Below are 142,951 nucleotides of genomic sequence, written 5' to 3'. Positions count from 1 at the left end.
GAGATCCACTTCAAAAGTAGTGAGGGTTTGGAACACCTTCATGTAGATTGAAGTCATGTGGGATATTAATGAACTCGAAAAACTATTCTGATTAAAGGTTTAATTATGATTAGCCATGAATTGTAATTAGACTTATTTTAATTAAAAAAAGTTTATAAATAGAAATTCGAAGTAAGGTATATTACACATTTATTGACTTTATTATCTAAACTGAACTAGTTATACTGACAATGTTGATGAACAAGAATTGGATTTAGTTTTGTTATAGGAATTTATTTAAGATTTCAAAGGATTTATTGTAATTGAAAAATAATTAACAATGATAGTTTGTAGTCACGAATAAAGACTTATTTAAAATGATTTGAAACCATGATAATTTCCTTAAAAAAAATTTAAACTTTAAGAAACAAGTTAAAAATATTTAAAATTTGAATAGCAGAACAATTCAACAAGATAATATAAAAATATCTGTTGCTTTGGAATAAATGATCAAGCATCAGTACAGATGCTTAGATCAGTACATATGCTTAGAGATAGTTACATAATAGTGAGGAAATTAGAATGCAAGAGAACTTTTTCAAAAGTTGAATAACATATAATAAAGAAATTAAGATTTTAAATAGAAGGAGACATCAATATCTTATACCTTATATCTTATATGATTAGGCTCATCTTTAATTTGTGTTGTTTTTGTCTAATAAATTCTTCCTTAAGAACTCAAAAATGGTATCAGAACCATCTTGATAAGGAACATAATTCATTTCCTTGAGATTTTGGATTTAAGGACTTATGTCTCAATTTCTAAATATCCATCATTTTGTAGTGCCATGAACTTCAAATTTTATTAAAACCAAGTTCTAATGAAGTTTACTCTGGATGACAGATTTGGTGATATATCTTGGTGATGTCATCACGGCAAACAATATAATGATTGCGAATGCAAGCTTGTATTGGAATCAGGCAATCTCCCCAACAAGAAACAGGGGCATACCATGGGTTAGTGTATTTGGAAACCATGATGATGCTGCATTTCAGTGGCCATTGGAGTGGTTCTCTCCGCCTGGCATTCCTCCAATTCACTGCCCTCTAACCACAACTTCATATTCAGGTACCAAGTATTAAGTAATAGATAATGGAGAATAGAAGATACCTGATTTTGTTTCATTGTATCTCTCATGCTCCTCATAAGATTAAGTTTTTGAGATATTTTCAGTGAAGGGCGTATTGGATAAATTTCAGGAGACGATGAATGTAGCTTCAAAGGAACAGGACGATTGGAGCTGATGTCAAATGAGATGAAGCACAATGGATCATTTTCTAGCTATGGCCCAAGAAATCTTTGGCCAAGTGTATCCAACTATGTCCTTCAAGTTTCATCACCTGATTATCCACCATCACCAGTGGCTTTCCTTTACTTTCTTGATTCTGGTGGTGGTTCCTATCCAGAACTCATATCTAATGACCAGGTGGAATGGTTCCGCCGAAAAGCTGAAGAAATTAACCCTGACAAAAGGTAGAATCAAAGTGCACGAAACCACAACTTATTTTGATTTAAATAACTTGTTTAAGCGTTGTTCAATTAATTCAAATAACACATATTGCGTGACAGAGTTCCGGAGATTGTTTTCTGGCATATTCCAAGTACGGCTTATAAGGTGGTGGCTCCCAAGTTTGAGATACGAAAACCTTGTGTAGGATCGATCAACAAGGAAAGTGTCGCTGCTCAAGAAGTTGAAACGGGTATCATGGATCTTCTTCTCAACAGAACTTCTGTCAAGGTAATGTCTGTATGCTATACTTGTCAAATTCTCCAGAGCTATCTGTATACAACAAAAATCAAATCCTCAAAGATGCTAGTTGTTAGGTTTGAACCAGCATATGTGTTTGTTTAATGATTAATTTGTTGATTTATGTTGAGATTGAGGTTATCAGTTCACTCTGTCCGAAGTGTCCAAATGTAAAATCATTCTTAAAGTTGACAGTTTTTATAAGTTATAGTTGTTAAGAAGTAGATTTTAAGTCTATCTCAATTCTGTAAAACTGTAAGATGATGTCTGCATCCATGTATATACTCTAAATTGATTTTATTTTTAGCCAGAACTTTCAATATACCCTCTCACGCCAGGTATATACATTTCATGTATGAAACTAGACATTAATAGATGGTCTGATAACAGTCTAAGAGTGAATGAAATGATATATCCAACAAATATAAATTTTGTTAGAATAAATTCTAACTCATGACTTTTATATCATGTTAAAAAGTGAACTTTAACTCTAATTACAATCGTAGATCTTTGAATGGTCCTCATGATCACTCTTGTATTCCCGAGTGTATGGACCATCTGATCAATAGTTAGCCAGACTTACAATTTCTATGATTGCAATGATATTTTTTGGTTGTCAAATAAGTCTTTTGGGGTTTACTGAGGAATTGTCTCAAGTATATGGGTTTTGAGATGTTCATTTTTCATCATCATCATGATAATTTTTGTTTGCAACTTTTTGTTTTGACAACCTCAGGCAATTTTTGTTGGACACAACCATGGATTGGACTGGTGCTGCCCATACAATAATCTATGGTTATGCTATGCTAGGCACACTGGTTACGGTGGCTATGGAGATTGGCCTAGAGGAGCACGAATTTTACAGATCAACCAAACACCATTTTCTCTTCATTCTTGGATAAGGATGGAGGATGGTCAAGTGCACAGTAAAGTTATCTTGAGTTCATAATTATGATATATGGATCTGATATACGTTTATGTGCTTATTTTAAAATATTAAAATATGATATGCAATATATGCATACTAAAATGTACAAATTTATTAAAAATATGATAAATATATAATTATTATTGTACATTCAAATTAAAATTAAATAAATTATATTTTATTAAAATAAAATTTATAAATTATTAAAATCGTAAAAATATTATTGTTTTTATAAATTAGATATTTATTATTAAAGTATCTGATACAGATACAAGATCAGTTACACAAATTAAAATACGTAACATCACAAGTTCAAAGTAACCAGCAAATATAGAGAAAAAAGTGTAGCTATAAATTGTAAATGAACATATGGCAATTATCTACATTCTAACATATCAGATTATTGGTATTTGATTGATGGAGCAATTGGATTTGTTTGGTTTTTTTTCTTTCTTTCTGAAAGTATGTTTAGAGGAAGAAAAGAGAAGTATGTATAAACTAATTTGAACTTACAAAAAAGATTATTCTTTTTTGTTCTTAAAAGTTTAGGGAGAAAACTTGTTTAATCTTTCTCTTATCATGAAAAATGTTTAACACTGTGAGAGTCCAAATCAAAGAAAAAATGGAGAAAGTTCAAACTAGTCCATGATAGCTTTCTAACCTGTGATTGATGTAGATTTTCTTTAATTAAAATTAAGAATAGTTTCTTCAAACTTAAAAACAATAATATGAATATCCAAATGAATCAACAATCAATATTCAACAAGTATCTGTAGGTAAGAATTTATTCAGTTTTTTTTACTGAATAATAACGAAGGGACATTTTCTATTTTTTTTTTCCATGAATTGTCACATTTATTTTTCATGTATTCATGATTATAAAAAGACTAAGAAAAAAAATTAATATATTGTATATAACCGTATGATTTTTTTTTTTTTTAATTTCAAAACCACAATTACTCCAAATATTTCACACCATCAAGGAGAAGTATATGTTTTGCCAACAACTATATATACTTCCTCCAGTCTTAAATATAAACAAAATAAAAACGTTTTGGATCAGTTTTAAATATAAGCAAATCTCAAGTAATTTTACTTCATTTAATGAGTTTATTTCCAAACTATATCTTTCATTTAATTGATATTTTTTTAAAAATAATTCTATTTTATTCTTAATACCAAGTTTGTAGTAAAGGAATGCTTGTTTTCATTTGACAAACCTATGCTTATAATTGCTTAGAAAATCCAATATATATTAATAGATATCATAGAGGCTAACAAAGACATGTTATGAAAATTTTAAAATATTCTCACATACTTTTTTTTTCTTTTTTTTTATTACGTTGGAGGAAGAGAAGTTGCTAGAATGTATGGCTATTGATTTTATTATCAAACATATTTATGTTGTCATTTTTCTTTTGACCAAAGAAGATGATTGGTTGACCCATAATTTGATGTTTTTTATTGCATACTTTCATGATGAGAGATGAAGCAAAGTTCATTGCCATGATCTATAAGCTTATAAAGCAAAAGCAGTGTTGTATTAAACTGATAAACCTTGATGGCCAAATGATCTTTAGCCAAACCATAATATAATTTAGAGAGTTCAATGAACTTTACTTGATAATCATAGTCTAAAATAAGGTGCCAAGTTACTAGATATTATTGTTATTAGAAAAAGGGTATATATAATTCATCAACTTTAACTAAGAAATAAGGCACAACATTAATGAGGGATTGCTTTTCTGGTTCAATTAACATGTTTTTTTGCTATGTCCCAGTACAAAGAAACTCACAACTCATGTAACTACATAAAGCAAAGTTTCCTCAACTTTTCTCATTAGAACACCTTGTTGGGACAATGAAACAACACCAAAGTCACCTTTTTTTTTTCTCTCATTTTGTTCGATAACTCGTGGAAAAGCATTCATGACTTTTATTTCCTTGCATGGACCACCATCAATCACCCTTTTAAATTCTTTCTCAAGTCAAAAACGTGCTTACATCAAGTACACTGGGGCCAAATTTCTATATAAAAATTAGACCAAGTTATATGGACATATCATTCTTCTGAGAATGACTCTTCCGAATAGTATGCATGAAAGTTTCACATTCAGTAAAAAAAAAAAATTGAATAATATTTTTTAAAAAGAAAAAAATAAAATCCACAATAATAAATTTTAAAGTTTTATCTTGAAAATGGTTCTTGGTATCTTGTATAGACAATTTATATCTTGTTGATTATAAATTTGGCAATGTATCTCACTAAAATAATTCCAACACTCTTAATATTATACTCACCTCCAATTTTTGACCCTGAAATATAGTTATTTAGTTGAACATAAGAGGGTGATATAAGGTGAAAATGTCTATTTAATGCATTTTCATGTCTAAAGTGTTTGTTTGATGTATTTTCATAAAACTATTCATAGCTTATTTGAATAAGTTATAAGTTATTAAAATCTTTTCATATAGTTGTAATATAAAATTAAAATGATACGAGGTAATATAGTTACAACATTGTGGATTAAAAAAATATAATTGTAGAGAATTTTTTTTGAAAAAGATGCAAGTTTAATATTGGCCAAAAGAGAAAAAAATGTCAATTTGCTATTAAATATTAAAGGATTTGTCATGAAATTTTTTGAAAAGTCAATGCAACAATCAAAATTTGACTATGTTAAATGAGGCAGTGATTATGATAAATTGATTGATGTGCCAATTCTATGTTTGCATTGCATGGTATTTTGGTGAATTTGTTATTATTGTATATGATATGTCACTCTCACTTGCTATTATTTCTGAAATATAACACATGAAGAATTTAACCCCATCCATACATTAATGGGAAGAGATAAATGCCACCTCAACCTAAAGCATTCCTTATGATATCAAAGCCTATGATTGAAAGTAAAAAACTTACAAACGAAACTCCAAATAGTGTTCATATTGTGAGCTAGCTCATAATGACCATGAATTGATAAACATATTGTACAGAGAAATTTCAATGTTTGAGTTACAAGAAAGTGAGACTTTTAGTTGTGTTACAATTAATTCGACTATGACAAAAAAAATCACTTCAATAAAGGTGGTTAAATAAAGATGACATTTTTCATTAAAACAACTAATGGGAACTCGTGTTGGCCCTATAACCACACATTTAAAAGAAAACCATTTAGTTGTCATATTTTACCAATATGTTTTCATGCTTGATTTGGTTGTGACCACCACCATCATTTTCTTTATGAAGAAGAAATAAAGAAAACTATTCTCTTTTTCACAACACATTGGCCTAAGAATTATATATCTATAACTTTTTGTTCAATTAATGCTAAAATTTGAATGAGAGATTGATGTTTGAAGGAGTTCGATTGTTATACATGTTGCACAATATTACTCAAACACAACTAAAATTACTATATATATATATATACACATATGGTTAGATACTTTATCATATATACAAGATTGTTTGCACAAAATACAACCCACTACAGAAATAAAATAGTGATTAACTTTTGTATTTATAAAGAAAAATAAAAAAAGAAAAATAAAAAAAGTAAAAGATAATGAAACGTAATGTGATAACAATAAAAAAAATTGGATGTGAAAATATGATTTGTCCATAAGATTATTATAATGTAAAGCATATATTTATTTATTGAACAACTCAAATTGTCCCCTTTCATTTTCAATTCTAACTGCCATGGCCAGTTCCCTGTCCCCATGCTCCTTCCGGAGGGAATGGAAGGTAGAAAACCAAATACTCATTTTACTGACTTTGACTAAACCAAACATTTGATAGATGAAATTGACAGTAGCAACAGCAGAGGGACAAGAGAGACCCCATGGAGTTCAATGGAGTTTGCCTTTTCAGCAACCACAAGTCATCCAAGTAGGCTAACTCCATTTTCCACATCATTACAACAATACTCATCCTTATGGCTTTCCCAATGCAAACTTCTCTCACACTATTATCACCATGTATTATATATACAACAAAAGAATCAAAGCATATGGTGCTCAGTGTCAAAACACATTGATATCAAGCAAAGAATTTTGAGGCACCCCCCACCCAAAGGACAAAAAACCTCACTTGGGGAATCATCAACTTGCTTAAAAGTTTGGAATATCCAAAAGGGTATGTATGGATTTCATCTCTTTTCAATCACCAAGCCATTCTGTTTCTTCATGCAACATAAGTCACTAGGTGTAGCATGCTTTACGAAAAGGGTAGTTTCTTGAAGTGGCCTAACTTTTAGCATTGATATGACCATGCTTGAGAAATATTCTTGTGTGCACTTTACATGTGGTGTTTTTTTCTTCCTTTTACCTTTTTTTATGATTGAAAAGCATTACTGTTCATGGTATATTTCAGTTCTATTGGGCCAATAAATGATTGTTACTGAAAATGAAAGTTGATCAGTGGCAGTTTTGGTCCTTATTGGGGGTAGGTTTCTTTTATGTTGACAAATGAATAGAACAGCTAGGTGAGAAAATAAAATAGAATGATGACTAAAGCATCTTAATTGTTTAGTAGGAACAATGAAAGTTGTATTTTAAATCTCTAAATTTGACTCTTTGCTTTCCCCCCTTTTTCTTCAATATCAAGAGCAGAAATGTGCTTCAAGAACAGAAATGTTGTGTGAAGAATTCGGTTTGAATGATGCCATAAATCTTCATGGCAAAGAGAAAGAGCTGGTTTGGATGGGTAAAAAGGCTATTCACTTCTGAGCCAAAGGGCAACAAAGTAAGGCTATTCACATTTACAAACTTAACAATTGTCTAACAATGGTGAAGTACTCATTTTGGTTAAAAATTTTCCTTGTGTACTTCAGAAGCCAAACAAGTGGGGGTGGAGTTTTGGAAGGATCAAGCAGAGACAGTATCCTACAATTACAGCTCCAAATAAGACATTGATTGAAGCAAGTGCAGAACAGAGAAAACATGCTTTAACTGTGGCTATTGCAACTGCAGCAGCTGCTGAAGCTGCAGTTGCTGCTGCACATGCTGCTGCTGAGGTTGTCAAGCTCACGGGTGCTTCTCGTTCTTACTCATATCTTTCCAAGGGAGACAGAAGTTTAGCTGCCATCAAGATCCAAAGCGCATACCGTGCACATCTTGTGAGTTTTCTCAAAACCCTCTACTTTCATCTTCTGTAATCTTCACTGAATTGTCAACATGCTTCAAAGTTTAGGTTTGTTGTTTGAAAGAGATTTATGTAGACATAAGTAAACTGATTCTAAATTGAACAAAGTCTTCTTTTCTCTTCCTTTTAGTAGCATACTCGTCTATTTTATTGGGAAGAAATAGATGAACCGAATGAAAAAGGGTAATCATGTCTGGTTTCCTGTTAGAAGTATGAGTCTAAGTTTCATATAAGGTAGAAATGACAAAGTTAAACACCACGTAAGAAGAAAAAACTCATAAATCCATTGTTTCGAGATTTTTGGTTAAAAGTTGCGTCGATCTCTTATTAGGATTAGAGTGATGTCATACGTATATAAACTCTCTCCAAAAAACCATCATTTACTTTTACTTTTTCTACAAAGAATTTGAGTTGTGAGTTTCAGTTTTGATCATTTTGATTCTCTTTAAGAAGCTGGGAATGTAACAGGCTAGGAAAGCATTAAGAGCATTGAAGGGAGTTATAAGGCTGCAAGCCATAATTCGTGGACAAGCTGTGAGACGTCGAATGTCAAACACTATACGGAATTTTCACTCCAATGCAAGAAATCAGGTGGAAATTCTGGAAAGAAGTAGCCATAAGGCTGAACATACCAAGCAAAAGAAAAAGTTAGAAGATAAGGAACTGAAGGTAAAGTTTGTGACATTTATTTTAGTAGAAGAGAAACCATGAGAAACAACCAAAAAGAATGAAGGAAATGTACCAAGAAGTTAACTGAACATTGATTTCTCTGGCTTACTTTGTGTCAGTGGTTCAATTCATTTGACTTGGTGCATATGTTAGTTAGGTGGAATAGCTTTTTCTTTTGATATCAGAGTTTCTACTAAGTTTGAACAATTCCATTTGATTAATCCACTAAAGAATTTTGGTGCAGTCTGAATGCGATAGTCAAAGAACATGGGATTGTAGCTTGCTATCTAGAGAAGACATTGAAGCTATATGGTACAGAAAACAAGAGGCCATGGTCAAAAGAGAGCGTATGAAACAGTACTCTTCTTCACAAAGGGTAACACTGATCACAGTTGAATTTTATTTTACTTTTGCCATTGATACAGTACTCTCTACACAGAATTCCAAAGCTAATAACTAAGGACTAGTTTATGCTTGCTTGATGTAACTTTCACCCCACAAACGTTATTTAAATGTTACGGAACCTCAATGTGATTTGATATTTATCTCATTGTTTAGAAAAAGTTGGAGAGAGAAAGAAAGAATTTTAAGATAAAAGAAAAGGTCAAGCCATTTGAAAAATGAACCTACCTTTTCAAACATTGCTACTAGTGACCTTTGCACATAGGAGCTTTAAGTATTTTAAGAAAAAAAAGTTGACATAAAAAACTTAGATACATAGTCAATTAATTTCATTTATCTTTCTTGTAAAAGTGGTTAGCAAAGAGTTTGTTCAAACATTCCATGAGTAATTCTTATTGTATAATATGTTTGGAATAATCAAAACCTAAATCTAGTAGAAATGACAGTTAAATACCATAAAAAAAATCTATAAAATCCATTGTCTTGAGGTGATAAGTTAAAAGTAATATTAATTTTTTATCTGGATTGAACTGATGTCGCATACATGTAATATCTCTCAAGTAAATTCTCTTGAAAATATATTCATCGACAATATCAGAGCTAATAACATAATGATGATGCATTAATCCTTTTCAGGAGAGAAAAAATCCGGAAATGGTGGAAGAATGTATGCAGAACATGAAGTTTGGAAGAGAGAGCTGTCGTACACTTGGAGAGTGGCTGCATAAAGAAACATGCGATTTGAATATGATGTATAAGCCAATAACTCTTCCTACAAACTTGATGACAGCAAAACAAGAATGGCAAGAAGGATTGAGTCCACAGATTTCAATCCCAAGGAAATCATTTTCTGTTGTAAAAAGAAGTTTAAATGGGGATGAAAATTCAATGTCAAATTCTCCAGTTTTTCCTACATACATGGCTGTCACTGAATCCAGCAAAGCAAAAATGAGGTCTGTTAGCACACCAAAGCAAAGAACAGGAATTCTTGACATATGCTCCAATCACAATGAAGGAATTTCCTTTTACTCTTCTTGTTATGGTGAAACTAGCAGCACCAATGAAAACCATGCAAGTTACCAACAAAGATGCTAAAGTGAAAATAGCCTTTTGTTATCACTGTAAGATGTAAAATCTGCTTCAATGCATCATCTGCTGAAGTCTCATCACAAGGGAAAACTAAGGTTATTTGATGTTTGGTCCTTCACATACATGTATGGAGTGCTTTGTCTGACTGTTACATTTTTTTTTTCTGGTTTTCAAGATGAGAAATTGTCACTACTTACTTACTATTGAAAATGGTGTATACATGTTTTATTTTTCATTTTTCTAGTGTTATGGTGGGATTATTTGAGATTTAAAAAATATAAGATATAAAAAATATGTTATATGAATCAACTTTATTTTATTCTTATATTAATATAATACTAAATATTTATCACATTTCAATCTTCATTTTTAATCTAAATAATAATTAAACGATTCTCTAAAAGCTAACTTGAATAAAAAAGATAGTAAAAAAATATAACAGATAAGTCAAAATTCTGTATTATTATAATAATATTTTTTTAGTATATATGTTTTGATGATAAAAAAAATATTATAATCCGATTTTTTCTTCTTCAAAATATATTAACTTTTTTGTTGTCCCCTGGATAGCTACATCTTGCTGAAAAATTTTACTTCTGCATTTGAGTTTCAAGGGTGTGGGACACTCACAATTAATCAACTAACAAAAATTGCAGGTGATATATTTCTACATTATTTGACTTTTGGAAAATTTTACAAAAGATTGAATTGATGAAATAAAATTAAATGTTGATTTAAAATTATTTTAATTAAGTTTGATATTTGAGACTTTTGAAGTTATTTTACATAGTGAACTTTGAATTTCAGATACGTATATAAAGTATATTAATAAGCCCTTCTACTTAAACGATGGTTTAAGAATTTTACCAATGAGTTTTGATAAATTAAAGTTAAATATTGATTTTGAGTGATTTTATTAATCAGATTTCATGTTTGAATTTTTTTTTAAGTTATTGTTTGTATTCAACATTGAATTTAAGATATATATATATATATATATATATATATATATATATATATATATATATATATATATATATATATATGGGATTTGCTAACGCGTTCTGTTTTTCAGTTGGTACATTTTAGCAATGTGTACCGGATTTTAGTAGACAAAAATATCCTTTATATATCATGGATTCTAAGTTTTAAGGTTAAGGGTATTTTAATAATTTTCATTCTCAAAACTAAAAAAAAAAAAAAAGAAACCTAGAAACCCTTACTCACCTCTGTCATTCCTCTCAACCCTTTCTCTTTCCTCTTTCTCACTCCAATCTTTTCTCTGTCATCCCTACTGTAGTCCCAATTGAAAAAAAATCAGAAACACTTATCGTTAAACAATCTTACAAAAAAAATGATTTTATAATGAGTTTTCATCTTATAATTTGTCTTTTCTAATTTTATTCAATTTTCACAAGCATAAAGGAATTGGTAATTGACATGGAAAAAATGAGAAATACTCGTTGTTAAACAATTTCTTACAAAAAATGATTTTATAATGAGTTTTAGCATAATGACATCAAAGAAATTGGTAATTGGCCTGGAAAAATAACAAAAACACTCAGTTATTAAACAATTTCTTACAAAAAATGACTTTATAATGAGTTTTCATTTTATAATTTTTGTCGTATATAATTTTATCTAATTTTCACAAGCATAATAACATCCGAAAGAATTGGTAATTGGCCTCGAGGGTTTTTTTAGATGAAATTGAAGAGATCTTGAATGAACGTTTGCCTTGAAGGTGAATATGTCAATGACTCAACTCTTTACAAAGACAAATTTTTTAAAGACAAGTGTTTCTGATTTTTTCAATTGGGGCTACAGTAGGAATGAGGGAGAAAAGGTTGGAGTAAGAGAGATGAAAGAGAAAGGATTGAGAGGAATGACAGAGGTGAGTAAGGGTTTGGGGGGTTTCTTTTTTTTTTTTAAAGTTTTGAGAATGAAAATTATTAAAATACCCTTAACCTGCGCGTTAGCAAACCCCTATATATATATATATATATATATATATATATATATATATATATATATATATATAATTTATTTATAATTTAGTTTTATTTAAATTTTTTATATGTTATGATAATAACTATGATTATAATAAAAAAATTGTATCTTACAACTAAATGAGTTGAACTGGTTACACCAACATATCTAATTTATTTATAAATTTGTTTGAACCTTTAATTACCGAATCTAACATATCTTTGGATTAGATAAACATATGAGAGACCAAGTTTGAAATGATTAGGTATTTAACTAATATCTTCAATTGTCTAATCAAACATGTACGCACGTATTTCTTTTTTATTTAGCAAAAAATACATTATTTTCTTAATTTAGTCAAATTAAAAAAAAAAACATATTCACACCTGGTCAAATTTGGACAAATGCTTATTTTCCATATATTCTTCTAAAACAACACAGGAATAATATATACAAAATTTTTGAGTGAACATTTTCACCTTTTAAAGGTGCTTACGTTTCAAGTCTTTTGTAGATTTAGTACTTTTATCTGAGATTTTATTAAATATTTTTTATATAGAATAATAAGTCTTTGTTATTTAATATTTTTACATGATTTTTATTTTATGTCATCATTTTATTTATTTTTCTAAGAAATATAAGCTATGTGGACAATATTAGGTTAATATAAGATAATGAGTGATTTTTATTATTCGGACCAAAAATATATTATATAACAACATCATATTCAATCACTTTCGTATTTACACCCAGATGAGACCTAGTTTTTATTACGTTTCTTAATAGATAAAGATAAATAATCAATATATTCTATCACCTTCTTAATATAATAATTAAACCTATTTAATATAATAATTAAATGACATTAAATAAACTAAAACTATAAAAAAAAGTAAACACTTAATAGATTAAAATAAATTTAAATAAAAAAAATCTAAATCTAGGACAAGTTAAAACCTTTATCTGTGATATTATTTTAAAAAATTAGAGACCTAGAAACACGAATTTCATTATCAGAACCAGACTTCCCCCAAAAACTTGAAAGACTACCTGCTACCAAGTCCCAGTTTTTCAAGTTCATCTATGATCAAACAGATTTCTCTATAAACAATTTTAGAAGGAAAAAAAAGGGCAAGAAGAAAAACATAAAATAAGTTTAATTTAATGTAAAATCTAAAAATAAAAATTTAACAAACATATCTGATGAAAAAACCTAACTTTTTTTTCTGGTTTTACTATGGTAAAATGGCTTAGGGAAAAGTTTGTTTATTGATGTGATAATTTGGTTTGACTTGGCTTGTGAGTGAATGTGAATATTGAATTTTGGAAGGAAATAAAATAAAAGAATGGTGATGAGTATAAAAGGGTGAAAAAGATGAGATTTGAAGCAAAGGGTTTTGAAGATTTGGCAAAAGAATGGGAGAAGAAGTGAAGCTGATTGCTACCCATGAAAGCTTCCCCTGTGCAAGGATTGAGTGGGCATTAAGGATAAAGGGTGTGGAATATGAATACTTGAAAGAAGATTTGGCAAATAAGAGTCCTTTGCTTCTTCAATCTAACCCTGTTCATAAGAAAGTTCCAGTCTTTCTTCACAATGAGAAAGCAATTGCCGAATCACTTGTGATCCTTGAATACATAGATGAGACCTGGAAGAACAACCCTCTGCTACCTCTTGATCCTTATCAGAGAGCACATGCTCGCTTCTGGGCCAGGTTTATTGATGAGAAGGTACAATATCATTCAACCTTTTCATTACCCTTTTCCTTATTTCATTTCATTTCACCATATAACTTACAACGTATGAGAGTTGATTCTGAGACTGAACTGAGTTTCAATTTGTTCAAGATCTGGTCTAAATTTATAGTTTCATTTTGGTTATGGTATCTCTGAAACAGGGTGAATTTGTTCTCTGACTGTTCTTTGTTTTTGACTTTATTGAAAACTGAAGTTTTAATTTTATAAGGTTAAATGTGATGTGAAATTGTAATTTTTACAATAAATGAATGAATGAAATGGTGTAAACTGTTCAAACTTTACTCTAGAGTAGAGTATAACACATCAAAATTATACTAGTTGGTGTAGAAGAATTATATTTATTTTTTAAAAAATTTGAAGATCAAATGGTATAAAAATTTGATGAATGTTTTAAGACTTTATAAACTAAAACTAGTTTTGATGAAGACATCACATAGTTAAAGATCTGCTGTGAAAAACACAGTTTCATAGACTTTCTTGCATTTGTTTAGTGCTATGTATGTGTAATTTAGAAGTTGGAGAAAATTTGAGATTATAAATGATAGGATTTAGATTGATTGTGATGCTGAGAAGATGATGAAAAAGTGTGTGATGAAGGTAGTTTTTTTGGAAACAGTGTTTGTATGGTGTGTGGGGAGCAGCTGTGGCTGAAGGAGAAGAGAAGGAAAAGGCTGTGGAGGGTGCATTGGAGTCACTGAGATTTCTTGAAAAAGAAATTGAAGGGAAGAAGTATTTTGGAGGAGAGAAGATTGGTTATCTTGATATAGCAGCTGGATGGTTGTCTCATTGGCTCAGTGTTCTTGAAGAGCTTGGAGAGATGGAACTTCTCAATGCACAGAGATTTCCTTCTCTTCATCAATGGACTCAAAACTTCATTCAGACTTCACCTGTCAAAGATTGCATTCCATCTAGACAAAGTGTTGTTGAATATTTCAGCTTTGGCATCAACTATACTCGTTCCTTGGCATCCAATAAATCTTCTTAGTTTATAATTCGTTCATGTTGTTTGTATTGGAATTCAGTTTTTCTTTATATGGGGTTGCTTCTGTTATCATATGTAATTGTCTGTCATCAATACTTAATAAGTTTTATGTGCAGTGAGGTTTCATGTAATAATGCAATTGTTGGTGATTTACTACTGATTTCTCAAGAGAGAATCTATGTTTTCTTTAGAATTGTTTATCATCAAAGATATATAGTATTCAAATTTATTATATTTAAGTGAACAAATTTATATAAGAGATCAATACATTATATTTAATTTAAAATTTTGAGATAATATATTATATATTATATATTATATATTATTTATTTGGTTTAATATCTTTTTTTTAAGTTTCGCTTGAAAATGTCAAATTAATCTATTCTTTAAAAAATGCGTCAATTATGTCCTCACTTAATAAAATTTGCATCAATGAAATTCCTTCCGTTAAATTCATATAAACGGCGTTAACTATTTTTTTCTCTCTTCTACCTTTCTTCTATTTTTCTGTGCAATACAGGTTTTTGTCAGCAATTATTTTGAATCAAAATGTTGTTTGTCACTTTCTACACAAAAATTAATGTGGCCCATTTATTTACTTAGCTTGCACATATTTATTTCTTGTAATGTCTATTGCATTGTGATAGAAATTGTTTTTATATATTTTGGTTTCAAACGGTAAAAAAATTATTTTAGGAGACGTTTCACTTAAGTTAATTTGATGCTATTAAATTTTGAAAGAAAAAATAATTTTTTAAAATAAATATAAGTTGAAGTTAGAATTCATCATTTAATTTCATATTTAAAAAATTGAATTTACATTACTAGTATGTAATGAAGACTTAAATAATTAAAATTAATTTTATTTATAATCATTAGTATTACTTTTTTTATGACTTTATTATTAAGTAATATTTTACCAACTTATTTTATGTGTAATTCAAAGTTGTTTTTATAAATATAATAAAAAATCACTCTAATAAAATAGTATAATTTTTCTCTTACACATTTTTCTTCTTCTAATACATTAAATACATGTCTAAATTAAATAAATAAATTTATTATAAGGGTATTTATCATAAATATAAAATATTGTATATTTAACATCTTTATTCATTTAAAGTTGTTATATGAATATTATAATTTTGTGCATATATCATGCTATTTCATTGAACTTCATAGGAATCCCAACAAAACACAAATGTAAAACATTTATCTTTTGTCTTAGAGCACCCATTTCAAACTAAACAGCAAGAAAAATGTTTGCAAAGCCGAAGTTATATATAAAGTTTAATTATCTATTTAAACTCAATTTTCATCATTCAACGTAATTTACCAATTCTATTTAGTGATAATATAATATATGAAAAATATAAATACAAAACAAGTTAACAAAAAACAACGTTGATCTCTTCTACACAACATCCTCTCATACAAATTTAATGGATTCATAATATTTACAAAATTTGAAAAATAAAGATGATGAGGAATAAAATATGAAAGTTAGCTAATACACGTAATCAACAATCAATTTGATCCCTCAAGTATTTCTCTGCTTCTACAGTGTAAAGTACTAGAATTACACATGTAATCCATGAAATATTCAATATCCATCAATTTCGTCACTACGTCCATTTTTTAAACATTTGAACAATGCACATGATTTCTAATATTTTTGGATCTGCTTATATAATTTCACATGTTTAAGATTGACTTCGTGAAACATTAGGGAGATGGTTTACTCAGCAGATATTAGGAAGAGACAAATGAAATGAAAAGGAAAAACTGACTTCTGCAGCTGCGATGATAAGTGAGGAAGTTAATGGCAAACATTTTAACCAAAATGGTTATCAATACTAGTTGTTTGGATCCACAAGTAACATCAGGAGAACCTACTCCAAGAGGTATATAGCCCACAAATTTGAATTCTAAATCCAAAATAAATAAAACCAAAAACAAAATGATGCATCCGGAAAGATAAAACAAATACTCTCTCATCGATCTACCTACAGAGTTATCGGGCTGCTTGACCTTGTGCATGCTCCAGAAGTTGACTAACCAATTTGTAGGTGCGCCCGTTAAGGGCCTTGGTATGGTCTATCAGTTGCTCATACCTGCAGAGGTAGTAATTAAAGATCAATGGCCATAAAAACTGACACACATGTAGATAAAAGAGTCAACATGACTGAGGCAGAAAAGTATAATACATGAAGAACCAAGAAAAGCCCTTGTCTCTCAAATTAGTGATCAATGTTAACTTACACGTTTGGATGATTAGGCTCCATGATAACGGTTCCAGTGTGAGAGTCAATTTTCGCATCAAGCTTTGAGCTACGGATGAGATTAACAATCCATCTCTCAGCCTCCTCATAATTCAGATTTAACTTCTCAGCAAGCACTCTGAAAAATATCACAAGTGAGCAACCCTATCTTATAATTTTGGTTACAGATCCCCAATATGTCATTTAGGTGCGTAACATGAAAAGTAGACCACAGGAAACCGTATATAATAAAACATAACATCATATAACAAAAAAGATATAAATTTGGGAAATACAGTCAAGACCTAGAGTAAAACCTCTCAAGGCCACAAAATAAGAGGAACAAAAGATCAATGGCAGAGCTACATTGTGTTTTCACAGGTGCAAAGTTATTGCATATTGGAAAAATTATAAAGCCAGATAGATAGCTATGACTTCTTATACTAGAAAAGTGCATACCCCATGTCAATACGTTGATGTATTCTACAGTATGTCTCAAAGATAAATAGCCTAGCATTTTCAAGGAACTCATCCCTCAGTGGTACAGTTGAAAAGTTGCTTTCTTCAACCCTTTTCCCAAGGAAGGGATCATTGAGAATTACCTGCAATTTTAAAATGAGTAAGTATAATATAATCAAGCCACATGAATACAGGTATCATGGACATATATGAAAAAAGGGAAACTGAGCAAGCCACTTGAGTTACATCATTCCTATAGTTGATATATGTTATCTAGCAAAAGAAAAAAAAACAAGCTTACTTCTTCACATTCCCTCATCTTCTTCTGTGCCCCATCAAAGTCATAGTTGACGTAAACACAAGCCAAAAACTCAGTGATGGGATCTTTATATGAATGCTGCTCTTGTTGAATAACTTTAATAAAGTCTTTGAATTGTGGCCTCCTTCTCTTGTTAACAATGAATGCTGTGGCCAAGTATCGTAAAAGGTGTGGGGCACTAGTTTGGATAGCATTTAGATACCTGAAAATTATATCATAGTTAGATGAAGCAACACCGTAAATACTAAGCCCAGAAGAGACAGCCATAAACCATCCCCAAAGAAAGGAAATAATTGATCAGTTTGACAAGGATTAACAATAAAAGTAAATCTACAGTATCCTAGGAAAGGATAGGTGTGACATACTTGTCCTGATTGAACAGATCAATTATTTGTGTTCTTCCATTGTCATGATTAAAAAAGATGAATAGACTCCAATGCATCAGCCATATTCTGCTCTGCACCTGGTTCAAAGGCGATGCAAAACTCTGCAACAAAGTTCTCGAATTTGTATTAATATAATAAGCATAACAAACAAGTACATGTATCCACTTCAAAAATCAACTGACAAAAGAGAACAACCTTTGAGTCAATGATTTCCTTCAAGCGATTGAGCTCTTCAAGAGCAATGTCCCAGTTCTGCATCAAAATTTCAGCTGCCAGCTTCCCCCACAATGCACTCAAGCTCCTCTCACTATTTGTGCACAAAGCTCTGTACTGATAAAGATAGTCAGCAGCACCAGAGTAGTTCCCACACTCAAACTGAAATTTGGCATATTGGTAAAGTGCCTCTATTTGTGCAGGACCAATCTGTTCCAACAAACACATAACTTAAGCAGTCAGCAAAACTTAAACACAACAAAATTCAAACTTCAAAACTGAAACAAATCTTTTAAGAACCACTAAATACAACAGCAAACAACTAAGAAAACAAAATGCTTAAATAAGATTAGGAAACAATCAAAGCAATCACATTACCAATATACAATCTCAATCAAAAGCTTATAAGAGAGAAATTATTAAAAAAAGTGTAGTCAGTTACCTTAAATAATTTTCTAAAGCTTAGTAGTCTAAAGAACCTTTTGGGTATCTAGTACTCCTATCCCACCATCCAAAGCTGCTAAAAATAACCTTATAATTCTTGTACAAAGACTCCAGTCCTAGTATACCAAACCCGACAACCAATAAAATCCTTCAAAAAAAATCAACACATTTTATCCAAACTCTATGTAATCAAAGGCATGTCAATTGTTATAAAAAACATATTCGACTGTTTCGCTGTATCCTCGTTAACAAGGGACAATTCTAAACCTTACTAGCATAATAACATCACTAAAAACCTTTAGAGCAACTATTATATCCTATCCTACCACTACCAGCCAAAGCTTACCTAAAGTTATCAATTTGTTCTCAACATTTCAATCCTAATCCACCAAATCCAATTCTTTTTTTCCAAACACCACTAATTAAAACGACGTTTAAAACCCAATTGCCATGCAACACTCTCATAGGAATATCTAACCATGTGAGGACTGATTATTATTTTGCTTCAAACCTGATATCGCTCATTGAGCATCTGGAGGTTATACTGCTTGTCAGCACGAAGCTCCTGCACGGCGGCAGCGTTCTGGAGGAAGGAGACGAGGGGCGCGGCGGCCTCCTCGAGGGACTTGAGGCGGGCGACAACCTCGGCTCGGCGCTCAACCATGTCATGAGGAACATCCTCGGTGTGGTAGAGACTCTTGTGGATGTCCATGGCGTAATCAACCATGTTGGTGTTGTTGAGGAGGTCGATCTTCGCCTTCAGGATGAGGTCATCGTCGTATAGCTGGCGCTCCTGCAGAAACTCCAGGAGAGGGAACACCAAATGCCTGTCGAGGTTCGGCGCCATCCGCGGGGTAAGGTCGTAATCAGCCATTTTTCTCCACACGTCCGGATTCCAAATTCTTACTTCTTCTGCTGGGGCACACGCAAATACTGATTCAAACACTGATTGATACAATACAATAAAATAATCTATTTGTGATGTGTTCCGATAAATCGGAGTGTTGAGGAAAGGAAACGTGTTTTCCGTGCAAAGGTGGTGGATGAGCGAAAACCTACCTCCTACTGCTGCTGCTGCGGCGTCGTCGTGTGGAGATAGGGCTCCGACAGAGGCAAGATGCAGAGACTCAACACTGTGTATTCGAGAATAGGGTTTAAAAGCAAGAAGACTAAACGGTATCGTTTAAGACTTTGGTAAAATGAGAGAAAAATATCTAACACTATTGCCTTATGAAAAAACAATGCATCTATCAATAACTGCGAAATACTATTGGGCTTTGGAATGTTAATATTTTGGGCTTTTAGGCTTTCTTTTTAGGCAGTTGCTCCCTCCACCACCACCGAATGCTTCCTGCACCACCCTATACCAATTTTACCCTTCTCTAAAACGGATATCAACATCCGTTTTACCTTCAACGGATGTTGACATCCGTCCATTCACAAATCCTATATTTTAATTTATTGTTTTTATTTAAAAAAAAAAAAAATCTTCAACGAATGTGGCGACATCCGTTAACGGATTGCCACATCCGTTTTAATAAAACTTTTAAGGGTGTTGCTCCCTCCACCTCCACAGCCTTCTCCCTCCACCCCCCCTTGACTATTTTGCCCCTTCCTCTATCTCTTCTTTACTATTTTGCCCCTCAGTAAAATTTTATTTTTAAAATTATTGTTTTTTAATTTTACTCATTTATAACATATTTCACTGATAACCTACGTAGTTCCTTGTATGAGTAAAATATTTTTCTGCAAAGCTTGGTGATCGTGAAAAGAATTATCAAACAATCTTCCTCTTGTTCTCGGTACAGTACGTGGTGCAGTGCGTTTGTGGTGTAGTGTGCTTGTCGTGGTTCCTCTCCAGGTACGTAGTCATAATCCTTCCAATAATCCTAAACCCTAAACCCTTCCCATAATGCTTCCAATAATCCTTTTAATATGCAAGCCTATAATCCGAATGCATGAGCCCCCAAAACGTACGAAAATAAAAACGAAACGTAAAAGGATCACTAAGCCTGAACGGATGACATCCTTCAACGGATGTCAACATTCGTTTAAGGCGAAACGGATGTCGACATCCGTTTTGCCTTAAACGGATGTTGACATCCGTTGAAGGATGTCATCCGTTCAGGCTTTCTGTTCCTTTTACGTTTCGTTTTTATTTTATTTAAGGTTTATTTTATTTACAGTAGTTGATATCTAAATTTTTAATTTTAAATGTTATATATAGTTAGTTTTTAAACGTAATAATTTTGTAAAATATATATTTGTTATAGATGATTTTTGTATCTTTAATTCTTTAATAATTTGATAATTATATGAAAAATTATTTATTACTCTATTTATATCAAATATATAATTTAATTATAATATTTTTATATTTGTTTGATTAATTATTAATTATGTTAATAAGGGTCATTATAATTTTGTAGGTGATTATTATTTAAAATGGATGAATATCTTCATATGGATTCTCAGATTGGTTGTAGTTTGAAATCTGATTTGTCTTCATCAATTAGCAAAGTTGTAGAGAGAGATTTAACAAATAAATTTACAACAAATGAAATATTTCATTCACGGGAGCACTTAATTCAATGGGTAAGAGGGATGGCTTTTGATTTAGGATTTGTTGTGGTAATAGTAAGATCTGACATAGCTACTGGTGTACGGGGAAGAAAAACGTATGTCATACTTGGATGTGAAAGAGGGGGAAAATATAGGAAATACAAAGCTGATGCAGTGGCTAGTGTATACGGCACTCGTAAATGTGAATGTCCGTTTAGATTAAAGGGTAAACCATGTTCAGATGGGGCCGGATGGGTGTTGAAGGTGATGTGTGGACATCACAACCATGAGTTGGCTGAAACTTTAGTGGGTCACCCTTATGCTGGCAGGTTAAATACGAGTGAGAAGTCATTACTGGTTGATATGACAAAGAGTAAAGTTACACCTGCAAATATTTTATTAACACTCAAACAAAATAATGATCGAAATGTCACAACGATTAAACAAATCTACAACGCAAGGCATGCGTATAAACGATCATTAAGAGGGTCCAGAACTGAACTACAACAACTTATGATGTTGTTGGATCGGGATAAGTACATTCACTGGAGTAGGTGTGCTGATGATTCAGAGGTTGTTACTGACTTGTTTTGGACACATCCTGATGCGGTGAAATTGTTAAACTCATTTAATGTTGTATTTATGATGGATTCCACATATAAAACAAATAGATATAGACTTCCGTTGCTTGAGATTGTGGGTATGACGTCTACAGGGTTAACCTTCTCAGCAGCATTTGCTTTCTTGTCTACTGAAAGGCAGAGTAATTTCACATGGGCTTTGGAAAAGCTGAAAGGTTTATTTTTAACATTTGAGGGTGGTCCTAAAGTTATTGTGACTGACCGAGACTTGGCTTTGATGAATGCCATATCAAGTGTATTCCCTGAGTCATATCAGATGTTATGTCGGTTCTACATCCTTAAAAATGTTAAAGCTAAATGCAAAATGTTAGTTCATTCTACTGAGGTTTGGGAAGCGTTGATGGATGCATGGGAAAATGTGATGGATTGTGCTGATGAAAGCTTGTTTGCTGAGTATGTGAATGGTTTTGAATACGCAAGCAGATCATGGCCTTTGTTCTTTGAATATGTTAATCAGAATTGGATTATTCCGTACAGCACATACTTTGTAAAGTTCTGGACGAACAAAGTAATGCATTTAGGGAACACAACCACAAATAGGTATGTTGTAATGTTATTTTATTTATTTGTTTTGTAGATAAATATTTATTTGTACTTGTTGAAGTTTTTTTTTGTTTCAGGGCTGAATCTGCTCATTGGAGCCTGAAGAAAGTTCTGGGCAATAGTATGGGTGATTTGTGTTCTTGTTGGGATAGTATTCATAACGTCATTATCTTACAACACAACAAGATTAAGGCGTCATTTGAAAGTAGTTTGTTGCTCAGGAGTGACTATTTTAAAGGCTACATATATAGAGAACTTATTGGGCGTGTGTCTCGATATGCATTGGATCTCATTGCTAAGGAATTGAAAATAGTGCAGTAGATAGGATTGGACTCCTCAAAGTGTGGATGCGTATTGAGACGTACATTTGGTGTCCCATGTGCATGTGAATTAGCACGATATGATCCTAGGATGATCCCTATAGGTGAATTTCATATCATGTGGCGAAGATTGCATTTCTCAAATGTTGAATTAAATGAAACTAAGCCTCAGTTATCCATTAAAGATGAGTTGAAACAAGTAGAAGAACGATTCAATGAGGTTGACATTGGCGGTAAAGTCACCATCAAGCAGAAGTTACTTGAGATTGTTTGTCCTACATTGACATCAATGGTCCCTCCATTACATAAAGTCAAGACAAAGGGTGCACAAAAAAGTAAAGTTAAACGAAGTGAAAGGTCTACTACGCGGGATCCATCATATTTTGAGTATGTGGACGCCTTTCATTCAACCATAGAATCTTCATCTGTGAGAAGTAAATTACAATCAAAGCCAAAAGCAATGAAGAAAAGGAGAGTTCCAATGATAGACCAGTTTCATTCTACTACTCACCCCTTCATTGTGGACGTTGTTGATGTTGTGACTGATGGTCACTGTGGGTATAGATGCATTGCTGCGTTGTTGGGACTCGGAGAAGATTCATGGCCCGTTGTGAGGAATGAGTTGTACAAAGAACTCAGTGCATGGCGTGATGAATATGCAAGCCTAGTAGGAGGCTATGATAGACTAGAAGAACTGAGGACCTCTTTGTTGGTGCAGTCACTGTCCGCGGTAAGTGTTTCCCGTTTTATGTAGTTTCTTTATTACATGGTTTTTTCTAACAACTTTTTTTCATAACAGGCTAACACGAGCAAGTGGATGACATTACCAGACATTGGTTATGCAATTGCTAACCGATATAACGTTATCTTAGTGTGTTTGTCATACTCTCAAAATTATACTATCTTTCCACTATGTTCCACACCACCTTCTGATATCACTCAACATCGCTTAATTTGTATAGGACATGTTCATGGATGTCATTTTGTGCAGGTAAGTGCATTTTGTTATGAATTCATTTTAAAATTACTTATCACTCAATTATATTTTGTTATTTGTATAATGTAGGTTAAGCTACAAGGAGGTTGTCTGTTGCCCACGGTGAATATCATGTCCTCAACCCACTGTTATCCTGAGGCACGAGCATGGTCATCTATTTATACTAGTAGGATGCACGCATTTGAACAGTTGATGGACATAACAACATCTTATGTTGACTTAGGTGATTCATGATATTTATATTATGTATGAAGATATGTAGAAATACACTATTATATTTTGTTATTTAAGTACTTATTGTCAGTTTTCATGATAATTATATTTTTATTATTCGTGATATTTATGTAGTATTTATTTATATATGATCATATTTATATTACTTGTTGTTAATTAAGTTCTTATTTTTTTCCACTTAAACATATAAATATTTGATCATCTATATAACCAATATAAAAGAACATGTAACTCAAAATGAAAACATTGAAATTATAAGAAATTATAAATGTCTATTACAATAATATAAGGATGCGAAACCCTCCTGAACCACTGAATGTACCCATCAACACAGTCAGAAGGGGATGCTGCATGTCTGACATTACTCACAACGTGAGCTCTGAAGTGCAACCACATATGATCAATGGCCACTACATCTGCATCTGGAACCGTAGTCGGTGATGGTGGAATGTCTTGCTGAAACCCAAATTGCCTCAGCACACGCTTAGGCAAATGACGACAAAGGGTGTCACCAATCCGAATCCATCCAGAATACATACAGATGCCGAAGAATGGCCGAATGCCTCGATGCCCCTCATACGGATGCCATACAACTCCACTGTATGTCAGCGCATCCAACTGTGACCGAATCTCTGCGAGAGTGGAACTCTGTCTAGGGCTCTGCCACCTCATGGCACGTGGTGTGGTATCATCGTAAGAAGTCACCAACCGCCTCCTCCCCAAGCCAGGGAAATGTTCGTATATCCAACTCTAAAAAAATAATTATTCAATTAAATTACATCCATGTTCGAACATGGAAATAAATACATGAAATAAATGTCAAAGTTATAACTGTACCTGAAATAGAGTCAAATATCCAGCCATCTGCTTCGTGGACGCGAGACTCGCATCCCCGAGCTGCTCGTACAAATAGGCGAGTGCAGCAACACCCCAGGCATATCTGCCACACGCGTGTACGTCTCTAAATAACAATAAGTAAGACACGCGTATAGAACTGGCACTCTTATTTGCAAAAATCGTACATCCTACTAGATGCAACAAATATGCTCTAGCAGCATAGTCCCAATGCTGCGACTCACACCTCTGAACATATATCTCTCTAAGCCAGCTGAGTCTGACTTTCGGACCACGTGCGTCCTCCATCTCAGCACCTGTTGTGCCACCATCAACGCCGAGCAGTTGCACAAGGGCTGTACGAGCTTCCTCAAACTCCAACTCCTCCAAATCACACATTTGTCCCATCACGGGCAGGTGAAGTAATGTCGAGACGTCATCAAGAGTAATCGACATCTCCCCTATAGGGAGATGGAAACTACTGCTCTCAAAATGCCACCTCTCTATGAATCCGAGGAGTAACCCCTTATCAACGTAATCATAACAAATCCCTGTAAGAGGCATCAAACTGGAATTCAACACAATGTCTTGAATTCCCTCGTGGCATGGTCCTAACTTATTTACTTTTTTTCCGTGGGAGATCAACTTCAGTGTGTCCCCTCGATCCTACACATCAATATTTAATAAATTTTCTATTAAAAAAATAATAAAATAAATTTTATTTTTGCACTCACCCGGCCTTTGGAAATAGCATAAGCTACATGCTGAACATAGTGCGTCAGCAATGAATGATCGTGTGGACCTCCAGGAAATCTAGCGACATCCTCTTATATGTCATGAACATCTGCATGCTCCTCCTCATCGTCATCATCGTTAGGGGCCTCAAATGCATTTTCCTCACCATGAGTCTCATACGCCTCATATGTTTGTTCCTCAACGGCTCGCTCCTTAGCTATGGGGTCATGTTGGATAGGAGCTTCCCGACTTCTACGAGCAGAAACGGTAGGTCTTCTCCGAGCTTCGCCCTGCGACGAACTCTCTCCTCGAGAACTCTCACCTCGAGAATTAAAAGATGCACCACGTGTTCTTGCCATTTCTAACAATAATTTGTTTATTTAATTTCAAAAATTTAAAAAAATTATTGTTTCAAATATCATTAATAAACTATAAAAAATGCAATTCAAAATAAATTAAACTAATAATAATTAATTTATTAACTTACAACAAAAATTAAATAAAAGAAACAATTAGCTAATTAATTAAAATAATATATTTAAATACATTTCCATGTAATTATTATTAAATTAATTATTATTACAAATACAAATTTACTATAAATAAAATAAATACAAATACAAATTTACTAATATTAAATAAATTAAATTGATAATATTTATTTTAAGAAATAAAAATAATTTAAATATATAAAAGTTTTCGTATCTAATTCTTAATCAATTTATTTACAAACTACAAATAAAAAATTTATAAAATATTCAAATAATAATCTAAGTCAAAGAAAATTTAAAAACATTTAACAATAAATATATCAAATATATAAATATATATTTCAGTTATAATAATTTAAGAACAATTAAAATATTAAAAAAAATGCAGCAGAGCCGAAACGGATGTGGGATATCCGATTGGCCTTCAACGGATATCCCACATCCGTCGACGGAAGTCAGACATCCGTCGAAGGCAAACGGATGTCCCACATCCGTTTTGGCCTTTCGTGCATAGTAAAATCGACAAACAGAAAGGACGGTGAAAGAACCAACCTGGACGTAGATCTCGCTCCTCCCGCTATTCCTCCGCACACGCTATTCCTCCGCACCAGTGTTGCTCCACACCAAACCGTCTTCTACAAAAATGAAAAACAAAGTGGAGAAAGAAATGGAGAAAGAAAATGGAGAAGCTGGAGACGGAAGTGAGAGAGAGGTTACGGAAGTGAGAAGTGAGAGATGGAAATGAAAGGTTGGTAGGTGTAGACAGTAAATAGAAAATGTAAATTTAAATAAATTAAAATATTAAAATAATAAAAGTAAAAAAATTTAACTTTAGGACATAATTGGAATCATAGAAAATTGGGGAGATGGAGGGAGAAGCCTGTGGGGGTGGAGGGAGCAACGCCCAAATTTGAAAATATTGGTTACATTGAAGTTGATGAAAATGAAAGAACAACGTAAATATTTGAGATTTGAAACACTCGAATGTAGAGACTGTCACAAAACCCAAATAAAGGAGAGAGCAATAATGCAAATAAGATTGTATTGGCCCAATTCTAACAATCAAGAACATGGAAACAAAAATAAGAGTGTTTTTTCCTGCACATACAAGTCTTTCTCTTTATATCCTTAATTTTTTTTAAAATGACAAAAGTGACTCTGGGTGAAAATCTTTTAACTGAAGGTAAATATTTTATTACATTTCACTGTTTGACCATGTTAATAAATGGTCAGTGCACCCAGTAGTCCATCGATAAATGGACAGATCTATTCGATTTTTGTTTTGACTTTAGCTGAAAAAATTATATTTTTTTTATGCACGTCAGATTTTAATCTGGCTCATTAAATCTGACTTATGTGGGTTGAATCCGGTGGGTCAGGTTGGCCCATCAATCCATCTACCTAATTTTATTTTATTAAAATTTAATTTTAATAAAATAAAAAAATATTTATTATTTTATTTTTGTTTGAAAAAAATATTAATTTTTTTATTTTTCAAAATTAATTAAACACCCATTGGGAGTGAAATCTGAGAATGAAATTTGTTTAGATTTATATTATAGAAAATTTGTAATTTTTTTTATTTAAAAAAATTGTAATTAAGTGAATCAGTGAACCAACCTGTTTACCCACCAACCTGTAGTGGGTCGAGCCGGATTCAATTTTTTTGGCTCACTAATAAATGAGTCGGGTTTGGTTGGCTAACCCGTGATGGACCAGATAGCCTGTTTTCACAGTTTTAGTTGTGTGTCTGTTTCATTGAGTGAACCAAATACTATATATAGGAAGAGAGAGAATGGGTTGTATGCTTTAAGCAGAATGTGAGGCCAATCAATTTCTAAATGTTAAACGGATTGTGGGAACCGTTGAAGTATTAATGAATTTTAAAATCGATTGTAAATTTGTTTTTGGCCTTCATTATATTTTGAAGTTTTTTTTTTCCGAAATTTTGTATTTTAATTTTTATAAATTAATGATATTTTTAATGGATCAATTTAGTTATTCTTGCTGATGAGGATTGACTCAATCTTGTTTCTTAACTCTGACAACATATTCCAAATGACATGTTTATCGGTCACATATTGCTTACATATGAAGGTTTGTTAGTATGTAATTCTATAATGTTTGTTATAAAATTTATTTGGGAATGCTTATTAACTTTTTTGTCATCGTGAATATGATTATTTGAGTAACGTGGCCAAAATTTTACCGACAATGATCTTTTATCGACTGAAAAACATACACCGAAAAGTAGAAGTCGTCGAAATATATGTGACAATCGATCATCTTCATCTCGAAAATGATACTTTCTATTATGTATTTATTTTATTATGAATTTTTTTGTAATATTTTGACTGAAATAACATTTTATTTATATAATTAATCATTTTAGTACATATGTACCTAATTGTTCATTTATATATACTTTATTTGACAATGGAGAGAATGTGAGATTTATAACACTTTATAATTAATTAACAAACAATTATCAATATTTAATTATATATCTCTTCACATTACACAAATATCATAATTTAATTATGTCAATATAAAAGGTAGTAACGCTCATGAAATGTGTAAATATTTGCATCCTACTTGTAGAAAAAGATGACCATGTTCGTGTCTTATTTTGAAATGCAAGCAAAAAATAATAACATTACCTGCATAAAATGACATACATGAATGTGTCCTATACATATTAATCGATGTTGTATCAAAAAACGGTATGCTATGTAGTGGAAAGATAGTATAATTTGAACCATATGACAAACATACTAAGATGAAATTATATCGATTAGTACTTACATAGCCAATGTCGGGCATAGTCATCGACTTGTTCGCATTAGCGTGTAAAGAATGAAACAAACTGTTATGAAAGAAAAATGAAATAAACTGTTATGAAAGAAAAATGAAACAAACAATTAATACGCTATGAAATATACGAAAGTGTATTGCTGATTGTGACTCTACTAGCAAAGACTTCCTCAGTTCTTCGAGTCGCTCATAACTTCCCACTAATATTACGTATTCATCACGCCACTGGCCAAGTTCTTTGTAGAGATCATGTTGGATAAAGGGCTATTACTCTTCCCCCAACCCCAATGATGTAGTAATTCATTTATAGCCACAATGGCCATCAATCACGACATCAACAACATCAAGAATGTATGAGTAACAAATAGGATGAAACTGCTTTATCGTGTGTACTCTCCTTCATTGCATAAATTTTGCCTTAGATTGTTATTGTTTTATCCCATATGAAGATTCATTTGTTGAGTGCAAGAATTCTACGTGCTCAAAATATGACGACTCACTCTTTGTAGACCTTTCAGTTCGTTGAAGTTTACTCTTTTGTGCATCCTTTGTCTTAACGTTATGTAATAGAGGTACCATAAATGTCATTGTAGGAATAACAATTTCAAGTAACTTTTGATTGATGTTGACTTTACCTCAAATGCCAATCTCTTTGAATATTTCTTGAACCATATCAAGTTTAGGTTCAATGAATAACTCTAATTGAGATTTGTTTGATACAATATTTGAAAAACTAAATCTAGTTCACAAGATATGAATTTCAGCCAAAGGAATCACCTTAGGGTCATATTGTGTCAATTCATAAGCACATGACAAATGTATGTTCATCTCAATATTCATCCATATCTTCCACTATCTAACTTTATATGCTTTACTCATTCGAATTCTTTAGCAATGAGTCTCAAAGCATATATGAATACATGTCCAACAAGTCTTCTATACCTCATTCCTTTAAAAGCCTCACTCATAAGATTTAGACTTTTTTCAAAGGATGTTGTTATCTTATTATGTTAGAGGATAATGACGTTATGAATAACATCCCAACAAGAACAAAGATCACTTATACTGTTCCGTAAACTTTCTCGAGGCTTCAGTGACAGACTCAACATTGAAAAATATGACGTCAACAATATCACAAAATATTTAACAAAAACAACTAAGTAAAATAACATTAAAACATACATGCTTGTTGTTGTGTTCCCTAAATGCATAACTCTGTTTGTTCAGACTTTTACAAAGTATGACTTATATGGAATAATCCAAGTATGATTCACATATTTAAATAATAAAGGCCATGAACTGTAGGCGTACCAAAGACGATTCACATAGTCACTAAATATGGACTTCTATTCACAGTCCATGACACTTTACACTTAGCTTTGAGATTTTTTAGACAACAACTGATAAGACTCAAGGAATCCATTGACAATGACATTAATCAAAACCAAGTCTCTGTCACTAACAAGGACTTATAGATCGCCCTCATTTGTTAGAAATAAACCACTTAGCCTTTCCAAAGTCCAAGTGAAATTATTTTTTAGTTCACTTGATAAGAATGCAAATGTTGTTGAGATGGTCAACCCTGTAGATGTCACACAAACTATCTCAAGCAAGGAATATTGATATTTATCTGTCTTGTATGTGAAATCCATAAAAAAATATTAAATGCGTTCAACAATTTCACTATATCAGGATATGTCCATAAGAGGTCACTTACAACCTCAGATTTGTTGACACATCTAATCCAATGAATGTAGTTTTCACGATCCAACATCATTATCAACTACTACAGTTCAATTCTTGGCCTCTCAATGATCATTTTATGTATACCTTGTATTATAGATTTGCTTGATTCTTAATACATTACCATTATTATTTTCTTTAAAGGTCAATAAAATATTTGCAAGCGTTACTTAAGTCTTAGTCATATAAGTCTTAGTCATATCAACAAGTAATGACCCATTAAACTCTCTGTCAAATCGTGGTTGTGATATCCACATATTACAATCAATACCCACCTGTTGCCATTAAAAGATGGTTTGTCCCTTAACTTAAATGACACTTAAATTTTCTTGTGTCCTATATACTCAGTTGGACACCGGGTTTGTATTTCTTATACTTTCTATCTTTTTCACATCCTAACAAGACAAAAGTTTTCCTTCATGATTCACTAGTAGCTTTGACCGATCTTATAGTTACCACAACAAACTTAATGTGCAATCCTTCTCACTCATTGAATTAAGTCATCACTGGAGAAAAATATTTCATTTGTTATAAAATTATTTGTTAAATTACTGCTTTTCAACCTCATTTATTTATTTATTTTTTAAATTTATCAAGAAATATTTTAAGAAATTGGAAGTAAAAAAGAAAAGCTTATAGATGAAAAGAGACCCACTAAAAAATAATATAAAACATGATAATAACAAAGTAGGAAAAGCTAGTGCCGGTGAAAAAGCAAATAATTGAACCTCTCTCATGCTTAATATTGTGGAAAAGTACACTTTAGAATTTCAATGGTCCAATCCACTTCAGTTCGACCTCATCCATCTTTCATAAACAAAAAGTAGTGTATGGACGGCATATTTTACAATGTGTAAAAAATTTAGTATGTGCATGTACATATTTTTATTTATTTATATTATTTTTAAATTGTTTTAAAAATATTTATTTAAAAAATAATAATTTATCTAATTTTTATATGTTTAATTATTTAAATACTATGCAATTAATTTTAGTTTCCCTAAATATTTTTTAATTAATTAAAAATACTAACTCATACTTTAGTTTTCTAAAAAGTAAATTTTAATAAAACTTGTGCTATCTGATTAAATGTGTCAAAATTAACACTAGTAACACAACATATGTAACCCAAACAAAACAAATTTCAAATAATCAGATTAAAAATTTAAAAATATTTTTAATCTCTAAATTTAAATGTAAAATTAAAATTTATTTTTATTCTAAATTTTAATATATTTTTTTTCTTTAAATTTTAAAAATAAATTAATATAATTATTTTAAGGACCGCGATATTCCAACAACGCATATTTAACACTGTTTTGACAACGCCATGTGTCGTTGTTTGATTGGTTTGTTTTAAAAATAAAATTTTTTTAAAACCTACGAAACGGAAGTCCGTAACCCTTATTTTTACTGAAATTCCGAAAATAGCCCTTTCTCTGTTCCATTGGAAACGAAGGTGCGTTCTCTTGGAAGGTCGAAGGTCGCGTTTCGTGGCGCTTCACTTTTTTTTGTGTGCGTTCGTCTTCGAAGCTTCCATCTTCGCTGTCGTTGTCTCGCTCTCTCGCTCTATCATTTTTACTTTGTCTTAATCTCACTTATAATGACAAAAGTAGTGATTGAAAAATGAACGCAGCATTATAATAAGAATTTGAAAAGTACGAGACCATTTTCAGTAAAATTAATGGTAATTAATGGGAAGGAGTTGATCAAATTCTGAGTGGGGAGATGGGTGTTGGTCATTGATATAAACGCAAGAAGTGTGGAGTGACCCATGAGTAGGGGGACGAAGTAGTGCAAGGGATGAGTCAGAGTGTTGAAAAAATGGTCTGGTAATCGTTTACAGAATCCTGGTAAACGATTACCCGAGAGAAAATTGGATTTTGTACATAAAGTCCAACACAGGTAGTCAGCCAGGTGAACAGGGGTCACCATTGGAAAAAAAGCTCAGTTTTAGGCAGTTCTGCACCTGTCTGAGGCTGGTCCAGGTGTTTCAGTGGTGGGAGAGGGTGGTTGGTGATGTGATGTGTGTCCAAGGAGTGTGGGGTGACCCCTCATCAGTTGGAGGAGCAACCTCTGCAAGGGATGAGTGAGGGTGTTGAAAAAAGGGTCTGGTAATCGTTTACAGCATCCCTGTAAACGATTACCCGAGACAAAACTGGATTTTGTACAGAAAGTCCAACACAGGTACTCAGTCAGGTGAACAGGGGTCACCATTGGAAAAAAAAGGTGAGTTTTAGGCACTTCTGCACCTGTCTGAGGCTGGTCCAGGTGTTTCAGTGGTGGGAGAGGGTGGTTGGTGATGTGATGTGAGTCCAAGGACTGTGGGGTGACCCCTCATCAGTTGGAGGAGCAAGCTCTGTAAGGGATTTGTTGACCAAAAAACCATACAAGTGAATTTAAGGGTCATTACTGGTTGGGAGGTTATGTTTGATGACCCCAAGAAGTGGGGAAGAAGTCATTCTTACTGAGGGGACCAAGTTGGACAAGTGCAGAGCTAATCTGCAGAAAAAACATTGTCGTAATCGTTTACAGTGGCCTCCTAAACGATTACACGAGAGAAATCACTGTTTTGTACAGAAAGTTGAACTGAAGTAGTCAGTTGTAGTGTCCTGGGTGATCATTGGCAAAAACTGTTAATTTAAAGCACAAGTCCACTTGTATTTACTTGGTGTTGGTGTTTGACTGGTGGTAGAGGGTGGTAGGTGATGGGAGGTGACCCCAAGAAGTGGGAAAGAAGCCATTCTTACTGAAGGGACCAAGTTGGACAAGTGCAGACCCAATCTGCAGAAAAAACACTGTGGTAATCGTTTACAGTATCCTTGTAATCGATTACAGTGTCAAAAAAGGTGTAAACTTGATTTCTAAGGCATAATTTGAAAGGTCTTTGAGTATAGATTCCAACAAAACAAGAATCAACTCATTTGGAGTTCGGTGGAGAAAGTTATGAGCAAAAGAACAAGCAAAGGTGAGAGTTGGCAAAAATATATGAAACGCTAACTTGAAAGAATAAACTGTACCAACTCAGATGTCCAAAAAATACAAATTAGTAGTCATTGGAAAGATTTTTGAGTCTAGTTTCTAATAAAAAAAGAATCACATCATTTGGAGGTCGGTGGGAAAAGTTATCAGTAAAATAGCCAGCAAAGGTCAAAGTTGACAGCATGTTATCTCACCCAAGTTGCTCATCTCATAAACATTGTTTTTTTCCTCCATCATGGGGTGCCAAAACATCACTTCCATCCATTGAAACACCAGGACCAGCCTAAGAAAAGTGCAAAAGTGCTTAAAACTCACCTTTTTGGCCAATGGTGACCCCAGTTCACCTGACTAAGTACCTGTGTTGGACTTTCTGTACAAAATCCAGTTTTGTCTCGGGTAATCGTTTACAGTGTCCTTGTAATCGATTACAGTGTCAAAAAAGGTGTAAACTTGATTTCTAAGACATAATTTGAAAGGTCTTTGAGTATAGATTCCAACAAAACAAGAATCAACTCATTTGGAGTTCGGTGGAGAAAGTTATGAGCAAAAGAACAAGCAAAGGTCAGAGTTGGCAAAAATATATGAAACGCTAACTTGAAAGAATAAACTGTACCAACTCAGATGTCCAAAAAATACAAATTAGTAGTCATTGGAAAGATTTTTGAGTCTAGTTTCTAATAAAAAAAGAATCACATCATTTGGAGGTCGGTGGGAAAAGTTATCAGTAAAATAGCCAGCAAAGGTCAAAGTTGACAGCATGTTATCTCACCCAAGTTGCTCATCTCATAAACATTGTTTTTTTCCTTCATCATGGGGTGCCAAAACATCACTTCCCACTGAAACACCAGGACCAGCATAAGAAAAGTGCAAAAGTGCTTAAAACTCACCTTTTTGGCCAATGGTGACCCCAGTTCACCTGACTGAGTACCTGTGTTGGACTTTCTGTACAAAATCCAGTTTTGTCTCGGGTAATCGTTTACAGGGATGCTGTAAACGATTACCAGACCCTTTTTTCAACACCCTCACTCATCCCTTGCAGAGGTTGCTCTTCCAACTGATGAGGGGTCACCCCACACTCTTTGGACACACATCACATCACCAACCATCCTCTCCCACCACTGAAACACCTGGACCAGCCTCAGACAGGTGCAGAACTGCCTAAAACTGAGCTTTTTTCCAATGGTGACCCCTGTTCACCTGGCTGACTACCTGTGTTGGACTTTATGTACAAAATCCAATTTTCTCTCGGGTAATCGTTTACCAGGATTCTGTAAACGATTACCAGACCATTTTTTCAACACTCTGACTCATCCCTTGCACTACTTCGTCCCCCTACTCATCACGGGTCACTCCACACTTCTTGCGTTTACATCAATGACCAACACCCATCTCCCCACTCAGAATTTGATCAACTCCTTCCCATTAATTACCATTAATTTTACTGAAAATGGTCTCGTACTTTTCAAATTCTTATTATAATGTTGCGTTCATTTTTCAATCACTACTTTTGTCATTATAAGTGAGATTAACACAAAGTAAAAATGATAGAGCGAGAGAGCGAGACAACGACAGCGAATATGGAAGCTTCGAAGACGAACGACAGAGCGAGAGAGCGAGACACAATATGGAAGGGTTGAACGAACTTCTTTCCCACCCGAAACCGCCCAAACCCAATTCTTTAAATTTTAACGAGAGAGCGAGAGAGCGAGAGAGCGAGAGAGCGACAAGGGTTGAACGAACGTCTTTCCCACCCTAAACCGCGAAACCCAATTCTTCAAATTTTAACCTCGAAATCCCAAAATACCCCTCGCCCCGTAACCCTTTCTCTGTTTTATTTTCAATTTATTTGGCCAATCAAGAGCTGACACATAGCGTTGTTAAATCTGTGTCAAAATTTCGTTGTCCAAATAACATTTTCCTTATTTTAATTTAAAAATATTAACTATTTTACATATTAAATCACCTTATTAATGTAACATTTCATTTTAATAGTATAAAACTACCAAAATGAAACGTTACATAAATGCTAAAAGAACAACTATGTAAAACAAATCTCCTTCAAAGAAGAGATCTACTTCTGTAGATCTATCTAACAATTCATCTGCTACGCCCTCACCTCAAGCTGGAACAACTGAAAAGTGAATCCCTAAGCTCACACCATTAGGTGATCATCGCAAAAGAGAAACAATATACAAAGACAGACAACAAAAAAGTAAGGGTAAACTAGATACAAAACAATACATCATAAGTTTAAAGCATTTCATATATGAATCATATGTAATTTAATCCAATCCAAACATCTTAACATGAAAGGACCTAAACCGACTGTCCGGACTTAGAATGAATACCGAGCTATGGAGGGTTGTGCACTCGTGGTGGCCTCTACTGCTTTGCAAAGTCATTGCCAAAGTCGTTGTCAATGAGTTTCACCCTACCACACTCAAGAGGTTAGTCTGTTCCGAGCCTTGAGGCATACTAGAAGCCCCCAAGACTAAGACCTCCTGCTACTTCTCACGACATGGATCAATCATCTCTACTTGAGAATGAAAGACCATTGGAGTTTCAGGATAACCCCTAAGACTGAGCTCCTTGTATTCATCCTAAACATACTTAAGTCTCACTAAGAGATCTTACTTTGGAACTTACTTTCACCACTTTGAAATCACACTTTAATTCCATTTGAATCACAATTTATCTCTTTGACACATATATAACTTAGTACACCCTCAAACATAATCCAAGATAAATCACCACATCATTCAAATCAAACAAGAACACATAAGAAAAATGTAAACAAAAACCTGGACCAATCGTTAAGCACATACCCTTGTTAAACGAAACCCACCAAACAGTGAATTAGACCCTCAACTCACTCGCTCAGCGCACACCATTCGCTCAACGAATAAAATTGACATTGCTATCAAACCCCAACAATTCGCTCAGTGTAACACCCGAATATTTTAAAGGGTATTACTGATAGTAGAGACTAAATTAATTTGATATCTCATATAAACAATCAAACTTTATTTCAATTACTCCAAAGTACAATACCAAACTTACAAACTTTAAACAATATAGTCTTCACCATTGAAATTTCAACTTATAAATTTTACACAACATAATCTTCCCAATACAAATTTATTCTTTTTACAAAAATCCCTGAAAGTTTTTCCCCGCATCTCTCTCATCTCTAAGCTTTTTCAACCGCATCTGCAACATTATCTAATCACATATAACATGAGTTATATGATCATAGTACAAACAAATAAGGGTAAGCCAACCATATCATAAAATCATTAAACTTGTAACAAAAATATTAAAATCAGGTATTTCTGCAATTGATAAAATATCATTATTCCGATGTCATTAATTCATCATTATCAAAATCATCTTTCTCATTTCCATAAATCTTACAAGTGTACCATGCTTACTCGTGAAGCCTTATGGTCAGACCGCTCTCTGCCTGCTTCCTTAAGCCTCACTTACATACTATGTCTTACTTTCTGAAGCCTTATGGTCAGACCCCTCTCTGCCTGCTTCCATAAATCTCAGGTGTTACTTTGCTCATACCAAACTCTCATGGTATAACTCGAACATACTACTCCCGGTAGTAAACATCATTTCATAAGTAATGATTTCTCATATCCACTCCAACATTTCATAAAAACCAACAATTCATACCCTCTTATCCACCTAACTCAATCATGTTCATTCTTTAATCATGAATTCATAATAACCCGTTTTGGTATCGATAAATTAAACACATTGACAGATATCATGCTTCATATTATAAACTCATTTTGCCCATAACGAGTATAACTCAACATATTTTCACCAAACAAAGATCATGGATCAACCAAAATACATCAACATATCTTAGGAACTACATATTAAAGTCTGGGCTCAATGTAATGATAAATAAAATATATATGAAATTTTTACCATGATAATATTATGCATCTACAATCAACTTGTTTTATTTTATTTTCATCCTAGTAGAGATTTTTCTTTACCCCAATTGGTCACCGGAGAGGACCCAGATGTCTGAACGCATCAAACTCACCTTCGACGCCAGCACATATGACTAGTCACAACTGACTGGACCAGGCCAGGGCTGCTCTATGATCAGGGATGTGCCAACTCAGGTTTTTAAGGTTCCTCTATCCTACCAACAAAGGGAGACCTTCAATAATTAACAATTTATTTATTTAATTTATCTACCTTGTTTTCTTATGCTCTAAATCTTAAAATGCCTAATTTTACTTCCTCTCACAACAACCTCAAACACTGTATATATATTTAATACCCATATACAAGCTATTATAGAACCCTTATTCCAAACCTTCCAACAAGATTAATTTTAGCCAACAAACTCATTCAATAAAATCATCACAATAAACATCCATAATAGAATTCATACAAGATAATTATAAACAATTAACAATAATAAAACATTACTATAAATGGTCATAGAAGAATACAATATTTGACAATCATAAAAATAATCTTAATATAAAAATTCATGGGGAAACAAGAAGTTGAATCTGGCAGAGCCGGTTAGACAACTTCTAATCCATCCATCAATACAATATAATTAAATAACAAGAACAATACATGTCTGGGGAAATAAGAAGTTGAATCTGGCAGAGCCGGTTAGACAACTTCTAATCCTTCCAAAAATGCAATAAAATAAATAAGTAAAGAAATAAATAGTTTGGGGAAACAAGAAGTTGAATCTGGCAGAGCCGGTTAGACAACTTCTAATCCTTCCAAAAATATAATAAAATAAATACGGAAGGAAATAAAAAAAAAGTTTGGGGAATCAAGAAATTGAATCTGGCAGAGCCGGTTAGACAATTTCTAATCCTTCCAAAATACAATAAAAATAAATAAGGAAAACAATAAAATGTTTGGGGAAACAAGAAATTGAATCTGGCAGAGCCGGTTAGACAATTTCTAATCCTTCCAAAATAAAAATATAAACCACTAATAACATACAATTGACATAACATAATCAATATCACATTTTACAATTATCACTCTTGGATATTAACACACAAAAAAAACATATTCTCATTTAAAATTCAAAATCATACAGAAACAAAATACTCCATATTTAAGATTTAAAATCAGACAAAAGAAAAATATAGCATATTCAAGACTCAAGATAATACAAAAAGAAATACTCAAAGTTAGCTTCCCTTACCTCTATTCCAGACTTAGTTTCCTCTTCTCAAACCGTTCTCCGGAAACTTCCAGAATTTCCCCTCTTTAACTAGAATTTCCTCTAACTCTCTTCTCTCACAATTTCTCTAGAATTTTGGTGTAAATCTTCAGCCTCCCCCCCTTGGCTATTTATAGCCAAAAATTTTACTATTCATTTTTACTATTCATTTTTACTATTCACTTTTACTATTCATTTTTACTATTCAAAAATTATTTTTTATTCACCATTCTTATCTCTGAATGATTAATTCTACGTGGAGTGTTCTCTTCCATAATTTATTTTAATATTTTTTTTTTTAACTATTCACTATTCACTATTCACTATTTACTATTTACTATTCACTATTCACTATTCACATTTCTAAAAAATCCTAAATAAGTTATCAAAAATTTGAAGCTCTCCCTCCAAAATTACTATAACTTTATATCCAAAAATTTACATTTTTCTATCCATTAAAATTATTATTACTAATAAAATGTTAAAATTTACTATTATAAATATTTTTTTTTTCATGGATCTTACATTTTAACATACAAATATTTTCAAGGATCTTACACTCAGCGCACACCATTCGCTCAATGAATGTCCTTAGACAGACAACCTACCTCTATCACTACTCGCTGAAGGAATCCACTAGCTCCGCAAGTCTGCATAATTCTGCAACACCGAATCTGTAGAATAACGCAACCTACACCAAGTTTACCAATTCCAACTATTTTTCCCAACTTCTAACTCGCCTAGATTGTATTATATACCTAATTATACTTAACCAAGATTGTCTAAACACTTCTAACCTAAATCTAACAAAGAAACTCAAAATTTCACCCAAAAACTCTCAAAAAACTCAACTTAGGGACCCAAGTTGAATTCTACCATTTGTGACACAATTTCAAGTAACTTATGGGCTCTAACGAGTTCCAAATGACTTACCAAAACTGCCCAAACTAACCATTTTCACACAAAACTCCAAACTCCAATTTTCACTACCTCACTTCCTCCAAATTGAGTTCTAACACAAATAGAACTGTACTCCGTCCTCATTATCTACCTACAATTTAGATTTCTACCACTTTCAAGATGTTCAACCTGCATCAAACCAGTTCATAACTAATCTCCAATACCTCAAAACTATTGGAGCGACTACAACGAAATTGTTAGCGTGGATAACAAACTAAGAGAGTTTTTAATACGAACGTGTGCCTTTTAATTTCTACTCAATTAAACTTACCAAGCAAATAATATAAATGAATAACAAGATTGAGAGAAATTTGCATAGATGATTTTATCTTGGTTCAGATCTTACCAATCCTACATCTAAATCCTACATCTAGTCGCTTATCTCAAAACAAGATAAACAATTCACTACTCACAAAACAATTACAAATTACAATCACAAAGAAACAATTTGTAAAAGTTTAGAAACCACCTCTCTTGATACCACAAGAGATGAACCTGCACCTCCTTTGAGTCTTCACAAAGGATGAAACACTTCCTCCGAATACTTCACGAAGGATGAACTTCCTCTTCCGAACACCTCCTCAGACACACCAAGGATGAACCGGTTATTTCCTCTGTCACTGCAGCAACACTTCACTAGCTCCACAGACAAGAGTTTCACAAGCCGAACAAGAACACACAAATCTCAATGATTTTTTAGTACTAAAGCACAAGGGAAGAGTTGTTCTTGATGGAAAATGAGAGCCTATTTATAGACTCACACAAATACTCTTTTGTTCTTCGTTTCCATCCATTTAACGCTTTTAATCAATTAATACTAGTGTTAATCGATTAAAATGAGTATAACGGCTATAAAACTCCAACGATCACTTTTAATCGATTAAAATTTATTTTAATCTATTAAATCGGAAAAAGTTGAGTTTTCAGCTTTTATTTGTTTTAATCGATTAACACTATGTTTAATCGATTAAAATAGTGCGATTTTGACTCTTGATATCAATTATATAATATGAAAGTACATGGAATCAAAGCCACTAAAAATCTAACTCCTAGACACTGAACTACAATTATTACCAAAGCTTTCCATTGCAATACAAGTCTTCATAACATCTTCTTGAATCTTGATTTCTCTTGACTTGATTTGGACATCAACAAAACTTCATCTTCATCATTTTGCTAACAAAAACAGTTCACCCACTCTTGCTCCCCAATTCTCTATCCAAAATCGCAATTTCAACCAAATCCTCTTCAACTAGTATTATTATTTTCCTTCAACAGTACAATTAACATAATTCACTTCATCAATATTAAATTTCAGCATCAGAAACATACACCAAACAAATTCTACTTTTATCTCAACTACTAATTATCATAAACATCATCAAAATCTCAAATTTATCAAGAGCATTAATTTAACATTCACATTTAAGCAATCTAATATTCACCTACCCATCATACAATTTAAAAACAATTATCTAGTTTTCCTTACCTTAGAGAAACGCTGAACAACTCTAGAAAACCCCGACCAATGCTTGCACTGCAAGGAAACACTAGAAAACCCTACAAATCACCAATTAGTGATAGGAAACGACTCTTAGATCTTAAATTGAGCAAAAATTTAAGAGAAGGAGACTCTAATCACACGCAAAGACATAATTTTTGTATGATCACAGATTTAAGAGGAAACCTAGAAAAGAGAAACGAAACTTATCGACTAATATCAAGAAATTGATCGAGAGAAGTTATAGCCCTCGACGCCAGGATCGCCTAGATACTTCCTGATCGTTGAACATATGACTTGAAATAAAAAAAACTCTTAGAGAGAAGGTAAAGAACTCTGGAAAAGTGGTTTCTAAAAAGATGACACGTTTTAAAATAATGACGTTTATAACAAAACTATTTATAATAAAATCGTTTGATATTAAAATAATCGAGTCTCACTGTTTTTAAACTATCATCACTTCTAAAATGCCATTTTCAGGAGTTTTACAATTTTAAATTATGTAAACTGTATTATTTATTATAATATCATTTAATTTTATTAGATTAAAAAATTATATATATATATATATATATATATATATATATATACATATATATTAATTTTAAGAATTAATATATATTAAAATTCAAAATAAAAATAAATTTTAATTTTATGTCTAAGATTAAAATATTAAAAATATATTTAACAAAAAAAAATGAAAAGATACCTGAGAACCTATTTTCATTCTTTACAAGGTAGTTTCTTATTGGGATCATATTTCTATGCATCATCTAATAATACCTCAAATCTCTTAAATTCCTGAGCAGGGTTCCATACATCAAAACCAATAAAAAAAATACAATTAAGTTAATATTCTGTCTTTGGCAAGCTGATTTCCTAAAGGGATGAAATTCAAAATGTAATATATATTTACAGAAGAGAAAATATTAGTTAGTTGGAAAGTTTGTCAGAAAACAAATCAAAGTGTAACTTTGTTTTTGTTAGTTATATAGTTTTCAAGAAGACCAAAACCAAAACAATCATTCAATTAAGTTATAAGCTTTTCTTCTTTATATGATTTTAAGATAATTTTTGTGTATATGATTTTAGTTTTTTTAAAGGTGCATTATAGTTAAGGTTACATTACAATATTTTAATTTTTATTTATATTTTTTTATGTAAATTTTAATTTCTTATCAATGAAAACACAAGTTCATGTGCAAATGTGTACACTTTTTTATGATAACAAAAGTAAAAATATCATTAAAAGTTTATATAAAAATAAGTATAAAATTTTCTAATATAAATATTTATAAATTTCCGTTAAAGAGAATAAAAAATATATAGAAATAATTATAAAGTATTTGAAGTTTTTATTTAAAAATTTGAAATTATATAATAAAAAAAATTAGTTTATAAAGATAGTTTTCTTGAATATTATAAACTATTTTTTTAATGAATATAAAAATATAAAGAGTAAAAGAGGTAAAAATAAGTGGATATGAAAAAAAAAAGTATATTATAATTCAAGCTGTTAATAACTCAAAACATCCTTTTGAGTCACATTTACTAACTTAAAAATAATAACATAATTTATAGTTTACTTTATGTTCAAACCACTTTATTTAAGAGTAATTTAATTTTTAAACACTAAACTAATAAAATATTTTTTACCCCATTTTTGTTTTAGACTATTTACTTTTTCTATATAATACAATTTAGATGTTAAGATGATATTATTATCCATCCTTTTCATTGTTAGATGATGTATGTTCATGGAGAGACTTTTCTAACTTGGATTGTGCATAAAGGGTGTTTATTGAAAGAACCATTGATTTGAGTGAGGATAATTTGGAATAGTTGATAATTACTTTTAAATTATTTTACTTTTAATAAAATACATTTTACAATAAATGATAAGTGTTTTAATTACATAATTCTAATATTGAAATGTTAAAATTGATTTTGGATCTATATTTTTGAGTTGTTCTTATAATTTTTCCTATTTCTGTAATATTTATTTTATAACTACTTTCTTAATCCCTCTACAAACATGTGTTATAACTAAAAAAAATGATTAAGTGAAAATATGAAAAATTTGGAAGGTACAGAAAAGAATTCATGGAGTGCATGAAACAAATACTGATATTATTTGTCCCCCTCCATATTTCAAGGCCTATGAATGAACATTGAAAAATACTTTAAATTGTATAATTTAACTATTTATTTTAAATTGTATAATTTAAATTTCATGTTTTCATATCCAAATGTATTACTTAATTCAAAAGCATATTTTAATTTCAGAATATATTTTCAAACTTTATAAATTTCAAATACATAGTAACAAGGAGAGATCTATAATTTATTTTTGCAATTTTCAAACTACACACATGTAATCTAAATCATTGACACTAGGAAAATATACATACATTAGGCACATGTTCACTTTTTATTATTATTATAATTATAAAAGTAAATTAAAATAATTTTATAATTTTATTGTAGTAATGTTTATTTTTCATTAGATAATGTTTTATAATAACAGTTCTTTTAGTGTTAAAAAATAGTTAAATTAAAAGAAAAAACGTAAAATTAAAAAATAGAAAAAATTTAAAGAAAAAATCATTTAAAGGATTATTTTAAAAAATATTTAAAAAATAAAATTGAAACTAAACCAGTGTTGCAAAAAGCAATTGTCATCTAATGATAGACTCCACCAAAAACATAAAAACATTTTTTTTCCCATCCTTTTAGTAAGTATCAAAGCTGATTCATCCCCGCCCACACTGTTCGTGTTTAATTTTTCTGCAATTCTGTTCACCTAATTCGAGTTGCTTGGGTGTTTTTTCTAGAAGCTTCTAACTCAAAGCCTCCTTTGACCATTGAATTTAACTTCGCTTCATTGAATTCTTCGTCTTCTCAGATTGAAGTCGATATTCATAGCTGCATTTCTGTATGTATATCCCCTTAGTTTTTTCATTCAATTACTTTCTATTCTGACGACCCTTTTTTCTCTAACAGTCTTTTAATTATGATTTTGTTACGTGTTGGGAATGAATGCTTGTTAACTTTTGAAATCTATGTTGTTAAATAGTTGAATTAGGGATTTTGGTAACTATGGAGATACTATGATAGTGTCGGGGTTGCGTATTGTGTGTCTTTGTTGTGATCCAAGCCACAATTAGGGCTGTGTGATTGACCGCTTCATCTTGGTTGTCTTGAAATTTAGTCTTTCTTCTATTCTCTTGAGTTCGACATGTGGGATAATTGTGTGAATAAGGATGAAAAGTGTAAGACACAGATAGTTCTAGTGAAATATGGAAAAAGTGGTTGGTTACGATGAATTTTGCATGCAATTAAGATTTTAGTGTTACCTGAATTTTGACTCTGTTTTAGTATTAATTGAAGCTGATACAGTGCTGCATAATTATTCTTGGATGTTATGTAACTTTTGATTCCAATGTGAGAAATAAGAAATTTATCTATGGCAATTATGTATGTTAACTTTGGGTACAGGAATGTCATATGATAACTTGTCAAGACTCAGTACTCTTTGAGTCGAACTTAATGTTATCTGTTTGGATGTGTGATGTCTGAACATTGAGCACTGAAAGCAACCCTGGATGATTTTTGTTTTATTGATTTACTTGTAACACTTAATTTTCATTATTCTTTAGTCATTGAACCAACAAGATAAGATCCGGCGGTTTGTACTACTGTCTAACTAAGAGGAGAAGGTGATCAGTGACTATGACCGCAAATGAAGATGCTGCACAGGAATTTGAGCCAAAGAAGAAGCCACCGACAGAGGATGAGAAGAGGTAATTATTCTTTTTTTTTTATATATATTTTTGTGCTTTGGCTCTGATGGTTTATCTTAGGTCGTCATTGTTGCTTTTATAAGTGTTGTTTCTTTGTTAAAATGAAGGAAGAAGAAAATTACGCCTGGGAGTTTGATGAAAGCTTTGATTAGGCCTGGTGGGGGTGATGCTGGACCGTCAGATGGTGATCAGGTTATTTCTGTTTTTCTTGGTTTTGGATGTGAATTCTTATGTTATGTGTAGGCAATATAGAAATACATTGGTAAGGGAGCCAATGGTTTAGTGTTTGCTTCAGTGGCTTGATTTTTATAATGTGTCTCAGATTATCTATCATTGCACCATTCGAACTTTGGATGGAGTACTTGTGGAATCTTCCAGATCTGATTATGGAGGTGAGGTGAATTAAGCTTCTTGGGAGCTTTTCGGTGTGTTGGGTTTAAAAAGATGATAATCTCTTATGTTGATTTTGTTTAGAATTTGTTATTTTATCAAAATTGGTTGTTTTTTATCCTCTATTTTTCGTACTGCTTTTGTTATTTTTGTTTGAAAATTGACACAGGTTGAAAACTTCTTGTTAGTTCTTTTTGTCAGTTCCTTTTCCGTACAGATACTGGACTTGAGAACTAAATTCCATAGTTAAACGCCCACTTATAGGAAAAAAATGGAATTGGAATTTTAGAATCCGTGATTAGTCTTTGGGTATGTGTCAGATTGTTGTCTTGTGTAGTTGACCTAGTTGTTGGGTTTGATAACCTTTTATGTCATTGCAACAGGAAAAGGCACTCCAATAAGGCATGTTTTGGGCAAAAGCAAGATGTTATTGGGCTTACTAGAAGGAATTCCTACAATGTTGAAGGGCGAAGTGGCAATGGTAACATACTAATTTTTTAATATTATTGCCTTTGATATCTACGGTTTTCCTGGTTACTATAAGCTAAAGTCATCTTTGTCTCGTGCTTAGTCCATTTTATACTCGAGCTTCTTAATGGTCTTCATTTATTATGATTTTAACTTAAAACCTTAAGGTAAAGCATGCTGCAACGCAAGGAGATTTTTGTTTCATTGGTATATCTAGATTGACATTTTTCCAAATTGATTTTGGACAAGACGGAAAAAATTAACAAAAAATTGAAAAACTTTTGATTTATTTTTCATAAGGTATGTCCACGTGACACGAGTAAAATCGTCAATAAAGGTAATGAATCATTTGGCTCCAGAAATAGATTCTATGACAGGACCCCAAACATCAGAGTGAATTAAATCAAATGGAGAACTACTCTTTTTATTACTAATAGACTCTTTTTATTACTAATAGGATAAGATGCACGATGATGTTTTGACAACTGACAAATATCACAATTAAAAGACTCAACAGACTCCTTGGTAAACAAATGGGGAAATAAGGACTTGATAAGATTAAATGAAGGATGCCCAAGCCTTTGATGATGTAACCATATTTGGGAATTTTCCCACGACTCAGATATAGCTTGTTGACTCATGATTTTTGTGTTGCTTTGGTTATCAGACTCCAAAAGATACAACCTACTCTGCTCCTTAGTAGTTAAAATCATCTTTCATGTGGCAAGGTCCTCAAAAACACAATAAGTTGGGAAAAATGTTTCTGAACAATTGAAATCCTTAGTGAGTTTTTGCACAGAGATAAAACTATTAGCTAATTGAGGAACATGTAAAACATCCTTTAATACAATAGATGAGTCCAAAATTATATTCCCATAGCCACATATAGGTATACCCTGACTATTCGCAACTGTAATAAGTTGTTCTCTATTTCTTTTACCATATGAGTTGAAGGACACGAAAAGGTGTCATGTGATCAGTTAATCTTGAATCAAGGATCCAAATACCTTGAGATAGATGACCAATAGTATTGAGACAAATCTTACCTTTCATGGACAGAGTACATGTTCCAGAGGGCTTACTCATTGATTCAACCATTGCTTTCAAGTGCTCGAGTTCCTCCTTACAAGCTTTCATATCAAGATTTGGTGGTGGTGAAGGACTAGATTGATTAGTGGCTTCTTGTTTTGAGGTAGTATGATTTACCCATCTTTGAGTAGACCCTTTGTTGTTTCCCATGCGCTCGAGAACATTATGTCTTCCATGGAGTTTAAAACATGTTTCTTTGGTATGTCCAGTTCTTTTACAGTATGAACAATAGTCCCCATGAGTACCTTTTTCAAATGACTTTCCCCCAGCATTTGTTGCCTTATGGACTCTCTTTCCAGTTGTCATGGCAGAGCCTGTGTTGGAGGTCCCCCCATCAAGCATGACAGTTCTCCGAGTTTCTTCTCCTTTTACCATAAAAAAAACTTTTGATAGGGATGGTAATTTTTCTCTTCCTAAGATTTGTACTCGGATTGGGTCGTACTCATGATTTAGGCCACGGAGAAATTTAAAGATTCTATCTTTTACCACGACTTCAGCCAGTGCAACAACATCTGTTTTACACATCTTTATTGTTTGGTTCTGATCTAATTCATTCCAAAGTCCACTCAGGATTCTGTGATATTCTAAACAGAAAGGGAGCCCTGTTTCGTATTAAAGATCCTGCTTTCAATGTCATAGCATGCAGCAAAATCCTTTTCTATTGAAAAAGTACTCTGTAAATCATCCCATATTTCTTTGGCAGAAGAATGAAACATAATTTCTATTTATCTCAAGAGTCATGGATTGCCACATCCAAGTCATAATTAGTGAATCTTCATTGTTCCAAATTGGAAAATGAGTGTCGTTTGGTCCTGGTCCTCCTCCATCTATGTGATCTAGTCTTGAATGCCCCTTGAGGATCCTTCGAATGTACTGGCTCCATTGTAAGAAATTCCAACCAATAGGCACCCACCATGATTATTCGGACCCAAAGGAATAATTTTTAATTCAGACATCACGTAGACTTGTGGGTTACACCGGGAAAAGGAGCAGAACTTAAAACTCAGATGTACTCAAATTTGGGCCAAGATCGGGAGTTTTGATACCAACCTGAAAAGGAGAATGATTTTATTATTTTCATTCATGACAATTACATTCTCCTTACCTCTATTTGTAGCAATTTAATCTTCTAAAAAAGGGAAATAAAGAAACAATGTACTAAAAAAATAATCTAGAAGATCATACACCTACTTATTCTAATTAGGAAGATTCTATAGATATTTTCTCTAATTAAGAAAATTCTGTAGATATTTCCTCTAATTACAACACTAACAATGGAAGTTCTAAGTGTCATCATCATCTACCACTTCTACTATTATAATAATGCAGGAGGAAAATTGACTATTACCTGGTATTTCTATTTTAATGAATTCAATTGTTGATTTTCTTGAACATTTTTTTCTTTGTTTGGTTTTGTCTGCGCTCTTATATGTGGTTTTTGTTATGGATTTGAGGAATCATTTGTAAAATGATTATTGTTGTCTTGAACATATTAATGGTTTGAGTAGTGCATAATCCTACGGGAATAATGAAAGTTAAATTTTAATGTTTTGTGGGGCCTTCCAATGGTCTCTTGGGGTATTACTTTTCTGGATCCTTATCAGATTGTATATTTATTCTTGCAGTTCAAGATGAAGCATCAGTTGCATTATGGTGAGGATGATTGTCCTATTACCGCTCCTGATGGTTTTCCCAAGGAGGATGAACTTCATTTCGAAATTGAGCTGATAGATTTTTTCAAAGCTAAGGTAAGGATGTCAACTTTGATTTTTGTTTTTATTCTAATGTTTGTGTTCTTTATCTTTGTTATCCTTCTAATGTACCAAAATTAAAATAATTAAAATAATTCTTCTCATTTGTTGCTCTTAACAGTTAAGGGTTTTGTTTTTCCAGTTTCTTTTCATTATTATTTTGAAATTCATCAGTATTATTGCTGTGTTTCCCATTACTACCGTCCCAGTTTTCTCAATTTATGGTTTTTTATTCTTTTCTAAATAACTATTCCTTGTTGGATCTGTGTTGTAATCCTCATTTGCCATTTGTGTACATTTCCAGGTTGTAACTGATGATTTGGGAGTCGTAAAAAAGGTAAATGGATAGAAAATATTGGTTCTAGTTTACAAATTTATTTTGCACGTTTCTATCATCATGGATGGATCTCATGGGAAGTATGAATATTAAACCCAAAATGGAAAAGAAAAAGGAACCATGACTTGTTGGACTGACACAAATATTCAATGCATCTCCAATTAGGTGAAATTGGAATTGTTTTCCTTTCTTTGAAGTTTTAGGCATCCTTTTAAAGTTGTGTTGCCAAAATTGCAGGTGAATGCAGCGATGATTGTGGTTGCATTGCATTTGCAAACATTTAATTTAAAACATTGCTTAATGTATTATAAACAATAACTCTTAGAATTACTCATCTAAATACAAGGTAAAGGAAGAACAAAACCCGTGAAAAAAGTCAAGTGTGATGGAACGTAAGTCAAAACAGAGGTAACATTGGGGAAAATTTCACCCAGAAAACCCCCACAATGATATTATATGCATACAATTGGGTTTTTGAAGGATATATCAAGGTAGGGCCGCTATAATATGCAACAAAAGCTGTTAGGAAACTGCTCTGCTTTTTGAATCCCATAGAGGTCTAGGGCGGTTTTGCTCTGTACTGTGTTGTAGCATGCTATTGACTATTATGTTAAGAGAAAGCATGAATATGTTTTTTATTTTTTTTTATCAGGTTTTATACGTTTTTAGCTCTGCAAAAATGGCAAATTTTGGGTTTAGTCCTTCCATTTTTTTACTCTTTTGGTCCTTGTAAAATTAATTTCATTTTTAGAACTCCCCTATAATCGTTTAGTGATGATGTAGCATGCATTTAGACATGGTACATTAGTGACCACTTCAAGATAGCATGCGAAATGACATATAGATGTGTTTCATGTCCTTGGTATATGGTGATAGGGACCAATTTCAAAACATTTATATTGTGATTGGAGTATTTACAAATATTTAAATCTTAGGTATTTAGATACAGGAAATTTTTAGTAAATTGGGGGATTTTCCATAATTTGTCAGAAAGTTTGCCTAAATATTTTGGAACTTTCATATAATTTTTACATCATGTGTATATCTTGTGAATGGAAAGCTGAAACTGAATAGAAGCATTTGATCTGGAAAGATCTTGCGTGTAGGAAGAAGGTTCGGTCAATGTTATCCAATAGTCTTAATCATGTTCATTGTTTGTTTTCTAAGGTTAGCTCTCTGAATGTAGGTAGTGCGAGAAGGGAAGGGTTGGGAATCTCCGAGGGAACCTTATGAAGTGAAGGCTTGGTAAAACAAATTTTTGTTCCCTTTTTCCTATTGTTCATCTCATCTCATGTCAGTTCATATAACGGGTTGATGCTAGTTTCTGATGATATTTTGTTTGGTTGCTACCAGGATATCAGCAAAGACAGTTACTGGGAAATTGATCATGTCGCATACAGAAGGAGAACCATACTTGTTTACATTTGGAAAATCGGAGGTATTTAAATCACTTTGTGCATTTGTTAATTGTAATGATGATAATTATATCATGGTGCTATAAACCTTATAATGAATTGGTCTCTGTTAAGATTCCAAATATTTTGGTCAGGCCATTGTTAGAATAGGTATTCAATATAGGTAGAACATAGTTGTATTGGAAGCTGTTTCATGCTGTACCTATGAGCTGTACCTATCTCTGGACCTTGGTTTCTACTTTATGCTTTTGATCTTTGATCTTCCCTCTACTCTATAAGAATTCTATCATTATAAATATGAGATCATAACAGAGTTGTGATTAAGCCCTCTAAAATATATTTTCTCTTTTATTAATCTTAAGTGCCATGTTTTTTTTCTTATTTGCTGATCACAGCCAGCCATGTAGCAACCTTAAAATAAATAAAAATGACAAGGAAACAAGTAATTTCGTAGTCATTGTTGTGCTTGCAATATCTTCAAAATGCTTTAATATTAATATTGATTTCTTTGTCCTGTTCTTTAAACAAATCAGCTACCTAAGGGCCTTGAAATGGCAATAGGAACAATGGTTCGGGAAGAGAAGGCTGTTATATATGTTACCACTCAGTATTTAACTGAGTCTCCTCTGATGCCTGTAATAGAAGAGTATGATGAAGTGCATTTTGAAGTGGATCTGGTTCACTTTATTCAGGTGAGCAACACCGTCCGCAATAGAAATCATGGTTTATTATTGAACTTGTTTGTTGTGGCATGTATGTGTAGTAATAAATATTATAATGTGATGGAGAGTAAACTTTTCTCAGCATTCTTCTTTGTTATCTACTATAGGAGTTATGAGGCATTCACTGATATGACTTTCTTCTATCCTGAGTGCCCATAACCAATTTTTAACCTATATATTTGGTTGCTTTTATGGATGGAAGCACTAACTGATTTGCTATTAGGACTTGTAATTATGGTTTTATGTTTGACAGTCATATAGGAGTACCTCATTAGGAGCTATAAGGTTGGTCTAATGGTAAAAGCTGGAAGGGAAGGTGGGAGAGGTTGTGGGTTTAACTTCCCCACTAACATTTGGGAGATATAATGTTGGTTTGAAGGGTTTGAAGGGAGGGTGGGAGAGGTTATAGGTTCAACTCCTCCCACTAACAACCTAACAACTAACATTTGCCTATAAAAAAAATAAAAAAATAGGAGTACCTCATTATATTTTTCAGTGTCTAGAGGTCATGTTTTGACTATTAGCCACACTGGCTTGTCTTTGGAAGCCTATTCCGAGACCTGAATTTTATCCTTCATATTATTGCTAGAGTGTCTGAAACATGCCTTGCATTTATAATTTTTTTTTTCTTACCAAGATGTCAATCATATGAAATTTCATCTTAGTAATATATCATCAGGTGAGGGACATGCTTGGAGATGGGCGCCTAATAAAACGCCGCATTCGTGATGGCAAAGGTGAGCCTCTAGATTTATTTTACTGCTACCAATCTTACAAGGAGATTTTATAAAAGTCTTCATAACTTCATTTTAGTCTTTAGCTAAGGAATGAATGAATAATAAAGAAAGATATGTGGAGAATGCCTGGTCAATGCTTGAGTTTATATTAAAGATGTTATGATTATAGTACAAGTTTGTAGTTACCATGTTTTGTTTTTCACAATTTTATTATTGTTCTTTTGTTAAGGTGGCATGTTTGGAGAAGGAACTGATTTTTTTTTTTTTAATTTTATGCTTGTATCACATTGTTCAAATTCCTGTTGGGTTTGTTATTCAAAGTCATGTATGATATTGATTTTTTTTTATATAACAGGTGACTTTCCCATGGATTGTCCCCTTCATGACAGTCTACTTCGTGTTCATTACAAGGGTACTGTTCTCAATGAAGAAAAGAAGGTATTTTATGATACAAGGGTGGACAATGATGGTCAACCATTGGAGTTCTGTTCTGGAGAAGGGCTTGTGAGTTTCCAGCTTGAGCATAAATAAAGTCAAGTGATATGTTTTTTTTATTCTTTTTATAGATTTTGGTGTTTGGAAATACTTGATTTTTAGTATTTATCTAGAATGTCTGCCCTTTCATATCAATGCTATCAATGCAAATACATCACATTGCATTGATTATTGCTTTGGACTCTCATTTTCTGTGTTTTAGGTACCAGAGGGATTTGAAATGAGTGTTCGTCTGATGCTTCCTGGAGAGATAGCTCTCGTTACATGCCCTCCTGACTATGCCTATGATAAGTTTCCAAGGTCATTGATGAAGAGCACCTTTTAACTCTATTGTGTTTAACCAATAATTTAGGTTTCTTGAAGCATTTAAGTGCAACCAATTGCAAATGGAATATGGTTTCTATCTTAATATCACTTGAGAAAAAAAAATGAGAAAGTATACCTTTGAGAGCTTAAAAAGGTCTACATTAGGTAGTTATATCTGTATACAATAGATTTGTTTGATATAATAATGAGAAATGAAAGAGTAAAAACCAAATAATCCTAGGTACAAATAGCTTCTGAATAAAGCTTATTTAGCTTACTTTGAACTTATTCCAACACCCCCCTTCAGGCTAGAGCAAACAGATTGAATGCACCAAACTTGAAATAAATAAATTCAATCTAAGGTCCTCTAAAAAATTTTGCCAAATACATTTGCAATTTGATCATTGGATCCAACAAACTCAGTACCAATTTCCTTGGATAACAACTTTCCTCTAATGAAATGACCGTTGATATTTTTGTTTGGTCTTCTCATGGGACATAAGATTAGCAGTGATGTGAAGAGCTGCTTGATTTTCTCAATACATCTTCATTTGCTTAATCTAACAAAAATCTAGTTCTTGGAGAAACTAGATAAGCCACACAAGCTCACAAGAGATTTCGTTGCTTGTACTTAGCTTCAATAGTTCATCAGGTAACTATATTTTGTTTCTTATAGTAGAGCTTTTGTCTGTTGGAAAACATGCCAATCGGCATCACAATATCCAAAGATTTGAGTATTCGCTTTATCTTCATAAACCTATCTTGGAGCCTTTTTGAGGTATCTTAAAATACAAATAACAATATTTCAATGATCAATACAAGAAGTCTACATGAACTGACTCAAAAAGCCAACTCCAAAAGACAAATCTAGTCTGGTAATAGTAAGATAAACAAGTTTTCCAAGTAGTCTTCTATAACTTTTTGGATTAGAGAAAGCTTCACCCATTCTGCCATTAATTTATGATTTGAATCCTTAGGACTATTCATTGGTAAGTCAATCATAGATATCTAGAATATATTTATGAGAAATTACAACACCTTCCTTTGATTGGGCTGCTTCAATGCTCAAAAAGAACAAGACCTCCAAGTTTGTTGGTCCAAAATTGATTGCATAATTGTTCCTTAAATGGAGAGATTCTAGCAATATCATTACCCTAATGACTATATTAAGATACATTATTAAGTACACACATTTTCCAAGGAAGGTATGAAAATAGATATCTAAATTATCTGCTTCATTGTGTTACAGTCCAAAGGTGTTAACTATGTGGTTGAACATTCCAAACCAAGCACATGGAGATTACTTTAGACCATAGAGAGAGTAACACAATTTATAAACTAGACCAAACACTCACTTAAGATTGAAAAGAAATAATTCTTGAGGGCTTAATTGATCCCTCTCACAATCTTCTATTTATAAGAATAAATTGATACACATACATGATAAATAGGGTAACCCTAGACACAATATAATCATGATAAATAGGGTAATCCTAGACACAATATAATCATGATAAATAGACACACTATAATGATGATAAAATAGGATAAATATCCTAACACTCCCCCTCAAGCTGGAGCATACAAATTGTATGTACCAAGCTTGGAACAAATAAACTCAATCCGAGGACCCCTTAATGACTTGGTCAATACATCTGCGAGTTGATCGTTTGACCCAATAAACTCAGTACATATTTCTTTGGTCAACAACTTTTCACGAACAAAATGACAATCAATTTCTATATGTTTAGTCCTCTCGTGAAACACTGGATTTGATGCAATGTGGAGAGCAGCTTGATTGTCGCAATACATCTTCATAGTATGGATGTCACAAAATTTAACCTCTTGAAGGAATTGTTTCACCCATATAAGTTCACATGTTAATGATGTCATTGCCCTATACTCGGCTTCTGCGGTTGATCGAGCTACTACATTTTGTTTCTTACTTTTCCATGAAATAATGTTTCCTCCCAGAAAAACACAATATCCTGTTGTAGACCGTCTATCAATAGGTGAACCTGCCCAATCTGCATCACAATACCCAGAGACATGAATGCTTCCTTTATCTTCATATAACAATCCTTGCCCGGGAGCCTTCTTTACATACCTTAGAATGCGAATGAGAGCATTCCAATGGTCAACACACGGAGCCTGCATGAACTGACTAACCACTCAAACTGCAAAGGATAGATCTGGCCTTGTAATAGTGAGATAAATAAGTTTGCCAATCAGCCTCCTATACCTCTCTGGATCGGAGAATAATTCACCTTCTTCTGTCCTTAATTTCTGGTTTGGGTCCATGGGACTGTTTACCGGTCTACAATCAATCATGCCTGTTTCTTGTAATATATCAAGAGCATACTTCCTTTGGGAGATTACAACTCCATCTTTTGATTGCGCTACTTCAATGCCTAAGAAGTATTTGAGACTTCCAAGATCCTTGGTTTGAAAATGTCTACACAAGTACTCTTTTAGTTGAGATATTCCAACAGCATCATTTCCTGTAATGATAATATCATCAACATATACTATTAAGTAAACACATTTCCCGAGAGAAGAATGACAATAAAAAACTGAATGGTCTGCTTCACTGCGTTTTAGCCCAAATTTTTGAACAACGGAGCTAAACTTTACAAACCAAGCACGTGGGAATTGCTTGAGGCCATATAGAGATCGATGCAATTTGCATACCATACCAGACTCCCCCTGAGCAACAAACCCAGGAGGTTGCTCCATATAAACTTCTTCCTCAAGATCACCATGTAGGAAGGCATTCTTGATATCCAATTGATGAAGTGGCCAGTGACGAATGGCTGCCATGGCAAAGAAGAGACGAATAGTAGTCATCTTGGCTACAGGAGAGAAAGTGTCACAATAATCAAGACCATAAACCTGAGTGTAACCTTTTGCAACAAGCCGAGCTTTGAGCCGATCAATTTCACCATCAGGGCCAACTTTAACTGCATACACCCATCGACAACCAACCGCCTTTTTTCCTGGGGGAAGGGGCACCAGCTCCCAAGTATTACTGTGGTCAAGAGCCTGCATTTCTGCAATCATAGCTTGTCGCCATCCAGGATGATCAAGTGCTTCTTTCACATTCTTTGGTATAACAACAGAGGACACTGAGGATAAAAGAGAAAAATAGGAGGGCGACAATCGATGATAGCTTAGAAAATTATAAATGGGATGAGGGTTCCGAGTGGAACGAGTACCTTTTCTGAGGGCAATAGGCCATGCTGAATCATTTGCACCAGGAGGCGTGGAGGAGGTGACGTCCTCGACCTCCTCGTCCTCCTCCTCTAGTGCCACGTCCTCCTCTTCCTCGTGTGGCAACCATGACAGATGGTTCCACTAGTTCATGCGCTTCTTGAGTTTGAGATACCGGGACACGCAGAAGGTGAGTGGTCAATGTTTCCATAGAGGGGACCTCATGACTAGTTAGAAGTTGATCTCTGAGATGATCAAAATCGGGATGTAGGGCACGAAGGATCAACACCATGTAAAATTTGTCTAGTTTCTTTTTGATATCCTCTAATGGATCTACTTCCAAAAACATCCTAAGTTCTTCGACAGCAGATTGGGCTTCAGCCATGAAGGACACCATATCATGGTCTGCCATTTTAAGAGATGCAAGCTTGTTCGTAGTGTCATAAAAACGTTGAATATCGTTGGCATAAATGCTTTGGGCTTTCTTCCAAAAGGAGTGACAAGTTTTGAAAGCCCTCAAAGATACAAGAAGTTTGGGTTCCACTGATTGCCATGACAGGGCACACAACTGGAAATATGCTTGTTTCCACTGATCAGCTTTTTCAGTAGGCACATGGCTTCCATCTCGCTCAAGGTGGTCATAATGCCCTTGGCCAAGGAACCACATTTCAACGGCAGCAGACCATGATAGATAATTTTTTCCATTTAGCTTCTCGGAGGTAATTGATGGACTTCCAGAGAAGGAAAGAGTACTGCCAAACGCCATTTCTGAAGAAGACGAATAGTACTAGCGAGGAACAAGAAAACCCTAAGGGTTTAGACGAAGGAAACTGTGACAGTGATGGATGACGGTGGCCGACAACGGCTGGCGGTGGCCGGCGGCCGGCGACGGTGGCCGGCGACGGACGACGGTGGCCGACGGTTGACGGTGGCTGGCGGCGGGCAGCGGCGGGCAGTGGCGGGCGACAAAGAACTGTGGCGCCGGACATATATATATTACGAGACAGAAACCAGAGCGGGATCGACCCGCTCTGATACCAACTTAAGATTGAAAAGAAATAATTCTTGAGGGCTTAATTGATCCCTCTCACAATCTTCTATTTATAAGAATAAATTGATACACAAATACATGATAAATAGGGTAACCCTAGACACAATATAATCATGATAAATAGGGTAATCCTAGACACAATATAATCATGATAAATAGGGTAACCCTTGACACACTATAATGATGATAAAATAGGATAAATATCCTAACACACTCCATGAGTAACAAACATAGGAGGTTGCTCCATGTACCATGTAGACTTCTTCCTTAGATCGTTGTGAAGAAAAACATTTTTAATATCTAATGTACTAAGAGACCAATAACAAATGCTATGGCAAAAGAAAAGTCTGAAAATAGTTATTTTTGTCATTGGAGAGAAAGTATCACTGTAATCAAGCTCACAGATCCAAGTGTATCCTTTAGCACTTTGTGGCGATTAACTTCACCATTGATCCAACTTTAATGGCTAGACCTAATGACAACCAACAGTCTTCTTTCTCTGTGGAAGATAACGTAATTCCCATGTAATGTTGTGCCCAAAAGCCTACATTTAAAAAATTGTGTATTGTTGCCCTCCAAGATGGTCAAGTGGTTCTGTCAAATTTTTATGAATAATAATAGAAGATGCAGAGGATATGAAAACAAAAAAAATAGAAAGGACACAATTTGCGATAGCTAAGAAAATTATAAAAATAGAATGTGGATTACGAGTCGGGTGAGTATTGAGGGACAAGGGGCCCACTCAAATCATCATTATCACGAGCTGAGGTATTGAGTGATGATTGAGAAGGACTTGATGAAGGGGACTCACCTTGGAGCATTGGACTAGCCATTTGGTTCATGTGTTGATAGGTAATAAAAGGTGGTGATGATGTATGGAATTTTGGGTTTCAAAACCAGGAAGAACAAAAGACCCAGCTAAGGGCACATAAGACATTTGAGATAGAATGAATATCCTGTATAGAAGGTGGGAAGAAAGGAGTTGGTTCAGAAAAGGTGTTATTAGTAGACATATAACACATCTTGGTTTCATAAAAATAACATTGATATCCTTTTTGAATGCAAGAATATCTCTAGAAGGCACATTTGATAGCTCTAGCTAAGTTTTGTAAACCGGAGACATTTCATGAACAAAGCATACACAACCAAAAACATGGAGAGAAATATGAAAGAGGGGTTCCTTTTGCAAATAGAATGGAGTAAGGAAATTTATTGTCAAGTGGAGAAGAAGGTATTTTGTTGATGAGAAAACAAGCAATTAGGATAGCACTACCCCAATAATGGACATGTATATTTGCACCAAGCAAAAAGATACGAACAATTTCAACTAAGTGTTTATATTTTCTTTCAGCTATATCATTTAGTTGAGGTGTATGAGGGAAAGTAGACTATTGTAAAATGTTGTTTGGGTTTAAGAGAGTACAAAAATTAGAGGACAAGTATTCTTTGGCATTATCACTTTGTAAAACTTTTATTACCTTGCCACATTGATTTTTGACTTCTTTAAGGAAAGACATAAAGATAGAAAAAATAGGTACTACCCAACACAGCTTTTGAATAAAGCTTACTTAGATTACTCAAACCTATTCTAAAAATATCCACTGTCATTCTGTTCTATCTCTATGCTGCATGATATCATTGACATACTTCCTTCTTTTATGACCAGGCCTTCAAATGTCCCTGAGGGTGCTCATATTCAATGGGAAATTGAGCTTCTAAGTTTTGAAACGCCAAAGGTATTTTTTCAAATTGGTCAGTTAAATTCATGTTACTTACTAAAGTAGTTACATATATGCATTTACCAATTATAAGATCTGTGGTACTGCATGGTGGTGAATGTTAGGTGAAGTATTGCAACAGAAAAAACAAGTGTTAGAAATCCCAATGCTGAAGTTAGGCTTATGTAACCACTATTGGTATGATCAATTATATATTATATAAGTACGTGCAGATCAATGATTGTAAGTCAGTTTTATTGGATTGAATTGTGTATAAATCCATTTTCTAAGATTTATATTCTTTATTTTTATTTTTCAGTTTGGTTTGCACTAAGTAAATATTCTTGAATGAGATAGATTTCAGGTTTATTGTTTTTTTATTTTGGTCCCTGGCTGAACCATGATAATCATGTTAAACAGCGTAGGATAAATAATACATACTTGGTTTAATACTTTTTCAAATATATAATTATGTTACATCAGTTTTAAATCTTTATCTGCTATAGTTTCTATTTAAATTTTTTTATCATATCCTTATAATGATGAAATGAGTAATGCATTATGGACTTTATTCTTATTACAGGACTGGACAGGATTGGACTTTAAAACTATAATGAATGAAGCTGAAAGCATCAGAAACACGGTATGCAGTTGAACCTGCATAATTTTCCTTGCTGTTTCAGCTTTGTTTGCGAGATACTAGTTAAAACCAGAAAAATAGTCAACTAAGTTGACCACAGTTACACTGGATTTATTGGAAGTTATTTGAGAACTAGGTGGCAATTCTACCTTTTTCCTTGTGTATAAGATTTTATTTGTGTTTTTGTTGTCATTCTTGTGATTCACTGTATATTTTGACAATATATTTTCCTACATTGGGAACTTCCATAACATCCATGTGAACTGTGTTGAGCAGAAATTTGAGAATAAGAAAGGGGAAACATTTAAGCTGTGAAGGCTGTCTTCAATGGTTATAGACCTTCTGTTAGTGATCCATGATTACTGCTCACTTTGCTATGCTGAAATAATCATAAAATAATTGAATAATACAGGGAAAGTTCATTGAGAATCTCAATATTTTTTTTTTCTAAAGATTATTATTTTTTTAAAATATACAGATTATTGTTTTCTATCTAATCTTTCCCTCCTTGTATATAGATTTAAATAATTTTGGCTTCACTGTGGCTTATTTGATTAATGCTCATTATTTGTTTTCATACTTGTACTACAATCTCTTACTAATGTATTGGAGAATGTTGAATCAAAATGAAAGAAAGTTGAATGTTTCATTTTATTATTGTTTTTCAGGGTAACAAGCTGTTCAAACAGGGGAAATATGAACTTGCCAAGGCAAAGTATGAAAAGGTAATTGATCTTTCTCTTTTGTGCTAAGTTGAATCTGATACTCTTATGTACTTCAGATAACAATTTTCTCATAGAAAATTTAGTCATTGGGGTAAAAGTTTTGGATGGACTAGTTGTATGAGCTGCCATAATATAGCCTGCTAGAAACCGGGTATCTAAACATTATCATCATTGAATTGGTCTTCAGCTACACCTCGGTCTTATAAGGCTGGGAGAGTTAATGATTAGGATTTGAATCCTAGGTTCTCCCTTCCAAGGTAGTCAAAATTGAGATCTTACTCATGATTGGAAAGTGAAGTATGGATTGTACATCAGGAGATCGTAACATCCTACAAAAGTTATGAAGTTCATATATCCACACTCAAAATCATTATTTCTCACTTGAAACTCGTAATTGAACTTCAATATTATGACAAACAAAAAACAATATAATAAACATATAGTCAGTGAATAGGTGTAAGCATCCCATTATGTAACAGTAACTCCTTCCTTGTTACAAAATAAACCAATAGTTCCATTCTATTTCGAAATAGGAATTATATCCTTCAAAGCAAATAATCTCGTGGTCATACTCCTATTTAGTGTAGGAATAAGGAGAGGGGAATTTTGTGGTTTTTGGTATTTATAGTATATAAGTAGGTGCAAACCTCACCTTATAAGCCGATTTTGTGGGGTTAAGTTAGCCTTAAAGTCCATTTCTTAACATGGTGTCGGAGCTATGGTTAGAGCTTATTCTAGCGATATTTGTTGTTTGTTGGACATATTATTCCATCCGTTATCGGACCACCCATTAATGTCTAGTCTCATGTTCGAGATGTATATACTCGGCGTGAGGGGGTATGTTGGAAGTTCCACATCGACTAGAGATAAGATCCATTTATAGTATATATGTGGGTGCAAACCTCACCTTACAAGCCGGTTTTGTGGGGTTGAGTTAGGCGTAAAATCCACTTCTTAACAGTGACAATAGGAACAGAGGCTGTCGCAACAAATTTTAGGAAATGGGGTGCACTAGGTTACATGGTGTTTTTAGGCGATGTGGTGTGTGGGGTTAAATGATTGGGTTTTGAAGGTATACGAACTTGGGCTTAAGTTTTAGGTTAGAAAATGGGTAATGCAACCCAACCCATGAAAATAACCTAGAAACAAAGAAAGGCCATGAGAAGCATAGCAAGAAAGTTCACGAGGCACTGTGAGGAGTGCCATGGGAGGTGTTATTAGGATCTGACAAAATCACAACCTGAAGAAATGTGAGCTCAAAAAGAGAGGAGGAGATCGTAGACGCATACAATCTTACGCTCTAGAAAACAATTTTGACTGTCTTGCTCCATGTCCCAGTCGCATTGGACCTATAGTTGTGTTGAGAAGAATTATCAGCTAACAGCAAATTAGTTCTCTTTTATTGTGTTGCTTTTACCAACTTTGTTCATACTTGCCAATGAATTTGCTGTCCTTTGATTTGAATACTATGATATTTTTTTTTTGTTTCTGTTGGAATATCTGACTTTGTTGTTTGAATTGATTTGTATATTCCATGATAATTGGATTTGTATTTTTGCTTGGACTTTTGTTTGTGGTTCTAAATGTCTGACTATGCCATCAAACTTATTAACATTATGTGGTAGTTTGTAACAGTTGCTTCGAGAATTTAATCATATCAATCCTCAAGATGATGAAGAAGGAAAGATTTTTACAGACACACGAGTGAGTGATCTTTTATCCCTTTCCCAGTATATTAAAGATATGAAGCATATATTACCCAACATAATTAAGTTTGGTGGGTTGATTTAAATTTAGACTAAATCTGTTTGTCACTTTTGCTGCTATTATTGAAGAATTTGCTACATCTGAATGTCGCTGCATGCTATCTGAAATTGGGAGAATGCAAAAAGTGCATTGAGACTTGCAACAAGGTATGTTTGATGACCTCAGCTATCATTTATCTATAATTTTATTTCATTGGATGAAACACACCTCAGTTGATTTTGGTACGTTTGGATAGTAAAACAACGTCATGGATTTTATTTATAATTAGGAATGTTCTGTAGCAATGCTCTAACCTAGCGATGTTTCTTGGATGGGGTTGAGGGATTTGATGAATAAATTTATTGTAAGTCTATGAGGGATTTTAAGCTGCACACTTTTCAAGTGAGCTCTTGTATGTAACTAACTGAGTCAATCACCATGACTTTCTACTTTCCTCGAATTAATTGCTATTCCATAATCAAATGTTTGGTAAGGGGTTAAAACTTAAAGGAGTAAATATTTTCATTTTTTTAGTTGTTACACTTCTGTTGGAGTAAAATCCCTTTTTATTTAAGGATTTCTTTTTTCTTCAGAAAACAATGGGTTTAAAAAGAGAACAAAAAGAGAAATGGCATGAATAATACAGTTGTGCTATAAACAGTGTTTATTTTCCTCAACTCTAAAACTAGATGGAAACTTGTGTCCTAAGTATTTGTCACTGCCTGTTTTCGTTAATGAATCATGCAGGTTTTGGATGCAAATCCTGCACATGTCAAGGGCCTTTATCGTCGTGGAATGGCCTACATGACTGCCGGAGATTTTGAAGAAGCCAAGGCTGATTTCAAAATGGTACATATCTTCATGTGCAACTGGTGTAGCATTTAAAGCTGTACTGTTATCCGTTTCTAAAATCACTTTAATGCTATTTTTAGATGATGAAAGTTGACAAGTCAACTGAATCAGATGCAACTGCAGCTCTTCAAAAACTGAAGCAGAAGGAACAGGTGGGTTTGAACCCAGTAATTTGGATTATGTGCTTGATTTGAGACATCACTGAAGGAGAACTCTTCACACTTTATTCTCATGTCAATTGATCTGCAGGAAGTCGAGAAGAAGGCTAGGAAACAGTTTAAAGGCCTATTTGATAAAAAGCCTGGAGAAATTGCGGAAGCTAAAGCTGATGATGATGAAGATCAAATAACAAGCGAAAGTCAGCAGAAGGATGAAGCACATGGGGACTCTGATGAAACAAATTTCGAGGATTCACATGAAGGTCCACCTGAGACACCTCGAACTAGGTGGTTCTCTCTCTTTTGGCCTTCTGGTAGAAGACTTTTTGAATCTCTTGGGCTTAATAGATGTGCCATACTTTAATTTAACTGCAGAAACATGTGGTAGTTTGTCATACAATATAATTTATAAAGAAGGCATTCCAGATCATTTTAACTTAAAGAGTGAGAGTTTAGGTATTTATAAGTTTGATGTTACTTCGGGGAATTTCATGCTATCTGCCGAAGGATTTTTGTGTTCAATTTTTACATTGTAATGTTTAAAACCATATATTGAATTAAAGAAACTGTTAAGCAAGTTGGAAATACCAAAAGGTGAACAAACTGGAGCAATTGTTTGAAGTGCAGCCATATCCTCTTGTTATTGTAGGTTGTGTCAGGAACCAACACTTTTATTGAAAAACATGAAAAGAACAAGAAATATACACAGTAAAATCTTCATTCATAAAGAACTAATGCTATCAATCTAGAAAATGAATATCCCCTTTTTCCTTACATCTAATTTAATACACTTTCAACCCTTAACTAATTTCATATTGTTTAAATAGATTATAATTTTGGAAAACTTTTGCATTGACTAAATATGCATAATATTTAATTTTTTAAATACCAATGTTGGCTAACACACAAATAATGATAACTTATATCTTAATCAATTCTTCAAATGTTTCATGTATCATTTTAAGTATGCAATAAACCATATTAAAACAAAGAATTCTCAACTTATGTGCATCAATGTTTCCAATTACCTTTTGATCTAGAAATTTGTCTCAAAATATTAAATACCAGCCTAGTAATAGTAAGGATGAAAATCAAACTTTGTCACCAATGAGAAGCATTGTTGTCTTGAAGATAATGATTTTGATGATGCTACAAAGTGAAGAACTTGAAGACTTTAGTTGTAGTTTATTTAAAAGCATTTCTGTAAAATCAATTGTAATAGGAATAAATCTTGATAATGTAAACACTTAGAAGTTTTCTTGTCTTTAGAAAGTTTACGTAAATAATCGATTATTTGGTGTAATAACCGATTATCACGAGCTCATTTGAAAAACAATTGCTCGCGCAAATAATTGATTATTTTTCTCAGAATAATCGATTATTCTGTTCTGAGTCAGTACTGTCCAAGTCTCGCAGTAATCGATTATCCCTCGAAATAATCGATTATTACTTTTTGAAAAACCCATAACGGACAAGGATAATCGATTATTGTAAATGTCTTTATAAATTATGACCTCTGGGCTATATATACTCTCTGCCAAACTCTTCAGAAAATATCTATGTCAATTGAGAATACAGTTTGTCTGAGGAAGTTCTCAAGTGATAGTGTGCTCTTGTCAAGTCTTGTGAATAGGAGAAGCTCGCGCTTAGTATGTCTAAGGTCGGAGCGGTTCTCTTCAAGTTGGCTGAACGGTTTCTTTCGGTTCGTTTGTCGAAAGAAGATTTTTGCTGTTTTTTATTTCTATTCATCTTATTGTAATTGTTAAAGTGATTTTAGTGAAATAGTTAATCACTCATTATAGTGATTAACGACTGGACATATAATCTTTTGATTTGAACCAGGATAAAAATCATTTGTGTGATTGTTCTCTTGCACTTTTAGCACACCAACTATTCGATAAAAGTTCTCTAAGAAAATCAATTTTTAAAACGGATCACTGTAACTTGTTTATTGACCGCTACACACTTTTCGTTCTTATAATCGATTTTTATTCCGCTGCGCGGTTCTCTGCTACTTACAAACTTTATACTTTTCGAGAGATAAAAATAGAATAACTTTTTTTTAGACTATGATTAACACGCAATACTTTTATATGAGCTAAAATCATATAAAAAAATAAATTCACATAAAATTATTATTTTTTAGATGTTAGGGTCTGTAACTCCTCAAATTTTACCTTTTATTTCGAGATCATTCAAATTTTGTAAATTTAAAAAGAATTCTAGAACTCTAATAAACTATATTATTTTCAAATTATCAAATATTATCCAGATATAACTTAAATGTTTTATGGATCAAGTTTTGAAATATATAAAAATAAGACTTCCGTCACCAAATTAGTTAAATATCGTTTTTAGTCTAATTAAACCAATATATTATTTGTACTTAATTTTAAACTTAATTAAAAACACTTTGATACCGTGTTTCTTTCTAGCTACAAATATACAACAAGTGAAGAAAAAGTTCAAATTTCAATGTGAAAGAACACATCAAACCAGACTGTTTTTCTGTTAAAACTTTCTTCACATTCGTGTAAAGTTTTGAAAAATGAGGTAAGTAACATCCCATTTTAATAGTATAAAATTACTAAAATAAAACATTACATATATGATAATAGAATCACTAGATAAAAACAAACCTATAAAAAAATTCTAAGAGATCTACTTCTGTAGAACCATCTAACAACCCATTTGTTTCACCTACATCTTTCGCTAGAACAACTGAAAAGAACATCTTCCTAAGCTCACATCATTTAGGTTATCATCGCAAAAAAGAAGAACAACACGAAAACAGACAACACAAAAGCAAGGGTAAGCTAGGGGTAAAACAATTTATCTTAATCAAATAAAATTTCATCATACATTATATTCCACACACAAAATAAACATCCATATTAAACATGTCACAGACTTAGACTTGACCATCCGAATATAATATGAATGTTGAACTATGGTGATTCATGCACTTGTAGTGGTAATACTACTGGTTGACCCCAAGTTACCACACAAGATTAGTCCTTAACATAAGTCTTTGGCCAAGGTAAAGCCCCTAGACCTGAACCTCCTACTACTATCCACGACATAACCATCTATCTCTACTTGAGATTGAGGTTAATGAGAGCGTCAGGATAAACCATCAGTACTTAGTTTCCTACAATCATACAACAACAATACAGGGCACCACCATGTAACCTCTCCACGAATCATGGAATTACGTCTATTAATCATTCACACAATCAACCACATATTCATCATCATCATATCCCTCTCATAATTATATATATACATATATTTCACACAAACATTGCATACTTTCACATGAAATCTCAAAGCTTTCATCACAAAAACCATAAACAATCGTATCAAGTATCACCAAGTAGTTGATAATAAAATTGATTCTCTATTGCACAATAAAAATTGATAATAAGATTGCTTTGGACCATAAGAGAATAATGAAATAAATAGATCATATGTGTACAAGTGAATTTGGTTTAGGTTGATCAAAATTACACATTACTGGGGGTATTAATCAATTATATTGGTAATATAATATGTTAAGGCAATCTAGAATTCACATAAAGCAAAAGAGGACAAAACTGCATATTTTAATATATTATATTAGAGACATAACCGGTCAAAACAAAAGCTTTGGCATAATCCATTATGCTTTTAATCTAATCTTTTAAAATAAGTCAGAAGAAGTAAAACAAGGCATAATTGGCATTTTAATCAATTACATTAATGATATAATCGATTCAAACAAAAGTTATTGCCTAATCGATTAGTATGACTTTGGATACTTTCCCCACAACTTTGATTGATCCCTAAAACCCTCTGGACACTGAGAAACTTCAGAAAACTCACTTCTAACTCAATTTGACTACTCCAAATCAAAATCCACTTCACTAAACTACCTAAACTCATTTCCATTCCTTCTAACCCTAATTTCATCCACCCAAAAGCAGGAATAAGTCATAATTGACTCAACAAGGGACCCTAAACCCTCTAATTCATCACATACTTACTCCTTTAGAAATTCACTACCCAAAATCCTTTCATTTGGCCCATAAACATGTAAAACACTCTCACAAACCATCTACTACATTCTACACCAAATTTTGCTGGTTAGAAAACTTCAATAAGTCTTAAATGACTTCAAAACTGACCTCAAACTGTTATTCTCCTAGACCAACCATTTTCCCATAATTTCACCTATAAAAACCCCTAATTTCACCGATCAAAACCCTTAATTTCACTCTAACGCAAAGATAAAAGTGAACTCAGTTTCTTTCTCTCAACTTAACATCCTAACTTGACTATTTAAGGATATAAACAAATTATAAAATACCCAATAACCCTTGCCAAACTGTAGGTTCCACTTTAAACTCAATATTCTAAGATTTGTATACCAATACCCCTCAATTTGGACTACGAAATCATACATCAACCTTCCCCTTTCACCAATATCATCATACCAATTACCTTCACCAAATCACCCCCATTTTACACCAAATTACACAAAGAATCAAGCATTATTTATTCATTAAACTTCAATCAAACACATTCAACACTATACAAGCATTTTATTCATATACAATTATATATACAACCAACATACATACACACAATCACAACATGCATCAATTTCATATACTTTCAAAATATCATTCTATACTTAATAATTAAATTAGAAAATAAAATTAGTTTTCCTTACCTCACAAAGTTGCCTATTAAGCTCTAGAACCGCATCGCGTTGCTTCCGACTCAAAGAATTATAAGTACACGTAAGAAACACCAAAAAGATATCAAGGAGAGTTCTGAGGACCTCTGATCAACAATGAACTCAAAGGAAAGTTCATATTACACATGCGGTGGAAGATTTCATGCATGGTCTCAAATAAAGAACAAAAAGCAAAAAGAAGTCGAAACTTACTAGCTCTATTGTATAAACTGTCAGATAGGAATGTAGACCAATGTAGTCATTTAGGTACCTCCTGATCGTCAAAGAGATTACTTAAGAGTTATAACTCTTAGAGAGAAGGTCAAAGTGTTTTCGAAGAGAGATGATAAATTTTAAAATAATCAAACTCGATTATAATAAAATTATTTATAAATAAATAATTTAATATCAAAATAACTTATTCTCACTATTTTTAAACTCTCACCACTTCTAAAATACCATTTTCTTAAGTTTTACAAGGTATATACATATATTATATTTAATTAATTAATTTTTATTATATTTTCATAATAAAATAATATAACATAATAAAAATGATAAAATATAAATAATAACAACAATAATAATAATAGTAATATCAATAATAATATATAAATTGTAACATCTCATTTTAATAGTATAAAACTACCAAAATGAAATGTTACATAGATGCTAAAAGAATGACTAGGTAAAACAAATCTCCTTCAAAGAAGAGATCTACTTCTGTAGATCTATCTAACAACTCATATGCTACTCCCTCACCTCAAGCTGGAACAACTGAAAAGGTGAATCCCTAAGCTCACACCATTAGGTGATCATCGCAAAAGAGAAACAACATACAAAGACAGGCAACAAAAAATCAATGGTAAGCTAGATACAAAACAATGCATCATAAGTTTAAAGCATTTCACATAAGAATCATATGTAATTTAACCAATCAAAACATCTTAACATGCAAAGACCTAAACCGACTGTTCAGACTTAGAATGAATACCGAGCTATGGCAGGTTGTGCACTTGTGGTGGCCTCTACTACTTTGTAAAGTCATTGTCAATGGGTTTCACCCTACCACCCACACAAGGTTAGTCCGTTACCGCGCAATAGGCCTCTAGGTAGCGCCTACACTAGGACCTCCTACTACTCTCACCACATGTATCAATCATCTCTATTTGAGAAAGAAAGATCATTAGAGTGTTAGGATAACCCCTAATATTGAGTTCCCTGTATTTATTCTAAAACACTTGAACCTCACCAAGAGCATTCACCTTGGAACTTACTTTGAAACCACATACTTTCACTTTAATTCGCAACACTAGGCACCACCATGTAACGTCTCCGTGAGGATCATGGAATTACGTACATCAATCATACTTTCAATACATACATAACATCAAGAATCAAACATTATGTATTTTAATTCATATTACAATCAAATTCATACTCCACAACAAGTAGTAGAAACCAATCATTCAAACATTCACACACATTGTACACACTTTAAGAAAACATATAATATCTTAGTCAAAACTCTGATATTTTCGCTCAGTGCATGTCATTCGCTATCCGAATAAAATTGGCAGTGCTCCCAAACCTCAACAATTCGCTCAACGTATGTCATTCGCTATCTGAATAATAGTGACAGTGCTCCCATACCTCAAAAATTCGCTTAGCGCATATCATTTGCTAAGCAAAAGTCCTTTGACAGAAAATCCATCTCTACCACCACTCGTTGAGCGAGTGGAGTCGCTCAATGAGTATGCATAATTCTGCAGCACCAAATCTGCAGAATTACGCAACCTACGTCAAATTTACCAATTCCAACTATTTTTCCCAACTTCTAACCCTCCTAGATTGTGTTATATACTTACTTATAATTAACTAAGCGTGTTTAAACCCTTCTAACATCAATCTAAACAAGTAGCCTCAAGATCTCACCCAAAAACTTACAAAAACTCAACTTAGAGACTTAAATTGAATTCTACCACTTGTGGCACAATTTCAAGCAACTTAGGGACTCAAGCAAGTCCCAAAACTCTCCAAACTGACCATTTGAGCACAGAACCTCTAATTCAAGTTTTCACTAGTTCATTTCCTCAAATTGAGTTCTAAACCAAGTAGAACTCTATCTTATCCATCACCAAACCTTCTCCCCACAGATTTCATCCATTTTAAACATCTTAACCACTCACAAAACACTCAAAACATACTTCACATACTTCAAACCAGTTCACAAGACTTCTCTCACAGTTTTCACTTTCTAATACCTCATTTCTAGACCAAAATAACCTATAACCAAGAGTAACCCTTGCTCCCAATAATTCCATCATCACAATTCACTTTATCAACACTAAATTCAACATCAATCTCATATACAAATAGATTCAACATATTATACATCATCCATCAACACACAACATCAAACACCTAATTGATTTCTCTACATTCAATCATATAATAGAATTTTACTCACACAATTCAATATTCATGCATCCTCTAACATACACAATTAGAATCAATTCAAGAAAACTCTAGCTTTCCTTACCTCAGATCAAAAGCACAGCTCAAAGAAACCCTGACAGTTTGCTTGCACCGCAAGGAAACTCTACAAAAACCTACAACTCACCGATTGGTTATAGGAAACCAACTTCAGGACCTAATTGAAGTAAACAATTAAAGGGAAAGGCTACTTCATGCAAACAAAATCCATTGCATGATCAAGGTTCAAGAACTCACGAAGAAAGAGGGGAAACAACTTACCGGTTCAAATCAAGAAATTGATCGGTAGGAATTGTAGCCTTCGACGCAGGATCGCTTAGACACTTCCTGATCATCGAACATATGACTTGAGATCAAGAACTCTTAGAGAGAAGGTAGAGAACTCTAGAAAAGTGATTTCTAAAGAGATGATACATTTTAAAATAATGAAACTCGTTTATAACAAAATTATTTATAATAAAACTGTTTTATATTAAAATAATCGAATCTCACTATTTTTAGACTACCACCACTTCCAAAATACCATTTTCTGGGATTTTACATCAATAACAATGATTAAATAATATAAATAATAATAATCCAGTTTTATTAATTAACACACTTTTTAATTTATTAAAACATTACGTTAATCATTAATTTTCATAAATTTTTATCTTAAATCTTTTTATTTTTTATAATACTTTTTGTAATTCAAATAATTTCATTTTTATCTTAAATCTTTTCATTTTCTCTTTGAATTCACTAAAATTTACAGTATAATATATAATATGAAAGTATGATTGTAGAAATTAAATTTTTTTATTATAAATAATTAACCTACATTTCATTAATTAAAAAGTATTTCTGATAAAGAAAAATAAATAAGACATGAAAGTATAGTTTTAACAATAGAATAAAATGAAGTTCATAAAAAGAATAAACACATGAATATGAAACCTCAGTAGTCAGTGTTTACGCGCTTCCTCTCTACTCTTTCCCTCATCTCGTCGGCAGCTTTCCGCTCACCAGCCTTGTCTCCGCCGTCCGCCGTCGGCCAGCAAGGGTTTGATTCGTTAACTTCAGCCCGTCGCTGCATGAACGACAACGAGAACCCTAAAAACGCTAACGTCACAGCAAACACAATTTCCTTCACGGATTTGGTTTGGTGAGGTAGGCTATTTACTCATTACTCTATTTTGTAGTTTTTTTAGCTATTACATTGTTCCTTGTACTGTACTTGCTGTTATGATTTCATTCTTATTTTTTATTTCTTGTGTGGTATTTGAAGATTGAGGTTTGGGGTTTCTTGTTATGTAATTTGGGGTATTCTGTTGAAGAGTGAGTTGGGATTTGGGGAATGAGTTAAAAATTTCCGAGCCTTAGCAAAAATATTTTATTGTATTTAGTTTTTGAGATATTTCAGAGTTGGGTTTTCAGAGCAACATTCCAAAAAGATTTTAACAGTGCCATGTTGTGACTAAGTGTTTCAGTAAAGCAAAAGTAATCAACATACTCTCTGTTTCTCTTATTAATTTGATTGTCAAAGTATCAACTGTTAAAAGGAGTGGTTGGACGATAGATGACATTGTCTCAGCTGAATTAGTTATATTTTGACTCCTCACGTCTAATCTACTTTGAATGGGGATATTTGAGGAAAAGTTGGACAATCGGAGCTTAATGAGAGATAGCATGTTTTAGATAAAGCATACTATTGAAACTTTACATTTCAATCTTTTTGTATGGCTTATTAGTGGTGGTCGATGGAAGATTGGTCACTAAGCATAAAAAGGAAGTGGCGTGTAGAATTTCGTGTAATATAAACTGTGTTATGCGGGGAACTCGTGTTGGATATTCCGCTTCATTTTGTACTGTATTTAGTTGTGTGAAAAGAACCAGAGAATATGTATTTATCATGAATTGTTTTATGGGACTAATAACTCAGAAGCTCAGAATGGGATATCAACACAAAAGTTAAGGGTATACCATTAGATTTTAAATGTCTTTTACATTGAAACGATTTTTTTTTTAGTTTTAAATGTTATGCTTCTTGTCCATCTTTGCTTCAGATGCATTAAATCTTCTATTATTATTTTGTCTTTCTTCAGATGAATACATATATAGCTCTTTGACTTGTTCTTTATTGGGGTGTTTGAACGATCCATGCTTCATTTTTGTTAGAGAAAACCTCCCACAACATGGGTTTATGCTTTTGCTTATCATCCAAGTGCGCTACAATTTTGTTGCTAAATACTATGTGGAAGATTTTTGCTGGAATGAAATCCATTTGTTGCTAATAATTATTTAGAATCAGAACACAGGGATTTAACCTCTAACAAATTGGTAGAAACAAGAGGCTTTTTGGCACATTTCAAGAGCTGAAGTTGCTAGATTAGGCTGCTCAAAATTATCTTTATTTTTAACAAATAGGGTTTTCTAATTTCTATATTAAAAATGGAGCAAAGATCAGCCTAGATATATAGTGCTTGATTCTTGCTATTCTGATTTCTGAACATTGTTCTGGTTTGATCAGGCTCAAAGTAATCCAGTAACTTAGCAAGGTTGCCGTTTACCCATATCAGGGGATAATATAGCTGCCCACGAGAATGAATTTTAAATGATTCTGAGAGAAGTAGAAACCATCTTTTAATACAATGTTTTAAACAAAATTAGAATAAGAAACATTATATGAAAGACTGAACATTAAAAATAATTATGACCAACCATCCTTTTTTTAGCATTATCACTTGAAATAGGTCGATGTTCCTCATTACCTTGTCTCAAAAACCTTTGTTTAGCAGTGGTAGACCATAATAAATAATTACTGCCACTCAACTTTTGATGAATAATTAGAACACCACTAATAACAATGAATAAAATGCTCTCTGATTAGGGTCTCTGATTAGAATAAGAAACATTATATGAAAGACTGAACATTAAAAATAATTATGACCAACCATCCTTTTTTTAGCATTATCACTTGAAATAGGTCGATGTTCCTCATTACCTTGTCTCAAAAACCTTTGTTTAGCAGTGGTAGACCATAATAAATAATTACTGCCACTCAACTTTTGATGAATAATTAGAACACCACTAATAACAATGAATAAAATGCTCTCTGATTAGGGTCTCAGGCTGAGACTTGACTATTTTTACTGAACGAAAGTCAAGTAACATGCTGGATATGAAAAATTCACTTGTCTGTAGTCAATAGTTGTGCATTATTTTGCACCTTCTTTCTTGTTTCTTTAGTTATCCTAATTGTGATCATTAGGTAAATATGTGTTCTGCCCTCTTGCCTAGTTTAGTTTTGGGACGCCTCACAGTAATCAAAAATACTTTTGTTGTTCTGTCTTATTGTATAAAAATAATAAATTGGTTTTATAATTGAATTTAGAAAAAAATATATAGAATTTGGATTTATGAATAGATTTTATATATTAAAGAAGTAAGGTTTAAAACAAGTTGAAAACCAGATTGATTTTTACCAAACCGTTTTTTAAATGAAATGGGTTGATTTTCAAATTTAACCTTATAATGAGTCTGTAAAGGGTTTTGGTATGGTTTTATTCCAAACCTATCCATTCACAATCACTAACTTATTTCTATTGGGCCTTTACTTAGATCCTTTTTTTGTGGTTTTATGTGTACGCTTGACACTTCTCTGCTTGTGTTTCCTTAGATATGGCATTGGCAATTTCATTTAATTTTTCTGGGCAGCTATTATTTATTTGTAGTAATTTTTTAATTTAATTTTGTAGTCTAAAATTCTATAGTGTTGTTTTTTATTCTTTTCAGTTGGGTAGGAATCATGGAAGTGGAGAAGGAAAATGTTACTGCAGAACCATCTTTACCCGCCTCTGATGGTCAAGATACTATTTCTGATAATGCATCTCTACCCCATTCAATACAACCTATTATTCCACCTGTTATTGCACCTTCTGTTGTGCCTCCTTTAGCTCCAATTCCCACAATTCCTCCCCCTCGCCCACTGGCACCACTTCCAGTTCGGCCACCAGTCATTAGGCCACCTGTGCCACAAAATGGCGAGGTTAGATCAAGTGACTCTGACTCGGACAATGATGACTCAAATGCAAGAATTAACCAGGGGACTGGAGAGTATGAGATATCTGAAGAGAGTAGACTGGTGAGAGAGCGGCAGGAAAAGGCAATGCAGGAACTCATGATGAAGAGGCGGGCAGCTGCTCTTGCCGTTCCTACAAATGATATGGCTGTGCGAGCTCGGCTTCGACATCTTGGTGAGCCAATAACTCTGTTTGGTGAGAGAGAGATGGAGAGACGGGACAGGTTGCGGATGATTATGGCGAAGCTAGATGCAGAAGGTCAGCTGGAGAAGCTGATGAAAGCTCATGAGGATGAAGAGGCTGCGGCTTCTGCTCCAAAAGACGAGGCTGAGGAAGCACTGCAGTATCCTTTTTACACTGAAGGGTCAAAGGCTCTCCTGGATGCCAGAATTTATATTGCTAAATATTCTTTGGCAAGGGCAGCATTACGGATTCAACGTGCACAGAGAAGAAGGGATGATCCAGATGAAGATATGGATGCAGAGATAGATTGGGCATTGAGGCAGGCTGGGAATTTGAGTCTCGAATTCAGTGAAATTGGAGATGATCGGCCCCTTTCTGGTTGCTCCTTCTCAAGGGATGGAAAATGGCTTGCCACCTGGTATGTTGTTGTTGTACAGCTTAAGCCTGATCTTTTACCATTTCTTCCTTTGTGAAACCATTCCAATCTACTACTGAATGTTTTTTTTATTTTGTAGTTCTCTGACTGGCGCTTCCAAGTTGTGGAACATGCCCAAAATAAAAAAACATTCCACCTTGAAGGGGCACACAGAACGTGCTACAGATGTTGCTTTTTCTCCTGTTCATGATCATTTAGCAACTGCCTCTGCTGATCGAACAGCAAAGTATTGGAATGATCAAGGATCACTTTTGAAGACATTTGAGGGTCATCTGGACCGTCTTGCCCGCATTGCCTTCCATCCATCAGGGAAGTACCTGGGAACTGCCAGTTTTGACAAGACATGGAGATTATGGGACATAGAAACAGGGGAGGAGTTGCTTCTTCAAGAAGGACATAGTAGAAGTGTGTATGGCCTGGCTTTCCACCGCGATGGATCATTAGCTGCATCTTGTGGACTAGACTCTCTGGCTCGTGTTTGGGACCTCCGAACTGGAAGAAGTATTCTTGCACTGGAAGGTCATGTCAAACCGGTAGGAGATTAAAGACCCTGCACTCTTTTTCTCACTCAAAGTTAAATTTAATGCCTTACTTTCATAAGGATGACTGATTGTAATTCATTTTGAAGGTTCTTGGCATCAGTTTTTCACCTAATGGATATCATCTAGCCACTGGTGGTGAAGACAACACGTGTCGGATTTGGGATTTGAGGAAGAAGAAATCCTTTTATACTATTCCTGCTCACTCGAATTTAATATCACAAGTTAAATTTGAACCACAAGAAGGTTACTTTTTGGTAACTGCTTCATATGACATGACTGCTAAGGTATACTTTCTATTTCTGCCTAAAACGTTTTATTGAAGTGAAATTTTAAGATTCATAATTTGTTTATTTTGATTTTAGTTAGTATACTTATTTATATTTATATGGAGATACAGTACCTTTGCATGGGTAATTGGTTAGACTTATTCATATTTATGTTTTAACTGTAGGTTTGGTCGGGCCGTGACTTTAAGCCTGTGAAGACACTATCTGGGCATGAAGCAAAAGTTACCTCTGTGGATGTTCTTGGAGGTAGGATTTCTATCTCAGAAAAGAATAACACATACATGGCTCTGATTCAGATATCATTTCTTTTTTCCATTTTTATGTGCTATTTCATTAAGTGATCGATGTGTTTCAATGCACCAGTGTCCTGTCCACAACTCACCACCAATGGTGAATTTAAAATCTAACTTAACTAGTGGGTATTTTGAAAAACTAATGATATATCTGGAAAGTTTGTTGTAGGAATTGATAAAATAAATTATGTGGCATTGAGTTTAATGGGTACATCCTATGTGAAGTTGTGACTCAAATTGCAAATCTGGTTTAATCTTTTCCGAGTTTTAGTCCAGCAGGGGACTTTTTTAAGTGCTTCATAGATTTTTCTTCTGCATTCATTTCCTTCCTATATGCCATAAAAGGCTAAAGGAAATGAAAGGAGAGGGATGGGTTCTTTTATTCTATTGTCAGATGTTAAAGGATAGGACTTCATCAATTTTACTGTTTATATACTCTTGGTAAGTGGGATCTGATTCTTTTAGAAACGTAAGGATCAAGTCTTTGAGCTGATAAGTTTTTTTTTTTGATAAATTGTTTGTTGGCGGCGCAGCTGTATCACCAAATTACCGTATTCTGATTGTAGCATGTATTATTATTGTCTGCAGATGGTGGCCACATTGTTACCGTCTCCCATGATCGCACCATAAAACTGTGGTCCAGCAATACGACTAACGAACAAGCAATGGATGTTGATTAAGCTATTTTGATGACATGCAATATCTGAAAGACTTTGGTGGCCCAAATGAGATTCATAATTTTTGTTAGAGACATCTTAGAATGACTATTTTGCTTGGATGGATTTTTACGTAGTCATACATTACATTGAAAAAAAAAATACTTTTTTTGCCACCTTGTATCACTTATATAGTCGACCAACCAATTACACTTGATGTAGCATGAGTAAATAACTAATTGTCCCTTAATTTCAATGTAGCGTCCTGCTTTTTGTTTTCTTTCTTTTACAATATTTTTTGCATGTAAAACACTGTCTCAGTATGCATAAACACATTCAGATAATTTATTTGAAGGATGTCATTTCAGCTGGTGATTTCCAAAACCAAAAGAGCACGCGGTGGCATTGTTATAAATGATATTGCTAACGGATTGTATACGAAAATGTTAAGCTATTGAATGTCTCCAGAAAATTTTCAAGTGGTATATTTCTGTAAGTTGATATTAGTACACAACATTCAGATAATGAAAGAAATTCGTTCACCAAAATCTATATGCCTATTTCTCACTAAATTTTTCTACAAAAATGGTTATACAACAAAACCAGTCTGTCGAGTGGTTTTCATCCATGTCTTTTTTAGTATCCACTTCGGGCTTTTATTTGTACCAACCAGCAAGGAAATACCTTAGCAAGAAACAGAAACAGCACGCTATAGCCTGTCCAAAGGGGAAAAGAACATTAGAGCAATGATAACTATGATAAACTGCATGATTAGCAAGCTATAAAGTGATTAAAATTTGCTCGATTTAAAAAAATATATTAATATCCTGCATTTTTTTCCCTATAGCATGTAATCCCATAATGGGAGTCAAATCCAACAAAATAAATCAAGTTCTTGAAACTACTAGTTTACTTGAATCATGCAAACAACCAAGTTCAACACGGAAATAGAAAACAAAAAGGAATGCTGGTCACAAGAAAAAGAGGGAATCACCTGGAAAGCAAGAAGATAAATACAAAGTGCTTTTTCAGATTTGCGGCCTAAATTTCTTAGGAAGAAGTTAACGAGTGTCCCATCATTTGTCCCAGTCAGTAGTCCAGTTTGAGGGTCAAACCTGAATGAATTGAGGGTCCATGAGTTTTCAACCAAACAAGTACAAGAGGTAAGATGTCTCAACCATTCACTTAGATACATTTGTTGTTAATGCCTACCTTGGCAGACGATGACGTGGACACGGAATATAGCCAGAAAGCTGGAGCAAAGCATATTTTATGTCAAACATGTTCACAACAGTTTTTAAATTATCACAAAGTTAAAATGTCAATTGAGATTTTGTTAGTGACAAACCTGGGGAAGTGACAAGAGAAAGTTCAAAACTTGGGGTAGGAAGAAAATCAAGAGAGTTTCACTGAAGCAAATATAATAAAATTATTACAAGGAAATTGATAATCATATAAGGCAAGTTCATAAACAGAAGCAACATGGGTTAAGAAAAATGTGCTATCATTTAGCAATGAACTAAAATCTTAGTTAAAAGTCGATTTTGCATGGTTAAACTTAAAGTCCACTTTCTAGTGGTATTAAGGTATATCCCAACTAAAATTGTTGGACCTATGATTTCACCCGTTGTGAGACCACTTTCTAACTATCCACAAATACATTTAGTTCCACACTCAAGATGTTCGGTCCTTAAGGTCTATTACAAATCCCACATCAACTAGAGAAATAATTAAGTTACAATATGTAAATGAAAATCTCACCTTATAAATTGGTTGGTTTTGTAAAGTTAAATTAGATATAATGTTCACTTTCTAATAAGAATGAAATGATGAATATAGACCTCACATTTGAATAGAAAATCCCCACCGAAAGTGAAAATACCTTGTGCTGTTATATAAGGCAAAGGTACACTTGGAAGGGTATTATCACAAGATATCGTTAACCATGATTGAAATGAAAAGAAGCAAGACTGGAAAAATAAATCATTTGTTTGCAAGTTTCAACTAATGAAAATGAAGATCTACCATCTCTATTGATCCATTATAACAGAGTACGACGGCAGATGCAAGGTAAGAATATACCTAAAATGGCCTAAAATACCAATCACGGCCATAGTCATCCCTGCAAAGTATGTATATGTATCTCCAACAAAAACTGAAGATGGATACCTAGAACAACAACAGACTGTTAGTAAACTACTCTTAATCACGTGAAAAAAAGTTTCAAACAAAATGATAATGTTACATCAGTGAGTACCAGTTGTAAGAAAGTAAGGCTAAAGAGGTAGCAAGCAAGGGCTGAACTAAGTAAATAGAGAATGCATGCGCTTGTTTATATTCAGGATCTGTTGATGCTCCAATTTGCATAATATTGTGAATCAGGATCTGCATATCCACGGCATTACTAATTTTCATGACCAATGTGGATTCTGTTAACTGTTACAAGCTTGAATACTTACAGCTGTTGCAATAACCACCGTCTGCCCAACTTCTAGGCCATTTAACCCAGCATGTATATTGATAGAATTTGTGCAGAAAACAGCCAATAGCCCCATATATAGTTTATATATCCATCCTGCCTCATGAAACAAAGTCAAAGTAGTGAACTTTTAAAATAATCAGTGACTTCTCAAGTGTCATTTGCATAAAGGTAAAGAAAGATTACCAAGATCCAAAATCTCTATCCCAATGTGTGCAACAAGTGGCTTTGGTATAACTATAGTTGTGTGTCCAGCATATGCCATTAACAAAGGAAGTGCAGCAATTGATGGGAGTAGTAATTTTCTGTTCTTCACATCAACATAAAATAAAAAAAAAGCAACTATTATAACAGTAGTTAACAAGCACAAATCCAGGAAGCAAATTGTGAGAACATGTAAACTCACACTCTCCAAGGTACATCAAGGACATCGTCAACAAAACCCAGTAATGTCATGAAACAGATGCATGCTAATGCTGCATTATATTCAACAAGCCACTGTAAAATAAAAATAGTTTATAAGTACAGCATTTCGTTCTTCTATTGATACTAGAGTTGAACCGAATTCTCATATCTGCCACACTCATAATTCACATAATATACTTACATTTGAATCTGCTGTGAAGTTAAAATACTGAAACAAGATTGCCACCACCAAGAAGACAATACCAACAACTATGCCTAACGACTCAGGCCTGCAAATAAAGAGGTTACAAAGTCAAAACTTAGTACCAAAAATATAAAACAAAAGATATCTATCCTTTCCGTGCACCAAAAATATAAAACAAAAGATATCTATCCTTTCCGTGCATACATGGCATTAAAAACATAAAGTACATAGTACCAAAATAAATCTTAGCTAAGGATTTGATCTCTACTTCTCTTCTTAACTGCATTTACAATGTAAGGTAATAACTGCATTTGCCAAGCATATTAATCAATTTCTTAAACTAAACCATCAACCAAACTACCCATTCGCTGGTCGTGACATCCTCATTTTCATCACACATTTCCAGTTAAAACCTAAACTGAAAATGCCAAGTTCAACAATCCCATTGAAAAAAAAAATAGAAGGGAAAGATAGCAAAATTAATTCTACAAATCAAAGTCTAGAACACATTCCAAGAACACCATCGGTAAGTCTAAAACTTCCACGCTTTTCGCTTTATCAAATATAAGAATTAGTCTGGTAGATAGCAAACTCAGGTTTCAGAACAATCCAGAGTCTAAAAAGAGAAAGCATTGTGCTAGTGAACATCATCTTACCAAAATAATCAAATCCAGATACATTTATTGAACAATACAACAAGTGTAGGATAAAAGAAAAAAAAAATAATGATCACATGGAACAGAACAAAATCATATCAGAAAGCACAAAGCTTATATCCCAGACTGAAGATTCCCTCCCAAATCCAACCAAATGCTCCCGTTAACCCACCTATGATTTAAAAATAAAAAATAAAAATAGATACCAAGATCTCGAAATCAAAATCCAACACAAACCCACTTCATAAAAGCAAAAAATAAAAAAGGGAAACGAAGAAAAAGACTAACACTTTGACATTTCCTTGAGGGGTTCCCTTCTTGTTGATATCATAGCCAAATAGATTTCGCTTCTGAACGTATCTGGACGCGACGGGGATCATCTTGACCGTGACGAACAACCCCGCAAGGCTCATTCCCGCATTGATGAGGATCGATCTTCGGAGTTCCGATTCGATGGGGTAGTAGTAAAAGAGAAGGTACAAGTAAGGAAGCAGCAGGAGCGAGAGCTTGAGAAGAAGACCCCATTTGGGAGGCGCAATTGGAGGGTCTGCAAGGTTCAGTTTTTCTTGGGGTTTGTTCTGTGTGTCTTCCTTCACCACAGAAGAAGAAGGTTCAGAAGAAGAAGAGAGTCTCTTTCGTGCTCCCATTGTTATTGTTGGGTTTGTTAAGGTTGTTCTGTTTCAGGCACACTCTGGTCTTTGTTTTGGAGATTTGCTACGCTGAATCATATTCCTTTTTCTATTCTTTTGGAGTTTTTCACTGTCGTCATAGCACCAATCAGATTTTGCCAATTCATCACCACAGGCCCATGAGACGTTTTAGTTTTTTTAATAACTTTAATCCATTTAACTATTATATTAAATATTTTTAATAAAATTAAGTTATACTTATAATTTAAAATTTAATTGTTGTTTTATTATGTGTTTATTTGGTGTGTGTGTGCATATGTATTAAATGAACTATATCGTTACATTATAATTACTTATTGGTTAAATTATACAAATGATTTTTACCTTTTACATTCTATTTAATTTTTAAAAATTTCAATTTAGTGTTTTATGATTTTTCAATAATCTAAAGTATTAAACATTTTATAACAGATACTGTGGATTTTTAATCATCATTATAATTAGATAAAACTTCACCAATTTTTCCTTCTCCTTTATAGTTTTTCACATCACATATTACCTCATTTTTAATCATTTTACCTTTAAAATCTTTTATCCTTTGTGAAAATCAAATATAATACTAACAAAATTTATGAATTACAAATTTTATAACCATTCTTGAAAATTATATTTCAGAATAAGAATTTCAAATAGTATATCTAACATAATTCAAAATTAATTTGTAACTCTTTTACATTAATTATTCCGAAACACCTATAAGATCTTTTTTAAGAGTAATTTAAAATATATTCTATAATATTTATTTTAAAAGGCGTAATATTTTATATACTCTGAATGTTTTTTCAAAAAAAAATTTAAGCGAGTATAACAAAAATTAATTACAAAAAGCAAATGATATTACAATGTGTGGGGGTAGAATTATATAATGTTAATAACTATTATTAAATTAATAAACATTATTTATGTACTTATATTTAGGTCAGTTAGATTCAAATTTGACATAAAGTGAAGGAAGGTTGGTTGTTGGACGAGTTTGTTCTTGTTAGGCTTATTTTACTATATTTTGTTTATTATTTGACTCACATGTTACTTAGTCGTTAAGCGAGTTCCTTCTCATGGTTGTTCGTTTTGTTGATTTCTCTATTTGATACGTGGTTTGAAACGTGAAATTCTTTTTTTAGAAATTGTTCTAATATGAAGTTGTTAGGGTTTTAAGAGAATGAAAGCATGCTAATATGATGAAACGAATGGTATAAAAATGTTATGGATATTGTATGATACTTATTTGAATAGAGTGTGGTTTAAAATGTTGAAATATAAGTAATACTTAAAAGGATGATAATGTTAATGTTGGATTGAACATATGGTTGAAATTTGTATACCATGTAACTATATTGTTAACTATTTAACTTATATGTGGATATGTGATATGAATAAGGAAGAAATTATGTGGGATACCAATGTTATGAAATAGTTTGGTTAGAGATTTTATGTGAACTCTCGTTAAGTATGGAATCTACATGTTGAAATATCATAACTTTAATAGACTCACAAACTCATACAAATGATATATAATAATTATAGTTTATATGCTTAACATCAGTTAATTATTAATTATGAAATGCTATTAACATGATTGTTACTGGGGTTAAAAGATAACATCGACATCAGTATTATTACTATAGTATTGATTGTACAGGTAATAATAATAGTAAGAGTGGTTATAATTATACCTAATTCACTCCAAGAATGTTTTGAAAGAAGATTACCTGTAAGTAAAGATCAAGATAGAAACAAACATTCCGAAGAGTTTAAAGATAAAATAAAATAGTTTTTCATGTCATAAACTACATTGGATATTATTCATTGTATTTGAATATTCCTATAGTAGCTCAGTCTTTAATTTTGTTTCCATATAAAGTTGAAATGAATAAATTGTTTAACTACTTATAAAGAATTATAAAATACCAACTTTTCTTTTTATCTCGTAATTTTCCGATCTATAAAATCAATTGATCTTAAAAACAACTCTGAAAAATGAAACAATTTATAATTAATCCAACTAAAATAATATTTGTTGTCATGAAATATCATGTGTTTTAATATTCATTTAATTTTTCTAACATCCTCAGCAAGGGACTAAAGTGCAAAAGGAAAACATTAAACAACTCAATTTTTTTTCTAGTTTGCTTTATTTATAAAACAAACAAGAGTTTTCAAATGTCCTCCCATTACAATGGACCAACTTTGTTGATAAAAACCACCTAATTCAATTTAAATCTTATATTACTTAAATTCAATTCACTTTCCATTTTAGTCTTATTTTTCTTTATTTCGAAAAGTTATTAAATAAATAATGAGGTATGCATGAAATAAATAAAACACAATTTAATTTGTTTTCATTGCATATAGAAAAAAACATTAAAATTTAAAAAATCTTACATTTGAAGTATTTATTATAAATTTAATATACTTTATATATTTGTCATGTATTTTAATCATAAAAATAAATATTTATCTTATAAAATAAAATACACATAATAAAATATTAATTATATATGGATGCATAATTTAAGGACCAAGGAAATTAGGATCCTAACGGAAAACCAGAGTCATTCACAGTATCAACTGCAAATAACCAACACTACCTTTAACCTTCTTTTTTTTCCTCTGTTCAGTACATCGCAACCCACTAACGTTTTAGGTACATTTTCTACCCATTTCACTCTAATCTTTTTCTCCCTTTTCTTTTTTCTTTTTCTTCCGCCCTGTGCTTCCAGTAAATGTTTTTATTCTGCATGCTATGTGTTTGATGAAAAGCTTGAATGGTTCTGTACTGAAGTGGGTCTTGTAGTATGTAATTTTTGTTGTTCGTTGCTGGTTCTTTAGTTAAGAGCATGCATTTCTTATATATTACTTAGCCGGTTGAATATTGTGAATCAGTTTGTCTTCTAGATTTCTACCCGTTCCTTATTACATATTTTTTTGTCGCTTTAATTCCAATTTTTTTGGCTCATTGCATAACTGCCACAAAGGGACTCTCCTTTCTCCTTGTCAGCAACAAGTACACGCATACTGCACACCCTCCAAATTTTCTTCTACATCTTCAACACTGATAATAAAGTTTCTGGTAGCAGCATTTTTTTTTCTGTTGTATAACTTTTTTTTTTCTTTTCTGGGCTGGAAAAGGGTTAAACGCCAGGAATTTCACTGCCAGAAACGTTCAACACCATGGCAACTGAAACTGACTCAAGAGATAGCGCTCTCTCTTTGCTCAAACAAGGAGCGGAGGCTGTAAGTATAACTGTAAAGTGTCTCTGGATTTGTAGTGCAATTAAATCTACCTTCTGTATAAAATTTCAATCTTTCTTCTTTTATTGCTGCACCCACCTTGAAGTGCAACTGATTTCTACCTTTTGTGTAGAGTTTCAATTTTTTTTTTCGTTTACTTGTTCTACCCACCTTCATGGATTTTATTTTATTCATGAACTCCTGATTTATCTTGTTTTCCAAATCTTTATGCCTCTTTGATGTGCTTTTGTGTAGAGGGTTTTTGAGTCTTCTTTTGTGGGAAGGAGATGTGTTGTCAAGGAGCGCTTCTCAAAGAAGTACAGGCATCCAACTTTGGATTCTAAATTGACACTGAAGCGCTTAAATGCGGTTAGATTTAGAAAAAAAGAATTGTAATTTCCCCCCATATTTAAGCATTGTTTTTGTTGCTTTTCTTGTTTCACCGATGCGATGCGATTTTGGAGCAGGAGGCGAGGTGCGTGACCAAAGCAAGGAAACTTGGGGTTTGTACTCCTGTGCTGTATGCTGTGGATCCTGTGTTGCACACTTTAACGTTTGAGTATGTCGAGGGCCCTTCAGTCAAGGATATATTTCTTGAATTTGGTTCTCGTGGCCTTGGTGAAGAGGGTCTGGACAACATTGCTACCCAAATTGGTCATGCAATTGGAAAACTGCATGATGGTGGTCTTGTTCATGGTGATTTAACAACATCAAACATGTTGCTCAAGAATGGTACCAATGAGTTGGTGAGTTCATTCATGCCTTCTTAGATCATGTGGTATCCAATTATCCTCCATTCATGTTATGCACCCTGAGAAATATTATCAATTTGTGTTACAGTAGCCAAATGAATTGTTTGTAGGTTCTTATTGATTTTGGTTTGAGCTTTACTTCAACTCTACCGGAAGATAAAGCAGTTGATTTGTATGTTCTGGAAAGAGCTATTCTGTCAATGCATTCTTCATGTGGGAATGTGGTAAGCCAGCTTTCCAATTTCCCCTGACTGCCATTCGATATAGAAAATTGAGATGAAAACAGGATTTTATTTGTCTGATTTGAGAATTTAAATGAGAGTGCACTCCAAAGTCGGCCATAAATAAAATATGGCACATTAATTTTCTTAAGCATGCTTTTGGTTAATATTTTAATTGAAGAAGATAATGGAGCTCTTCTGCCATGCTTGTGATTAGCCTTTTGACCATTCACCAATGGATAATAAAGAAAGGTTTTTTTTCTATTTCTTTTTTTCTACTGTTACGGTATTGAATAGGATTAGCTCCTCCATTGTGAGATGAGTGCATCAAGTTTTGTTGGGGGTCAAAGAGACAGTATTGAATAAGATTAACTCCTCATCGATCAAGAATCAATCTTTCTTTTTGCCAGAGAGGATTAGATTTACTTAAACTAGCCCAGAAATCCATGCCATTCTAGTGAAGGTGAAGGGGACTGAATCATTATTATTCTGAAATGTGCTTTCTGCTTAGACAAATAGAAGTTTTGAACAGATAATCAATTCAGTTTTAGGTTAATTTCGGATTTTATCTGGACAGATGGATCGGATACTTACTGCATACCGGAAGTCATCAAAACAGTGGTCATCCACATTGAACAAGTTGGCAGAAGGTTAGCTGCCTCATATACTTGTATAAATTGAACTTTTCTTAAGCACCGTCTTCTTACCTCCATACATTTTAACAACTTTTAGTGAGGCAAAGAGGACGAAAGAGGACCATGGTTGGATGAAGCTTTCTCAAATTGGAATTCGTTAGAGATATAAAAGGGAAGACAACTAATGAATGTTATTGATGTAATTTATCTCTCTGTTATCTATGTTCATGAGTTTGATTATACATTGTCAATAGAAAACATTTTTATAAGAACGTGTAATGAGATTCTGACGATTTTACCTTGGTATCTTACTCCTTAATATGTTGTTGTGATAAGATACATTATGTTTGAGATATTATTTTACATTTACAGTGTGTATAAATTAACTCATGAAGTGATGATTAATTTATATAATAAGTGTAAAACATTAAATTTTTAATTGACATTGCTTTTTAAGTATGCAACTAACAACCAAAATTGTTTGGAACGAATCTGGTTGCTTGTGTTTACATGTCTTAATCTCAGAAAGCCTTTGCTTGTTAGTTGATACTATAACAGGTGAATCTTTATTGAATAATGATATGAAACAGAAAATTGCATTCGGGAATCAGTTGCTGCATATGAATTTCTTTTTAAAAAACAATGTTACTCTGGGAATATCCAAACCGTCAAAAATGAAGAAATACCATTCATACTGGACAAGTTTTGAGAAAAACATTCAGACAACTATTTCTAATTTTGACTTTTCCATGGGTTGTAAATCTTTCTAAATATCTACATTATCAACCAAGTTCTGTGTATAAAATTTGTTTCGAAGATACTAATGTATACATAAAACAATTCACAAACTCTACTAATTTTACTTTTAGGAAAATATTATTTCATATTCTTTTTCAATAAATACTTGTGGATAACTTATCCAAATAGATCTTAAATCTTGAATGTTACTAAGCCGGGATTGCCATGAGACTTTCTTTAGCTAGCACCTTCCTCCACCTTATGTTATACTGAATGTTGGTGGCCTACTTAGACAAGATTTTGTTCAATGAAATCTCGATGTTGTATGAAAGGATTTTAGAAGTTAAATGGCTTAAATCCCTAGGCATTGCAAATTTAAAGTGTTTATATAAGTTATTGGGCGTAATGCCCTTCTTAAAATAGTGAAGTAAGTATGAGAATATAATTAGTTGTATCCTTATCTCATTTTTTTTTTATATTTACTTTCATTTCATTACTTTTGCGACTGAGAACTGGAAATACGGATGGACAATAATAAGCACTTTGTTTCCGCTAGTTATTCAGCATTGGCTACTTTTCATTTCATGCTACACTTTTCCAACGATTAATTTCTGCACATTCCATGATTTCTTTGGACACTTCCATAAGGTTTAGGGTGGAGGGAGTAGTTGCCCAGGTTTATCTACTCACAACACGAAATTAGGAAATCTGAAAAAATTATTGAGGATACAAAAAATGAAATCGATTGTCTAAAGAAAGTATAATGATTTTATCTGTCAATATACAAGAGAAGAGTCAAGAAAAACTGTATGTTATTACAAGATATGACCGAAAGAAGAAAAAAAAAGACTAACATGAAATTCAAAAGTTATCACTCGGAAAAACACCACTTGGGCACAGGCAAGAAAAAAATATGTAACTGCCTCCGATGTTTTACAAAATTACCTCAATTAGAATATTTGGAACATAACAAATTATTTTTCTTGAGTCATTCAATGGCTAGCACATGTAACAGTCCTAGACTACTGTATATTCTATATTTTGTTGCAGAATCAAATATGTTCTTTTCATTGATATAAAAAGAGTAGATTCCCTGTTCAAACTTCTGTTAGCCTAGTCAAAATCACAGATTTAGTATGTACAAGGGTTGCAGGTTTTTGTAAGTTAAGAAAACCAGACAAAAAGGTAAAAACCCGTGCTTGCAATATATATAGGCTATCCCATATATTACAATTTCTAGCAACATTTGCTACAAGCTAATACATAATTTTAGAACTAAAACTTGACAATAAGACCAATAGGGCAATGATCACTACCATTGACATCAGGAAGAATGTATGAATCGTGAACTTTGTCAGCAATGGATTCTGAGACGAGGAAATAATCAAGACGCCACCCTGTTTTATTTTCAAAACATATCATATAGAGATTTAAATGGAAGGCATTCAAAATTCAGAACAAGAAATTTCTGCATTCATTATGCTAATTTAATAAATGCACACACCATTACCTGTGTCATGGATGTACTTCCTCAAAAAGTAATACTCATAACATTCTAATTCAAATTAGACAAGCATACAGATATGAGCGTAGGAAATTTTGAGAGAAATTCCAAAGACCCCGACCTGGGAGTGTGTCCATTTGGGTATCTGATCGGCATTTGAACTATGGAAGAACACAACTACATCTAAGATGCATATATTTTTATTCCCATAACAGAAGTTGACAATTGGAAATCCATGCATTTTCTTTTGGATAGAATTAGGAAAGTCTTATTGAATGCAGTTATCTGTGAAATGGAGGAATACCCTACTATCATCTAGAAGGAGAAAACAAATAGTGGAACATGTACAAAAGGGTAAGGAGAGAAGTCAACGGAGAACTAGCATGTGAACACACACGTGCTTGTGCTCAAATAAACTCATAACACAGTCATGTAACGGATATTAATATGCGAAGTGAAGTAGATTCCACACAAACAGCGAAGTATGCAAATCAATTTTAGGAGTGCTTTATAAATACCTCTGTTATTCTTGCGCCCACCATGCCGATAACCCCAATAAGTATATCCAATAACACCAGGGTGCTGCCTTCTAAAGGTATCTATAAATCCCTTAGATAAGAAGTTTGTTGCAAATGATTTCCTCTCTTCATCTGTAAACCCAGCACTTCTCTTGTTACCCTGTGGATATAAGTATTTATCAGTAGAAGTAATGCTCTTGGCACTCTCACGTAATTCATTATATTGATAACAGACAGATTATTGATTTAAATTCCAACTAGTCTTTATTTTCAACATATTCAAATTTTCAAAAGCCAACTAGTTTGGTGTAAGCATTTGTGAAACTTGTTGATTGATGACTATTGGAAATTAACAACTGGAAATCAGATTTTAAGCTATTTTTTAGGAAAATAAAAGTCATGTTGACTGATAGGATTTATCTGCAATTTTTTGGCACCAGTTTGTTAGTTGTTATTCTAGCAGTTTTCTTTCCGTTATTTGCTGTATAAAACCTACAATATTGCTCAATAAAATTGGATTATGCAGTTCATATTTTACGGTTCCACTCTTTCTAGTTTTTTATATCTTCAAATAACCAACAAACCTCAACAAAATGGTCCCAAAATGGTTATGGTCACATAACTTGTAGGGAGTTACTATCCTAATACAACCTTGCTGTAATTTTCTAATGATTGATAAAAATGGAAATGATGAAAACGATGAATGATGGATGTAAGTTGTAATGTGTCTCTAATTTTTGTATAGTCTAGGAAATATATAAGAAACGGAAAAGGTTGCTATGCTTGGAGAACACAACAAAGAAGGAAAAACAGTATTCAAAATACATGTCCTCCCCCTACCCGCCATCTCTCTCTTCATTATGCCTATATAGCAACTTGATACCCCACACGTAATCTGTCAAGCAAGTTATGGCACCCACACTTTTGGGATCAACTGACACGTGCCCTGACTCCCAACCAAATCGTCCTCACCCAGGCTATCTCCCATGGTCTCCCTTGCACGATCTTCCAGTATTACAAAATCATAGTACTCATGATATTGCCGATTACATACTCCTCTTGCATGCTTCAAAGTCCACATCAATTCTATAGCATCTCCGATATACTGCCAGGTGATGTGGTTTCCTACCAATCATAAGCACGACTCACCATGGTGCTATCACTATTCTAGATATGCTACCTCCAGTTCTATCATAACAGATCAAGCATGTTAGGATAAACGTTAGGTATTAACATGATGAGTTACCCTTGACACTAGGAGGGCATTGTGCTTTGCTATTTAAAATCGTAATGATATTGATGGAGTAGAAACCATCGGTAATCACCATCTAATCAATACTACAAAAAATGGTTTGGCGTACTGCGTATCTCGTTCTCACCAGTGACTAGTCAGAAATTAAATGTAGTATAGTTATCATCGCATCAGGCCTCTTCATTTAATACATACTCAGTCCACCTTTTCATCTGAACAAATTTCAAACAAATTCTAAATGAACACCCAATTGCTATTAGATTAATATTTTAAAGCTAAAAAATCAATTTAGATAACAGGATTTACCGGTGACTCAGCCAACACCACCTGTAACTATTTACATGCACAGTTGTTCTGAGTAAACATTAACTTAAGTAATAACAACATTTGATTTCAATTTTAAGCCAACCATAATCAGAAGATTGGACTATAAATTAATTCAATGCATATTAACAACTTCTTGACTACTACTTTTAAATCCAGTAATTTATATCTACCAACAAGTGCTAGGTTTTGCTGGTAATATTTACTAGGGTTTAATCGGCATAAACAATTTTTACGGAGAATATTAAATCTGAAACACTTACGGCAGGGTTGTATATGTCTATCTCTTCATGAGCACAATTTAGATCACCAGTCAAAATTACCGGTTTTGACTTTTCCAATTCCTGAATCCAGCAGAAAATGAATTAGGAATCCTAACCATGCATGCATAACAAAAAGAATTTCAATAAAATGTTAGTATTCCTTCTGTGAGAAGCATATTTACCACAAAAGAATATCTAGTAATGACCAAAGAAAAAAATGAAAAAGGGTATACAACATAGGACATCAACGCGCTCTCCAATTTTATTTTTTAGAAAACAGACTTTAAGCTCAGTTCAACCTTGTAAAACTAGTTTTCAATGTGAGACTTACACCCACTAAAATACTATAATATAACTATATTTCTAGTTGACATGGGCTAACATAATTATTATTTCAAATAAAGTGATGCATTCCAGCATCAATTTTAACCTTTTGAGCTTAGACGAAACACTACTAGGCCTTTCAAATATAGAACAACTAGGTAAAAGGAATAATAAAAGATGAAACAACAAAAAACCATGCACACCATGCTTGAAGAGCAATATATACATACAACAAAGCATAAAGCTTTATCCTACTAGGTGAAGAAAAGGAACCGTACATACTTTTAAATAATTACTGAGAGATGGATCCCATTGAGTCACCCTGTAAGACTAGATTCAAATACAGAAAACAATAGTTGGACAAGGATATTATTTCATAATGAAATGGGTATAATATATAATATATAATATAATAAAAGAAAAGTCAGTACCAGTCTTTTCAAGCCATCTCCAGAATTAGGGATGTATCCACATATCAAATAAAATGTCTCAAACTCAGCTGTCACGAGTCTACCCTCACTATCATGATCAGATATACCTAGGCCATATCTAACTGAAAGTGGCTTTATCTGCCAGAATTCAACAATATTAGAAAAAGAATTATTAATCCAAGCATCATTCATGCAATTTAAATATGAGGATGCAAATGGTTAGCTTATAAAGCAGAATGAAATTCATGACAGATGAGAAAAATAGTATTTAACTCGGTTAGAAAAGAATATCACTAAAATAGGCAGCAAGAGTTTCATCTCAATTTTGCAAAGTTCTATTATCAATAGTCTCATTTCCAAAACATTTTACCCAGAGAAAAATGTGTACAACTATAGCCAGTACTATCGTTTTTTGGGCCCATGGAAAAACAATAAATAAGGGTCACCTGTGCATGCAAATTTTAATGGTTACATATACATAACCTTTAAAATGTTGAAGGTTGTTTAATGTTTAGGAAGAAATTCAATGTCCAACTGCACATATTAATTGGAGCTTTAAACTTTAGCTTTAAATTTGTAATAGGAAAATTGGGAATGAAAAGCTGAAACAAAAGTTAAGAGTGTGCATAATAAACATGATTTCTTTTAAACATCTATGCTAACCATTGTTGGGTCCCTCCCATTCACTAGCCTGGAGCAGAACACCTCTAAAGTACCCTCAGGACTGGCCTTGTGTACAACTCTGATAGGTTTCTGATAAAGAAACCTTATCTCTCACCCAACTACACACGCAACAGATCACAAGTTCTGTATAACCTCTGACTTTATTGATCTCCAAGAAAGAATACAAGAATCAAGTAATCTGAGAGCCTAATCTCCCCCAACAAGACTAACAGTCTGTTTACACACTTCAATTGCCCAAAAGTCCCTCTCCTCTCCCCATCTCAACAATTTATACAAAAGTATATTCCCGCTCTTCCTAACTGTTAACACAGTTAGGCAACTAACTCCCTCTAACTGTTAACTAACAGTTAACTAACCTCTCCTCCTCCTTGCATACACTCTCAACTTCCTATCATTACCCTCCCCTCCATTTTCAACCTTGTCCTCAAGGTTGAACTCTGGAAATTGGTCCTTTATTGTTGCTAAATCTTCCCATGTCGCCCCTTCTACACCCCCGGTCTGCCACTCTACCAGCACCTGTTGACACACCTCATCTCCCTGCTGTATTTGTCTGCGCTCCAGGACCTTTGTTGGCCAAAAAGCAGGTCCTGCTGCCTGCAACTCCTCGGGTAAACCTTTTTCCACTATTTGATCTCCCACCGCTTTTTTTAATTGAGAAGCATGGAACACCGAGTGAATTCGCGCTGCCTCGGGAAGCTCCAGCCTGAAAGCCACATTGCCAACCTGTTGTAATACTTTGAATGGCCCAAAATATCTAGCTGACAACTTTGGATGTAGTCGCACCGGCATGGAAGACTGTCTATGGGGCCTTATTTTCAGATATACCCAATCCCCCACCTTTATATCCACTTCCCTTCTCTTTTTATTAGCTTGGTGTGTCATCAAATCCTGGGCACGGCTTAAATGATATTTCAACTGCTTCAGGGCCTCATCTCGCGTCATGAGATCTTGTGCTACAGCTTCAACCTGTGTTTCTCCTGGGATAAACCGACTGAAAGAGGGAGGGGGTCTTCCATATACGGTCTCAAATGGCGTGCATCTTGCTGCCCCTTGGTAGCTTGTGTTGTACCAAAATTCTGCCCAGGGTAACATTGGATACCAACTCTTGGGCTGTTCAGAACAAAAACACCGCAGGTACCCTTCAACTATGCGGTTCACAACCTCCGTTTGCCCATCCGTTTCCGGATGGTAAGATGTGCTCATTTTGAGCTTAGTCCCTTGCATTTTAAACAGCTCCTTCCAAAAAATGCTCAAGAATAAGGGATCTCTGTCACTCACCACCGACACTGGGATCCCATGCAACCTTATTACCTCCTTAGCAAATACATCAGCTACTGTCTTTGCAGAATACGGATGCTTTAATGCCAAAAAATGAGCATATTTACTCAGCCGGTCAACCACCACCATAATAGCATCATATCCTTGTGACTTAGGTAGTCTCACGATGAAGTCTAAGCTAATTTCCTCCCACACTGCCTGAGGAATTGGTAAAGGCTGTAACAAGCCTTGGGGTGATGCTGTTACGTATTTGTGCTGCTGGCACACTGCACAACTCGCCACAAATTCCGTAATCTCCTTCTTCATACCCACCCAGTACAAGGATTGGGCTATCCTTCTATAAGTTCTGTAGACTCCCGAATGCCCCCCAGTCTTTGTCACATGAAATTCCTCAAGTAACTTAGGGATCCAAGTTGAGTTTGCAGATATTACCAGTCGGCCTTTATAATGCAATCTTCCGTTCTCTAAAGTGTACGCCCCATGCGAGTTGGGATCACGTGTCAGACCAACAATCACCTTCTGTAGCTCAGAATCCTCCTCTACCTCCTTCAAGACCTCTTGGAAGTCTGGCCAAAATGGCTTAGAGATAGCTTGCAATTCCCTTTCTTCCCGTTCTCCTTCATACTTCCTCGAAAGAGCGTCGGCAGCCTGGTTCATACTACCCTTCTTATACAAAATCACAAATTCATAACCCATCAACTTCGCTAACCAGTTTTGTTGATTCTGGGTAGTTATTCTCTGCTCCAACAAATATTTCAAGCTACGCTGGTCGGCGTGCACCGTGAATTTTCTTCCCACCAAGTACGGTCTCCAGTGTTGGATGGCTAACACCAAAGCCATTAACTCCTTCTCGTAGATCGATTTACTTAAGGTGTTCTCCGACAAGGCCTTACTGTAGAAGGCGATGGGCCTCTGGTTTTGGGTCAGCACTGCTCCTATTCCTCCTCCTGAGGCATCACATTCAATATGGAACTCCTGGTTGAAATCAGGTAACCCCAAAACGGGCCCCAACGTGATAGCTGCCTTTAAAGCATCCATAGCTTGCTTCGCTTGCTCATTCCACGTGAATCTTCCTTTTTTGAGTAACTCTGTCAATGGTTTTGCTATTTTACCATAGCCCTGTACGAACCTCCGATAGTAACCGGTGAGCCCCAGGAACCCTCTTAACGCTTTTAAGTTTCTGGGTTCTTCCCATTCAACCACCGCTCTAATTTTATCACCGTCCATTTCCACCCCTTGTTTGGAAATTTGATGGCCCAAGTAACATATCTTCCTTCTTCCAAAATCACACTTTTTCCGGTTGGCCACCCACCCATTTCGTTCCAGCAGCTGCATCACCATACCCAGCTGCTTTAAATGATCCATCCAGTTTGGACTATAGACGAGAATATCGTCGAAAAACACCAGCACCCATTTCCTAAGATACGGTTGTAAAAGCTGGTTCATTGTACTCTGAAAAGTAGCCGGCGCATTCGTAAGTCCGAACGGCATCACGAGAAACTCGAAATGTCCCAGGTGGGTGCGGAAAGCGGTCTTGGCTACATCCTCTTCCTCCATCCTGATCTGGTGGTACCCAGATTTCAAATCGATCTTTGAGAAGTACTTGGCCCCTCTTAATTCGTCCAGCAGTTCCTCTATCACCGGAATAGGAAATCTGTCCGATACAGTGGCCTTGTTCAGAGCTCTGTAATCCACACAAAAGCGCCAACTCCCATCCTTCTTCACGAGGATGACCGGGCTGGAAAACGGACTCGTACTGTGGCGTATGATCCCGGCCTTCAACATATCATCCACCTGTTTTTCGATCTCCCCTTTCAGAATGTGAGGATAGCGGTATGGCCTCACATTTATAGGGTCTACACCCATTTTCAATTTGATTCGGTGCTGTATGTGACGTGTTGGAGGCAGCCCATGCACATCTTGGAATAAGCGATAGTGGGTTTGCAGCAGCTTTTCCAGTTCAGCCTGCTGCTGGCCTGTCACATCTGTTCCCCACTCACAGCTTTCAGCTGTCTCTATTGCACTTAGACCCCACACCAATGCTCCTGACTCAGCGTTATCTCCCAGCTTCCACAAAGATCTGGCTTTCACCAGCTGGCGCGATAGGGCTGGATCACCCTTGATCGTGATCGGTTTATTCCCCACCATATATTCCATTGTCATGCTACCCCAATTCGTCCGAACTTCTCCCAATTTAGCCAACCATGCAACCCCCAGAATAACGTCAACACCCCCCAACTCAAAAACATGGAACTCTTCCTCCACATCCACCCCCTCTAGTCGGATAATCACCCCTTCACATCGTCCTTGGGTGATCCGTCGACATCCGTCACCCAAACTCACTGGATATGGTACCGTATCAATCACCGGCAAGCCCAGATCCTCCGTGGTTCTCTTACTGATATAATTGTGGCTCGCTCCGCTGTCTATGAGCACCACCACCCTCCGTTCACCAATTTTCCCCGTCAACTTCAAGGTTCCCGGGTTGGTCCACCCCTCTGCCGAGCACGCGGACAACTCCATCACTTTTTCCTCCTGGTCGCCGTTTACCTCTTCCTCTTCCCCTTCGTCTTCGTCCTCTGCCAGCAATAACACCCGTAGGCTCCTCTCGGCGCATCGATGGCCTGGTGCAAACGGACCGCCACATCGGAAGCAACGCCCCTCCTCCTTTCTCTTAAGAAACTCGGGGTAGGGTAAGTTTCGAACCATTCGGCCTCGACCTTCGCCCCCAATCGTCGAGCTTCCCCTCGCTGCGGTGTTAACTGCCGCTCCCTCTCTCCTCGCCGGTCCTCCACCCTCGGTTCTTCCAAACGGGTTCGTCACTGTTTTCGCCGATTCCGATCGCGTCACTATACCCATTGATCGCGCACCTAATGGGTTCATCTTGGATCCACTAGCTTGGCTTCCCTGCGCTTTCATCATCGCATCCTCTACGTCGCGCGCAATCCTCATCGCCTCCATCAACGCCGATGGTTCTGGATCCGCACCTGACCCTTCACGTCCTCCCGTAACCCGGCTAAGAAGTAACCCATCACCTGTTCCTCTGGAATCCCCGTTGTCTGCCCTATCAAGACTTCAAACTGACGCACGAATTCCTCGACTGTTCCTTCCTGACGCAGAGTAGCCAGTCGCTCGAATACGGTCCCCCTGAATCCACCACCGAAGCGATTAATCATGGCTTCTTTCAACCCATTCCACGTTCGGTTACTCGCCTTCGCTTTCCAGAAAGTGAACCAGTACGCCGCGCTGCCCTCCATGCTTACGTAGGCGACCTCCACCTTTTCTTCATCGTCCGTCACTCTTTGTATATCGAAAAACCTTTCTGCCCGATTGAGCCAACTGAGTGGCTCGTCCCCGTCAAAGGTAGGTAACTCCACCCTTTTCCTCCAAGGCTTTTGCGTTCCACTTCTTTCGCCGCTTCCACCACCTCGGGCCTCCTCATTCCCTCTGTGTCGGTTATCATTCACGGAGCTATCCTCCGAATTACTCTCCCCGTGATTTCCCTGTCTTTCCAGCATTTTCATAATTTGTTGTAAATCGCGACGTACCGCCGTCGACTCCGCCTTCATTCCCTCCACCGTTATCTCAATCGCTTCTAATCTTGCCCCCGTCGTCGTCTCCATCACTTCACCTCAGCGTCCACAAAATCTGTATCCGGCAGGTCGGACCAAATTGATAGGTTTCTGATAAAGAAACCTTATCTCTCACCCAACTACACACGCAACAGATCACAAGTTCTGTATAACCTCTGACTTTATTGATCTCCAAGAAAGAATACAAGAATCAAGTAATCTGAGAGCCTAATCTCCCCCAACAAGACTAACAGTCTGTTTACACACTTCAATTGCCCAAAAGTCCCTCTCCTCTCCCCATCTCAACAATTTATACAAAAGTATATTCCCGCTCTTCCTAACTGTTAACACAGTTAGGCAACTAACTCCCTCTAACTGTTAACTAACAGTTAACTAACCTCTCCTCCTCCTTACATACACTCTCAACTTCCTATCAAACTCATTATTAGATAAAATTTATGCAGCAATAAATATTAAGTTGCCATGAAATTTAGGTTGATTAAATTGTGCAAGGAATGTTCCCTACCATAAACAGCCTTTTCTTCTAAATTTGGGATTAAAAGTTTCCATTTAGCATGAAGAAGTGGGATGATTGCAGTCAACATACCCTTGAGATAATTGCTGTTCCAGAATAACCAAGCTTAGAAATACTACACGTCCAAAAGCTGTTATCATAGCCATCTATTAGACGCTGTTTGATTTCCTCAATATCCTTCTCCTGTTAGCAAAATCACAGCATTCATAAATAACAGAGACATGAGCCCCATCAAATTTCATACAAACATCTTCAAGTGTGTTTGGATAACACATGAGAAGCAATTCTATCCTACAAAATCACAATGATAGCATGCAAAAGTTAGAAGCAACTATTTGTTGCTTTACCTTCATGAAAATAATAATTATTACTCACCATGAAGCTAATCCAAACACACTTCACCAAAGTTGATAGATAATAAAATGAAGATATGAAAAAGCTTCTCATGATTCACATCTTTCAATATTTTCAAATAACATTATTCGAGATTCTCTATGAATACGAAACCATTTTTTAGCATAATTCTGTAGTGACCTAGAGAGTTTACATAATTTAACTACAATATGATGCAAGAAGCACTTATAAACCAGCAGAAACAAAATAAAAAAGAATAAAGTTTGCAGTTATTCTCTTAAAATGTCTAACAACACTGAAACATAGGACTGTTGGAAAATATAACTCTCGGGCATAAAATGACTAATGTTATACCTGCAGCTTAGTGACTGTTAGAAAATATAACTCGCAGGCATAAAATGACTAATGTTATACCTGCAGCTTCGTCTCTTGCAAACACAATATATCAAAGTCTTCCTTTTGGGCAAGTTGAAGTGCAGAGAATCCTTCTGATTTTAGCAATGCTCTCAATCCATTGACATTCCATGACAAAATCTTGACAAATTTTGAATCTTTATCAAGCGGTGGTGGTCTCATTGTTTTAGGATTATATGCAATCCAACCTTTTTGAGGTTTCTTGTGGGCAAGAACTGTCCATGGTTCAGTTTCAATGGTAGCTGTACTGATTTCACCTGACTCCGTAACAATGCTAACAACATCTGAAGATACTTTTCTGTTTGCCCTGGAAGGCTTAAAATCTGGAAATAAAAGCCCATATAAGATTGATCCTGAGTTTACTGAGCAACATTTGAACCAAAATTAAAATTCAGAAATAGTGTTTAAAGGTATCATAGTGTCATGCTTAAAATCTGAAAAAAAAAAGTATAGGAGTGTGTTCTTAAAATCTGGAAAAAAAAAGTTAACTCTATCCTACGACAGTACCTGCATCACCATTTGATTTCGGTGAAATTTTCTTCTTGATTGCCACTTTGACAGTTTTTCTCTCAGATTCAGATTGTTTTAGTCTTTTCTTACCCTGGTTAAGTTCAAATATCTCAGAAGTTTCATTGACATTTTCAACATGGTCTTCATTCAATACCCTTTTAGTCTCCGCTTCTACAGAAGTATTGTCAGCAGAAATTAATAGCCCTTGCTCTTCTCTTATGTGAGAATCTTGTTCTGTACATTAAGAGACCTTCTAAACATTAGAACTACACAACTTAAGCTAGTTTCTAAGGAGTGACACGAAGTTAAGGATAAAAGGAGGCGACTGTGAGGAGAAAAATAATTGATGTTGAAACAGAAAAGTAAAATCTCTTCATTCTCCCCAGAAACAGTAAAAGCTGAGATAATGCTAAGAAAAATGTATACCGCCGCACATGCTACTGTCCATGAAACTTTTCAAGGCAGACAAAAGATCATCTTTACGACCTTTAGCAGGGACCCTAAATCTCCTGAGATTTCAAATCATTGTGAAGATATATAAAATCAAGAATATTACATATTCATATTCTAAAACTAAACTTGGTTAGGAAATGACCAATCTGCTTACTTCAATGTTTTCCGGAGTTCCTGAACAGTCATTGCTTCTACTATTGTCGGGTCATTTCTTAATCTCTCAATCTCAACGGAATACATATTAACATCATTCTCCTACATTATCAATTTATAGTGAAAACCCAAGAAAAAAAAAACTCAAAGGAACATAACAGTGACAATTTTAATGAATATCAATTAGACCTCAATAACATGCTTCTTGGAACCAGGGTTTGCTTCCAACCCCTTAAGCTCCACATCCTTCTTGCCCTCAACAAATGATGAAATTGGTTTTAATGAATTTGAAAGGGATCTTTTGGACCCCATTGCTTTTACAGTTGAACAAACCAATATAGTAGCACTCAAATGCTTCCGAAACACTGCAAAGCTACAATATTCTTAGTCAATTCAGGTACCCAGATGAATGTGTACTCAATTTACATGTTCCAGCAAATGTGGTGCATCATTTTCAACTTTTTTAACAAATCAATTAAAAAGGCGTAAATAAAAATGTAACCTTTTCAGAAAAAATAAATCAAAATACACGCACATTAATTCACATGGATTTTGAAAGTTAAAAAACGAAGAAGAGGCATGACGCAAAAGAAACCTGGTGAGATTGATAGAAGTGGTAGATACGAATTGCAGGAGTTGTTTCATGTGAGGTACACACGAAATAGAAAGAAAGAACCGCCACTGAAAATTGAGAAAGGGCAAGGAACTAAAGAGAGGAAAGAACAAAGGTAAAAACAATTTGAATTTTTTTCTGTGCAAAATTATATTTTTTTAATTTCTAAACATTCACCCAATCATATTGATAACTAAAGTGTTTAATACTTATTCAAAATTTATATTTTCAAAAATGATTTTGATATACTTTAAAAATAATTGCTGCAAAAATAAAAATTAATAAAATTATAATACATAGTTTTTTGTTAATAGGATGGATTACATCATGTTTTTGTTTGGATATTTTACAATGTAGTATAATTAAATTCTCATTCTACTATTTTAAATGGAAATTATAAGTTTATTATTTTTATCATATTCTAATATAATCATTTAAAAAAAAGTAGTAGTATAACAACCATCTAAGTGTTGCAACCAAAATGCATAAAGCTATGTATTTTCAAGAGTCAAACTCTACAACTATAGTGTTTTCACCCTTCGTTATATAATCAAACATCAAACGAGAACTAATTGCACATAACTAGTGATGTGTATTCTTAACATAATTTTTAATATTTTTTTTAAATATTTTTTTCTTAGCAACAAAACAAATTTTACATAATTAATGTTGTGAATTTTCAAACATTTTTAATATATTATTTTGTTGAAATATCATGTTATTTTATTATTCAAATTTATTGAACATGTGTCATTTTATATTACTTTATCCTTTAATCGAGATAGTCTTTTATGTCTTTCAACTTGTTCATACAAAAAATGAATCGATTTAATTTAAGATAAATTGGACTAATCTTTGGAACAAGGTTGAATTCTAATCTACCATAAAAATTCCAGTTATAATGATTATAACGCAAGTATTTTGTTATTGTGAAAATAAAATATTATTATTAACTTAGTGTATTTCTTGTGATAACATGTATTTACAAGTTTTTGTAGACATATATATTAGTATAGTGATAAATAAAATAAATTCAAGATATATCAACAGATTTAACACATATAATAACTTGATATAGTTTATTATAATTTGAATTTTAATTATATTAATATAAATATAATTTTTCTTAATGATAATTAATATTTCATATAGATATCATTCTTTAATCTCACATTTTATTACACCGTTTTGGACATGAGAATAATAATATATTTTGGATCAATAGATACCTAATTTTTTTTTTCTTTAGAAAATAGTTTGAAACCAAACCAGTGAAAGTTGACACAAATTACCTGGAGGATTTTAAGTTTCAAAAAGAAATTATTAAGATTATTTGTTTCTCCAATTAAAATTAATTTTTCTAAATTAAAAATTTATTAAATAAAATTAACTTAAAACCCTTTTTGTCTTCTTTAGTTTCTGTTTAACTCACTATTTAAAACGATTCCATAGTAACTTGAATGTTAGATAGAGATGAAACAAATATATATTTTATTTAATAAGTGATATAAATATTACCGATTCTCTCGTATCCAAAATAATTGAGTATGATTAGGAGTAATAAAAACGATAAGTTAACGTTTTACTGAACTTGATTTGGAATTATAAACTCTAACTTAAAGAAGATTGATTAACATGCTGGTGAAAATAATCAAATACATTACTTTTGAAAGAAAGTCTTATAACAACAAAGCTGGAATAGCTCAGTTGGTTAGAGCGTGTGGCTGTTAACCACAAGGTCGGAGGTTCAAGCCCTCCTTCTAGCGATTCTTCCTTTTTTTTCTTATTTCGTTTTCTTTCTAAAATACCAATATAAATTGAGGAATATAGGATTTTCGTTCTAAAATAGTCTCCTATTTTGCTCTTTCAAGACATGTATTTTTTTTTTCTAACATATTGTGAATAACTACTCATTTGCATACTTTTGATATTTATCTAGTCTTTGTAAGTGTAATATCTATATCCATCTTTCAAAAAAGTAAAATCAAAGTCTAGTGTGAACAACTCGTAGCGATCCTTGTATCTCAAATGTATATGAAGTAGGCAATGCATAGAATCACTAATGTATAATGTCAATAAGTTTAGAGAAACTTGTCAAAAATACTTGTAATAAAAGAAATTGGAGAAACTTGTCAAAGAATACTCGTGATGTAAAACTTCAAGAAAAATGATACTCATACATGTAGCTTGAAGAACCAGTAGAAATAATACTTTTGTTGTAAATAAATAGTGACATCCAACAATACTTTGTTTGTTAGCTATTAGTAAAGCATAATTTTTTGGTTAAGAATTAGACATAATTTCTTTTAAAGAGTATCCAATATAAAAATATTTGTTATTCTTTTTAATATTTATGCTTTTATATAATTTACTAACATTAGGTTGTTATTTGAGTGCTTGAAAAGATATGGTTCATAAACTATCATTATCGTCTTTCATAATTTGTCTTTAAAATCAAGTCTTGAGTCTATCTATTTTATAAACTGCCATATTGCTTATGATTTATTCTCATTGATTTCAAAGAAGTTTTAAAATATATACTATAATACAATTCAACTGTCACTTTTGTGTTTTCCTCTTTTTACAATATTTACTGAATTTAACTATAATTATTTAAAATACTTGCACGTTTTTTTAGAAAACTTCCAGTTTTAAAAGATTAAAAGGAAACAATATATTCACTATATTTAATAAAATTGACTAAAATACACTATATTTAAATAAATTAATTAAAATATTGACTAGAAATATTTTTAAAAAAATCTTTCCATTTTTGGCGTGGTGTAAACAATTGAGCACATAATTGGTCAGAATTGTAAAGAATGAAAATTGTCAGACCATTGAGCAATCACATGAGCTCAATGTCTGCTTAAAGGATTGACAGAATGACAAGATTTTGATACAACAAAAGTTTCAATAGCCAAGACAGGCACTTGTATTCTTCAATTTAAATCATCTTTTCAAGAGTTTTAGCACATCTCCAACAAGATGCAGCGATCCAGTGACAAGAACCTGAAACCATAGGTAAGAATTGGTTCAGTGTAAGAGTAGTATTATAGGTACGTGACTGGAAAGATTGGGAGCATCACTTTTTTTCTGTTCCATAAGGAGAAAAAAAGGGTAAAAGGAAGCACCATTCTCCGTCTTCCAAAGACAGATTATAGGAACCAGTGGTTTACCAGAATACTACATCACTGGGTTTCAACATCACCATTAATGGTGAAATGGATAAGGCAAGGAAAAAAAAAAGAAACAAATGTTACTAAATCCAACCCAACAGAAAAAAAGTTGACTTTCAGGACATGGTGGTTGAACAAGACGAGGTGTCATACACAAATGAGACACCTCTGAAGAAAGGGAGAGAAAAAGGTGGAGTAAAGTTTGATTGTCAATGGAATTTAACTTCCTGATCAAATAAAAGTTGAGATTTAACACCAACTAAAGAGTATTCCTCCATTAGCCAAGTGATTATAAGAACCAAGTACCATCCACGTCTTTGTTACCTGAAGTCTTGTAGAAGGGTGCTCTTTGACACAATCCTGCAGCCATTTGATTGCCAATGGTAATGAAGGTATTACTGCACTGCTCGCAAAACAGTTATGAGAGTGACCACCACTCGGAGCATTATCGTTAAGAAACTCGGGAGGTGGTACGATCTCCTTGCTATCTATCTTGAAATCCTTTTCAATTGGCACGGTTATTTCTGCAGATGCACAAAATAATTCTCAGGTCAGAAAAATCAAGCTTTGTCCTCTAAGCCAACATCTTAGCATGATGGGCTGTCTGACTAATTTCATCAGGCAATTTTCTATCATTACTCATTACATTTACCATTATCCACGAACAACTAATATTTTAGAAGAACTTTATAGCACTTGATGTTCAATTTTAAAACTTCAATTCAGCTCCACAAACATCTAAAGCATTGTCTTCTCTCATCTTTTGGTTGAATTTCCACTAGAAATATTTTCCACGTTGTTTACAAGATAATAAGGACATCTAGATGCATGATGAAGCAGTTAAAGCTTTACTTTTATGTGAAGTAAACTTATAATCCACATAGGTTACCCCATTCCACAGCAAAAGAAAAAGATAATGAAAAAATTAACGTTAGGGTTGAGCTGTTAGTTAGAACTTCACAGTTGAGAGTAGGCTTTATAATCTGTTAGAATAGGTAAAAGTTAGACTGTTATAAATGGAGGCAGCAGATGATAGAGGAAGTTAGTTGGTGAACATGGCCTATGGGTGGGCCAGACCAGGCTCTTGAATACATGTGAGTTCATTCAGTTATTCTTGTAAACTTTTGCCACTGTCTGTTCTACTATAATAATGCTAGAGTTGCTATTAGGTATTTTACCAATAAAATTTCATTTCATTCTAAAACATTGATATCTGAGAGTGTTATTGACCCTTGAAGCTGTAAGAAAGACAATATGACCAACATCACTGTGAATTCCCAATAGACAACAAACATGTCACAAGCTGAAAAGACAAAGCATACCTTTCCCGTGTGTAATCTTCTCCCAAATTCTTTGGAGGTTAATTTGCCATGAAAGATCTATGCCATGGAGATCAGAAGAAATAACTGATGCACCAGAAACAACCTTACTATATTTTGACATATTTGGGACAAAAAGTGCTCTTGAGAAATGAACACCTAATCAAGGCTCAAAAAAAAGTGATTGCATTAGTGCAATGCAATTCATAAGCATCCATACACAAATAAATTCAAAGATAGTGAAGCAATAAAATATGTAGAAAGACTTAGACACCATTCTCTTTTTTCAACTTTTTTTCTTTTAGCAGATTATCTAAACATGATGCAGTATTTCACATAAAATATATTGGAAACACATTTGCACGCCATGTCAAGAACTCAACTGATATGCTAGAAGGTTCAATGTACTGTCTAATTTAGTTTTAAATCCAGTCACAGCTTTTATATGTAAGAAAAACAAGGTAAAGTCACAAGTCACACATAAGATAGCTTTTTTTAGAAGGTGAAAATAGCAAAATATGAGGCGCTTTGAAGTAGGAATACCTGAAGAAGCACATGTATTCACCAGTCGTGGAAGCAAAATATAGGGATTTCTCACATCTAAGCAATTGAATAGGAGAATCTACAATTAATCAATGCTGAATATCAGGAGAGAATTGATCATGAAATAAATTATCAAAAGAATTTCACGTCATACTCTCGGATTCAAGAAATCTCAACAAACATATTGTTAAAAGTAAACACGGCGATTGAGAACTATATAAATAAATTATTAAAAGGAGGAAAGAAGCATCCAAGAAAGGATATACTATGATAAACAGCAAATGGTTAACCTACAGGAATATCTGGAACAATCAATTACTTTAAGAATATCTACCCGCTTAAAAGATTTCTCAAACTGCCCCAAGGTATTTCCTTTGTGTAGTATGTGACCATTTTCTGAAGATCCATCTTCCTTTTGCACTTCAAAAGACGATTTTGATGGAATTTCTACAGCATTAGAGAACCACTTTGCACAAGCCTCCATGCTCTCCGGACTATGAGCTCCATCCAAATAAAATATCAACTCTCCACAATTTTTGGACACAATTTCTGAACAGTGGGAATTTGAAGTGGAGGCATAAACAATCTGAGCCCTTCCAGAAAAATGCGCATTTGAAAGGCCTCTCATAAATTCATCTGGCAAATTAGAATCCTGAAATTGCTATCATACAATGGAAAAATTTAGATGAAAATGATATTATAATGTAGACAGGAATATAAACATGTCCACACTAAATCATCAACTGATGAAAAATAATCGGTTAGAATAATCTCAATGAAAAGAACAATTATCATGCACGCACATGCAGTAGAAAAAAGTTACAGGCTAATCCATCCTTAAGTATTAAAATGTGTCTGACAAGGGACCCATTTTTAAAATTCTTATAAAAGATATGTAATGCTGATATTGCCAATGTATTTAAGATTCTAATGCATGCATGAACCAAAAGTAAAGGTTTAACCAACATTTTGATATTTCTTTTCCCAGTTCCCAGTTTTCTGAAGCCAGCATCTACAAAGTGAGACCGCAAGAGCAGCATTATAGAATTGGTGATCACCAGATAAACCAAGCTTTAATCCCTTTATTTGTTTACAATCTAAAGGTTCAGTCACTTCCAGGGGAACCTGCAGCCATTGAAAATTGAAAATAAGTAAACAATTAATAGCATTAACAATAGAGAAACTCATATGCTCATCTGAGGTTGCAAATGCTCTGGCATGCTTTTATGATTTCAGGCCTATATTTTCCAACTAAATCTGTGCTCTAAAATACAGGCAGTACTGCATTTCATTTAAATGAAAGATGCGAAAGATAACCTTTCAGAGACCAAACCTAAATATCAGGATTCTTTCAATTAATTTTTTTTATCTCATTATTAATTTATTTTTAATTATACTCAATTTGAAAATTGATGGCATTACCAAAATTTTGTCCATCAGAACAACTACAAATTAGACATGGCAAAAGCTTGTCTAACAATGATCTAGCTTTAACAGAAAAAACACTTTTTGATTGGACTTCAGACTTCGGCCATTTTGAAAAAAGTGATGACAAGAACAGATTTGGGTTTCGGGATGAGATTACTTGCCTCACTTAAAAATCCGAACCTGTCATTTGGTCGGTTAAGAAATGGACTTTAAGTTTAATTCAACCTTACGAAACCGGTTTGTAAAGTAAGGTTTGCACCCACTTATACTATAAACTTGTCTTTTCCTTAGTCAATGTGGGATCTCCAACACACCCCCTTATGCCTAGGTATATACGTCTTGAGTATAGGACTAAACATTAATGGATGGTCCGATAGTGGGTAACATGATAAGCCCAACAAACAACAAATCTAGCTAGGATAGGCTTAAACTCATGGATATGATACCCTTTTAAGAAGTAGACTTTAAACCTAACCCAACCTACATAATAACTTGTAAGATGAGGTTTGCTGATAGGTTTCCGAACAAGAAACCCAACCAAGAACTCCCTCACAGTTTCTCACACCAAGAAAACAGAGAGATATATGATGAATTGTGTATTATTAACAGAAAGAATAGTGTGTGTTTACAAGATGCAGAGGCATAACCCTCTTCGCAGGTCTAAGGCTTGTGACAAACCATGTACTCAAAACTCCCTTCTAACTATCCAATCAATCTATTTATACAATTCCTCTGCCTTCTATCCTAATCCCCTTTCCCATTATATCCAAATACCCTATATCCTAACATTACACCCCGCTGCAGAACAACCTTGTTCTCAAGGTTGGAATTGGGAAGCTTGGTCTCGTGGTTCCTCTTCCTCATCGGTTTACCATATGAAGGGAACCCATTGCTATGTCCTCCAATTCAAGTCAGGAGGCTTGGGTTCTGGCTTAGCCTCGCTCTCTTTTTCCTCTTCTTCTTCGGCCAGTATCAACATTCTTAATCCCCTCCCTGGGCATCGATGGCCGGGGCTGAAAGGCCCGCCACACCGGAAGCATCTTCCCTCCTCTCGCCTCTTTACGAACTCCGAGTATGGTAGGTTGCGAGTATTCCTTTCCCTCCCGTCGCCGGTGGTTCTCGCAGTACTGCCTCCTTGAGTCGCCTCTTTCTTTACGGACCCAACACTCTCCCCGATTCCTCCTCGTCCCAGCGTATCATAATTTGATTCCACTCGTGTGACCGCTCCTGTCGTTCTCCCCCAAGAACTCTGATTCTTGGACGCCAATCCCCCTCCAGTCTTCGAATACATACATAGCTTTTCCACATCACGCGCAACGCACATGGCCTTCATCAGGTCCTGCGGATCATGGGGCCTCACTTGGTCGCTCACCTCTTCCTAGAGTCCTGCCATGAAGTATCCCAAGAGCTGTTCTTCAGGGATCCTTGACGTCTGTCCCACCAACACCTCGAAATCCCAAACATACTCGCTCACCGGTCCCACCTGTTTAATGCCGGCCAACCTCTCATAGACGGACCCTTGTCCCCCTTCTCCGAACCTGATCACCAACGCCCTTTTCAACCCTTTCCCAAGAATTGTTCTTGGTTTTTTCCCTCCAAAAACGAAACCAATACGTTGCATAGCCCTCCATGCTGATGAAGGCCAATTGCAATTTCTCGTCTTCGGCCACCTTCTGCACTTTAAAGAACTTTTCCGCTCTACTAATCCAAATCAATGGGTCGCCCCCTTCAAACCCCGGTAATTCCACCCATTTCCTCCAATTAGAAAGCCCTTCTTGATTCCCTTCTCCTCTTCTTCCTCTATCTCCATCGGGTCCGCCATCGTTGTCATTCACTGACAATTCACTGCCACCTTGGCGGTGGCCGTTTGGGTCGCGATTGCGATCCCCTAACATCTTCAGGATCGCCTAGATATCCTGACGCACTGCTTTGCAGTTTTGTCTTAAGGCCCCTGTTTCATGCCGCAGAAATACCGTATCAGCCTTCGTCTCTGATATCGCCATTTCCACCGCCTCCAACTGTCCTTCCACCGCCACCACTCTTCCCTCCATCTCACCCGAATCGTCGCCTCACCGATAGGGTATCTGCCAGGTCGGACCAATTGATAGGTTTTCGAACTAGAAACCCAACCAAGAACTCCCTCACAATCTCTCACACCAAGAAAACAAAGAGATATATGATGAATTGTGTATTATTAACAGAAAGAATAGTGTGTGTTTACAAGATGCAGAGGCATAACCCTCTTCACAGGTCTAAGGCCTGTCACAAACCATGTACTCAAAACTCCCTTCTAACTATCCAATCAATCTATTTATACAATTCATCTGCCTTCTATCCTAATCCCCTTTCCCATTATATCCAAATACCCTATATCCTAACATTTGCACTCACTAATATACTATAAACTTGCCTTATCTTTAGTCGATGTGAGATTTCCAACTTGATCAAAGTCTCTCGAGCATGTGCACATTCATAGGTAGTTGAATTAGGATTTTAAAATCTCAGCATTTCTTATAATTATTGAAAATATAGTTTACCATAATAATTAGATACTTAAATGATAAAGTTGAAATAACCCATGTTATTCAAAAATAATTTTCTCATTTTCCTTACTTTTATTGAATGTACTTGATGTATGATATAATATAATTAAAAATATTAAATATAAATAAATAAATTGAATTTAGAAAAGAAAGAGTAGTGGAATGAGTTCCTCCCAAGCTTTCCCAAACCAATGGAAAATGTGTTGAACTTAACCACATGTTTGGTTTGTGAAAACATTTTCCATTTTCATTACCAATTCCTTCCTTGACAAATCACTGCTTCTTCTCCCTTTTTTTGTCAACCATTGTTGCCCCCACTTCCATGTCCAATTCCATTTCCAACTTCAGGTTGGGGTCATGATTGTCATCAAATACCTCCCAGGTGTTGAAAACTTGACATGTCACCAACTAACCTCTGCACAAAAGGTTATGGTTGTCTGGATGGCACCATCCAACATAAACATCAAATGATGTCACTGATGGTTCCATAGTGACAGGAACCGTTAGAGGGTTTGGAGGAAGTAATGATTTGACAGGGGCCTAGCAGCAGTGATGAAAGGCTCATGACAGGAGCACACAGAATAAAAAAAATGTTAACATTTTTTTATTTTCAAATTTTGGCCTGTTTTTGAAAACATTTTCTTTGAAAATGTTTTTAATCTTCAAGCTTTTTTTGAGAATGGAAAGTAAAAAAAAAATATGACTAAAGTCAACACCCCTTAAAATTTGCACCCTCATCTTTTCCATACTCATCCTGACCTTGTAGAGAATGGGGACAGGGAGAGGAAAACCAGCCCCTGACTCCCCATTCTGCTCTGCTACCATGCCTTTCAAAAATCCTAACAATGTATGGCATAAACAAGTGACACTTCTAAGCTTACTATTTGATGAAACATACTTTTTCTTCAAGCAATTTTTCATGCATAAAGAATGTGAGGTCACATTCAAATCCAATCCTGGAAATAGCCTCTCGGCTAGCAGGGGTACAACATCGTACTTCTACCTTCCCTAGACTCTACCAGATGTGAGCATCATCCATTGACTGCCATTTATATATGTAATAAATGTATCACATATGTAGTGCCAGACGAAGCTCAAGCTACAACAGATTCAGATCTTTAATTAATCTAAAAATAGCATTGGAGAATTTGAATCTTTATGGTGCCTTTATTTCTAGTAGTATTTTTATGAACAACATGCTCAGTCAAGGTGAGCAGAGGAGCCTATGACCACAACAAAAGAAATTGGTATCGATAAGAAACAATTTCTTAGTGCTCTTTAGTTGAGGTAATTTGTAACAGATGATGGGATTGAGAACAATGATTACCATGCATTCTTTGGCTCTCTCAAGGATAACACCCATTGCTTCCGGAGGTTGTGGTACTGTGAAGGCAGGAACTTTAGGCTTCAAGAATAGGGAAGACATCAGTTTTTCAGAAGAAAAAGTAAAGAGTGAAGTGAGGGAGCATACAAACACAAATAGAATAAAAGTACTACAAAAATCAGCTGATTTCCACAAAAATCAATGTGCAAGTTTGGTTGGTTGGGTAGAATTTTAATACCTTAAAAATCCCTGCCTTGTGTGAAGCTATCTGTCCAAGAGTATCTCCTGCATAGATGTACTAATTTAAATACTTTTTCCATATTGTTGTCAATTCACTGTTGAAGAAAAAACAAAAAATGACGAATAAAAATGAGACTTTATTTGGATGGTGGGAATCACATTCCCAAGACAAAAAAATGTTAAGCTTCTTGTGTAAACAACATGCAAAGCATCCGAATATGAGACACACACCCAATATTTCAGTATGATCCATGCCAAGAGAAGTAATGCCACAAACAGTGGGCTTTTTTATCTGAAAGTTCATAGTCAATTTAAATGTATTAGTCATAAATCATATGCAACTGGTTGCAATTTTCCTTTATTAGTTCAAGAAAATATATCAAACAGAAAATGTTGTTAACATTAATATTTATGGAATAAATATGTGAGACCATACATCAAATGCGTACCACATTAGTTGAGTCTTCTTTGCCTCCAAGTCCAACTTCAATAATGGCAGCATCAACCTATGAATGGGATTCAATTAAATGAATTATTAGCAATGAGCAAAAATGTGGAGAAAAAGAAGAATAAAGAATGGCAACATAAGCAGATAAGTAAATATTAGTAAGCATGAAACTACAGGTAAAAGCCAAAAAATTGTATGTGTAACATCTTGCTATATTTGTTAATAAGTAATATTAATAAAGAGGTATTTTAATATTTATTTTTACTAACATCACTATGCTATCTGCCATCTCTACTAGATCGACACTCCAGACAATATCATTCATATGAGCATACTTAGATATTATTAAGAGAAAATAACCAATACATAATGGGAAGGTCAAAACAAACCCAACAACGAAAACAAAACAAACCCAACAACGAAAACAAAACAAACCTATAAAAAGGTAAGTGATGTGTCCCTAAAGAAATCAATACTAAAAAAAGGCATAACATCCCACCAACTATCAATTTGATATTTAACACCTTGTGCTGAAAGTAATTCAACACATCTATTACCCTCTCTCTATATGTGTGAAACTGTTAGGTTCCTTTATGCAGGGAACCTTAACAGATGAATCTCCTCTCTCACAACACTCTAACAATAGAAAGAGATGAATGTATATGTATTTCATTAATTCTGTAAAGTATGGAAGAACAAAATTTACAGGTAAGTATCCCCAAGGAAGCCTCCCTTCCTCCACTGGAAAATGCCCAGTCTATTCCCAAAAGTAAAATATCTGATACCCCTCTCTCCTATTCTGTTTGTTATTTATACTCCCTCTCTCTCTTCTAACAACTAACCACCTTACCCGCTACTTATTTCCTCCTTTTTTATTCTTTCGCACGTACACCTTTAATTGCCTAACATTACCCTCCTCCCCAACATCAACCTTGTCCTCAAGGTTGAAGTTAGGAAACTGCTGTTTGATATAGTGCTCCTCCTCCCAAGTAGCGCCTTCAACACCACTCTCCTGCCACTGTATGAGGACTTGAGCTATCTCCTCCCCTTGGCATTTCTGGTTCATGCACTGCAGCACCTTCACCGGGGTATATCGAGGACTGTCATCTTGTAGTTCATTAGGAAGATCACCTTCAACTGTATGCATTCCAATAGCTAACTTCAGCTGAGACACATGGAAGACAGGGTGTATTTTGGATGTTGCTGGTAACTGCAGCTGAAAGGCTACTGGACCTATTTTTTTCTCCACGAGAAATGGACCATAATATCTTGCGGAGAGCTTCGGGTGGAGTCTTGTAGGCATAGATGTTTGCCTATGAGGTCTGATTTTTAAAAATACCCAATCTCCTTCCTTGATATGTACCTCCACTCTCTTCTTATTGGCATAGTGTGTCATCTGTGCTTGAGCCCTGGACAGATGATATCTAAGTTGTTGTAAAGCCTCGTCGCGGGTCTGCAAGTCTTGAGCAACTGCCTCTACCACTGTTTCCCTTGGAATGAAACGTGTCAGTGGCGGTGGAAGTCTGCCATAAACTGTTTCAAAGGGTGTGCACTTAGAGGCCCCCTGATAGCTGGTATTATACCAGTATTCCGCCCAAGGCAACACCAAACTCCAACTCTTGGGCTGTTCTGAACTGAAACAACGCAAGTAGGTTCCTAGCACCCTGTTTAACACTTCCGTTTGTCCATCTGTCTCTGGATGGTAAGCAGTACTCATCCTAAGTTGTGTGCCTTGTAATTTAAAAATATCTAGCCAAAATATACTAAAAAATGTTGAGTCCCTGTCACTTACAATGGTCATAGGTATGCCATGTAATCTAATCACCTCCTTCACGAACACTGCAACTATAGATCTTGCTGTATACGGATGCTTAATGGGAATGAAATGTCCATATTTGCTGAGCCTGTCCACCACCATTAATATAGTGTCAAAGCCTTGCGATTTAGGTAACTTTACCACAAAATCCATGCTTATATCCTCCCACACAACTGTTGGAATAGGTAATGGTTGCAAGAGACCTTGTGGTGAGGATGTCAAGTATTTATGCTGCTGACTTTTATTTAACTTTTACAGCTTTAGTAGCATGTTTAGGACCTTTATTTCTACAAAAAAAATAAAAAAATCTCCTGCAAGAGACTTATCCTTTTAAGGACTTGTAAGGTACCTTGATTATCTATGATTGAGATGTTACGTTTTTTATATTATATTGAGGTTTCCTATTTTAATTCTGCATTACATGGATGCCAGTACAGTAATACCCTCGAGGATGTTTCAGTATGAACTTGCAGCGCATTACACTCAAATAGAAGGTGCAGCACATGAAGGGTAAAGATTGAGTAAGGATTCCTGAATCAAAAACATAATAATTTATCAACATGCAAACACACATATATGAACAAAACAATGTTATTATGACAAAAGAAAATAACATATTTGTTGGATTTCACCTTAGATTATTAGCAAATGATGAAGAACATAGTTTTCAAAGCCATTTAATTTAAGAATCATCTTGACAGTTTTAGAGAGAAATAACATATGCAAAAAATACATGGCAGCTGAGACAAAAAGTAATCCATCCATGTAGAGATTGCAAGATATCCTTATAATACATGGCAGCCCAATAACTTTGTTAGTAGTCTCAACATTGAATAGGATAAGTTACATGACGTGGTACCTAAACCAAGAGATTCTCTCACCTAATGGACTATCTTTGGGGTTGAGATCTACTTTTGTGCTTAAGTCTTTACAATTCGCATTTTCATTGAGAGCTGAGTTACGAGAAAGTTACCTGTTGGCTAAGGTACAAATTGAATACTAATAGAAGAGTGAAGCCATCTTAAGGAGAAAAGATCCACTACTGGGTTAGTGTCGAAAGAATGAAGCTACATGGACCTCGGCCACTAATGCGGGTGATAATGTTAGAGTTTCACATGGAGTGAGATTAACTACTTGAGGCAATACTTAAGCGTATAGGTTATCTGTTAGGACATAGGATCCACCTAATTTACCTTTTATTTTATTTTTATTTTAAAAAGTATGTGTTAGAATATTTACCCTATTTATCATGATTATATTGTGTCTAGAGTTACCCTATTTATCATGATTATATTGTATCTAGAGTTGTCCTATTTATCATAATTATATTATGTCTGGGATTATCCTAATTATCATGATTATATTGTGTCTAGAGTTACCCTAATTATCATGTACTCTTGTATCAATTTATTTTTATAAATTGAAGATTATGAGAGGGATTAATCAAGCCCTCTAGAATTATTTTACAGTTTAATTCTCAAGTGTATGTAAGGTAACAGTAATTCCTTTGACAACATTCATTTGGAGAGGATAGATGTTCAGAATGCAAACAACAGTCTGCAGGGAAACAAAGGTAAAGACGCGTACTAGCAATGCATAATATTATATAATTAGAAAGCATGGACAAACTGGTTTGGTTTGCTACTGCATTATTAGAACAAACTTAATCTTACACCTCCAAAATAATACAGGTAAAAATATTGTAAATATCATTAGTTACTGGCTTCTGAAAAATCATAAAATGACAACTATATACATCACGTAAAATCTTTCACATGTGGCTACAGCCAACAGGGATATACAAAATATTTGCAAGGATAATTAACTAGAAACTCAATACAATCTGGTACACACGATTTACCTGTTCAGATATAAATATTTTGAATGCCAATATAGTAAGAAACAGAAATAGTGGGGGCATTGGAAGCTTCTCCATTGTGTTTTCCTGTGAAATAAAGCTTTAGGAATTGAGAAACTGCCACCAGATGTTATGACTGAACTCTTCTAGAAATAGAAGGAAAAGTGAATCTTTACTTTATTGAATGATAGGGAACATTTTCATATGAGAATGATACACACTCCAAATATTTCAAAGGGGTCTAATCCACTCAACTTTCTAAATCTGAAAAAGTCGCCTAACGGTATTTCATTGTTCTCTTTTATCATAAGTAAATGGATTACAATCATTAACAGAAAACTGCCCTAAATGAGCCCATCAAGCTGTGGCCCTACTCTTAAAATACACTTGCTTAACCTCAGACCTTCCATCACATTGTTTCTTCTAACAAAAGATTTCACATCTGAAACATAAACATTGACTATTAAAATTGAAGTATACTTCACAAAAATCACAGTTTCTCAGCAAGATCAATGGGCAATGAATTAAAGGAGAAATTACTTCTAATATGAATTGATTTATATTCCTTTATATATGCACCCAAAATGCCCAGTCAATTTTGTAAAGTAGCTTATAACAAAAACTTTCACTTTGAAACTATGAAAATTTTTTAAAGAAATGATAGCCATGGAGTTTGGTACGTTATATTTTCAGTCCCAAACGCAGCTCTCTCCCTTTTTATTTACAAAGCTAAAATGGTTTATGATACATAGAAGATCCAAACGGAACAATGGAAAAGGTATCTCATAAAGTGCCCCCCACCCCCACTAAATATGATAGTCCTCAAAAATCCCAAATTTCCTGGAAACTATGGCCTGCCTCAATTACAGAGGTACAGTTTAGCAACTTCACTTAACCCAGTTGGTTTTAAGATGAAATCTAACAGATAGAAAAAGGAACAGCAGCATTTGATTACAGGCTACTAGGATAGTATGCAAAGGAGGAACAACAAACACATTGGGCGGCAAAATTTAACCAACCAGTTCACAAGGCATGTGGGGCCAATAAACGGATTTGTGAGTGAGGTTTGAGAAGGGAGAAACCAAGCCCCTTGAAGTGTTTGCAGTGTCTCTACATTTCCATTTCTGCGGTCATGAGTCTTCCCTTATGATATTGTAGATATTGGGCCAGTTTGTCTGTGCTTATTTTAAAAAGTGAATGTTTAATAAAATAAGCAGATTTCTGCAATTTTATGTGTTTGTCTAATTTACTTATTTAAAAATAAGCAGTTTTCTGTTTTTTTAACTAAGAAAATCTTATCTGCTTCTTCTTAAATAGGTTTTTTTTTAATTGCTTATTTTAAAAACACATATTTTACGTTCAAACAAACGGACTAATTATCTCATATCGAGCAAAGAGAAGGGATTTTAGCTCTTTCCCTACAATGGAAGTGAGCTCTATTGTTGAGTTACTATTAGTATATTATCAGAAGCCCAATAGGGAAAGGCCAAAATTACTCTAATAGTCAATTCCTCTATTTAGTGTATATACAAGCAACGGTGCTGCATTGCAACTTAAAGCAATTCCTAAGATAAATTAGATAGATTTCAAAATTCCAAGGTCTCTATAAAAATGTAATAAACAATACCTCCAATTGATTCCAACAATCCCAGAAATATTGCAAAAATTTGTCTTCAGATATGTCCATCCTACAGAGATAATGACAAGTCAGAATTTAATCCTATACAATTTCAAAAATAGGTGCAGAAGGTGGAAATTTCAGCTCAACCACTATTGTGAAACAAATTGGTACCAACTATTTTTATGAATATTAAAAAGAATTCTATTTGAAAATTCATACTTCCAAATCTAGACCTTATTTTCAGAAGGAAAATGCCGTTTTTTCTTTTCTCCTCAAAAATAGGTAGCCCAGTCGCTTCTTCTGTTTGAAGTTTAAACATAATATTAGGTAATGGTTTTACTGATAAGACAATAAGGGTGCGGGTCGCATGAACTATCCTCCAATTCCTCATGGACAAAAAAAACACGGTATTTTTTGTTAACATTTGTAATTGAAATATCTGTAGCCAAGAAATTTATCTCATTACAGTTTCTTTTTTAAGTTGTATTGGGTAAAAAGCTTTAAACTTTTGCTATACGGTAGAACATCAGCCATATATGTGTTCCGTACATTCATGTTCTATGATAAAGGAGAGGTAGGTTTGTGTGTATCATGTGCATGGGGAGTGAGAGAGAAAAGACTACTGAAAAAATGTGACAGAGACAAAATAGATTGATGGAGTCCCATCCAGTATCGGTCATTTAGATAAGTTAGTTTATTCAATTACTAACCCGTCAATACGAAATCTTTCCCGCACGTCAATTAGGTGAGGGGATGTAAAAACTCCGGTGCGAAAGCCACACTCCCTTAAGATTGCCTCACAGAATATGCATGTTGAACCCTGCAAGTAATCCGTTACAAAAGAGGGAAATTAAGGATAATTAAGATACCTGAAAACTAAAGATTAGTTCAACAACTGTTGTATAACATCTTTATTTCAACCATCATAGACAAGCACCAACTTGTTTAAAAGTTATATAATATTCATAATAATTATTTGTTCTTGAATCGTGAAGCAAAACAAAATTATCTGAATTGACGTTCCAACAAATTGATAAATGATAAAATGAATAAAAAACTTGACAAGTAATGAAAAGAGTACCTTCCCCTTTGTGCCTGCCACATGAATAATGTTGAGCCTATTTATATCTTCCTCCAAACCCAGTATCTGTGTAGAAAGCATGCATTTCATTTTCTACTGTTCAAAGAAGTCTCCTGGAGCTTTTAGCCCTTAGAAATATAATGAGAATTAGACAATTCATGGAATGTTTTCATGTACTAGACGTGACTCCAAGGAAATGGAACACTTTATTTCCCCTAATTGGTAAAATACATAAAGAATTTCAAGTCTGCCGACTTAAAATCTCACAACCCAGTTCTCTTTTGTTCATTTTTCTTCCGAATTTTCCATTGAGTTGGGAAAAAAATTAGAAATCACCTCCAAAAATAACCAAGACAAAACCAGGGTTATAATTACAAGCACCATCAAAATTCTTGGATAATAATTCAGCATATATTACCTTAAGATACAATGACATCATTTCTAATTTGTTAGCAATCGGTGGCTTTTCCCCTCGCCTTTGGCGGGTAATAAGAGATGAAATCTTCTCCATGGCAGCTTCGAATGAAGACGATGGGAAATTTTGCTTTTGCCCATTGGTGACGACATCGTTTTCCATATGAAAAGGAACTTCTTCAGATGAAATGTTATATATAGACCCTAAAACATGAAGCCACAAGAGATTTTCAGAAACACAATGTTAAGCTTTTGCAGGCTCTGCAAAGCAAGTGTCACTCGAGCAAACGGAGAGAATGAGAGAGAGTAAGAGACTCACAGTGAGAACAAAAATGGAAGAAACGGAGAAGCTAAAATGATCTGAATATCAACTCAATCCTTTCTCTGAATTTGTATTACAGAGTAAGGTTCACACATTTAAGATTGAACCATTTTTTTCCCCCAGCGACCATGAGAATGTGCGCTGTTCCACTCGTTTTTCATTTCTTACTATAAGGTCCTATTATCACTGTTTTTACGTATTAATTAAAGGATAAAATGTAATATATAATTTCTTTAATTTTTTTTTTAGTTTCAATGCGTATATAAATTGATTTTAGTTTATAAAAATTTATTAACCTTTTTTTTCATTTTCTCTTAAAAAATATTTATAGAAAAATTGGTTTGGTTATCTACATTTTTATTAAGTATTATTCACAAATCAATTTCATATTAAACCTTATTATAGATTTTGACATCTAGTGCTTGTTACACTCAAATTTTATTAATTATTTATTGTCGTATAAAATATTTTTAAAATAAAAAAAAATATAAAATATAAAGATACACCAAATTCATCATAAAAATTTACCTTCTAAAAAATATACATAAATTATATTTATTATACAAAATCCAAATAAATATATTAAATAAAATATTAAATTACCTATATATTTTTTTATAAATAAAAGACAAGTTAACTATTTTCTAAGCATAGTAATTTTCTTTACTAAATAACATGAAAAATGTGTTTTTACAAAGAAAACACATATGATATGTGACCAATTTAGTCCGTGAACATTTATACTTTCGTGTTTCATACTTTAGGGTGTGTTCACAAGATGATTTATGGGAGATGATATTGGGGAGAGTAATTGAATAGATTTGAAGATAACTTTTTTTTATTTTTTTAGTGGATTTTTGGGTAATTGAGAATGGATTTAGAAATAAAGTTTGTGAAAAATTAGTGTATGATTTGATTAATGTGACAGATTTAAAAAATTTGTTTAATTTGTAGAAATTAAAGATTACCAAAATGTCCCTAGTTATTAAGTAATATAAAATGATATTTGTTAATGTTATATTTAATTGTAAAAATGTTTATAAAGAGTAAAAATTTTAAAATAATTATTAAAATTAATTTTTAAAAAGTAAAAAAATTATAATTTAATAAAATGAATTTATTTTTAAATGTAGTATTTGTTTGTAATATAATTTATTACCAAATAGTATGAATTTATTTGTTATGAAAGTAAGATTGACATAGGTAGTAGGGTGTATGGACGAAAAAAAAGGGTGCATGAACAATATGTTGGTTTAATCCTTGACAATACCAAAACATGCAACATGGGGTGTATGTATGAAAGTCATGGGAGCCACACACAATATTCTCGGTCCAAGCCCAAAGCCTCTTTACCTTCCTATTAGAAACCTAGGGTTTCTTCTTTTCTCTATTAGAACCAAAGCTTACCACAATTTTTCTCGTGTGTCCTCCTATCCCCTCTCACAGCAAAAGGCTTGCTACACTTTCTACACCCAGAAGGCTTGCCACATCTTCGACTCCCACTACTGTTCAACCAACACCTTCCAAAGATGTTTCCACTTGAATATATCACCAATGGAACAGTTAAATGCTTCATTTCGCGCATAGGGGTCAATAACAGCCCAAATATGTTGCTCCGCAATCAAATCCACATCGGAAGAAAAGGAATAACCCTCCCAGGCACCTCTAGTGTTGGGAAATCTCAACGGAATCCCTTCGTGCTTGCAAATTGCGGCGTAAACGCAAAGACTCCCAACCAAGTTCATCAATCTGTAGGGAGAAGAGCCAAATATTGTTCCGGGCCTTGTACGAACCAATGCTAGTGGTATGAACACACCTTCATCCTCTGTGGCCTTCTCCTCAACCCCAAAGCCACCATTGCTTCCATGGGAGGCCAAGAACATGTTAACAGCATCAACCCATGCATGTTGACAGTGGCGTAGAATCGAATAAACGTTGCTTGGAACCGAATACACCAAGTTCGTAACACCAATCGGGTTCTTCCTCATCATTAACCACTCTCTTCGTCTTTAACTTAATCACACGGCTTCAACCTGGCTTACTCACATGGTTGGAATCAATTATTTACGTTAATGTTTTCCTTTATTTATATTATGGATGACCGAATATTATCGTGGAATTGATCAAATAGTACAGGACATATAAGTCTTTTGTGCCTAAATCATCGCAAATCGCAGCAAAATACAGATGAACCGCACAATAAAATTTCGCAAATCGTTGCTTTTCTCTCTTTGTAAATCAGCGCAAGCGAACCTTCTCTCGCAAATCCGTCCGCACTAATTACTGTAAGAAGGAAATCACTTTCAAACGAACACAACTTTAGAGAAGAAGAATCAAAGATTGAAAATTTTCAATCTTATTTGAAATGGTATATTTTTAATAATCCTGGAATGTTAGCCAATAAATAAAAATAAAAATCCATTTCTACAAACAAAAATTAATTTCAACTAAGTCATTGTATTTTAATAACACGTGAAGTTTACTTTTCACGTATAAATCAATTACAAGTAATTAAAATGCATACAAAAGCATGATAATTATCTGGGATGAAGCATGATAATTTCTCACATAGACAGGTATCTCCAAATATATGTACTATTTTTTTTTACTACTAAAAATTTTCATATTTTTTCGTAGAATAAAATGGAATAATTGAAAGGAGGACTATTTACTCTGATTGATAATCTTAGTGGATAACAAGGTTAGGAAACTAATTCAATTTTACAATAATGAATGTTATGTTTACATATATGAGTTGAACACCATTTTTATTATAAATTACTTATTTTGTTTTATGTTAACTACCATAATCCTTATACTTTAATTGATTTCTCTCCATTAACATGATACAACAAAATTCATTTGTTGCATATATAACATAAAATTTATGCATGAAGTTATTAGTATTTATTTAAAATTTTATTATACATTATATATTTTTATTGTGTCATTAGTACATAACGTTATTACTCTTATTTTGATAGTTTTTTAGAACAAATTAAATTATGAATAATGTGTTCTATAAAGAATTCGAGAGACTTCTTCAAAAATAAAGCATTATACCACATCAAAATAAACTCAATTTTTACATATTATTTTTTTAATTACATAAGTACAAAATTTACTTTTTATAAATCACATGAAAACAAAAACATATCTTCAATATCAATCTTTAATTAGTCTTCTAAATATACAAGAATTTAAAAATTTATAAGACTTTAAGTTAGTAATTTGTTCTTTTTTTTTTAGAACGTGTAATAAAACATAAACATTTATTTTATATATTAACGTCTTACTCAACTTATTTATATAGTTAACTTATAATCCATTACAAATATTATATATTTTAGAGTAACATGGAAGGATTATTAGATAAGGAAACCTAGAAGTTATTGTCAATGAATGATCGTGCTTTGTTTTAAAGCCTAGGAATTTTTATAAATAAAAAAAGCACGAACATTATGAATGGAGTTCATTGAACTATTATTTGGTGTTTTTCGTCATATTAGGAGGAATTTAAATAACTTAGATACTGGTTTCCTAAGCATGGGTTGTCTACTCCATTGATTGTGTTTTCTCCAATATTTTTCCTGCATTTATAAGAGACTCCTTATGTTTATGATTATTTATACTTTATCGTGTGTACAAGATGTTTTATGAATTCATATGTTTTTATATTAATTTAGTCAATTTACAAATATTTTTAGGTTGCATAATATATAAATATTTAAAAATTATTGACATAGGCACGATAACATTCGTGTTTCTATTAATAATAATAAAAAAGTACTTCTAATAACAATATTAATACTAATAATAATAATAAGTATAATAATAATCATTCATTAATAGTGATAATAATAATATTAAATCGAATAATAATATCAGTACAACTAATAATACTAATACTAATACTAATAATAATAATAATTTATACTTCTAATACTAAATATTTATTAATATTAATAATAATAATAATAAAAACATACCAATAGTGAATGATTTTTGTAAATAAAAAAAATGGTTAAAGTATTTAATGAGTGATATTGTCATAATTCAAGAAAAGTAGTAGGATGAATGATATTTTCATAAATAAAAAAGGTAATAAGGGTATTTAGTGAGCGATATTGCCATAAATCAAGAAAGTTCGTAGAAATATTTAAGTCAATTGGCTAGTAGTTTGGACGCATAATAACATAAAGAAATAGTTGGGTAAATTTCATAGTAGTCAACTTTCTTTATATTATAATAGATACATAATGACTTTCTAAAGTAATATATATATATATATATATATATATATATATATATATATATATATATATATATATACTAGTAAAAAAGCGGATTCTGACGTCCCATATACGCTTCGGTTGTTGAGAAACCGAAGCGTACAAGGTTATATACTTCGGTCCCCATCCAACCCGAGGTCCAAAAGCCATATTGCTTCGGTTAACACAAAATTGGTGTCTATACACCTCTGTTGCGCGTCTGACAAGTAACTACTGCCTCGGTTTGCTACGAAACCGGTGCCTAAACCCCTCCCTGTTGCTTCGTTTGGAATGAGACCGAAGCCTATACACCTCTGCTGGTCACTGAAAAGTCTGAACCCCTCCCTATTGACTCGGTTAAAGGTAAAACCGAGGCCTATTACCCAGTCAAATCAGTCACACCACACCTGACCCGCTTTTTCATTTTTTCCTCATCTTTCCTTTGATACTCTCATCTCACTCTCATTTCCCCTCTCGTTCTTTCCTCATCTCACTCTCATCTCACTCTCGTCTCACTCTCATCTCACTTTCATCTGGCAGAAACAGAGAGGGCGCGATCTCTCTTCTCCTCTCCCACTTGACAGCCACGGTGCGAGGACGAGACGCGATGGTGGCCGGCGTCGAAAGCGGAGGGGAGGCGCGATGGTGGAGACGAGTACCGCGGCGACGGTGATGGGAGGCTCGCCGATCCAAGGCGTTTGGCGAGCAGAGAAGATGGTTCCTTGGAGATGATCGAAGGTTCATCGATCTAAGAGTTGAACGGAGTTCCTTGGCGAGGTCGCGGCGAGGTGGTGGCGAGGTTGCGGCGAGGTTGCAGCGAGGTTGTAGTGAGGTTGCGGCAAGGTCGCGGCGAGGTCAGGCGAGGTCGCAGCGAGGGCGTCCTGCAGCGGTGGCGTTGGCGAGCAACGAAGAGGTGCCGGCGAGGCGTCCTGCAGCGGTGGCCAGCAACCTCCCTTCTTCCCCAAATCTTTTCTTCTTCCCTAAATGCTCATTGTATCAAAATTCATACTTTTTTTCTCTGTTGTTTTGGGAGAATTTTTGTTAAGGTTGGTGTAGTTGATTTTTCTGTGTTGTTATGATATTTGGTTCTATGTTCTGAGATTTGGTTCTCTGAAAGGGAAAAAAAATTCAATAACCCTTTGCTATTCTGATATTTGGTTCTGTGTATTTCTTCTGATATTTGGTTCTCTTCTGATATTTGGTTCTGTGAAAAGGGAAAAAAATTCAATAACCTTTGCTTGTCTGGACTGTGCAACGAAGAGGTAGAAGCGGATTGTTTTTGAAAAAAAACAATACGCAATTGCCTCGGTTATTTTAGAACCGAGGCATCATCTGTATCTTTTTAACCCGGTTCAGTACCGAGGCATAAAGCCATCCTTTTTTAACCGATTCCATTTCCTTATCCTGTACTAGTGACATATATATATATATATATATATATATATATATATATATATATATATTCAAAAGTTTTACTTAAATTTATGAATTAAATTTATTTTCAGTCATTGAACTTTAAGATGGTAAAGTTCATGAAAATATTCTGCTTGATCAATAGTAGTAATTTTTTCTTAGTATTATTATTAGTAATAATTTTATGGGTAGAAAATATGATTAATAAATTGTGGTAAGTTAAACAAAAAATTATGGTATGCTTAAATAGTAGATAATTATAGTGATTTCAAAGGAATAGGTCCAAATTCCTGAGAACATATTTTTACAAAAAATTTTAAGGCTTTATAAAAAAATAAAAAATAAAAATAAAATAATAAAAAAAAGAGAAAAAGGAGAAGCTAACAAAACAGATTTCTTTCGATGATTAAAATAATAATAAAATAAAAAAATAATAATTAAAAAAAGTCATTTATGGCCTATTAAATAACAAGGGGGAGGGGGATTCTAAAGAAAGATTCAAGTTAGAGAAGGAGAAATAAAATTAGGAAGAAAAGAGTGTAGGAAGGAATTTATAAAGTAGAGATTCTAAAAGGATTTTGGGAACAAACTTAAATCAAGAAAAGAATTCTAGAAAAGAGGTAAGGGTAATCTTTCTAGGTTTTTACATTAGTGATCTAATATTGTTGTATATCTATGCATGTTTTGAATTTTTGTGTGAATATGTGATTTTGTATTGAATTTGTGAAATCCACGCTCTAGAGTTTCAGAATGAATATTGTTTATGAAAAATCCATGTGACTTTGTATTGAATCTTTGAATAAGAAATTCATGAAAATTAGTTGAGGAATACTTTGACTAAGGAAAGACCTAGTACTTTAATTGTCCATTGAGTCGCAAGTATCTTTCCTGAAAGTCTACTCAACGAGTTTTCAACTTTTTCTTATGGAACATATTATTATATATTGTTAAATTATTATGCAATATACTTAGTTGGTATGAAAATCTGTGATGAATTCATTTTGTTATGTTGGATAGGAATTGATGAATCTGAACATGGTATGAGTCTCGTAGAGAGATTTTGTAGTGGCATGGTACTAGTGTACACGTTAATGTTGAGAAAGATGTGTTATGTAGTGAGAGTGGTAGGAGGTCCTAGCTTATGTTCAGTTGTGATCATAGGTGTTGATGAACTTACCTTGTGGATGACATGATATATTGTATTTGGCCATGATTTTTGTTGTATGAGGAGTGGAGGTCATCACAACAAGTGCACGACCACCCGAGACTTCCATCAACGTTCTATCCAAATAATAGAGTCTAGTATAACCATTTGCATCTCACATGAATTTTATTGTGAATGAGTTATGTGTAGTAATAGTGTTATGCCTTCTTTTGAAAAGTCTTTTGCATGGTAGCTCACCCTTACTTGTTTGTGTTTGTGTTGACAAATTATATTTGTGTGATGTCATATAACATGTGTGTTATATGGGAGTAGATGAGGGAATAACGTTGGATCCAATGCAAGTGAAGAGAGAAGCAGAAGAATAGTATAAAAGAGTTTGAGTTATTTTTATGAGTGTTTATGTGAGATTTGAAAGAAATATGTATCTTCAGTGTGAACTTCTTTATATTTCCTTATGGATGACTGTATAAATTTTACAATATTTATATTATTTATGAAATGTGTAGTGTGAGAATTTGGAATGTTATAGACATTAAATTGAAATTTGTCCCTGTTCTAAATTTTCATATACTTTGGTTTCCAAACTTTAAAAATTGATGAATATAGTCTTTTTAACTTAGTTACGGTAAATTTTTTTGACGTGTCAAATGCGTTTCCCAACTAACATTGAAGCGATAATGTTTAAACATTCTAAATAACTTAAATGATAGCATAAAATACATTTCACACATACAAAGAAAAATATAACAATTACGTTTAAATGACTATATTAATTTATTTTTAAAGTTTGAGGACCAAAATGTATCAAAATTTTGACATAGACAAATTTCAATTTTGATTGAAAGTTCAAGGATTAAAAAATAGTTAATCCTAGATTTATTTAAATTTTAAGATCAGCTTAAAAATGTCCTATATTATTTAGGTTTAATTGATTCGGAGGTCCTTATTTGTGCAGTTTTGCGTCAAGTAGGTCCTGTATTTTGAAGTAGCTCAATTTGGTCCCTAATTATGAAAAATTGAACCAATAAAGTCTGTGCCGTTAAATTCTGTGAAGGGCGCCAAAATTGTTGCCTGATGGTTAGGTGAGGTGGCATTTGAAAACACGTGGCACATAAATAGTTTAACAGGTGGACTTAAATTATATTTTTAGTTTTAGAAGCACGTGGTTTAAATTAAGGTACCGTTATGAAATTGGGGAAATCAAATTAAAAGGTATTAGGTTGAGAAATTGGGTGTGTGCGAAATTGGGGAAATAGGGTCCGTGGGTTAGTCGTTCTGGTTCGCAATTGGGGAACATTAGGTTTTAGTGTGAAATTAGACTTAGAAAAAGTTTCGTTTTATGAAATTATCTTCATCTATCGGTGGTTTTCGCGTCGAAAGCTTTGGCGAAGTTCGTCGCAGGTGAAGCACATGTTGAGGTTAGTATATTGTGGTTTTTCGAGAATGTTGCATGGTTAGTATATCGTTGTTACTTTTAATGTGGTCCCCCATGTTTGAAGTGGTGATGTGGTCCCCCATGTTTGAAGTTCTGTCGGAGTGTGTTTTTGAAGCATGTTCTGTTAAAGTTGTGTTGCAATGTGGTCCCCCATCTTTGTTTCTTGTGCTTTTAATTTTGTTTAAGTTTTGTTGTCGTTGGTGTTGGTGTGTATAATTGAAGCATGTTTTGTTAAAGGTTTTCTGTATATAAGTCATATACTTTCTCTGTTGTGGTTTTATAGGATAAATATTGATATAATTTGAAATAATTTTAGTTGTCGTTGGCCTTGTTATTATTTTATAGGATAAATATTGTTATTGTGTTGAACATGGAGGATCATTTTGAAGTTGTTTTCCACCATGGAGGGAAGTTCTTGAATGATGGGCCACTTAAGTATGAGGGGGAAAGTACAACTTTGTCTTTTGACCCAGACATGAGGAGCTACTTCCTTGCTTGCCTCTATTCTTCATAGTTTTGGCAGTTGTCATCACAGATCTCTGTCCACAGTGGCAAATCGGTGAAGAAACTATAGGGTTTTCCTTCCGCCTGCATGTCGACGAAGAGCAAGAGTACTCCTTCGACATCCTCTTCCAAGAAGAACGACTACAACCTTGATCACCACCAGACCCACCCGCCTCGCAAATAATACTGAACCAACACCCTTCGAAGAAGAACGAGTACAAGACCCTTTTCGCACCCTTTTCAATTAGGGATTTTGAGCTTCAGCTGAGGGATTTAATGAAATCCAAACAAAGTTTATGTCCCACATGCTTGTCAAAGTAAAAAATTATTTAAGTCCACCTATTAAACTATTTATGTGCCACGTGTTTTCAAATGCCACCTCACCTAGCCACCAGGCAACAATTTTGATGTCGTTCATAGAATTTAACGGCACGGACTTTATTGCTTCAGTTTTTCATAATTAGGAACCAAATTGAGCTACTTCAAAATACAGGGACCTACTTGACACAAAACTGCACAAATAGGGACCTTCGCATCAATTAAACCTATTATTTAAAGACCAAACATTGAAAGAATTACTATTTCAAACACGAGGAAATGGAAAAATGGTAGCACATGAAGTGTTGAATACAAAACATTGGGTGAGAAACCTTTATTAACATACGTGGGAATAACAATTTCAATTAATATCAATTAAAAATAATTTCACCAGTCAATTAACAAAATTGTTTGATAAAGAAAATTATGACTAATTATAAATGAGAAGCAAGGTTGAAACAAACAACAGCAAAAAAAAGAGACAAAAAACTATTTCCACATTTTTTGTGATTTGAATGGATTGGGAGTTTGTCAACTATCTCAAAAACCAATTACACATTATTGTGTGTTTTTGGATATTCCCTCATATCTTAACGAATAAAGAGAAAAAAAATGTTCTTTTATCTTCAACAAAAGTTGAATATAAAACATTGATTAGTACCTGTTGTGAGTTGACTTGATTACAATCATTGTTGAAAGATTTGTGGACATTACTTCATAAACCGGCATTACTATATTATGGCAATAAAACAACCTTACACATTGCACCTCATCTAGTATTTCATGAAAGTTCCAAACACACAAGATGAATTGCCACTTATTTGTGATAAGATTCAAAATGATTCAATTGCAACTAAAGATATATCAATGTGTTTGCAAAACACTAAAAAGTGAAGTTTTATCTATGAAGTGGAAGTTGAGAGTTTTTTATGACTTTTCAATTTAAGAAAAAGTGTTACAAAATTAATTATATTCCAAGATTATTGAGAGAAAATATTATTATAATTATCTTTACTAGAATAACTTATTTGTAGGAATATTCTTGTAGTATTATAGGAACATAATAATGTAACTATAAGGATAAAATAACATAATTATAAATACTCTCTCTAAATACTCTGTCTTATATATATTTATGATATTTTCATTCAATTATACACAAGACATAATTAATTTTATTTGTGTTCTTTATATAGAGTTAGTTTATATATAAATATTTTTTTAAATTCTCTCATTAATTTTTTTTTACTTTTTAAAAATAAAACTAAATTATGAAAAAATTTAATTTAAAAAATACTTATAGAAAATTGTATCCACGATCCTCTAATCCAAAATCATTCATTAAAAAGAAAGTCCTTTATCTACTATTAGCATAATTGTTCTAATCTGAAATCACTTGTCTACAAATAAATTAGACATATATGCTAGTTTATCTAAAAGGTGCTTCAGCAATGCATTAAACTATTTTGTTTCATGTGTTTGCTTGTAACAAAATATCTCTATTATCAAATTAAAATTCAACATTAAATCACAGTTTTAAAAATAAATTCAAACAAGTTAAGCAGATGAATTTATGTCTTCACCGAAGTTTTGTTTTAACAGATTACTTATTCCACATATGATTAAAATTAATTTCTTAAATTAAAAGCTTAATGAATAAAACTATATTTTAAAATTAAACAGAGTTTAAAGGGGTAAAGTTCAATGAGATAAGAATAATTATATAATTTCTACTAAGTTTCGCATGCTTTCAACGAAGCTGGAATAGCTCAGTTGGTTAGAGCGTGTGGCTGTTAACCACAAGGTCGGAGGTTCAAGCCCTCCTTCTAGCGTTCTGAAATTTTTTCATGCTACTTTTTATTATTCATTTTATGCTGTCTTTTTTTTTTTTTCTTTTATTACTCATATTATGCATTTTTTTTATTCTTTTTAAGCCTCTTTATTTTACTCAGACAATTTTCAACCCTCCATTTTTGTTAAAAAAAAATTTAATATATTACCAGTGATTATTTTTGGTCTTCTAACTTTATTATTTGTAGTCCATATTCAATATTCAATAATCCATTTTATCAAAACGAAATTGCTTCAATAAATATTCCTTAATTAATTGTTTCAAATTTCTTCATTTTTCGAATATCATTTTCCCATATTAAGTTCTATGCTTGCACCCTTTCACCTTTTTCATTTCCATTGTACTCTTGCTTCAAAAACTCTCAAATTTCATGAGCTGTTTTATGTGTCATTATACTTATCAACATAGTGGATGATACTGTAGCAAATAGGGTTGTAGTTGCTTTGTCTTTATCTGCTTCCTCTCTTTGTGGGTTTTGATTGAGGAGAACGATACTTTGACATCAAAAATTCACTTTTTCTTCAGATCATTTTACCTTTATAGTGAATTTTCAAATGTTTTTCTTTTAATCTAAACAGCCATTGGATATGATAGACTTAAAACTTTGTCCACACCTTCAACAACTTCTCATAGCTAACAAACATCATAGTAGGCTTCCATTCTAACAACCACAGTGATAATGTTTACTTTGAAACATAACCAATAAACCTCCTAAAAATTAATTCAAATCACATATATTTAGGATGCCAGAAAACCAAATTATAAAATGTTTAGAATATAATGCAATTTACATTCAACTTATTAACAAATCTGTCAATATAGACCAAAATGGATGAACTGATACATTTTTGCCTCATGAAATCAAGGGATTGAAGTAAATCCTGATAATTTTGCAGGACTGAAAAAGTGAACATTTTCACAACAATTGCAATAGCAAAATTGATCACATGGTGTGGTGTATGAAATATGGATTCAGACCTTATGACATGGCTCTGCTATTAATATGAGCTGCAATAAGGGTTCCAATATTCCCCTCAAGAACATAGTTCAGGTCTGGCATCTCAATGCCTGTCTTTACATCATGTACTAACTTGTACGGATGAAAAACGTACCTCCTAGTTTCTTCTTGCCATGGACTCACAATGTTGTCCTTCTGTATACTTTTTATGCTTGCAACTTCTTGTTCCCTTGCTATCACTAGAAGTTTGGCTTTAAGTCTGTTTAGTGCTTTCATCTTATTTGCAAAGTGACTTCTCTCACCTCCACAAAGAAACCACAAAATGTAATCAAGTAAAATCTCCATTTACATGCTTATCAAATTTTTCAATTTGAAAGTAAGGGAAACTGATTTGGTAGTAATTTAGTTCTACCAGTATTGGAATGTGGTCAAAAAGCAAATAATGAGTGAACAAAATTAATTTCTATCTACATTAAAGTCATTAGGAATTCTGTTAAATTATGCTTAAGATGCAGCAAAGCATCTGTTATGCTTCTTTTCTTTCACTTCTATTTCATATATCTAAAATACACAATTACCATGTCCACGTGAAGCATAATAAACTTTTGTAAACTATGACCTCTTTTATAACAGAGTAATCAAGACCAGGACAAGTTTAAAATCATTGAAAAAAATACAAAAACAACATCAGTTAGAACTTATAATTTAAACATTGTTTGATAGGAACTGTTTAGCACAACAAAAAAGGCAGAAAAAAGCAAAAAGAAAGAAAATCCTGAGACTTCCAAATCAGATTGAGACATATAGATGTGAAGTGACCAGATGTCATAATAGTATGAACTATGTGGCACACAAGATACTGGTTCGTAGACTTTACCAATCTTTCACAATACTAGTTTAATATGAGAAAGGTATATTAGTTTTCTCTTTCAATTTTCAGCTATCGACAGCTTTTTCCATCCTTCATGAGTTATGGTCTGGTAATGGTAACTAACCAAGTAAGGCCAAAATGAAGAACTTCTCCCGCAATTAAAGTACCTATGATAACTATGCTTAAAATTCACTTCTTTACATGGTATTAGAATCATGGGTTCAAGCCTATTCTAAAGAAATTCGTTGCTTGTTGAACCTATCGTGCTTATAGTATATAAGTGGGTACAAACCTCACCTTACAAGCTGGTTTTGTAGGATTAAATTAGATATAAACTGATTTTAATATTTGTTTCTCTTTAACATAGCAAAGAGAGCAAGAAACCACATTGTAGTAGGGTGAGTTTTATGCTAACAATTTCTCCTAAAAAATATTAGTGTAGCAAGCAATTCTCTGCACATTATATGCATAGTTAAATATGAGACCATGTGGCTCTATCAGTTCCCAACTTTTAATCATGAATGTTGGCGTGTAACCTTATTTGATAAGGTGTTAATCCTAGTAAGATAAAGGAAAGACCCAACAAAAAAACAGGTCAAAGGAGTATGTTTGTTTATGTAGAAATCTTCAGTAGACTAACATATCGTCAAAAGCCAAAAAAAGGAGAAAAAATAGCACAACCTATAGGACATATTGCAATTTCATTATCATATTCTGGAACATACTTGAATATATATAATGATAGAAGAAAAGGAACTAAAACTGCGAAGCAAACATCTGAAACACAAACATATGCATACCAGAGGATTGGACACTTATGCCAGTAGGTAGATGCTGAATGTAAACTGAAAGATCTGTTTGTCTCTTGTTTTCCCCTTGAATAGACGGAGATGAGATAATCAAATCTTCAGAATTAATTTCAAGATCACAAGCATTATTCTCAAAGAACATGGGAATAACATCTACAGTTGCTGAGCAAGCCTGCAAATTGTTTAATTAGCAAACATAATTACTTCATCAAATTCCAATAATTATTTCATAATATATATAAGTTCATTCCATGATTGTTCTAATATAGCCCAGTTCACTATAGTAATCATCGGTCAATCCTCATCATAGAAACTCAAGAAAGGTCACAGTGATCACAACTTTGGTATACTTTCCTTGATATTTCATCAAATCCAGAATCCAACATGAATTTTTACAAGCCTTTTGAAATGCTGTTTCCACAATATATTACATAGTTATAATGTATAGATATAGCATAATATAATATCTTCTACTACGCATGGATAATTATGATTATTTCGGTGTATTATGTTAAAAATTTATATTGATAGTTTTTCCTATAGTGTATTAAAAGGTTTAAAGAATAATTCTGATGTATTATTTCAAAGAGTAGAGTATCATATATATATATATATATATATAAGGATCCTATAATTCTTCATCTTATTAAAGGAATGACAGATGCATAAATTATAATAAAATCTAAATTATAACTAACACACTATTTGATTGTCAAATATCCGTTAATAGAATATTTGACATATCTTAACAGTTCATACATGCGCAATAAACCTAATGGTGATGTCTATGTAAAGTATTCATAGAATTAGAATCATTATGAAGTGGAGTAGGGATTAATACTCTGTAAAGGGAATTAGAAGAATTTTCTTCTCAAAAAGAGTTTTTCTATAATGTAATTCAATATGCAATAAACAAAGTATACAAGAAAGGAAATTCAGTTTGCAATTACATAGGAAGAACGGAAATGTTCAAACCTCGAGCGGAGAAGATTCATTTGAAGAACCTCTTATCAAGTTGTGAGCTCCTTTTTCCCCTGAAAGATAACCATATGCACACTCAAACTCAAACTCTATAGTTGCAGAATTCATTCCTCCATTCTTGGACAGACACTTGTCAACAATCCTTCCTTCATAACCTTGTCTTTTAGCCCATCCAAGATACATACTTAGGAGCTGTTCTGCCCAGAGCTTGATTTACACAAAAAGTAGGCCAAGGACAACAGAAATAATTTACATAAATAGTTTAAGAAAAAAAAAACTAGAACATAAAGCAAACAATCAGAAACTGTTTTACAAAGTGTAGATGAAATATGTGTTTATTATATGTACAACACTGAAAAAATTGGTTATTCTTCACATGAGTGAGGTTTTGCCAAATAACCACAAGTCTACTTAAACGAAACTTATTTGTACTCATTACTGCTCCAAGAATGAAGCAATACTAAAACTTTGACACTAGAAACTTTAATATTTTAAATTGAAAGAACCAGATTTGCAGATGAAATTTCATTTCCATAGAAATAAGTAGGAACTTGGCAAGTTCAAAATTCTACTTCTTTGCAAGAGGTAAACGAAAAATGATATTTAACATCCTTATGCTTCCAAACTATATACATTTATATTTCAAAACAACTGCTGGACTGAAGAATCAATTTTAGAATGCATCATAATCAGAATTAAGTTTTACTAATATAATAGCATACAATAACCAGATTCATAAGTTATAGTTTAAAAAACACAATCATGTTGAAGTTCAAACATTACATATCAAACCTTTGGATGGATGTCATCAAGTGAAGCTTTTATAACCAAGCATGCTCCGGCCATATCAAATGGACCCTTAAGAAGCTTAGAAATCTCATACTGATCTAGAATATCACTAACACCCAATGATGCTTCATAGGCTTGTTTATAAAGCCCATAATCAATAGCATTCATCTCAGCCAACTGATTGATCAACTTTGCTTCCTCTACCTGGAGGACAAACAACAAGGAATCGTATTTTTTCAAATAAGAAAAAAATAAAATAAACTAGCATGGCCTATTTTATTTGTTTTAGTGGTGTTAGCAAAGGTGTATTTTGAGCCGTATGACCAGGAAAGCCACAATTTTCAACTGTTAGCAAATTCTGGCCAACCTTCGCAAAATAGTGATTTCCCAAGTTATACATATGGTATATCATTTTAAGAAGTATGGTGGATCTAAGGCAGAAAGAGGATTAACTATACAACAGAAGTTTACAGTAGCTAGAGCTTAGAGGTAATATAATTCTGGTTTAATGAAAGATGCCACGCACAAACACAGGGCAATCTTTGAGCTTTACAGAACAGTGGTCGGAGTAAAGATCATAATCAAAATTATGTTCTAAATAGAAGTGTTCTTTGGACATTTCTTTTTCCAGTGTAATTGCTGCATTTCATTTTATTTTTCTGTTAGGGTATCAAAGTCCCCACATACCATTAGTTAAATGGCCTACACAATTATTATTTCATACCAAACCAATCAAAATTTATATAGAATTGAAGACAAATAATACTGTGAAAATTCAAATGAAACTGATGGAAACAGACCATCACCTTGTATTTCATGTCCTTTAAGGAATCAACTACCTTGGCACTGTTAGCCAACTTGACAAGGACATCATTGGACTTGGCTGGATCATCCCACATATCAAAATCACGCACCATTTCTTCCTGTTTAATCTTAGTTGCTTCTTCAATTTCCAAGGCTGTCGAAGTGAATGTTTCAGCGCGAAGAACTGCATCTTCAATTTTCCTTTTTAGAGAAAACAAACCTGATCATATTTGAATGGTTATTATGACTGATGAAGATAATAAGTGAAAGAAGTACTAGTCACCTGCAGCTAATATAACAGACTATCCTATTGTGAATCATTATGTTATATCCACTTCACTTAAAAGATTTGCAGAAGAGTCATTAAACTATCAAGAATCTTCAATCAGCTTAAAATTTGCTCTGAGGGTTGACGACAAAGAAGAAATCAAACGAATATTTCTACATGATAAAAGTCACATTCATGGCATCAAATTTAGAAAGGTGAAAACAGATATGCACGATCCATTAAGAATAATGGATGCAATGCAACTAACTAGCATGAAGTATATATGATAACTACAGAGAGAAACATTCTTCAAACAAAGTCTTAATTGACAGAGATAACATTTATTACATAAAAAGAAAACAAAATCATCCCAAAGTGTTCCATTTAAGTAAATCGAAGCATTACCCCTTAACCATTGCCCATAAGGCATGGGTAACCAGCTATACCCTTGTAGATAATGAAAAAGTTTTTGCAGTTTCTCTATTTTTATCATACCATGTAACCCAACTACTCAGTTATCTAAACAGGTTACATGGTAAGAGGTATCCCAGAGACATTTTCCATAATCAGATGAGTGGATCTTTTATCACACAGGCACTGTTCTTTAGCTCTTATCTGCATGTTCTGTTGAAATTAGATACACAAAAAGGTATTGAACCTAACAAGCTTGAAACTCCACTATCTGTGACATCTGTTAAAACATCTATTGGAAATCACAATCATGTTATCATCATAAAAATCTTGTATCAACATACCAACCACCACCCCAAAATAAAAAGGTTCCAGACTGAAAACGCACTTCGTCAAATTCAAATTAAGGGTGATATTTTTTCTAAGACTTGTATCCAAGAATACCTCTTCAAGCCTCACTCCTCGACTTTCCACCATCCCATTTCACCTCTACAAGCAAAAGGGCAATCAAACATAAACAGTAACAAGAGCCACATCCACAATGATTGAACCGCCAAAGGTACTTTATCACAGACAAAAAACAACATAAGCATAAACCAAAAGCAGTCAGAACAAGTTCTAAAACACACAAAAAAAGATAGCATTTTGAAACAGACCCACTTGATTGTAGATGTCCTTGTTATTAGCCATGGAACTATTACAAGCTCTAATACTGAGAGAACATTGAAACAGGTGAACATTCGGCTTTTTCTTTCCCAGAGAAGAGCGCCATTTAGAGCTGAAAGAAGATGAAACTTCATGAACCGTTCTTGTGGGACAAGCATGTTCAGACATCATAGTAGCCATAACCATTGAACGGATGAAGATGGGAAAAAAATGTAAAAAGGTGAAGAAGGCCTTGTTTTGTTTTCCGGTGAAGTGAATGGTGCTATGTTCGAAAGTTCCCACGACCGTTTTTTTGTTGTGAAAGGAGCAAAACTGAAGCGACAGTAACTTTGTTCCACATATTGCCTTATCTTGAAAGCGGAAATCAATTTGATGCGCTGTGAAATAAGACAAGTGCACTACTTCACACCCACAACAGTTTCGCGTTTATATATTAATAGATTTTCATTTACATAAGTAATTTTGTCACACATCCTAGATAAAATAATTAGTTTAGTCACCATTCTAAAAATATTATTAATGTGACAAATTAATCTTCGTTTTTAATGATTTTTTTTCCATTCAATACAAAATACAATTTATTAAATATTTTATCTTTTATAGCAAATAAGGATATAAATATAATCTTTAAGAAAGTTGACATACATAATCTTTAAACAACTTTGTACAAGTTTGTTACAAACCTTAGGGTGCTCATAGATATACATGTCAATTCAAGGATGCACATGGTAGAAATATGAAAAAGAATATTGAATTATGTATTAAAATATTTTGTAGTTTTTCAAAATAATAGCATGCGACGAAAATTAATAAAATAATGTTTTAAAGTTGATAAACCTACTGTCAATACTTTTACAACCTTCTTAATACGGAGGCGTATTTTAAGTGGATAAATTCACTTAATAAATGTTTTAAAATAATCAAATTTTTAATGTTAAAATAATTTAATAATATAAATATAATTTCATAAATACGTTTTATTATCTAAAATATTTATCATTTTTCTTACTCATTCTTCGAGTTTTTTCTTTCTTTTCTCTAATATTTTTGACGATCAAGAAGTGTCTAGGAGATCACAACAATGAGTTCTCCATTCTCTACTTGTTTCTCTTATAGAGTAAGTAAGTTTTTACTTATTTTTCCTTAATTCTTAGTTTAAGACACATGTATCTAAAATTTCTCGCATATGTCACTTGATATATTTTTCTATCTCTTTGTTGATAAGTGGTCCTAAGTATTTATTCTTATCAAAATTTCATGATTTGTAGGCAATTCTAGAGTTCTTTGAGCTGAGACAGGGATAATGTTCTTCACAGAGCTTTTGTAGCTTTCCAAATAGGCAAGGGAAGCTAACCTTGTCTTCAATTTTAATCTAGAAACTTTGAGTTTAGGTCATGATTTTTGTGTAATGAAACTACGTTTAATTTAATGAGTTGTTATGATGTGAAATGGTTTTGATCATTGAATAAGCTATTAATAAAGATTTGGTATTTTGTATGATGACGTGTTTATTGATCTATGGTGGTTTTTTATGAATGATGGTATGAATGACTTGTACTTGGTAGGTTGTTGTGTTGGAGTATAATTTCAATGATGAAAAATGATTTGTTTTGAGGTTAGTGAATAGATAGATCTTATGTTTGGTTTCTGGTCAAATAGGAGGCTTTGATAGGTGAAATTTTGAATTACAGGTTGAATGGGAAAATTTGAGGTTTAAAGTTTATTGTATGGTTATTTTAAACTTGTTTAGATATTTAGTTAAGCTAAATTTGAGGTAGAATGAGTTAATGGTTGGTAGGTTAAGTTTTATTCTAGTTTTGGGTCATGGTTAAAGATTTTAACTAGTGAAAATATAAAGTGAAGGTTTTGTGAAGAAAGTGAGGGTTCAGGGTCTGATTTTTGTCAATTGTTACGTGTTTGGAGATTAAAATTAATAAATTGTTATGAGAAATGAGTAGGATTGAGTTATGAGTTATGAGTGGAGTTTTAGTTGCAGTGAGTTAGGAATTCATGGTAAAATAAGTTTAATGAGGTTTGAGTTCGGTCATACACACTTGAATAGGTCAATTTAGGTTTAAAATACTAAATGAAAGTTGTAGATGTTTGTGGAGGTGTATAAGTTAGGATATGTGAGGTTTAGGGAGTGTAGGCTCTCCATAATTGGTGTTCTACATAATTCTACAGGCTCGTTAAGCGAGTAACGCTCTTTGTTTCTGCATTTGTAGAGTGAGCCATGGGGCTGAGTGAGTTAGTTTGGGGGGAAATATGGATGTAGCAGTAGTTGAGCAAGACTTCTCGTTAGGTGACAAGAACTCTCTATTTTGCTATTCGCAAAGTGAATGGTGGCTCGGTGAACGAGTGGGGTGTTTTCGCTAGGCGAGGCATGCATTGAGCGACTTGTTTAGAATGTGATTGGAAGCTTACTTTCTTTTAATTTCTTGTAATTATTAACTATATTATGGACTGAAGTTGGTCTACAAGTAATTATTGAATTGTATGATTTTATATATATGATGTTAAGTATGCAATTGAGGTCTGGGTGCACAAGAATTTCAAGGGTGAAATTCTTAGTGGTGGTTTCAAGTAAAGTGATGTATTGATGTAGAGACTCAGCTTGGAAGTTATTTTGATGCTTCAATAATCACTACATATAAGATAGAAAAGGGGATATGTGATGAGAAGTAGTAGGAAATTTTAGTCTATGATCTTGTGTTCTTTGTCCATAGGTGGTAAACGAATTAGCCTTGTGTGGTAGTTGTTCCACCACTACAAGTGCTAAAACTTGTCATAGTCTTACATCAATACATATATCCGAATGATTGAGTTTAGATTCATAGTATGTTTAAGATGTTTATTTAACTATTGTATGAAATTTGACGTGTGACAAATCCTAACAGTGTATGTTTTTGTTTCTTTTTAATACTAGTTTATCCTTTTGTGTGTAGGGTGATAATATCTTTATAGAGCATACAATGATGCATATGTTTAGTAAAGTAGTTAGCTATTATAATTTTTATTTTCGAAAACCTTATGTAAATTTTTATTTTCGAAAACCTTATGTAAATAAAACATTTTATTTACTTTGGAATTGTATATAAAATATTAAACTTATAGTTATTTTTAGTTTTAGAATAATTGTATGATATTATTTTATATTCTTTAACTTAAATTGTTCTATTATATTAATTTTATTAATATTTATACTATACATATCACTTATATTACATAAGTCATATTACATAAAATTCCACTCTTAATATTAAACAGATTAACATTATGATGTAAGTATTATTTTGAATATTAATCACTCTTAATTGTACACTTTTTGAAGTACAATCACTTTTAACTAATATTAAATATTATCTAGATACCAATTCTAACTAAATCAATAATTTACAAAGAAAAAGATAAAAAAAAAAGGTATTTAAGAATACAAACAAATGCTGTTTCAAAAAACAAACTATTTTACTCCAAAATTTTATGAATTTGAGCATTGTAATATATACTCATTAGTTTTATTATTGAACTAAAATAAGTAATGAAAATATAGACTTAATAATGAATAATATATATAACATTAAGGTCCATTACTTTTTTTCTTTCCTTTATGGATCTCACTTTATCCCATATTTTCTATGATATCTTTTATTGCTTCTTTGATCTACTAATTCTCCATAAATCAACTATCCTTTATTATTCCTATTATTCGTCAATTTTTCCTTTATCAATATCTAATTTGAATATTTTTCTTCTATCTTTAAAGTAAAATGGTAATAATGAGCACCGTATTAAAATATCTACAAAACATTTATAGATAAATCACTGGATTCCAATTTCTTGTAGTATTAATTTTTTGGAATCTTAGAACATTTTCTCAATAGGAACTCAAATTTAGACACACGTATGCGCGTGTCTAAATGTTATCAAAAATTGCGTGTCTAAATGTTATCAAAAATGGTTGTTCAAGTATCATTTTCCTTCTCAATATCATGCAAAAGTCAATATTTAAGGTTCTTGAAAATACAATTGCTGATTTTTTTTCTCGTCTTCCGATGGAGGATTTATGCAATCCCTATAATCAAGGTATTTTTCGGAAAACACGAGCTTCGTAATTATCTCACTTTATTTCTTTTTTTTATTAGCAATATATTGTTGCTCAGAGTAATTTACATTTTTTTATAATTTCTTTTTTAATAACTTTTAGCCTTTTTTGAGAAGCTACTCGAAGTAACCTTTTTAAGACGCTAACTTATGTTTTTCTAAACAATCTCTTTATACCTTTTTATTTTATCTTATACATATTTGTTATATTTCAGTATTAATTTTAAAAGTAAGGCAATTTATATCTTTATTTGATTTATAAAAAATATATTAATACATTTATATTAAAAAATAAAAATTGAAACTAATTAAAAATAGTATACTTTTTAACCGAAACCATCTAGCAATGCTATTAATTGCTATTAATGGATGCAAAGTTTTTGGTTTAGAATTTATTTTACATTTAAATAAATTGCAAGCAAAACATACATGGTTAGTCACAAACTCCCGTAAACTTTTTAGACATACCCCATAAACAATCTCGAACTCTTTTACAATTTAATATAAAAATTAAAATTCTTACAATTTAGTTTAAAAATATAAGCTTTATAAATTAATATAAAATTTACGCATTAAGATTTCCTAATCTTAAAATTTTTCAGAGAATTAAAAGTGCAATGTTTTCAGAGGTTAAGAAAATTTATACATTGTTGAGAAATTTATGTTACATGATTAGTGAGAAGAAAATGTTGGAAATACCTAAGTCCATCTTCAACACTAACATACCTCCAATCGACAACCCTCAAAATCCCCACACCAACTTCTTCCACCCTCACTCCATTCCCACCCTCCTCTTCACACATCCCCACTTTCAAATCCCCCACCAACGCACTCGCCACCGCGACGGAGCAGCACCCCGGCGCCGGAAGCTCCTCCCAGAACCACCCCTCTCCACCACCCACCAGCCTCACCTTCCCCTCGCGCTCCACCGCCGTGAAAACCCCTCCCCACCCTTTCAGCACCACGTTCCACGTCACCCTCACCTCCTCCTCCCCCTCCTTCAAAACCACGCCGCCGTCACACCCCACTCCAAAGCGAAACACCCCCGCCGTCTCCATGCACAATGTCTCACCCGCTCTCACGCCGGAAGCCACAACACCATCGCGGGTGGAGACGGAGACGGAAAAGACAAGGTCCTCGAGCGAGAGACTCGGCTTCGGGGGCCTCTGGCTGCGGCGAGCGGCAGCCGCGTGGCCCATCACGAAAAGGCGCCGGTAGGCGACGGCAGAGGAAAGGTTGGCCAGAGAGGGAAATTGGGTAGTCAAGAGAGGCTTCCAAACGTGATCGGATGACATGGAAGAGAACCATGACTTTGACACGCAAGAAGCTATGGTTAGGGTTTTGGGGTCAAGGTAGGTGGCTACGAGAATGAGAGCTTCCCATGGTGGTGGTGACATTCTCGTACTGTAGCAAAACTTTGTTTCCCTTAAGGTTTGCTTCGGAGTTACAGTGAGATGAAGATGATAATGATTTGTGTCGTTTTGAGGTTTCTGGGCATCGTGTTTAAATTGTTTGGAAAACGAGGTGGTGGAGGAGACACGTGGAGTAAGGGTGTCGTTTGCATGGCTATGAAATGCCACGTTAGATTGGATGGTGAAAGGTGAAGCCTGCCTTTGTTATGGCACGTGCTAGGTTTTATTTAGAACATTCTTGCCACATTTATTATTTTTTAGGTGTGAAATTAAATTGAAGAAGCACTTTATAAAGAAACTAATAAATTTTACTTTATATTTAAATGCGTTCAAATGTCATTTTTAATTAATATTTTATTTATTACATTAATTTGAGACATAAATTATGTAATAATATTTTCACTTAATTTAATATCCCATTAATAGCAACATTTTAGTTAATGTAATCGGAGAAATAATGGGTATAATATAAAGTCATATACTCGATTTTTTGAATAATTATTTTTTAAAATTTATATCAAAATTTTACATCACATATATATAAAAAGGAACGAGTGAGCATTACTTTGATATCTATGTTTTTCTTATCCTTATTAGGGAACAATAGTGAGTCTCGTTTTAAACTTAGTGACAAGAAAAATTATGTTTAGGAAATATTTTTTAAATGGAAGAAGTCATTTAAATACACCATTTTTTAAAAATAAAATTCAAGTCATTTACGACTTCGGTGTTTTTATAATATTTTAAAAATTAAATTAGCAATTGAATTGACAGAGTTATGGAGTAAATATGTTGTTGACAGAATTAATGGATTAGTTGAATTCATGGACTATTTGAAATAGTGGGTTAGTTGAATAGTATAGGAAGGAAATGATAAACTTTAATTATAATAAACGGTTTGGAGTTTTTTAAGGTTAAAAAGAGTTGTTTAATGTTGCTAAAATAAGTTTGCTAAAATTGAAAATAAATATGGATATCAAACAAATATCTAATCTATTATTATTATTATTATTATTATTATTATTATAAACAATTATCTCACTTTTTTTTCACCAATCTTCGTATAACACTAATGAAAGTTGAACATGGCTAAGTGAAATATTAACAAATATGAATTCTTTCTAAAATTGGTCTATCAAATGCACTTGTTAAAGTTATAGCTTTTTAACATGCAAGAGTTTATATAAAACATGGACGTTTAGTTTATTTGACATGTAAAAGCTTCCTTTAATAGACGTTTTACATTGAACCATTGAACTTGTGTATTGTAATTTTTGTTCTTCTGAAACTCCTCTATTTTTTCGGGTATACAATCTTATAGTTAGTCTATTGTATTAGAATCATCCTTTGAATGAGTTTCAATTCAACTTTTTACATGTGTTGTGTTAACTATGATCGTACCTATGATTTGAAGCTATTTGAGTCTCACAATTCTTAAATTTGAGTGTATGTCTTTTTCAAGACCTTATAATGATCACGGTTTATTGTTAATTTTTTCTTGCGTCTCAAAAATTTTGTTCTCATAAAGTGTCTAGCATTTTGAACATGTTAAGTCTTAAACTTAAGAACTACATCTTATTTTTGTAATGTCTTGCTTTTAAAGAATGAATTTGTAGATACCAAAGTTTTATGAAAAGAATAAATCTTCTTTAAAGCAATAAAGAGATTGTAAGAAGAAAGGGCAAAAACATGATGATCTTCATTAGGTTTATGTGATTATACCAATAGCTTGATTTTTTTTTTTAAAGCATACATACATACATACATACATATATATATATATATATATATATATATATATATATATATATATATATATATATGTGAAAGGGGGAGTGCAGTTAATAATTATGGGGTGTAGAAAGGGGGAAGTCCCATTTGTTTTAAGGGACTA

The 142,951-nt window shown here is 33.4% G+C and overlaps 13 protein-coding genes and 2 non-coding genes across 24 annotated transcripts in view; 9 read left to right on the top strand and 6 right to left on the bottom strand.

The window, feature by feature from the left end:
• Window positions 1-2,863, top strand: part of PAP16 (purple acid phosphatase 16) — a 4,966-nt gene extending 2,103 nt beyond the window's left edge. Inside the window, exons 2-5 of the mRNA XM_047323892.2 lie at window positions 884-1,108; window positions 1,240-1,513; window positions 1,610-1,778; window positions 2,524-2,863. Coding sequence (XP_047179848.2) covers window positions 884-1,108; window positions 1,240-1,513; window positions 1,610-1,778; window positions 2,524-2,736 — 881 coding nt within the window. The 3' untranslated portion in view covers window positions 2,737-2,863. The remainder of the gene's footprint in view (window positions 1-883; window positions 1,109-1,239; window positions 1,514-1,609; window positions 1,779-2,523) is intronic.
• A 3,840-nt stretch (window positions 2,864-6,703) lies between these two features.
• LOC148194076 (protein IQ-DOMAIN 12-like) lies at window positions 6,704-10,259 on the top strand. Of its 2 annotated transcripts, none has more exons than XM_088097454.1 (6): window positions 6,704-6,856; window positions 7,328-7,465; window positions 7,554-7,838; window positions 8,333-8,533; window positions 8,778-8,909; window positions 9,572-10,259. In XM_088097454.1, the coding sequence occupies exons 2-6, from the start codon at window positions 7,397-7,399 to the stop codon at window positions 10,028-10,030; spliced, it is 1,146 nt and encodes a 381-aa protein (XP_087953580.1). In that variant the 5' UTR covers window positions 6,704-6,856; window positions 7,328-7,396; the 3' UTR covers window positions 10,031-10,259. The 2 variants fall into 2 exon arrangements, with proteins under 2 accessions (XP_087953580.1, XP_087953581.1); XM_088097455.1 differs by having other exon boundaries at window positions 6,720-6,856; window positions 7,333-7,465.
• Window positions 10,260-13,320: 3,061 nt separating this feature from the next.
• LOC148194075 (putative glutathione S-transferase) lies at window positions 13,321-14,910 on the top strand. The gene is made up of 2 exons (XM_088096916.1): window positions 13,321-13,741; window positions 14,385-14,910. The coding sequence occupies exons 1-2, from the start codon at window positions 13,430-13,432 to the stop codon at window positions 14,751-14,753; spliced, it is 681 nt and encodes a 226-aa protein (XP_087953042.1). The 5' UTR covers window positions 13,321-13,429; the 3' UTR covers window positions 14,754-14,910.
• Window positions 14,911-16,522: 1,612 nt separating this feature from the next.
• Window positions 16,523-20,045, bottom strand: LOC148194074 (eukaryotic translation initiation factor 3 subunit E). 2 transcript variants are annotated; one of them, XM_088097552.1, is made up of 8 exons: window positions 19,892-20,045; window positions 19,344-19,744; window positions 18,371-18,598; window positions 18,155-18,276; window positions 17,772-17,991; window positions 17,471-17,613; window positions 17,013-17,150; window positions 16,523-16,864 (listed from the first exon to the last, which is right to left on the bottom strand). In XM_088097552.1, the coding sequence occupies exons 2-8, from the start codon at window positions 19,704-19,706 to the stop codon at window positions 16,765-16,767; spliced, it is 1,314 nt and encodes a 437-aa protein (XP_087953678.1). In that variant the 5' UTR covers window positions 19,707-19,744; window positions 19,892-20,045; the 3' UTR covers window positions 16,523-16,764. The 2 variants fall into 2 exon arrangements, with proteins under 2 accessions (XP_087953678.1, XP_087953679.1); XM_088097553.1 differs by having other exon boundaries at window positions 19,344-19,747; window positions 19,892-20,029.
• A 1,402-nt stretch (window positions 20,046-21,447) lies between these two features.
• LOC148194073 (uncharacterized) lies at window positions 21,448-24,129 on the top strand. The gene is made up of 4 exons (XM_088096256.1): window positions 21,448-22,603; window positions 23,287-23,628; window positions 23,698-23,889; window positions 23,965-24,129. The coding sequence occupies exons 1-4, from the start codon at window positions 21,662-21,664 to the stop codon at window positions 24,127-24,129; spliced, it is 1,641 nt and encodes a 546-aa protein (XP_087952382.1). The 5' UTR covers window positions 21,448-21,661.
• A 20,015-nt stretch (window positions 24,130-44,144) lies between these two features.
• On the top strand, window positions 44,145-63,647 carry PAS1 (FKBP-type peptidyl-prolyl cis-trans isomerase family protein). The gene is made up of 21 exons (XM_088096190.1): window positions 44,145-44,348; window positions 45,073-45,216; window positions 45,324-45,408; window positions 45,539-45,608; window positions 45,990-46,087; window positions 48,789-48,911; window positions 49,219-49,251; window positions 50,438-50,496; window positions 50,605-50,689; window positions 51,200-51,358; window positions 52,068-52,125; window positions 52,481-52,629; window positions 52,823-52,920; window positions 58,854-58,923; window positions 59,489-59,548; window positions 60,214-60,270; window positions 61,906-61,974; window positions 62,106-62,183; window positions 62,764-62,865; window positions 62,949-63,020; window positions 63,118-63,647. Exons 2-21 carry the CDS (start codon window positions 45,146-45,148, stop codon window positions 63,388-63,390), a joined length of 1,869 nt encoding a protein of 622 aa, XP_087952316.1. The 5' UTR covers window positions 44,145-44,348; window positions 45,073-45,145; the 3' UTR covers window positions 63,391-63,647.
• A 7,517-nt stretch (window positions 63,648-71,164) lies between these two features.
• On the top strand, window positions 71,165-76,979 carry LIS (WD-40 repeat family protein / small nuclear ribonucleoprotein Prp4p-like protein). The gene is made up of 6 exons (XM_088096556.1): window positions 71,165-71,391; window positions 74,017-74,904; window positions 75,002-75,455; window positions 75,551-75,748; window positions 75,916-75,997; window positions 76,633-76,979. The coding sequence occupies exons 2-6, from the start codon at window positions 74,030-74,032 to the stop codon at window positions 76,722-76,724; spliced, it is 1,701 nt and encodes a 566-aa protein (XP_087952682.1). The 5' UTR covers window positions 71,165-71,391; window positions 74,017-74,029; the 3' UTR covers window positions 76,725-76,979.
• Window positions 76,980-77,131: 152 nt separating this feature from the next.
• On the bottom strand, window positions 77,132-81,159 carry GPT (UDP-glcnac-adolichol phosphate glcnac-1-p-transferase). Its single transcript, XM_088096557.1, has 11 exons — window positions 80,734-81,159; window positions 79,787-79,874; window positions 79,586-79,677; window positions 79,366-79,484; window positions 79,160-79,275; window positions 78,958-79,085; window positions 78,783-78,869; window positions 78,049-78,109; window positions 77,913-77,953; window positions 77,695-77,815; window positions 77,132-77,416 (listed from the first exon to the last, which is right to left on the bottom strand). The coding sequence occupies exons 1-11, from the start codon at window positions 81,090-81,092 to the stop codon at window positions 77,357-77,359; spliced, it is 1,272 nt and encodes a 423-aa protein (XP_087952683.1). The 5' UTR covers window positions 81,093-81,159; the 3' UTR covers window positions 77,132-77,356.
• A 2,463-nt stretch (window positions 81,160-83,622) lies between these two features.
• LOC124829659 (uncharacterized) lies at window positions 83,623-86,338 on the top strand. Of its 4 annotated transcripts, none has more exons than XM_088097013.1 (7): window positions 83,623-83,778; window positions 84,264-84,368; window positions 84,621-84,734; window positions 84,833-85,111; window positions 85,228-85,341; window positions 85,916-85,988; window positions 86,071-86,338. In XM_088097013.1, exons 2-7 carry the CDS (start codon window positions 84,306-84,308, stop codon window positions 86,106-86,108), a joined length of 681 nt encoding a protein of 226 aa, XP_087953139.1. In that variant the 5' UTR covers window positions 83,623-83,778; window positions 84,264-84,305; the 3' UTR covers window positions 86,109-86,338. The 4 variants fall into 4 exon arrangements, with proteins under 4 accessions (XP_087953139.1, XP_087953140.1, XP_087953142.1 ...); XM_088097014.1 differs by lacking the exon at window positions 83,623-83,778 and adding an exon at window positions 83,793-83,927; XM_088097016.1 differs by lacking the exon at window positions 83,623-83,778 and adding an exon at window positions 83,845-83,969.
• A 1,412-nt stretch (window positions 86,339-87,750) lies between these two features.
• ARP (apurinic endonuclease-redox protein) lies at window positions 87,751-100,013 on the bottom strand. Of its 2 annotated transcripts, none has more exons than XM_088096690.1 (12): window positions 99,876-100,013; window positions 99,470-99,653; window positions 99,282-99,382; window positions 99,101-99,183; window positions 98,672-98,908; window positions 98,165-98,487; window positions 97,469-97,579; window positions 91,328-91,465; window positions 91,179-91,226; window positions 90,573-90,653; window positions 88,734-88,893; window positions 87,751-88,108 (listed from the first exon to the last, which is right to left on the bottom strand). In XM_088096690.1, the coding sequence occupies exons 1-12, from the start codon at window positions 99,923-99,925 to the stop codon at window positions 87,987-87,989; spliced, it is 1,638 nt and encodes a 545-aa protein (XP_087952816.1). In that variant the 5' UTR covers window positions 99,926-100,013; the 3' UTR covers window positions 87,751-87,986. The 2 variants fall into 2 exon arrangements, with proteins under 2 accessions (XP_087952816.1, XP_087952817.1); XM_088096691.1 differs by having other exon boundaries at window positions 99,470-99,645; window positions 99,876-100,007.
• Window positions 100,014-101,585: 1,572 nt separating this feature from the next.
• On the top strand, window positions 101,586-101,659 carry TRNAN-GUU (transfer RNA asparagine (anticodon GUU)). Its single transcript has one exon. It is a non-coding gene; the product is annotated as a tRNA-Asn (tRNA).
• A 982-nt stretch (window positions 101,660-102,641) lies between these two features.
• Window positions 102,642-118,184, bottom strand: DFC (DHFS-FPGS homolog C). Of its 4 annotated transcripts, none has more exons than XM_088096140.1 (16): window positions 118,027-118,184; window positions 117,712-117,911; window positions 117,294-117,359; window positions 116,923-117,032; window positions 116,219-116,279; window positions 114,595-114,678; window positions 110,919-110,975; window positions 110,701-110,761; window positions 110,468-110,514; window positions 110,233-110,310; window positions 105,901-106,059; window positions 105,269-105,595; window positions 104,935-105,013; window positions 104,395-104,550; window positions 103,397-103,596; window positions 102,642-102,905 (listed from the first exon to the last, which is right to left on the bottom strand). In XM_088096140.1, exons 2-16 carry the CDS (start codon window positions 117,868-117,870, stop codon window positions 102,846-102,848), a joined length of 1,704 nt encoding a protein of 567 aa, XP_087952266.1. In that variant the 5' UTR covers window positions 117,871-117,911; window positions 118,027-118,184; the 3' UTR covers window positions 102,642-102,845. The 4 variants fall into 4 exon arrangements, with proteins under 4 accessions (XP_087952266.1, XP_087952267.1, XP_087952268.1 ...); XM_088096141.1 differs by having other exon boundaries at window positions 105,269-105,586; XM_088096142.1 differs by lacking the exon at window positions 114,595-114,678.
• A 10,709-nt stretch (window positions 118,185-128,893) lies between these two features.
• On the top strand, window positions 128,894-128,967 carry TRNAN-GUU (transfer RNA asparagine (anticodon GUU)). The gene has a single exon. It is a non-coding gene; the product is annotated as a tRNA-Asn (tRNA).
• A 764-nt stretch (window positions 128,968-129,731) lies between these two features.
• On the bottom strand, window positions 129,732-135,897 carry LOC148194069 (peptide chain release factor PrfB3, chloroplastic-like). The gene is made up of 6 exons (XM_088096908.1): window positions 135,535-135,897; window positions 134,202-134,419; window positions 133,399-133,599; window positions 132,601-132,813; window positions 131,617-131,797; window positions 129,732-130,247 (listed from the first exon to the last, which is right to left on the bottom strand). The coding sequence occupies exons 1-6, from the start codon at window positions 135,728-135,730 to the stop codon at window positions 129,967-129,969; spliced, it is 1,290 nt and encodes a 429-aa protein (XP_087953034.1). The 5' UTR covers window positions 135,731-135,897; the 3' UTR covers window positions 129,732-129,966.
• A 4,378-nt stretch (window positions 135,898-140,275) lies between these two features.
• LOC124839677 (putative F-box protein At5g04010) lies at window positions 140,276-141,117 on the bottom strand. Its single transcript, XM_088097813.1, has one exon. It carries the CDS (start codon window positions 141,040-141,042, stop codon window positions 140,305-140,307), a length of 738 nt encoding a protein of 245 aa, XP_087953939.1. The 5' UTR covers window positions 141,043-141,117; the 3' UTR covers window positions 140,276-140,304.
• Window positions 141,118-142,951: the final 1,834 nt, after the last annotated feature.

The sequence above is a fragment of the Vigna umbellata genome, chromosome 8 (assembly GCF_029865625.1).
Source record: "Vigna umbellata cultivar VRB3 chromosome 8, Vumbellata_1.0, whole genome shotgun sequence".
Lineage (NCBI taxonomy): Eukaryota > Viridiplantae > Streptophyta > Magnoliopsida > Fabales > Fabaceae > Vigna > Vigna umbellata.
This window is presented reverse-complemented; position numbering and strand designations above follow the sequence as displayed.

What these genes read in the sequence shown, in the direction of transcription:
- GPT (XM_088096557.1), bottom strand. Translation starts at nt 81,092, where the DNA reads ATGGGAGCACGAAAGAGACTCTCTTCTTCTTCTGAACCTTCTTCTTCT. An exon ending in ACTTCACAGCAGATTCAAAT is followed by an intron (nt 79,678 to 79,786) that starts GTAAGTATATTA and finishes TTTATTTTACAG; the next exon opens with TGGCTTGTTGAATATAATGC. An exon ending in TTCTCTTGTCACTTCCCCAG is followed by an intron (nt 77,954 to 78,048) that starts GTTTGTCACTAA and finishes GCTTTGCTCCAG; the next exon opens with CTTTCTGGCTATATTCCGTG.
- LIS (XM_088096556.1), top strand. Translation starts at nt 74,030, where the DNA reads ATGGAAGTGGAGAAGGAAAATGTTACTGCAGAACCATCTTTACCCGCC. An exon ending in GGAAAATGGCTTGCCACCTG is followed by an intron (nt 74,905 to 75,001) that starts GTATGTTGTTGT and finishes TTTATTTTGTAG; the next exon opens with TTCTCTGACTGGCGCTTCCA. An exon ending in TGGAAGGTCATGTCAAACCG is followed by an intron (nt 75,456 to 75,550) that starts GTAGGAGATTAA and finishes TTCATTTTGAAG; the next exon opens with GTTCTTGGCATCAGTTTTTC.
- DFC (XM_088096140.1), bottom strand. Translation starts at nt 117,870, where the DNA reads ATGGAAAACGATGTCGTCACCAATGGGCAAAAGCAAAATTTCCCATCG. An exon ending in TGGCAGGCACAAAGGGGAAG is followed by an intron (nt 117,033 to 117,293) that starts GTACTCTTTTCA and finishes GATTACTTGCAG; the next exon opens with GGTTCAACATGCATATTCTG. An exon ending in GGGAAAAGAAATATCAAAAT is followed by an intron (nt 105,596 to 105,900) that starts GTTGGTTAAACC and finishes ATTGTATGATAG; the next exon opens with CAATTTCAGGATTCTAATTT.
- PAS1 (XM_088096190.1), top strand. Translation starts at nt 45,146, where the DNA reads ATGACCGCAAATGAAGATGCTGCACAGGAATTTGAGCCAAAGAAGAAG. An exon ending in GACCGTCAGATGGTGATCAG is followed by an intron (nt 45,409 to 45,538) that starts GTTATTTCTGTT and finishes AATGTGTCTCAG; the next exon opens with ATTATCTATCATTGCACCAT. An exon ending in TAGATTTTTTCAAAGCTAAG is followed by an intron (nt 48,912 to 49,218) that starts GTAAGGATGTCA and finishes GTACATTTCCAG; the next exon opens with GTTGTAACTGATGATTTGGG.
- LOC124829659 (XM_088097013.1), top strand. Translation starts at nt 84,306, where the DNA reads ATGGCAACTGAAACTGACTCAAGAGATAGCGCTCTCTCTTTGCTCAAA. An exon ending in TCAAACAAGGAGCGGAGGCT is followed by an intron (nt 84,369 to 84,620) that starts GTAAGTATAACT and finishes GCTTTTGTGTAG; the next exon opens with AGGGTTTTTGAGTCTTCTTT. An exon ending in ATTCTTCATGTGGGAATGTG is followed by an intron (nt 85,342 to 85,915) that starts GTAAGCCAGCTT and finishes TTATCTGGACAG; the next exon opens with ATGGATCGGATACTTACTGC.
- LOC148194074 (XM_088097552.1), bottom strand. Translation starts at nt 19,706, where the DNA reads ATGGCTGATTACGACCTTACCCCGCGGATGGCGCCGAACCTCGACAGG. An exon ending in GATCTGTTCAATCAGGACAA is followed by an intron (nt 17,992 to 18,154) that starts GTATGTCACACC and finishes TATAATTTTCAG; the next exon opens with GTATCTAAATGCTATCCAAA. An exon ending in GAGCCTAATCATCCAAACGT is followed by an intron (nt 16,865 to 17,012) that starts GTAAGTTAACAT and finishes CTACCTCTGCAG; the next exon opens with GTATGAGCAACTGATAGACC.
- LOC148194075 (XM_088096916.1), top strand. Translation starts at nt 13,430, where the DNA reads ATGGGAGAAGAAGTGAAGCTGATTGCTACCCATGAAAGCTTCCCCTGT. An exon ending in CCAGGTTTATTGATGAGAAG is followed by an intron (nt 13,742 to 14,384) that starts GTACAATATCAT and finishes TTTTGGAAACAG; the next exon opens with TGTTTGTATGGTGTGTGGGG.
- ARP (XM_088096690.1), bottom strand. Translation starts at nt 99,925, where the DNA reads ATGAAACAACTCCTGCAATTCGTATCTACCACTTCTATCAATCTCACC. An exon ending in GAACAGCAATTATCTCAAGG is followed by an intron (nt 91,466 to 97,468) that starts GTATGTTGACTG and finishes GAATTCTGGCAG; the next exon opens with ATAAAGCCACTTTCAGTTAG. An exon ending in CTCTCAGTAATTATTTAAAA is followed by an intron (nt 90,654 to 91,178) that starts GTATGTACGGTT and finishes TGCTGGATTCAG; the next exon opens with GAATTGGAAAAGTCAAAACC.
- LOC124839677 (XM_088097813.1), bottom strand. Translation starts at nt 141,042, where the DNA reads ATGTCACCACCACCATGGGAAGCTCTCATTCTCGTAGCCACCTACCTT.
- LOC148194076 (XM_088097454.1), top strand. Translation starts at nt 7,397, where the DNA reads ATGGCAAAGAGAAAGAGCTGGTTTGGATGGGTAAAAAGGCTATTCACT. An exon ending in GCGCATACCGTGCACATCTT is followed by an intron (nt 7,839 to 8,332) that starts GTGAGTTTTCTC and finishes GGAATGTAACAG; the next exon opens with GCTAGGAAAGCATTAAGAGC. An exon ending in TAGAAGATAAGGAACTGAAG is followed by an intron (nt 8,534 to 8,777) that starts GTAAAGTTTGTG and finishes ATTTTGGTGCAG; the next exon opens with TCTGAATGCGATAGTCAAAG.
- LOC148194069 (XM_088096908.1), bottom strand. Translation starts at nt 135,730, where the DNA reads ATGGTTATGGCTACTATGATGTCTGAACATGCTTGTCCCACAAGAACG. An exon ending in GGACATCTACAATCAAGTGG is followed by an intron (nt 134,420 to 135,534) that starts GTCTGTTTCAAA and finishes AAATATGATCAG; the next exon opens with GTTTGTTTTCTCTAAAAAGG. An exon ending in ATGAATCTTCTCCGCTCGAG is followed by an intron (nt 131,798 to 132,600) that starts GTTTGAACATTT and finishes AACAATTTGCAG; the next exon opens with GCTTGCTCAGCAACTGTAGA.
- LOC148194073 (XM_088096256.1), top strand. Translation starts at nt 21,662, where the DNA reads ATGTGTGGACATCACAACCATGAGTTGGCTGAAACTTTAGTGGGTCAC. An exon ending in TAATGTTATTTTATTTATTT is followed by an intron (nt 22,604 to 23,286) that starts GTTTTGTAGATA and finishes TCATATTTTGAG; the next exon opens with TATGTGGACGCCTTTCATTC. An exon ending in ATGGATGTCATTTTGTGCAG is followed by an intron (nt 23,890 to 23,964) that starts GTAAGTGCATTT and finishes TGTATAATGTAG; the next exon opens with GTTAAGCTACAAGGAGGTTG.